General features: G+C 40.0%; 2 protein-coding genes and 1 long non-coding RNA gene across 3 annotated transcripts; 2 read left to right on the forward strand and 1 right to left on the reverse strand.

Moving 5' to 3' along the window:
* Positions 1 to 12,046: 12,046 nt before the first annotated feature.
* LIN9 (lin-9 DREAM MuvB core complex component) lies at positions 12,047 to 99,392 on the forward strand. The gene is made up of 15 exons (XM_005906293.2): positions 12,047 to 12,159; positions 22,353 to 22,385; positions 23,947 to 24,041; positions 25,502 to 25,606; positions 37,911 to 38,044; positions 39,318 to 39,443; positions 48,793 to 48,950; positions 69,172 to 69,305; positions 70,689 to 70,808; positions 71,297 to 71,398; positions 74,558 to 74,638; positions 89,266 to 89,391; positions 97,003 to 97,182; positions 97,344 to 97,441; positions 97,928 to 99,392. Exons 1-15 carry the CDS (start codon positions 12,081 to 12,083, stop codon positions 98,031 to 98,033), a joined length of 1,677 nt encoding a protein of 558 aa, XP_005906355.2. The 5' UTR covers positions 12,047 to 12,080; the 3' UTR covers positions 98,034 to 99,392.
* Positions 99,393 to 102,619: 3,227 nt separating this feature from the next.
* MIXL1 (Mix paired-like homeobox) lies at positions 102,620 to 105,750 on the reverse strand. Its single transcript, XM_005906300.2, has 2 exons — positions 105,203 to 105,750; positions 102,620 to 104,075 (listed from the first exon to the last, which is right to left on the reverse strand). Exons 1-2 carry the CDS (start codon positions 105,608 to 105,610, stop codon positions 103,770 to 103,772), a joined length of 714 nt encoding a protein of 237 aa, XP_005906362.1. The 5' UTR covers positions 105,611 to 105,750; the 3' UTR covers positions 102,620 to 103,769.
* A 1,255-nt stretch (positions 105,751 to 107,005) lies between these two features.
* LOC138991200 (uncharacterized) lies at positions 107,006 to 112,967 on the forward strand. Its single transcript, XR_011467158.1, has 3 exons — positions 107,006 to 107,590; positions 111,265 to 111,359; positions 112,690 to 112,967. It is a non-coding gene; the product is annotated as an uncharacterized lncRNA (long non-coding RNA).
* The last annotated feature ends 28,066 nt before the right edge of the window (positions 112,968 to 141,033 follow it).

Consider the following 141,033-nt stretch of genomic DNA (forward strand, 5'->3'; position numbering starts at 1 on the left):
TCTCCACACTAGCACATTCTGAATGACATGTCCCCTGGGCTTTCCCAAATAGCAGCACACTTCTCTGTTCTGGCTTGTATGAAGTATCCATTGCAGCACACCCACCTCTCTGAGCCCATTTTTTCCTTCCTCTACAGTCTGCCAGGGAAACTCAGGAATTTCAACTTCATTCATTTTAGACTGTTGCTTTCTCCAGGCATCTTTGTGATATTGTAGTAACCCTTGAGATTTTTGTCAGGACATTAAATCCTACGTCCCAAGAGAAGGTCCCCAAGTCAATGAATCCTTCCTCATCCATTTTATATTTATTTAAATAAAATAAATATTTTATTTTATTGAAAATTTTATTTTATATATATATAGTCTTCCTGATCAATAACCTTCAAAATCCAATCTAGGGACTTCCCTGGTGGTCCCCCTGGACTAAGACTCCATGCTCCCAATGCAGAGGACCCAGGTTCAATCCCTGGTCAGGGAACTAGATCCCACGTGCCACAGCTAATGATCACACATGCCGCCACTGGAAGATCTTGCATGCCACAATTAAGACCCAGTGCAGCCAAATAAGTCAATAATTTTTTAAAAGTCTAATTCAAAATCTCCTGGTTTCTACCAGTATGTGCTGGGTAATTCTGGAAGCTCCATCTGCTGTAATCTCTCTCCTTCTTTTTCGGCCTTAAGCTGGGATTTAGCCTTGGTTATCAGCCTAGCAATCAAGAGAGTGTGATTGGGGTGGGGGAACCTTATTGTTTTGTCAGAGAGAAGATGCTTCAGTGTCTTCCTGAGTGGGAAGACAGCTAGCTCTAAAAGGAGGCCTGGATTCCTCTACACCTCCTGAACACCTTACAGAGTTCAGGAGAGTCTGCAGAGCCAAATCCTCAGGAACATTCCCCTACAAGTCTCCTTCCCAAGAAAGTGTGTTAGTCACTCAGTTGTGTCCAACTCTTTTGCAATCCCATGGACTATAGCCCGCCAGGCTCCTCTGTCCATGGAATTATCCAGGCAAGAATAGAGGAGTAGTTAGCCATTTCCTTCTCCAGGGGATCTTCCAGACCCATGGATCGAACCCTGGTCTCCCACATTGCAGGCACATTCTTTACCATCTGAGCTGCCAGAGGAAGCCCTGTCAAAGGACTCCAGGTTTTCTCACCTAGGACTCTGACCTAGGCATGACATAACCTGCCCTGGCTGAGCATTTACATGTCTCTGGAGCTCAATGACTCTATTAAATCCTACTCTTACTCTTTTGCTATGTTCTCTCTTCATGGAGGCAATAAAGACCTCTTAATAAGCTAGCCAAGAACCCTCTGGCTCTCCACTTAGCTTTTAGGTGTTGGATAACTTTTTTTTCATTATTCCTATGCAAGACATCAGTACAACTTAGTAATAACTAGCCAATCCACTGTCCTTGTAAGCACCATTTTCCCCTTTTCTTTCAGTGCCTGAATCATTGCATAAGCGAAGGTGTGTTCCCCTCCCCTGGGATATTTTTCTAGGACACCAGAAGTGAAATCTTCAGTTACCAACGTGCCAAGAATTATGTCCCACATTCCACCTGGGCTGGGATATTCCCTGCCAGCCAGGTGATGAGTTATCCAGTTCAAAGTTCATTGTAACACCTACTTTTCCAGACTATTTCCTAATACACACGGTTCTAGTTCAGGTGCTCTGAGAAGCAGGTATCAGGAGGGAATCAGAAATGCAGAAGATTTATTTGGGGAAACACTTTTGAAAGATAAAGCAGAGAGGGAGCAAGAGGATGTGGGGAGAACCTCAGAGCAGACTCCAGGTCTGACACCTGTAAAAGGAGATGGAAGGAAGGAAAGAGCTTCTCATAGGAAGAGGCTCCAATTGTAATGCAGCTCCAGGATCATCTTGGGCAGGCCAGTTGGGAGACTGTGTTAACTATGCTTTAATCACTTTCAATGTTTGATTGCTGGAAGGACTCACAGGACTCCAACAGCTTACACTCATATTTTTTTTGTTTATGTGTTTTTAGACTTTATTTTTAAAGAGCAATTTTAGTAGCAAAATTGAGCAGACAGTACAGAGGTTTCCTATACACCCCCTGTCCCCCCCACATGCACAGCCTCCCCATTTACACATCTCCCACCAGAGTGGTACATTTGTTACAACTCATGAAGCTACGTGGACACACCATTATCTCTCAAAGTCCACAGTTTACATTAGTGTTCACTCTTGGTACAGGACAATTTTTCTATTTGTTTGTTTTTATTTTTTATTTTTTTACTATTTGGCCGTGCCCTGTAGCATGTGGGGTCCTTGTTCCCTGACTAGGGATTGAACCCATGCCCCTTGCATTAGAAGTACAGAGTCTTAACCACTGGGCCACCAGTGGTTAAGGAATTCCCGGTCCCTGTTTGCTTTTTAACAAGCAAAGGATACAGTGTGGCAACAGCAAAGTTATGCAATGAAGGGGCTGGAGATCTCAGGTACAGGCTTCTTTGTTCACCCACTACTGGATCCCACAGGATGCACTTTGTCTCCAGGTCTCAAACCACCATTAGCTTGTGTACCAAGGAATCCAAAATTGACTCATGGTGGAGATTACTTAGAGGGAGCTAATAGTGTAGGCATATTCTAGCTCCACGACCAGTTCTAATCATTGAAATCCCCAAGACTCCACCAAAGAAACAACTACTAATCAATGCTGACAAGCTGGTATATCTTGCACCCCAAATACAGACCAGCAGTCACAGAACATCATTTATTATGTTCCACAGTGTTGCCAAGGGTCACCCATGTTGCAGGCAGCTAGATGAGTATGCAGCCAATCCAGACCATGCCATGCAGGAGCCGCAGAGCCAAGACTGCCCAATACAGGAGGCCCAGGTTGAGTACAAATGGTTTGGCTCTGGCAGCTCTGCCATGCTCAGTTACTGGCTAGGAGCAGCCGCCCCGAGGAGAGCCTGGCATCAGCAGAAATGCTGAGCAGACCTTACGGTGCAGCAGGGGGGCCCGTCAACCAACTACATTCCTCACAGCTGGAGCTCTACGAGGCATCTATCACCATAGCTAGCAAAATTCACCTCAGGAAAAGTTTTTCAAGCTCCCTCTGACTCTTGTGACCCATGTTTATTACTCTAGTCTTTCCTCTTGACATATCTTTAAAAAAAAATTTAATTAATGAATTTGACTGTGCCAGGTCTTGCGGCATGTGGGATCTAGTTCCCCTAAGTAACAAGGGTCAAACCCAGGCCCTCTGCATTGGGAATGTGGAGTCTTAGCCACTGGACTACCAGGGAAGTGCTCTCTTGCCGTGTCTTAAACTCTCCAGCCATCCTGAACTACTTAAATATCCTGCAATAAAAGTCATTTACTTTCTCACCTCTGGGCCTCTGCTCATGACCCTCTGCCATTAATACTGTTACTTTCTTCTTCCACTTCCTTCCCCTAACTTCTACTCATTCTTCAGGTCTCAGTTCAGACACCATTTCCCTGTGAAAACGTTCCTGCTCCCTGCCCCTGTATGCTTCTATAGCATCCTGTCCTCAACCTCATAGCGCTCATCACTGACTGTTAATAGCGGAAAGAATCTGTGTCTTCCACTAGCCCACACAATCTGTAAGGGTGGGCACTATGTCACATTGAATGTTACCTAACGCATGTCACACTAGGTGCTTAATAAATATTTGCTGATTGACTACTGGATAATTTCACCCTTTTGAATTGCTTAGAATCTGAGAGTTTAGAAATGAAAGCAAAATCAATGATTATACAACTCTTAATGTTTTCTTACATCCCACAGACATATACATGTCCTGAAGGGACAATCTTTTTGGGCTAGAATCCATAAATCCACTTCATGAAGCCATCTTTCTGGTTTGGGCAGCATTGATGACGTGGCACTCCTTATTGGGTGGTCTAGTCTCCTGTGCCCCCTAGTTGACGTTCCCCAATTCATTCAGAAAATTCTAGACAATGATTGAGTATGTTCATTTCTGTGGGGAGTATGTTTTTCTACTTTACCTCCCATGGGATAATCTAGTACAACTTTTTCCATAGTTTGTTATGAAAGATACTTGGTGAAAGAGGTTGCTCTTATTCCTTCAAGGAAGTGATGTTTTTCCTTAGGCTTGACTCCATTTTGTAGAATGAAAAACAAAGAGATCTTCACTAAAAAAACAACAACAACAAAAAAAAACTGGGATATGCTACTAAAGTTTGCTGAGCATAATGTCTTTAGAAGTAGTTTCTCAGAAATACAACTCACAACATTTAGTTTCTTCTCGGTACAGTTAGGGAAACAGGACATAGGAAAGCGAGGCAGGAGATGGTGTTTCTGTGCTGGGATATGGGCCAGGTGTTTTATGTAAGTGCTCTCATTTAATTCATAGTACAGCTTTAGGAAATAGGTTTAATGATCCCCTCCTCTGTTGTTGTTTTTAAACTAAATGATACTTTTACCTGGGTCTCAGGAAAAATTGGTATTGGATGACCCTCCTAAGGGTCATTCTAAAGAAATAGGATCTATCAAGAATTCAATTTGCATCTTCCTGTAGTCACTTGGGTTGAACAGGAAAAGCAGCTTCTCTTTCCAGCAGAGTTTGCAGAATAGGAAGTAGAATGTTTGGCAGAAAAGACAGAGTGGACAGGAAAGCAGTTTGATATTGGTCTTTTGTTTGCATCTATCATTTAAAATTGCTCAGCAGAGGGCAGTTGACTTTGCATCTTCACTGAGTGACTTAGAAAAGGATTCTACAAAAAGTGCCCACGGGGGGATTTGCCTGGTGTCTCAGACGGTAAAGCGTCTGCCCGAAATGCGGGGGACCCGGGTTCGATCCCTGGGGGAAAATCACCTAGAGAAGGAAATGGCAACCCACTCCAGTACTCTTGCCTAGAAAAGTCCATGGATGGAGGAGCCTTGTGGGCTACAGTCCATGGGGTCACAAAGAGTCGGACACAACTGAGGGACTTCACTTTCTTTCTTTTCAGTGGTAAAGAATCTGCCTGCCAATGCAGGGGATACAGGTTTGATCCCTGGACGGGAAAGGTCCCACATACCTCGGAGCAACTAAGCCCAAACGTCACAACTACTGAGCCAGGGCTCTTGTGAACGGAAACTACTGAAGCCTGTGCTCTGCAACAAGAGGAGCCACCACAACGAGAAGCCTGGCACCACAGTGAAGAGTAGCCCCGGCTTGTCACCACTAGAGAAAGCCTGCGTGCAGCAACGAAGACCCAGCACAGCCAAAAAGTAATATAAATAAACCTTTTTTTTTTTTTAAGTGACTACCAAAGATTTTAGATTGAGGTAAAATCCAAAGAGTCTGAAAATAAGATTTATGTAACAACTTTATTGAGAGATAATTCACAACCATGAAATTTATCTGTTTAAAACTTATAATTCAGTGGGTTGTAGTACATGCACAGAGGTGTGCAACCATCACTGCAATAAGTCAATTTTAGAACATTTACTTCACTCCAAAAGGAAGCGCTGCATCCTTGAGTAGTTATTCCCAACTCTCCGATACCTCCAATCCCTTCTCTGTCTCCTCAACTCCATCCTTGTGCTGTGCTGTGATTAGTCGATCAGTTGTGTCCGACTCTGCGACCCCATGGACTGCAGCCCGTCAGGCTCCGCTGTTCATGGGGATTCTCCAGGCAAGAATACTGGAGTGGGTTGCCATGCCCTCCTCCGGGGATCTTCCCAACCCAGGTACTGAACCCAGGTCTCCCACATTTGGCAACTCCAGCCTTATGTAACCATTAATCTACTTTCTCTCACTATGGATTTGCCTATTCTGGACATTTCATATGAATGGAATCATACAATATGTGGTCTTTTGTGACTGGCTTTTTTCACTTAGCATGTTTTCATGGTTCACTTATGTTGTAGCATGCATTAGTACATTTCTTTTTATGGCTAGGTAATATCCCATTATTACTATTACTATTACATACCACTGTTTTCAACAACTGTTTTTATCATGAAAGTAACAAAATCTTACTGTAGAAAAATGATACATATATAAAGAAAATAAAAATCACCCATAATCCTACCACTGAGAGACAGCTACCATTGTATATCTTTTGTTTTAGATTTTAGTCTCTGCATGTGTATTTATAAATGAGATCACATTGTGTGTACTATTTGTACAATGTGTATTTTTAATAGTGGTAAAATATACATAATATAAAACTTACCATATTAACTATTTTTAAGTGTACAGTTCAGTAGCATTAAGTATATTCATACACTGCACAAACATTACCACCATCCATCTCGGAACTTTATCTTTCCAAATTGAAACTCCATAACCATTAAACAGTAACTCCCCATTTGCGCCTCTCCCAGTCCCTGGCAACCACCATTCTGCTCTCTGTTTCTATGAATCTGAGTGAGTGAGTGAGTGAGTGAAGTCGCTCAGTCGTGTCCGACTCTTTGCGACCCCATGGACTGTAGCCTACCAGGCTCCTCTGTCCATGGGATTTTCCAGGCAAGGGTACTGGAGTGGGTTGCCATTTCCTTCTCCAGAGGATCTTCCTGACCCAGGGATCGAACCCATGTCTCCCACGTTGCAGGCAGATGCTCTACTGTCTGAGCCACCAGGGAAGCCTTATGAATCTGATTAGCTCATGTAAAAGGAATCATACAATACTTGTTTGTGTGTGTGTGTGTGACTGGCTTATTTTACTTAGCATGATGTCTTCAAAGTTCATCCATACTGTGCATATGTTAGAATTTGCTTCCTTTTTGAGGCTGAGGAATAATGTAATAGCCCATTGTATGTATTTACCATATTTTGTTTATCCATTCAATATTGATGGACCCCTTGGTTACTTCCACCTCTTTACTATTGTGAATAATGCTTCTATGAATATAGGTCTACAAGTATATCAAGACCTTGCTTTCAACACTCAGAAGTAGAATTACTACAGCATATGATTTTGCTGTTCAATTTTTTTTGAGGAACCACCATACTATTTTCCATACTGGCTATACCAGTTTACATTCCCAGCATCTGTACACAAAGATTTCAATTCTTCCATGACTTTGTCAACACTTGCTATTATCTGTCTTGTTGAGCATAGCCACCCCAGTGAGTGTGAAGTGGTATCTCATTGTGGGTTTTTAAAAAATATTTGTTATTTATTTATTTGGCAGCACCAGGGTCTTAGTTGTGGTGTGTGGGATACTGGGCTCCCTGCATTGGGAACCTAGAGTCTTAGCCACTGGACCAACAGGGAAGTCCCTCATTGTAGTTTTGATTTAAAATTCCCTGACTAATACTATTGAGCATCTTCTCATGTGCTTATTGGCTTATATCTTCTTTGGATCCTTTGCCCATCTTTGAGTTGGGTTATCTTTTTATTATCAAGTTGTAAGATTTCTTTATATATTTTGAACACAAGTTCCTTATTAGGCATGTAATTTACAAATATTTCTCCTATTCTGAGGTATGGTTTTTTGTTTTTTGTTTTTTTCTTTCTTGATAGTGTCCTTTGAAGTACCTGTGCCTGAGTGCTAAGTCACTTCAGTCGTGTCTTACTCTTTGCTACTCTATGGACTGTTGCCCGCCAGGCTCCTCTGTCCAGGGATTCTCCAGGCAAGAATACTAAAGTGGGTTGCCATGCCCTCTTCCAGGGGATCTTCTCAACCCAGGGATCAAACCCATGTCTCCTGAATTGGCAGGTGGGTTCTTTACCACTAGCTCCACCTGGGAAGCCCTTGAAGTACACAAGTTAATAAAAAAATAACTCAATATTTGATAAATGAGCCATGGGACTGGAAATGATCAAACAATATCCCTAAAATGTGGCTATATTTATTTTCCTTATGACTTATTTTCATGACTATTGTCCTTGTGAAATTTTAGGGTTTTTTTCTTCAAGCAAACAATGACTCCCAGCGGAATATTGCTCAGCCATTAAAAAAAAAAAAAAGGATTTGAGTCAGTTCTAGTGTGATAGATGAAATCTTGAGACAGAGTGAAGTAAGTCAGAAAGAGAAAAACAAATATTATATTAACACATATATATGGAATCTAGAAAATGGTACTGATAAACCTATTTGCAAGGCAGAAATAGAGACGCAGACACAAAGAACAGACTTGTGGACACAGTAGGGGAAGATTACTTGCTATGCTAAGTCACTTCAGTCATATCCGACTCTTTGTGACCCTATGGATTATAACCCGCCAGGCTCCTCTTTCCATGGGATTCTCCAGGTAAGAATAGTGGAGTGGGTTGCTATGTCCTCCTCCAGGGGATCTTCCCAACCCAGGGATCAAACTCACATCTCTTACATCTCCTGTGTTGGCAGATTGGTTCTTTACCACAGTGGGGGAAGGAAAGTGTGGGATGAATTCAGCGATTGGCTTTGAAACATATACATTACCATATTGTAAAACAGATAGCTAGTGGGAAGTTGCTGTGTAACACAAGCAGCTCAACCCAGTATTCTGTGACAACCTAGAGGGGTGGGATGGAGTAGGGGGTGGAAGGGAGGTCCAAGAGGGAGGGGACATATGTATACCTATGGCTGATTCATATTGTTGTATGGCAGAAACCAACATAACATCTTAAAGCAATTATCCTCCAATTAAAAGTAAATTTTTAAATGTTGTAAATAAACAAGAAACAAACAATGACTTATATAATCATGTCATTTTAAATTGGAATACACAATTCGAGGAAATTTAACAACATCATGATGTGTGTATTATCCTCACATCATAGAGGGAGAAACTGAGGCTCTGAGAGTGGGTTAGATTCCTAATTCTATCATCCAGTCAATGCTGTCCTTGAACAAGTCACCAGATTGTTGGAAGGATCAAGTAAGCAATGATTATAAACATCCTCATATAAATATCCAGTAAAGAATCTCAATGAAAATAATAAATAGTTCAGTTTCTTGTTTGTAGTCACAAAGCTAGTAAGTGGTAGATCTGAAGCTGTGATACAGCTTTAGACTTCAGAGTGTGAGAAAACTCACACTCATTTAGGGTTCTTGTTTAAAATGCAGATTACCAGTGGAAAAAGAGTACATCAAGGCTGTATATTGTCACCCTGCTTATTTAACTTACATGCAGAGTACATCATGAGAAACGCTGGGCTGGATGAAGCACAAGCTGGAATCAAGATTGCTGGGAGAAATATCAATAACCTCAGATATGCAGATGATACCACCCTTATGGCAGAAAGTGAAGAGGAACTAGATAGCCTCTTGATGAAAGTGAAAGAGGAGAGTGAAAAAGTTGGCTTAAAGCTCAACATTCAGAAAACTAAGATCATGGCGTCCGGTCCCATCATTTCATGGCAAATAGATGGGGAAACAGTGACTTTATTTTTCTGGGCTCCAAAATCACTGCAGATGGTGACTGCAGCCATGAAATTAAAAGATACTTCTTGGAAGAAAAGTGAAGACCAACCTAGACAACATATTAAAAAGCAGAGACATTACTTTGCCAGCAAAGGTCCGTCTAGTCAAGGCTATGGTTTTTCCAGTGGTCATGTATGGATGTGAGAGTTGGACTGTAAAGAAAGCTGAGCACCGAAGAATTGATGCTTTTAACTGTGGCATTGGAGAAGACTCTTGAGAGTCCCTTGGACTGCAAGGAGATCCAACCAGTCCATCCTAAAGGAGATCAGTCCTGGGTGTTCATTGGAAGGACTGATGTTGAAGCTGAAACTTCCAGTACTTTGGCCACCTGATGCGAAGAGCTGACTCATTTGAAAAGACCCTGATGCTGGGAAAGAGTGAAGGCAGGAGGAAAAGGGGACAGCAGAGGGTGAGATGGTTGCATGGCATCACTGACTTAATGGACATGAGTTTGGGTAAACTCTGGGAGTTGGTGATGGACAGGGAGGCCTGGTGTGCTGCGGTTCACGGAGTCGCAAAGAGTTGGACACGACTGAGTGACTGAACTGAACTGAACTGTTGTGTATATGTGTATGTGTGAAAACTGCCTTAAAACCTTGTTTGCCTGCCGTAAGTTGTTTTTCATCTTTGTAGAAGGTAGGTCAGAATGTGATTAAAAGGCGCAGAAGGGGTTAAGTTACCGATGAAAGGATTACTTGTAAAATTTAGTCACCCCCTTTCCTTTTTCACCCTGCTTCACCTCCTCCTACCTCAGCAAGTGGCAGCACCCAGTTACCCAAGGCACAAAGTTGGCATCCAGTGATACTCTCTAAAGTGGTGGTGGCAATAGCTAACGTTTGAGCCAAAACGTGTTCCAGGAAGTATTATGAGGTCTTTATGTTCATCAAGTCATTTATCGTCAAAACCACCCTGTTATTATGAGAAACTGAGGCACAGAGAATTAAGAAACAAACTTGCCTGAGATTATACAACTAGCAGCCAGAATCTCAGGCCCTGGGGCTCCTGAGTCCACCCTCTGAAGCTCTAGGGTGGTTGGTACTGATTATCTGTTCTCCTTTGCCTGCCTGCCCTAGCAGGCTTCCTCCTGACTGGTTTCCAGAACTCTCAAGTTGTCACACTCAGTTTTCCACATTTTTATTCTACAACACAAATGGAAACATGCCAGCCCTACACTTTAAAACCCCACCTATCCATTGCTCCAGTGCTCTTAGCAAGTTCAGCTCCTTAGCCCAGGCTGGCCTGTGTTCTGCTGTCTTCATCTCTACCACCTACCTCCGTCTGCTGCTGCTGCTGCTGCTAAGTGGCTTCAGTCGTGTCCGACTCTTTGCGACCCCACAGACGGCAGCCCACCAGGCTTCACCGTCCCTGGGATTCTCCAGGCAAGAACACTGGAGTGGGTTGCCATTTCCTTCTCCAGTGCATGAAAGTGAAAAGTGAAAGTGAAGTCGCTCAGCCGTGTCTGACTCTAGCGACCCCATGGACTGCAGCCTACCGGGCTCCTCCGTCCATGGGATTTTCCAGGCAAAAGCACTGGAGTGGGTTGCCATTGCCTTCTCCACCTCCGTCTACTACCTTTTAACTTTTTAGTTCCTGGAATTCACCCATGTTGTATTCTCATTGCTTAACTATCTCCCTCACCCCAACCCCTCCCCCATATATCCCTGGAAAGAAAGGACTGGCGCTCAATAACATTCTTAGATGAATTGTTGAAAAGCAAGAGTGGTTTATTATTGCACAGTTAAAAGTCTGAAATTGTGAAATCTTTCCCTGGGCTTCTTTCAAAACTGGATGACTTCTCATTCAGTGTTCTCATAACATTTCGATCAGGATGCTTCATCTTGAAGTGTCACTGTCGGGTTTTGTCTGTATCCTCTCAAAGCCTCCACTTCCTGGTTCTGGAATTCTCTTCCAGCTCACTACGTGGTCTAGTGTGAATGGATCAAAGAGCTGAGCAAAACAGTTCTTCGGCTGCCGACCCAAGTGACTAACTTCATGACCTCCCAAGGTCTCACCTCCAAGCTCCACGCAATTGGATGGAGTGGCCCCAGCTAGCGAGGGGCTCCGGGCACCGCGAGTCCGGGGCAAACAAGCTGTGCGGCTGAGGCGGTCCGAGCCCTCCTTCTCGGGCCTCCCTCCAGCTCTCCGGAGGAGGGGATGGAAACGCGGGAGAAACGTGGGCATGGGGAGCCGTGAAAATTTTACTTCGAGTAAAACCCCCTAGGGGAAGACGGCCAAGAACCTGGGGCCTCTCCCCGCGCCAGGCCCACAGGTGATGCCTCCCTTCCCCGCTCCTTAACCGGCCCGGGCCTCCTCCCCACCTTCCCTCCTTTTCCCCACTCGGAATAAACAGCCTGCAGTTCCCGCAGCTGCAGCGAGAGACGCGAAACGCGCGCCGGGAGCGAGCCCCGGAGGAGGAGGGCCGCGCGGGCCGGGAGCGGGCCCGGGCGGGACACAGCAGCTCGCGCCGCTCCCCCCGCGCTCCGGCGCCGGGCCCGGGCAGGGGCGGCGCGAGACGGGCCTGTCCGCGCGGCCTCCCTCCCCCTCCCTCCGGCCCGGCTGGGGGCGGGGGTGGAGGGGCGAGACGCGGCCCCACTAGGCTGTATACCCTCCCCAGGCAGGAGCGGGCGGAGCCGGGCCCGCCTCAGCCGGCCGCGGCGGGAGCAACGCCGCGCTGCGCCGCGGGCAGCGAGCTCCGCATTCGAACCTCCCTCGCAAAGACAGTCTCCGCCCCACAATGCACCGCGGCGGGCAGCCTTTGAAAAAGCGGCGCGGCTCGTTCAAGATGGCGGAGCTCGACCAGTTGCCTGATGAGAGTGAGTAGCACCTCAAAGCACCCCCACTCTTCCCGCCTGCCGCTTGCCCCCGGGTTGCATCGGCCGGGACGGGCGGCCGTGCCCTCTGCCGAGCAAGTGGGCTGACCGCCAGCCCTGCCGCGGTCCCCTAGTCCTTCCACCTCGGTGTTGCCGCCGCGTCGCCGCCTTTGTTATGGTGTCTGTGTGTTGGTTTCTGGGGTGTGTGAGCGCCAGGGCCGGAAACCGAAAGCCCAGGGGTCCAGCCCGTGAGAGGCGGAGGCAGTGGCAGCTCCCCTGGCCCTGCTTGGGCCCCGGGCCGCGGTGGGGGAAGAGCGGCCCCCGGCCGCGGGGGCTGTCCTCGCCGCCTGCACCGTTCGCCTGGCGCGGAGAGACGCCTGACGGGGTTATGTAACTCGTTGTCCGGGGGCTGAGAAGGTCTCAGGCTGGGGAGGGGGTGGTCACAGCCCTTCTTCTTGCCCGGGTCTCTGATCCTGTCCTGTCACAGTTTTTGCCGCTGCGGGCACTTGTGATCATCACTGCCCTTCCTATCCTCCTCCGGTGTGTCCACCCCTAGAAGCGTTTCCGTGTCAAAGGGCTGGCCCCTTCCCCTGGGACCACAGGTGGCTGTGGACCTTTCCAGAGGTTAATACAGACAGGGTCCACAAGTGTTCAGGGAGCCCCCATCCGACTGACTTTCTTCTGTGTCTTAGGAATCCTTCTATGTCTTAAGAATCCTGGGGGTACCTTTATGCAGGGATGTGACCATCACAACAGGCACATACAGTACTCTCCCCTGACTCCCACCCTCTGCATTGCCTCCCTTAACCGTGTTTACTCATCTGATATTCACTTGTGTTCAGTAAGTAAAAGCATTATTTCGTAGTTTAAGCACAATAGAACTTAATTTTGTAGTTTACAATATTGTATAAAGTATACAGGATAAAGGCAGATATTTTAGTTAATCACAAAAGAGACCTGATTCACACTCCTATTCAGTTTATGTATCCTTGTTATTTATGAGAGTTTTAGTATAAAGAAAACAAAAGTGATTTAACAATCACTGTTAAATCTGCCTGTGCAAGACCCTTAAAATGAGGGCTGAAAACAGCCAATTCTGTTTTCCTTGTGTGGTCATATAATCTTAACGTGTTATAAAGTTGTAAGTTCAAGTTGCCAAACTGGGAAAAAGTTGTATTAAGAGAGTTTGTGTTTCATATTTGCTCTAGACCAGTGCTGAATTCCAATGGAACTTTGTCAGCGATGGAGATTGTTCTGTTTTGCAACGTCCAGTAGGGTAGCCACTAGCCGTATTGGCTCTTGGAACTCTTCAGAAATGGCTACAGTGACTTTTAAATTTCATTTGATTTTTGTTAGTTTAAGTCTGAATAATTACATATGGCTATTGACCACTGTATTGGACAAGGCACAACCATAGACCACCAATGAATATTATTATTTCTTGTCTGGAGAATATCTTTGTGATTTAGGATGCTCCTAAATAAAGGTGGGCCTACACAATGCACTCATCATCTGGAAATCTTTGCTGTCTTTTTCATAATCTTTTATCACCTCTTGGAAGTCCCAGCCACTTGATAACTGTCATTTAGAATGACACACTAGGGTTCAAATTCCAGCTACACTCTCAGACTGTATAATGTAGTCATTTATATTACTTTGTAACATCTCTGGTACACTAGGGTGTGTGTGGCGTGCACCTTAGCTTGTCCGGTATGTGTCTTGTTTAGCTTGACCAGAGCTTGTTGAAAGCAGGGATTGCTTTACCTGGTTTGTCACACAGTGCCACAAGTCAGGTATATATCTTTATATGCTTAATTTAAATGGAATTGAATGTAGGGTAAGAGGCATGGTGAATGACTGGGGCAGAAGTGATTTCAGTTTGATACTAGAAGTAGCAATATGTTTTTTTGCCAGATTTGGTCAAGGGGGCTAGTTACAAGTTATCCAGTAGTCTGTATAACATTATCAATGAAAAAGCTACCTTTTATTTAGTCCTAACTATGCACCAGATGCTGTGCAAAGCATATTGGATACATTTGCTCATTTAATCCTCATTCCAGTTCAGGTAAGTACTCTTAATGAGGTAGTTGAGGCTGTCTTCAGCCCAGAACTTTACAGTGAACCTCTGTGCTTAACAGCTCCTGCTCATTTCACACATCGTCTTAGAGGCCCCTCAGGCTTTATAGGTTCAAGATCTACCTCATCATCCTACCCCAGTACAGAGATACTTTCAGTGGTTCTGGTTGAATGAATGGCTGCACTGCAATCAGCTAAAACCTAGACTGAGTTACCTTGCTCACTCCCAATATTTAAGCTTTTACTAAATCTTTTAACTGTTACCTTTTAAATATCTCTTAGTTTTACCTACTTTTTAACCTTCATCCTCATCCAAGTTGTCACCATCTCTTCTGCATGATTCACTTCAGCCTCCCATTAATCCACCACCGTAACCCTCCCCCTCAGCCTACTCACAGCCAGAGAGATCCTTTCAAAATATATGTATGTCATCCTACTGCTGAAAAGTCTACTGACTACAAGACCCTTTGTGGTCTGGCCATTCCCCATCTCTCCAGCACTATTTTGTACCACTCACCCTCTCATTCTGTCCCTTTGAGCTAAACTGGACCTTTTTCAATCCATATAATCACTCAGCTTTCTTTTTTTGTAGGGCCTTTGCACATGCTCTTCTGTCTACCTGGAAAGCTCTTCCTTCCCCTCACTTCCAGTTAACTTCTACTTTATCCTTTAGATCCCATTTTAGGCTTCTGTCCTCCCTGACAAATAATACATCTTCTTATTAAATATTTTCATACCACTGTGTAATTTCTTAGTGGCAGCTGTCACAATTGCAGCTTTACATTTGCTACCTTTGGTTAGAAGCCCTACCAGAGAAGGTGCCATTTCTGTTTTTCTTCATGCCTGCAGTTTCATGCTTGACAGCTGGTTTCTTTCTCCGCTCTTTTTTCGTACCACCCTTCTCCTGTCAGTGAGTCCCCAAGCATAATATTGCCCCCTACCCTTCCTTTGTATTCTAAGTGATCTACCTCAGGGCTTTTTTACTTGCTGTTTCTACAACCCTGACTTGTTGCTTTGATCTCCTGTTCTTTCATGACTAGTCTTTTTCATGAGTTACCTTCTCAGAGAAGCCTTCCGTAACTACCATGTGTAAAATTACTCTCCACACTGTGATCCCCTCCTTATTTCCTTTACAGCAGCTACCACCATTGTCGTTGTCATTTTATGTTCTTGTTTAAGGTATGCCTCCTTCTGCTACACTGTAAGCTTCCCTTTTCCTTCAGTTAACCCTGGTCCCTAGGGCAGGTATGCAGTGAATATATGTTGAATGAATGAACACAGCCAGGAAAAGCAGGATTCTAACTTAAGTGAATTCACCTGCCTGTAAAATATTATTCTTAACCTAATTCTTTTTTTTTTTTGATTGATCAAAATAATACTATCAATAAACATGGTCTGTAAATTAGTCTTGTGCTATGTACGTTTTTCTCTAAGCAGTTTTACATATACCAACTCATTTAATCTCCCATTTTATGAAAGAAGAGTAAGTAGCACAGAGCCGTTAAGTAACTTGCTTTAGATAACACACAGTGGCAGAGCCAAGATTCAAACACAGGTAGTCTTCATCTGTGTTCTTAACCACTGTGCTGTACTATCTCTCAAGAAAGGAAGAAGGTGAAAGGTAGTAGGTCAGAATCTGCAAGGTGCAGTCCCTGCCTTCATGGAGCAGAAATGATATCCTTACAGCTCACATCTCTTCCTTTAGATCTGCTCAAATATTACCTTTCATGAGCACCTTTTATAGAAACAGTCTTCCCTCCACCAGCTCCTACCCATCTTGCTTTATTTATTTTTTTTCCAGTAGTGCTTATCTTCCCTTGATATGTGTGTATGTGTTTATTTCCTCTCAGTAGGATGTAAATTCCCAGGGCAGCATCAGGAGCATGGACTTTGTTTTGCATGCTGTCCTTGTCCCCAGTGCCTACAGCAGGGGCCAGGATGCAGTCATACTCTCTGAATGAGTGGTTACTGCTTTTTCTCAGATGAACCCTGTTTTTCTTGGTAGCTACGTGGATATGTGTTGCGTCCCAGTTGTGTTGTATTGTTTGATCCTTCTTAGCAAGACTTTATGGCCTCTCTCCACCCCCTTTCCCCTTACAGATTTACTGCCTTTGGTCATTAAACTTCAGTTTGCCATGCAGAAGCTGTTAAGGTGCCCTGTTAGCCATTCTCCACATCTAGGCAAGAGAATAGGGGGAAAGCAAGAGTGGCTTTGATATTGGTGGATTGTCTGTTCTACAAGCCTCTCGAGTACTGCCTCGAAGAGAAGTCAGTTGAGGTTTGGAGACCTGAGATGCATAATAATGTTTCATAGGCAGAACCATGATACTTCATCTGCTACTTCGCATTTAAAGTCTGTTGTCAATTTGTATGAGTTGTAAATAAATCATTGCTGCTTTTGTCTGATTTTTGTACTTAGTTCATATTCTTCTATCTTCTACTTTATCCCCTGAGATTATTATGTATTTATTTATTTTTGTGTTTTGTGTAATGTCATAATGGACTGGCTTCTTTTAGATGTTCAGTTCAGTTCAGTCTCTCAGTCGTGTCCAACTGTTTGCGATCCCATGAATCATAGGCCTCTCTGTCCATCACCAACTCCCGGAGTTCACCCCAACTCACGTCCATCGAGTCAGTGATGCCATCCAGCCATCTCATCCTCTGTCGTCCCCTTCTCCTCCTGCCCCCAATCCCTCCCAGCATCAGAGTCTTTTCCAATGAGTCAACTCTTCGCATGAGGTGGCCAAAGTACTGGAGTTTCAGCTTTAGCATCATTCCTTCCAAAGAAATCCCAGGGCTGATCTCCTTCAGAATGGACTGGTTGGATCTCCTTGCAGTCCAAAGGACTCTCAAGTCTTCTCCAACACCTCAGTTCAAAAGCATCAATTCTTCGGCCCTCAGCTTTCTTCACAGTCCACCTCTCACATCCATACATGACCACTGGAAAAACCATAGCCTTGACTAGACGGACCTTTATTGGCAAAGTAATGTCTCTGCTCTTTAATATGGTATCTAGGTTGGTCATAACTTTCCTTCCAAGGAGTTCAGTTCAGTTCAGTCGCTCAGTCGTGTCTGACTCTTTGCAACCCCATGAATCACAGCACGCCAGGCCTCCCTGTCCATCACCAACTCCTGGAGTTCACCCAGACTCACGTCCATCGAGTCAGTGATGCCATCCAGCCATCTCATCCTCTGTCGTCCCCTTCTCCTCCTGCCCCCAATCCCTCCCAGCATCAGAGTCTTTTCCAATGAGTCAACTCTTCGCATGAGGTGGCCAAAGTACTGGAGTTTCAGCTTTAGCATCATTCCTTCCAAAGAAATCCCAGGGCTGATCTCCTTCAGAATGGACTGGTTAGATCTCCTTGCAGTCCAAGGGTCTCTCAAGAGTCTTCTCCAACACCACAGTTCAAAAGCATCAATTTTTCGGCACTCAGCCTTCTTCACGGTCCAACTCTCACATCCATACATGACCACAGGAAAAACCATAGCCTTGACTAGACGAATCTTTGTTGGCAAAATAACATGTCTGCTTTTGAATATGCTATCTAGGTTGGTCATAACTTTCCTTCCAAGGAGTAAGCGTCTTTTTATTTTTTATTTTTTTTTAAATTTTTTTGAGTAAGCGTCTTTTAATTTCATGGCTGCAGTCACCATCTGCAGTGATTTTGGAGCCCAAAAAAATAAAGTCTGCCTCTGTTTCCACTATTTTCCCATCTATTTCCCATGAAGTGATGGGACTGGATGCCATGATCTTAGTTTTCTAAATGTTGAGCTTTAAGCCAACTTTTTCACTCTCCACTTTCACTTCCATCAAGAGGCTTTTGAGTTCCTCTTCACTTTCTGCCATAAGGGTGGTGTCATCTGCATATCTGAGGTTATTGATATTTCTCCCAGCAACCTTGATTCCAGCTTGTGTTTCTTCCAGTTCAGCATTTCTCATGATGTACTCTGCATAGAAGTTAAATAAGCAGTGTGACAATATACAACCTTGACGTACTCCTTTTCCTATTTGAAACCAGTCTGTTGTTCCATGTCCAGTTCTATCTGTTGCTTCCTGACCTGCATACAGATTTCTCAAGAGGCAGGTCAGGTGGTCTGGTATTCCCATCTCTTTCAGAATTTTCCACAGTTTATTGTGATCCACACAGTCAAAGGCCTTGGCATGGTCAACAAAGCAGAAATAGATGTTTTTCTGGAACTCTCTTGCTTTTTCCATGATCCAGCGGATGTTGGCAATTTGATCTCTGGTTCCTCTGCCTTTTCTAAAACCAGCTTGAACATCTGGAAGTTCACGGTTCACGTATTGCTGAAGCCTGGCTTGGAGAATTTTGAGCATTACTTTACTAGCGTGGGAGATGAGTGCAATTGTGTGGTAGTTTGAGCACTCTTTGGCATTGCCTTTCTTTGGGATTGGAATGAAAACTGACCTTTTCCAGTCCTGTGGCCACTGCTGAGTTTTGCAAATTTGCTGGCATATTGAGTGCAGCACTTTCACAGCATCATCTTTCAGGATTTGAAATAGCTCAACTGGAATTCTATCACCTCCACTAGCTTTGTTTGTAGTGATGCTTTCTAAGGCCCACTTGACTTCACATTCCAGAATGTCTGGCTCTAGGTCAGTGATCACACCATCATGATTATCTGGGTTGTGAAGATCTTTTTTGTACAGTTCTTCTGTGTATTCTTGCCACCTCTTCTCATTATCTTCTGCTTCTGTTAGGTCCATACCATTTCTGTCCTTTATCGAGCCCATCTTTGCATGAAATGTACCCTTGGTATCTCATTTTTTTTTTAAGAGATCTCTAGTCTTTCCCATTCTATTGTTTTCCTCTATTTCTTTGCATTGATCGCTGAGGAAGGCTTTCTTATCTCTTCTTGCTATTCTTTGAAACTCTGCATTCAGATGCTTATATCTTTCCTTTGCTCCTTTGCTTTTCGCTTCTCTTCTTTTCACAGCTATTTGTAAGGCCTCCCCAGTCAGCCATTCTGCTTTTTTGCATTTCTTTTCCATGGGGATGGTCTTGATCCCTGTCTCCTGTACAACGTCACGGACTTCATTCCATAGTTCATCAGGCACTCTTATCTATCAGATGTAGGCCCTTAAATCTATTTCTCACTTCCACTGTATAATCATAAGGGATTTGATTTAGGTCATACCTGAATGGTCTAGTGGTTTTCCCTACTTTCTTCAATTTAAGTCTGAATTTGGCAATAAGGAGTTCATGATCTGAGCCACAGTCAGCTCCTGGTCTTGTTTTTGCTGACTGTATAGAGCTTCTCCATCTTTGGCTGCAAAGAATATAATCAATCTGATTTCGGTGTTGACCATCTGGTGATGTCCATGTGTAGAGTCTTCTCTTGTGTTGTTGGAAGAGGGTTTTTGTTACTGAACTGAACAGTATACTGAAAGATGAACTCCCCAGGTCAGTAGGTGCCCAGTATGCTACTGGAGATCAGTGGAGAAATAACTCCAGAAAGAATGAAGGGATGGAGCCAAAGCAAAAACAACACCCAGTTGTGGATGTGACTGGTGATAGAAGCAAGGTCCGGTGCTGCAAAGAGCAATATTGCATAGGAACCTGAAATGTCAGGTCCATGAATCAAGGCAAATCAAAAGTGGTGAAATAGGAGATGGCAAGAGTGAATGTCGACATTCTAGGAATCAGTGAACTAAAATGGACTGGAATGGGTGAATTTAACTCAGATGACCATTATATCTACTACTGTGGGCAGGAATCCCTCAGAAGAAATGGAGTAGCCATCATGGTCAACAAAAGAGTCTAAAAGAGTACTTGGATGCAATCTCAAAAACGACAGAATGATCTCTGTTCGTTTCCAAGGCAAACCATTCAATATCACAGTAATCCAAGTCTGTGCCCCAACCAGTAATGCTGAAGAAGCTGAAGTTGAACGGTTCCATGAAGACCTACAAGACCTTTTAGAACTAACACCCAAAAAAAGATATCCTTTTCATTATGGGGGACTGGAATGCAAAAGTAGGAAGTCAAGAAACACCTGGGGTAACAGGCAAATTTGGCCTTGGAATACGGAATGAAGCCGGGCAAAGGCTAATAGAGTTTTGCCAAGAAAATGCACTGGTCACAACAAACACCCTCTTCCAAGGAGTAAGCGTCTTTTAATTTCATGGCTGCAGTCACCAACAGACATTTATAACAAACCACGTAGAAACCTGCCTTTTCTCAATATAAGTAAATGTCTAACCTTTCAAATGACATCACTACTGCCTGGTCTTACATTATATATTTTTTAAGCATAAATGGATGTCACAGTAACTGAGATGAAAAATAGCTGATTCTAAAATAAAATAAATTTTAAAATGAGGAATGATAAGAAATAATAATTTGACTATAGTAAAAGGTGTTCTAAACAGTTTTTTAAATTTAAAAAGGGAGATTTTGCTCACTAATAATTCTATGAATAATGTCTATTTTGGACCACAGGAAGGGTTTTTCCTCCCTGTTACTTTCTTTTATTGAGATATAATTAACATATAACCTTGTATTAGTTTTAGATATGAGTATAATGATTTGATATTTGTATATATTGCAAAAGAATTTCCACAGTAAGTTTAGTTAACACCCATCACCACACAGATATAATTTTTTTCTTGTGATAAAGACTTTTAAGATCTACTCTTTTAGCAATTTTCAGAAATATAATACAGTATTGTTAACTTTAGTTACCATACTATATATTATATCCCCAGAACTTATTTATCTTGTAACTGGAAGTTTGTACCTTCTGACCCCCTTCACCTATTTTTGCCTATCCTCCACCCCTGCCTCTGACAACCGCCAATTTGTTCTCTGTATCTGTCAGTTTGGTAGGGTTTTTTTTTAATTTTTTATTAAAAACATTTTATTACTATTTTTGGCCATGCTGGGTGGATTGTGGGATCTTAGTTCCCTGACCAGGGATTGAACCCTGGCCCTCAAGCAGTCAAAGTGCAGAGTTCTAACCATTGGACCACCAGAGAAGCCCCTTTTTTATTTTTTCTAGATGTCCCATATAAGTGAGAGAGGTCATACTTTATTATTTTGCAGATGACTTGATCTTCTTTGCAGTATACATATCCAACTCCAAGATTTTCAATTTAGTGCTCTCCCTCTCTCATAAAGGAGAAGGCAATAGCACCCTACTCCAGTACTCTTGCCTGGAAAATCCCATGGATGGAGGAGCCTGGTGGGCTGCAGTCCATGGGGTTGCTAAGAGTCGGATACAACTGAGCGACTTCCCTTTGACTTTTCACTTTCACGCATTGGAGAAGGAAATGGCAACCCACTCCAGTGTTCTTGCCTGGAGAATCCCAGGGATGGGGGAGCCTAGTGGGCTGCCGTCTATGGGATCACACAGAGTTGGACATGACTGAAGTGACTTAGCTCTCTCATAAAAGCTTCTTTGCCTATCAGTTCTCCTACAGTTCCTCACCCACATATCCTATATTCTTTATTTACACCAGAACCTTTAGTCCAGTGTTTCTCAATATGGGCTTGAGAGTACTTACAACAGAATCCCCTGAAGGCCTTTATTAATCCTTCAGTTTCTACATGGAGGAGGAGCTTCTGAGTTGTTCTGCTATACACTGTTTTAGTTAGTGAATCCCTCCAGCTTTACGCTAGTCCTTCTTGGCTTCTCAGAATACCCTAGTCAGACTTGTATCTTTTAAGTATACATACTTGCAGTCTAGACTTCCATTCTAGACTGCTGTGACAGTCCCTGGATCATTTCCATTTTCTCTTTTCTAAAACTCTATTACCACTTTTGATCTTTGCCTCAATAAATGTCAGTTCCCTTTCTCTTTTCCTTCTCCAAAACCAGCACACTTTTGGTTGAGGATCCAAAATTGCTTCTGTCCCTACTCCTCCTCTTTCCTCTCTTTCTGTTTTTCTGGCTTTCAAAGTTCACCAGTTCTCATAGTTTCAAACAGAACTCCCAGATGTCTCCAGTTCTTCCATATGTTGTCTGAGTTCTGGTCAATAGCTTGAACTGTCTATTAGTTATTTCTAATTGCATGTTCAACTATGACTAAAACTAAGTGGATCACCAAGTTTTTTCTCTTACTCTGATTATGAAGTAATACTGATTTGTTTTCATTGCAGGCTCTTCAGCAAAAGCACTTGTCAGTTTAAAAGGTAAGAATCAGAGCTTGATTCTTTAGATATGGCATAAACTAGGAATTTAATTCATTAAGTTAATTTGGTTATAGTATTATCTTTTCTTTCTAAGTTACGATTCATTATAGCTTTTAAATATTGGTTTTCACTGATGATAACTTTAAATTCATATGGGAATTTGGCCCTTGGTTTTCTCCTTCTAGAATTATTGATTAAAGTACTTTGTAACTAAACATTCTGAACAGTTCTTACTGGATTTAAATAATGTATTAACAACTGGGCTAAGCTGTATTTTGAGGGCTTCCCAGGTGGCTCAGTGGTTGTTTATTTTTAAAGAATTTTGTGAGCTAAGTAATAATGCAGGTCTCTTGAAATAAAACAGTGATAGCGTTATTTTGAGAAAAAGTTAGACTTGTTCCTTGGTCTTGCTATTTCTTTGTATGAGTAGATTAGACCAGTCCTTTTAGTATAATTTTGAAATTTTATCTCTTGAGCAAAGATTCTACATTTGGAACCAATCTAAATCTTCTCATAGGCTCATTAGTACTTGTAGTTTTTAAAGCTACCATGTTGTACCTTGGATGGGTGATGTACCAGATCAAGTCCTTCTGGCTTAAGAACATGTATCTTCCAGGATTACCCTCATTTATTTGCCTAGAAGGATCAACCCCATCTGATCTCTTTTGTACTTATTAAAATATATGTCTGAAAAACGAGAACACAGGTACACCCGTGGCAGATTCACGTTGATGTATGGCAAAACCAATACAATATTGTAAAGTAATTAGCCTGTAGTTAAAATAAATAAATTAAAAAAAAAAAAAGAAAGAAAACCAACTCCACTATTTTTTTCTCCAAATATTAAAGCCGTGTCTCTTCTTAAATATATACAAGGAGCATAAAATGTTTATAGGAAAATTAGAAAATGCTATCAGGTAATTAAAAGGAAATAGAAACATCTATCCTATGTATATTCATCTCAATTTTCTCTGTCTCTCTGTAAATAAACAAATTTTTATAAAAATTAAACTCACCTTCTTTAATTTCACAGTTTTCATGTTTAATGTATTTAATCAGTTGATCAGATTTTTTTCTGGTTGAATTCAACTCTGAAGATGTTTCACAGAATTAAGGGAAAAAAATACCACATATGTCATTTTTGGATATCAAGGGTTTTACACATTGAAGCAGAAAACGTTTAGAAATATGCTCTAAGTTCAAAGTTAAAACTTTTCTCATTTTTCCTTGCCTGCTTTCAGTCAGACTGTACTGAGACAGTTTTTGGAAAATTAGAATAGAGGAATTATTGAAAACCAAAATGAAATAAGCCACACATGTTTTAATATGAAAATGTAATAGTTTCAAGTAGAATCAGCTTGTCAAATTATTTACAAAGTTTGATGAGAAAATACAGAAGAGATTTTTTTCATTTGTAATAAACTAAAATTATTATGGGCAGTATATTTTTTCCATATTGGTAAATATTTCAGATATATTGCTGTTATTAAAAGGCCATATTTATAGTATAAAGTCCTTTGAACTAAAGTTAAATATCATAAATAATAATTATTTATTACAGAGGGAAGCTTATCTAATACATGGAATGAAAAGTACAGTTCTTTACAAAAAACACCTGTTTGGAAAGGCAGGAATACAGGCTCTGCTGTGGAAATGGTGAGGAATTAGTTTTTCTTACTCTTTAGAATATGATAGCTAAATTGTCTGTATTATTGTCATGTACACATTCTTATAGCACTATACAACTTTTTCTAAGGTTTTTCCCCAGTTCCAACCATTTGTTTCTTTAAATATCATTGAACAGTATTTGGTCATATCTAAATAAATAATCTGTGATAATCTGTTCATCATTAAGCATTTGTAAGTAATTCTTGCTTTAAATAGGCAAACTAAAAAAACTCAACAACCCAAAATCTTACTTTTAATAGATTTTTAATGATTTAGTAGATTAAAAAAAAAAAAAAAGAAATGTATGTGACTCCGGACCCTACAAAAAGATTTCTAGATAAGTGGTAAGATATTAAAATCTTGTGGAGGTCAAGGGTAAATGCATTTAAGTTAGGAAGTAGAGATAAGCACATAATTGGCATAACTAACAATTTTGGGGGCCTTTCTTCCTCCCCTAGCCCCAGGAAATTTTAGGGGTCAATCATGAAACACAGAGCTGGGTTAGACAGTAGCTGTCTCAGTAGCCTGGACAGTTGGCCGTACTCTTATCAACCCTGTTGTCATCATTTTCTTCTTCCTCTCGGCCCGTGGTCAGGGGAGGGAAGCAGGGTAGGGGGGACTTCCTGTTAGGCCTATGCGTTCTTAAGGCTCTCCGTGGGTTTAATTTCAAGGGTCCATACCTCTGGTGTCATTTCAGTTGGATGCTTCCCATATGTTGCTATTCCACTGCCCCTGCTTCAGTTCAAAGTAGGCATGGAACTGTCTTGAATGATGAGAGAAGGATTTGAAAAGGGTGTGGGTATTATTGGGAAATTATTTCTGGTGTTCTTTTCTATTAATAAAGGCTCTGAACCTAGGATGGACTGTAAGTTTTTTCATATTACAGATCCTTAAGTTTGTAATATATTTTGGATACTTAAAAGTTTTTAGTTCATATGCACTTATCAAGCGTCTGTTATTATCTCGTCTTTTTATTAAATGGAAATTTGTCAACAATTTTTCATAACAGATCTAGTATAATATTATATACCTTTAGATTTACTCTCTAAAGTGAGTAAATGTACTGTCAAAGTCTAGTAAATTTGTCCCCACCCAGTCCTACACAGGAGACACATCATGTGAAACACCCAATTGGTTGGTATTAATCCAAGCACCAACATAATGAGAACTGGAATTTCCGGAACTTAATTTCAAGACTACTAGCATACTATATGAAGACTTGGGTTCTAGTTTTAATTATCAGCTGGGTGTTTCATTTTTAAAAAGTTACATAAATATGTATATTTCTACTTTATAAAATCTAAGATTATTTGTATGCTTTGTATTTTCTTTCTTCTTCAGTACTGATGATAATTCAGTTAGCTGTATTTTCTAAGTGTAGAATTATGCTTTGGAACAAAAATGAGATATGTTTGGCCTTTTCTTTAAATAAAAAATTTGTATCATAGCCTTTCAGAAACTCAAAACGAAGTCGGCTCTTTTCTGATGAAGATGACAGACAAATAAATACAAGGTCACCTAAAAGAAACCAGAGGGTAGCAATGGTTCCACAGGTATGTGTGTGCTAAAATTTTGTTTCATTGAAAGGAAATGAGCAATCATTCAGCATAATAAAATTTGTATTTATCATTCTACCACATTTTGAGTGACAAGTTCTTTTCTTTAAATCATTACTTCGGCTCAGCTCTGTTTTAGTTACCTGAAAAGGTGCATTATTTTATTCATGAACTTTAAACCAGAGTAGAAAGCCAATCCTCAGTCTTACAAATGCACACTCTTCTGTTTTGGGGGGCAGGGGGCACTGCCCCACAATATGCAGGATCTTAGTTCCCTGGCCAAGGATCTAACCTGTGCCTCCTGTAGTGGAAGTGCAGAATCCTAACCACTGGACCACCATGTAACACTCTTTTTAAGCATGGAGATAGTGGACATTAAACAAATGAATTTGGCAAATTGGAATCAGCTTGGCATTTGCATGGAATTCAGAGGGGAAAGATCATTTTAGTTTATCACCAAGGGAAGTATGTTGAAGATTTACTTTACCCAGAAGAGGAAAATGTATAGTGAAAAATCATATTTCCTTTTTCAGTTTTGATGTCTTTTTTTTTTTAGAAGTGATAGTAGACATATAAGAATCAAAGGAATGAGTGAAAATTAGAAAAGGAAGTATTAACTTTAAAAATAAAGTAATTTTCTTCTATGAAACTTAAAATTTTTGATAAAGTTATTCCCTACTTTCATTGTTTTTCAAAAGCGTTTTAAAATTTTCTAGTAGGATATATTATAGTAGAGGTAATTTTCTTAACCAAAGATTTGGCATCAAATAAATTAGAAGTATTACCAGCAATACGCCCTACCAAAAAAAATCCAAAGAGCTTTTACATACCTTTATGGTCATTTCAAATAGTAAAATATATTGTTATCTATAAAATGAACAAAAATTATTAATTTTTTAACATCAAGGATAAGTGTGCATAAACATCTAAATTTCAACTTAAAAATTTGAACCAATTGAAACTGATACACAACATGCATAGCTTGGCTCAGTAGATGTTGGTACAGGTTGAATGAATAATAGTCAACAACTTTTCAGGAACTATTATTTTGGGGGGAAAAGATACTGTTTCTTTATCATCTAGAGAATTCCATATAAACAGCAGGGATAATAATCAGTGGCCTTGAGAATAAAATAATACAGTTTAACTTCTTTTCCACCCTGCCATCTAGTTCTTATTAGTATTATTATGGACATTGCTGTGGTTTTTAACCTTTATAATACATCAGAATTCTTCCTGCTTTTTACCTTGTTAAGAGTTATTTTTATTTTTTATCAAAACTATGCACTATGTATAGTTTTGAAATAAAAGGCTTATAACAACAACAAAAAAGAATAGTCAACAACTATTTTTGTAGTGACTTTGGTTTTTATTCATTTAAAAAATTTTTTGGCCACTGTGTGGCATGTGGGATCTTAGTTCTCTGACCAGGGATTAAATCCACGCCCCTGCATTGGAAGCTCAGAGTCTTAACCACTGTGATCTTGGGTGGCCTCAGCCTGCAGCAGCTTGAAGTGAGGCTTTGGTTTCTTAGCCAGAAATTGAGGCTGGGTAGCACTGGTGAGAGCACTGAATACTGAGCACTAGACCAGTGGTCAGTGACAAGGGCCCTGGCCATTCAGCTTTGCAGAAAAAGGATTCCAACAAAGATGGAAAATAGTGAAACAAGTGTTAAATAGGAGGATAAAAAAGTACAGTGGAAGACACATGGCCAGACTCAGAGAGAGAGCGTCATCCCCTCACAGCAGTTTGAATCACTTATTGGCTTTTCTTCCTGTCTTCCTTTGGCCAATCATTTTGATTTGCCTGGTTCAGAGTCCGTATTTAGTATATTTCAGGATTCTCCTGAGTGTGCGCACATATCTCTTAGCCAAGACGGATTCTACCAAAGAGACATATGGGTAGAGTATCAGTTAGCACCACTCTGCTTTGACCTCCAAGGAGCCTTTCTGCACATATGTGGTCAGGGAGATCTCCTGACTTCAAGAATGAGAAATATGTGGTCTGGGCAGGGTGCAGTGTCCTCTCTTAATTGTTCTGCTATTCTTGTCTTGGAGTTTCAGTCCACAGGGAATGAATCTCCTATTGCTTTACCCTGGGCAGGAGCCCCATCTACCTCCTGCCTCAACTGGACTGCCAGGGAAGTCCCTTGTGTTGACCTTGGAAGAGCTGTATTATTACGATAATTTGGATGCTTTAATTCTATTTAGATTTTTTAAAAATTTCCAAACATATGGAGTTAAAAAAAAATTTTTTTTAATGTCTCTTCAGCTATTTATTAGGAAAAATTTCAAACATACAGAGAACTCTGGTCTTTGTGACTGTGAAACCAGCCTCCCACAAGTCTGCCCAAAGCCCTCCTCCCCAGGCACATTTCATTCCTTCTGGGACTGTTTTACAAAGACCTTTCAAATATAACATAGGACAGATATGATATGAGACTTATTCAAATATGTGAAAAAATGTTACATCCTCTGAGTTTTCTTTTTTCTAGTCTTACATGCCTAGTTCATTCAGTCTTCATTTATATGATATGTCTTATTTTCTTACCCTCCTAGTCATAGCCTCTAATCTGTTGTATTCTTTTTGTTTAAAGAGCACCACTCAGAGCTGAAAAATTACAAAAATCCAAATTTACTGAGTCCTTAGTATGTTCCAGATCCTGTTCTAAGCACTTCGTATGTAATATTTTGATTTAATCTTCAAATTCCCCATGAGTTAGGTTACTTATTTCACATTTTTCAGATGAGAAAGCAGACACAGAGAAGTTATCTTGTTCAAGATCATAAAGCCGGGAAGTGAAAGCTGATACTGAATGGCAGACAGCCTGTCTTAAGAGCCTTTCTTTTTTTGTTGTAGCTTTACTGAGATGTAATTAAGAAAGCAGACAATTCAGTATGCTTTAAATATATGCATAGATGTGTGCAACAGTTACCACAGCCAATTTTAAGACATTTTCATCATCTCAAAAAAAGAAAAAGCAGTAGTAGTCACTCTCCATTTTCCATTTATTGAATAAACCCTTAGAAGTATAATTGCTGCAAGGGTATTTACACTTAAACTTTGGAAGATACTACCTAATAATCTATTTTTAAAAGTTGGAATAACATATTTCCACTAACAAATTGACTGTATTTCTTCATACTCAACAGAGGGATCTTCAATACAGTTTTATGTCCAATGAGCCACCAATACCCTATTTTAAAATCTGCATCAATAACTCAATAGAAATAAGAATAGCACTCTTTCTGATAGTAATATTTTATAATAATTTGGTTATTATTTATGCTAAATGACTCATGACATATAATTTTTTTTTACATTAACAAGTCAACTTTCTAAGTACCATGTGGTATCCTGAATTGGATTCTGGGCCAGAAAAAGGACATTAATGGAAAAACAGAAAAAATCCAAATAAAGTCTGTTGTTTAATAGTATTATACCAGTGTTAATTTCTTAGTTTTGACAAACCGTGGTTATAGAAGATGTTAACATTAGGGAATGCTGGATGAAGGGCATATGGGAACTCTGTACTGTCTTTGCAACTTTTCTATAAATCTACAGTCATTCCAAAATAAAGTTTTATATTTAAAAATAAGTTAATTTTAACCTTCATCTACCCTTCAGATCTGCTTCCCTCTTCCATTGATAACCAACCAATTTTAGACCTCTTTAATACTTCTAAACCTTTCTATATGTTTTCACAGAAAATATATAGTATTGTTTTGTGTATGTAGTTTAAAAATTACATTTATAGTAGTATTTTCATGATATTGTATCAGTCAACATTCTGTAATTTATTTTTTCACTCAAAAGTCTGTTTTTTTGTTTTTATTTTGTCTTGTGGCTTGTAGAGATCTTAGTTCCCTGACCAGGGATTGAACTATGCCCCCTGCAGTGGAATCAAAGGCATCCCATATGCCCTTCATCCAGCTTTCCCTAATGTTAACATCTTATACAACCACGGTTTGTCAAAACTAAGAAATTAACACTGGTATAATACTATTAAACAACAGACTTTATTTGGATTTTTTCTGTTTTTCCATTAATGTCCTTTTTCTGGCCCAGAATCCAATTCAGGATACCACATGGTACTTAGAAAGTTGACTTGTTAATGTAAAAAAAAATTATATGTCATGAGTCATTTAGCATAAATAATAACCAAATTATTATTTGTTTTTGTTTTTGAGATCTGGCTATGCTGACTGATTTAGACAGGCTTCGGGGTTTCATTTCTTTTTGCTGTTTTGTAGTATTCAACCTTATACCATAATTTATTTATAAATTCTCTATTTATGGGCGTTCAAGTGGTTTCTGAGTTTTCACTATTACACACAATGCTGTGGTGAACATCCCAAGCATGTTTTTATAAATTTGCAAGTGTTTTCTAGGACAGATGCCTAAAATGTGGAATTGCTGGATCACAGGATATGCACATTTAAAGTTTTTAAAGTAGTGCCAGATTATTCTCCAAAGAAATTGTACTGGCTTATACTTTCAGCCAATAATATATCACAGTGCCTATTTTATCTAATGCTTGTCAACCCAGTATAACCAAACAGCTAGATTTTTGCTAATCTCATAACAGCATCTCATTTGTTTTAGTTGGTATGTCATCTATGAGTGATGGTGAGATACTTTTCATATACATTTATAAACTTTCTTTCCTATGTTCTAAACTTTCTCCTATTTTTTTTTTAATTTTTAAGTTTTATTTATTTATTTACTTATGTTTGTCTGTGTTAGGTCTTTGTTGCTGCACATTGGCTTTCTCTAGTTGCAGCAAGCAGGGCCTACTCTTTGTTGTAGTGTGTGGGCTTCTCATTGCAGTGGCTTCTGTTGTTGCAGAACACAGGCTCTAGAGTGTGGACTCAGTAGCTATAGCTCATGGGCTTAGTTGCTCCACGACATCTGGAATCTTCCTGGACCAGGGATCAAACCTGTGTCCCCTACATTAGCAGGTGGATTCTTATCCACTGTAACAGCAGGGAAGTCCTTCTCCCATTTTTAAAAATTGAATTATTGGTCATTTCTGATTAATTTGTAACAACTTTGTATATATTAAGAATATTAGTCCTTTGGCTATTTATATTATAATTTTTTTCAGAGTTTGTATAATAGTTTGTCTTTTGCTTTGTTTCTGTATTTTTCACCATAGAGGACTGAAAAAGATTCTATAGGTCAAATATACCTGTTTCCTTTTAATGAGTTTTTGATTGTATAATCAGAAAAACCTTCCCTAGTCTAAAATTTATAGCTTTAGAATTCTCCATTTCTTATTTCATTAAAAAAAAAAAAAGTTTAAATCTTTAACTGTCTGAAATTTATTTTGGAGTAAGGAATGAGGTAAGACTGCAACCAGATTTTTTTTCCAGAGGACTGTTTAGTTGTCCTGGTAACATTTACTGAATAATCCATCTTTTTTACATTGGTTTATAATGCTACTGCATGACAAGCTAAATTCCGTATATATTTGGGTTTATTTCTAGACTTCCTATCTCTTTATATCTAGTATATCTCTCTATGTGCTAGTATCAGATTATTTTAATGTGACTTTATATTGTGTTTTAGCCTCTGATATAGCATTAAGATTTTCCTGAATATTCTTTCACATTTATTTTTCCTTATGAACTTTAGAATCAACTTGACTAGGAAAAAGAGTCTGTTGGGATTTTCATTGATATTGCAGTAATATTATAAATTATTTGGGGAATATGACATGTAACATTGGGACTACCCATCCAAGAACTGGTTGTAGTTCCACTTATTCAAGCTTTTTTGCCCCTTTTTTGTTGTCGTTTAGTTGCTAGGTCATGTTCGACTCCGTGCACTGCAGCATACTGGCTTCGTGTCCTTCACTGTCTCCCAGAGTCTGCTCAAACTCATGTCCATTGAATCAGTGATGCCATCCAACCATCTCATCCTCTGTTGCCCCTTTCGCCTCTCCTGCCTTCAGTCTTTCCCAGCATCAGGGTCTTTTCCAAGGAGTCAGTTTTTCACATCAGGCAGCCGAAGTATTGGAGTTTCAGCTTTAGCATCAGTCCTTCCAATGAATATTCAGTACTGATTTCCTTTCAGATTGACTGGTTTGATCTTACAGTCCAAGGGATTCTCAAGAGTCTTCTCCAACATCACAGTTCAAAAACAACAGTTCTTCAGCACTCAGCTCTTTATAGTCCAACTCTTACATCCATACATGACTACTGGAAAAACCATAGCTTTGACTAGACAGACCTTTGTTGGCAAAGTAACATCTCTGCTTTTTAATACACTGTTTAGGTTGGTCATAGCTTTTCTTCCAAGGAGCAAGCGTCTTTTAACTTGATGGCTACAGTCACCATCCACAGTGATTTTGGAGCTTTAGAAAATAAAATCTGCTACTGTTTCCATTTTTTCCCCATCTGTTTGCCATGAAATAATGGAACTGGATGCCATGATCTTGGTTTTTTGAATATTTGGTTTTTAAACCAACTTTTTCCACTCTCCTCTTTCATCTTCATCAAGAGGCTCTTTAGTTCTTCTTCGCCTTCTGCCATTAGGTTGGTGTCATCTGCCAGTATAAGGTTGTTGATATTTCTCCTGGCAATCTTGATTCCAGACTTTAAATTTCTTTTGCATGTCAATCTTGCACATTTCTTAAGTGTATTCCTAGGTGTTTAATACTTTGTTCTCACCATTTTTGCTGTAATAAATAATGTATTTCTTGTTTTATTGTCTAATCTGTTTTCATTTATATAGAGAGAAGATAATATCTTTTAAAAATAGAGAATTTTGGATAACAGCTTGTTTTCTTCTGCTTTATTAAATTCTTATAGTTGATTTTTTGAGTTTTCTGGGGAAGTCATGTCACCTGCAGATTTACAGTTTTATTCTTTTTCTTCAATTGGCTAATTCCACCATCAAACCAATGTCAAAAATAGTATAATCAACATCTTTATCATAGTCCTCACTTTAATGAGAAATGTTCACAATTTTAACGTTGAATATGATCCTGACTTTTGGATTGGATTGGGGAGAAATGTGTTATTTATTTATTTTTGGCTGTGCTAGATCTTCCTTGATGCATGGGCTTTTCTTTAGTTGTGGAGAGCAGGGGCTACTCTCTAGTTGCCATGCACAAGCTTCTCTTTGCGGTCGCTTTTGTTGTGGAGCACGGTCTCGAGTGCGCATGAGCATCAGTAATTGTGGCACGTGAGCTCAGTAGTTGTGATTCCTGGGCTCTGGAGCACAGGCTCAATAGTTGTGGCACGTGGGTTTATTTGCTCTGGTGGCACGTGGGGTCTTCCCAGATCAGGGATCGAACTCACATGTCCTGAATTGGAAGGTGGATTCTTTACCACTGAGCCACCAGGGAAGCCCAAGAAATGTGTTTTGAAGGTTAAGAAAGTATTCATCTATTTTTATTTTCTTGGTCAGTATAACTAAAGGCTTATTAATTTTGTTGATTATTTTCTTCAAATAATTTTTGATTGTATTAATTTTTCTTCTTTTGGTTTTCTGTTTTTTATTTCTATTATTTTTGCTCTGATTTTTTATTATTTTCTTCCTCTACTTGCTTTGAGTTTTCTTTGTTCTTTTTTTTTTTCCTTCTAATTTCTTATGGTGGAAGGATAAGTTATATTTGAAATTTTTCTTTTATTCTAGTACAAGCATTTATCCAATGAATTAAATTTTTCTTTCAGGTACTGCTTTAGCTGTATCACTTGGCATATTGTGTTTTTTTAGTCATTTTGTCTATTTTTATTCCATTAAGAGTTTTTTTTAGTAGATACTGGATTTTATCAAGTGTTTTAGCATCAGTGGAAGTGATCATATGATTTTCATTATTTCATTTATTAATAATGGCACATTACAGTAATAGTTTTCTAATACTGGCCCTTTCTTGTATTCTTGACATGAATTTCACTTGGTTGTGTTGTATTTTTTTGATGTTCTGATGATGTTTTTTAAGCTTTTTTAAAAATGAAATATAATTGATATATTACCTTTAGGTATACAATATGATCATTTTACTATTTGTGTATATTGTGAAATGATCATCATAGTAAGTCTAGTCTAGTTAACATCCATCCCCATAGTTACAATTTTTTTTTCTTGTGATGAGAACTTTAAAAATTTATTCTTTTAGCAACTTTCAGATAAATAGTATGATATAGTCACCATGCTATACATTACATACCCATAACTTACTTACTTTATAACTGGAAGTTTGTATCCTTTGACCATTTTTTATCCATTTCATCTGTCCCCCTACCCTGTCTCTGGCAACCACTAGTCTGTTCTTTGTATCTGTTCTCTGTTGAGTTTGGGTTTTTTGAGGGGAGAGGAGTGTTTTTTTTAAGTTACACATATAAGTAAAAGTAAATGCTGTTTATCTTTCTCTGACTTATTTCACTTAGCATGATGTCCTCAAGGCCTATCCACATTGTCACAAATGGAAAAATTTCCTTCTTTTTAATGACTGAATAATATTCCATCTGCATATATACCACATTTTCTTTGTTCATTTATCAGTGTATGCAGCAGTTGTTTCCATGTCTTGGCTATTGTAAATAATTCTCCAGTGAACTTGGGGGTGCATGTATCTTTTGGAGATAGTGAGTTCATTTCCTTTGGATAAACACCCAGAATTAGAATTGCTGGATTATGTGGTACATCTATTTTTAATTTCCTGAGCAACCTCCATACTGTTTTGCCTTCTGGCCACACCAATTTACATTTCCACCAGCAGTTTACAAGGGTTCTCTTTTTTCACACTCTCTCCAACATTGTTATTTCTTGCGTTTTTGGTAACAGTCATTCTTACAGATGTGAGGTAATACCTTACTGTGGCATTCCCTTAATAGTAATGTTGAGCACCTTTTCATGTACCTTTTTGCCATTTGTGTATCATCTTTGGAAAAAGGTCCATTCAACTCCTCTGCCCATTTTTAAATCAGATTGTCTTTTTGTCATGGCGTTGTATGAGTTCCTTATATATTTTGGGTATTAACCTCTTGTCAGATATATGATTTGGAAATATTTTCTCCGATTCTGTAGCCTGCCTTTTCATTTTGTTGATTGTTTCTTTGAGGTGCAGGAGCTTTTCAGTTTGATGTAGTCCCACTTATTGACTGTTGCTTCTGTTGTCTGTGCTTTTGGTGTCATCTCCAAAAAAAATTATCACCAAGACCAATGTCAAGATTTTCCCCTATATTTTCTTCTAGGAATTTTATAGTTTCAGGTCTTATATTTACATATAAGGCTTTAATCTGTTTATTTTTGTGATGTAAGACAGGTAGCCAGTTTTATTCTTTTGCTTGTGAAAACCATTTCCAACGCCATTTATCAAAGAGACTATCTTTTCCCCAATTGAGTATTCTTGGTTACCTTGTGAAATATCAATTGACCATATTTGCATGCATTTATTTCTGGGCTCAGTTCTGTTCCATTGGCCTAACCTATCTGTTTTTATGCTAGTCCTATCACATTTTGATTACTATAGCTTTGTAATATAGTTTATAATCTATATTATTAGATTAGGGAGTGTGATGCCTCTGGCTTTGTCCTTTTTTCTCAAGATTACTTTGGCTATTCAGGGTTTTTTTGTGGTTTCATAACAGTTTTTTGGTTTTTTTTTTTTAAGTTTATTTATTATTATTTTTTTATTTTTTTTTTTTTATAGCTAATGTAAGTGGAAGCCAGGATTTGAAACCATGTCTTCCTTTTCTAACCCTTTCTCCAAATTAGACTAATCTTTCATTTGATTATGCCTCAAGTTCAATATTTATTAGTTACATTATAATGATTTTCTATCTCCTATACTATAGTTACAAGGACATGTTTTCAATGGAAGAAAGAGCATTTTAAATGAAAAACATTTATCATGTTTCAGTAATTATCCTCAAACTCAGAGGAAACAATGAAATGTTAAGAACAGTAATAGGCTTGAGTGATAATTTCTGCCAATTCATAATTAGCCCCTAAATCTATGACCTTAGCCAAGCCACTTATAGTCTCTGGGCAGTAGTGTATATATGTGAATGCTCTCCTATATTCCAGGATTGTTATGGAAGTCAAACAAGTGTGAAAGCAGTGGCCATCTTCCCCAAATCCCTTATTTCCCTCTTTTTTTTTCACATCATTTAACATCTTATTCCAAAACCATGTCATATGATGTAAATATGTAAGTTCCGTAATTAAACCAGTTTGTAAACTCTGCATGGGCAGAGAGGCAGATAACTAGTTTTTAATGACATATCACAAACTTCTAAATTAGGTGTGGTAGGGAGTAGAAAATCACTTTTCTGGAAATATTATATACCATGGGCTTCACAGGTGGTGCAGTGGTAAAGAATGTATCTGCCAATGCAGGAGATGCAAGAGACGAGGGTTTGATTCCTGGGTCGGGAAGACCTCCTGCAGTAGTAAATGGCAACCCACTCCAGTATTCTTGCCTGGAAAATTCCATGGACACAGGAGCCTAGCAGGCTACAGTCCACTGGGTTGCAAAGAGTCAGACACGACTGAGCAACTGAGCACACATGCAAGCATGCGTGCATGCCCATAAGTAGTGGTGAGTAGACTGAACTTTAACTTATCTATTTTTTTTTTAATTTTTCAGCACTTTATTTATTTTTTTTATTTGATAAATTTAACGCCTTTTATTGCCATACCTCATTTTACTGTGCTTTGCTTTAGTGAACTTTATAGATACATGTTTTGTTTTGTTTTTTTTTTCCTTGTTAATTTTCTGTTTAGTTGATCTATCCATAAGTGTGAGTGGGGTATTAAAGTCTCCCACTATTATTGTGTTATTGTTAATTTCTCCTTTCATACTTGTTAGGATTTGTCTTCTGTGTGCTCCCATGTTGGGTGGATATATATTTATAATTGTTATATCTTCTTCTTGGATTGATCCTTTGATCATTATGTAGTGACCTTCTTTGTCTCTTTTCACAGCCTTTGTTTTAAAGTCTAATTTATCTGATCAGTATTGTGACTCCTGCTTTCTTTTGGTCCCAATTTGCATGGAAAATCTTTTCCAGCCCTTCACTTTCAGTCTGTATGTGTCCCCTGTTTTGAGGTGGGTCTCTTGTAGACAACATATGTAGGGGTCTTGTTTTTGTATCCATTCAGCCAGTCTTTGTCTTTTGGTTGGGGCATTCAACCCATTTACGTTTAAGGTAATTACTAATAAGTATGATCCCGTTGCCATTTACTTTGTTGTTTTGGGTTGAGTTTATACACCATTTTTGTGTTTCCTGTCTAGAGAATATCCTTTAGTATTTGTTGGAGAGCTGGTTTCGTGGTGCTGAATTCTCTCAGCTTTTGCTTGTCTGAAAAGCTTTTGATTTCTCCTTCATACTTGAATGAGATCCTTGCTGGGTACAATAATCTGGGGTTCCAGAATCATAGGGTTCCAGAAGAAGAAGACAAAAAGAAAGACCATGAGAAAATACTTGAGGAGATAATAGTTGAAAACTTCCCTAAAATGGGGAAGGAAATAATCACCCAAGTCCAAGAAACCCAGAGAGTCCCAAACAGGATAAACCCAAGGAGAAACACCCCAAGACACATATTAATCAAATTAACAAAGATCAAACACAAAGAACAAATATTAAAAGCAGCAAGGAAAAAAACAACAAATAACACACAAGGAATTCCCATAAGGATAACAGCTGATCTTTCAATAGAAACTCTTCAAGCCAGGAGGGAATGGCAAGACATACTTAAAATGATGAAAGAAAATAACCTACATAACAGTTTTTGGATTGCTTATTCTATTTCTGTGAAAAATGCCATTGAAATTTTAATAAAGATTGCATTGAATCTGTAGATTGCTTTGGGTATTATAGACATTTTAACAATATTCTTCCAATCCATGAATATAAAACATCTTTCCCAGCATTTTTAAAATTCATATAAATTAGTGATATTTTCTACATGTTCTTTCTCTTGATCTCGCTCACAATTGTATCAGAGTCCTTACTGGTCTTTTCTAGGCCAAGAACTGCAGAAATAGTGTCCTAAATATCTTCTTCCTACATACCTAAATTGAAATTGTACTGTAGAGCAAACATGGTGGCGGCAAATATTTTCACCCTCCTTGTCAAAATTTGTTATGAAACTGGAGGCTTTAACTTTGTAAGAAATAATTAGAATGTGTATTTGTTAAATAATAACAAATTTATTTTGTATATTGTTGAATCTTTTTGAGTACTTAACCATAATCTTTACCTTTTTACAAATGTAGTCAGTATTATGGATGTTCACTTTTACTTAATGGGACTGTAATTAATCTCTCTTTTTTATTGTATAGAAATTTACAGCAACAATGTCAACACCAGATAAGAAGGCCTCACAGAAGATTGGTTTTCGATTACGTAACTTACTCAAGCTTCCCAAAGCACATAAATGGTGCATATATGAGTGGTTCTACTCAAATATAGATAAGTATGTATCACGGCTCATATCATGAATATCATTTGAATCAGAAGTTTAAGGTTTTCACATGTTAAAAGCCTCAACTTTTTCTAGAGGTCTATTTTGATTCTGTTTTTTTCCTGAATTTCTTTTCCTATTCCTCATTCTAGTTTGATCTGTTTCTGTTTTTCATGCTTTTCTTGCTTCCTCTCTTTTGGGGAAGAAGTTGTTATAAGTTTTTGTGAAAAATCAAATGACAGTATAATTTCTATATTATAATTTACAAAGACTATGCAGTGGAGATACCCTGAAAACAAAGCACCATTATTTGCAGTGAATGGGACTTGTTTTATAAATTTTAAGATTTTAAATGCTAGTATAGTAGTAGAGAAACAGTTATGAATGGTAAAAGTGATTCAGGAAGATTTTTAAGAGTCTTTCTATTTAGGGGATGATATTCATGCACTTTTTTGTTATATGTAAGTGTTTAAGTAGAGCATAGTAAGAGATTTGGGTGAAATGCAATTATTCAGCAACAGAATTCATTGAAGAAAGATTCTGATTTCTCATCCACTGCAATCTATTCTTATCTAACCCATGCTTATCAGTGGTACTTGCTTTGCTGGCTACTTATCTTTATTTCCTTTCTCTGCTGTTACCAGTTGCCTACTCTAAACCTTGTTAACTTCATGAACATTGATATTTAAGCCCAAGACATTCATGTGTCATTACTAAGACTGGTTCCTCGTTTCCCAAACTCATCAATAAAATTGTTTTATTTTTGTCCACAGATTTTTTCGTTATCTTAATTAAGAGAGCTCTCAGGGTGTCCTAGTATAATCTGTGTTCTGCATTTCCTAAAGAACCAATCTAATTCTTTAGAGTCCCCTAGTTTCCTAAAACTAATTTAATATCAAAGAGAACTACTTGGTGATGATATTTATTATCTTTGAGACAAAGATACTTTGTAGTTTACATTCTTTATCCTCACCAGATACAATGAGTGCTAAAATAGCTTTCCAAAGGATAGACTCCTATAGGAGATTTAATGAAAATCAGTATCTCCTGGAATCTCAAGCACAGACAGTACCTCTTGAGTAACTTTTACACATTATTTGTTTTATAAATGTAAACGATTTAATTTAATTTTAGCACTTGGAATTTGTGCCCATTTTGTATATATTTGGGGTAGAAGTGAAAGTTTGGTGTCTTGGGATTGATTGATGTTCAAAATTGGAATGCATATTTTGAATTTTATGTCTCAAGCTGTATATTAACTTAAAATACAATTTCTCTTTTACAGACCACTTTTTGAAGGTGATAATGACTTCTGTGTGTGTCTAAAGGAATCTTTTCCTAATTTGAAAACAAGAAAATTAACAAGAGTGGAATGGGGAAAAATCAGGAGGCTTATGGGGAAACCACGGAGGTAAAAATAATGTTTTTGTTTAAAAGACTAGTACCAAAACATAACTTTCCAGAGTAGTTATATGTTAAATATATTCTATTGACCAGCGTTAATGTAGATGCTTTTTATACTTAGGCAACTTGTAATTAAATACACAATTTCATTTTTCTTCAGATCACAGGCCTTGAACATAATTTTTTTATATTAGCTGTGCCCCACTAAGAGAAACCCAAGTAACATGGTAGCTGCTGAGAGAGGGCATCAGAGGGCAGACAGACTGAAATCACAATCACAGAAAACTAGCCAGTCTGATCACATGGACCACAGCCTTGTCTCACTCAGTGAAACTAAGCCATGCCGTGTGGGGCCACCCAAGACAGACAGGTCATGGTGGAGAGGTCTGACAGAATGTGGTCCACTGGAGAAGGGAATAGCAAACCACGTCAGTATTCTTGCCTTGAGAACCCCATGTTCTGATTAGTATGAAAAGGCAAAAAGGACACTAAAAGATGAACTCCCCAGGTCAGTAGGTACCCAATACACTACTGGAGATCAGTGGAGAAATAACTCCAGAAAGAATGAAGGGATGCTGCTGCTAAGTCACTTCAGTCGTATCCGACTCTGTGCGACCCCAGAGACGGCAGCCCACCAGGCTCCCCCATCCTTGGGATTCTCCAGGGAAGAACACTGGAGTGGGTTGCCATTTCCTTCTTCAATGCAGGAAAGTGAAAAGTGAAAGTGAAGTCACTTAGTCGTGTCCGACTCTTAGCGACCCCATGGCCTGCAGCCTACCAGGCTCTTCCATCCATAGGATTTTCCAGGCAAGAGTACTGGATTGGGGTGCCATTGCCTTCTCTGAATGAAGGGATGGAGCCAAAGCAAAAACAACACCCAGTTGTGGATGCGACTGGTGATAGAAGCAAGGTCTGATGCTGTAAAGAGCAATATTGCATAGGAACCTGGAATGTTAGGTCCATGAATCAAGGCAAATTGGAAGTGGTGAAATAGGAGATGGCAAGAGTGAACGTTGACATTCTAGGAATAAGTGAACTAAAATGGACTGGAATGGGTGAATTTAATTCAGATGACCATTATATCTACTACTCGGGGCAGGAATCCCTTAGAAGAAATGGAGTAGCCATCATAGTCAACGAAAGAGTCAGAAATGCAGTACTTGGATGCAATCTCAAAAATGACAGAATGATCTCTGTTCGTTTCCAAGGCAAACCATTCAGTATCACAGTAATCCAAGTCTATGCCCCAACCAGTAACACTGAAGAAGCTGAAGTTGAACGGGTCTGTGAAGACCTACAAGACCTTTTAGAACTAACACCCGAAAAAGATGTCCTTTTCATTATAGGGGACTGGAATGCAAAAGTAGGAAGTCAAGAAGCACCTGGAGTAACAGGCAAATTTGGCCTTGGAATACGGAATGAAGCAGGTCAAAGGCTAATAGAGTTTTGCCAAGAGAATGCACTGGTCATAGCAAACACCCTCTTCCAACAGCACAAGAGAAGACTCTACACACGGACATCACCAGAAGGCCAACACTGAAATCAGATTGATTATATTCTTTGCAGCCAAAGATGGAGACGCTCTATACAGTCAGCAAAAACAAGACCAGGAGCTGACTGTGGCTCAGATCATGAACTCCTTATTGCCAAATTCAGACTTAAATTGAACAAAGTGGGGAAAACCACTAGACTATTCGGTTATGACCTAAATCAAATCCCTTATGATTATACGGTGGAAGTGAGAAATAGATTTAAGGGACTAGATCTGATAGATAGAGTGCCTGATGAACTATGGACGGAGGTTCATGACATTGTACAGAAGACAGGGATCAAGACCATCCCCATGGAAAAGAAATGCAAAAAAGCAAAATGGCTGTCTGAGGAGGCCTTACAAATAGCTGTGAAAAGAAGAGAAGCAAAAAAGCAAAGGAGAAAAGGAAAGATATAAGCATCTGAATGCAGAGTTCCAAAGAATAGCAAGGAGAGATAAAAAAGCCTTCCTCAGCGATCAATGCAAAGAAATAGAGGAAAACAACAGAATGGGAAGGACTAGAGATCTCTTCAAGAAAATTAGAGATACCAAGGGAGCATTTCATGCAAAAATGGGCACAATAAAGGACAGAAATGGTATGGATCTAACAGAAGCAGAAGATATTAAGAAGATGTGGCAAGAATACACAGAAGAAATGTACAAAAAAGATCTTCATGACCCAGATAATCATGATGGTGTGATCACTGACCTAGAGCCAGACATCCTGGAATGTGAAGTTAAGTGGGCCTTAGAAAGCATCACTACGGACAAAGCTAGTGGAGGCGATGGAATTCCAGTTGAGCTATTTCAAATCCTGAAAGATGATGCTGTGAAAGTGTTGCACTCAGTATGCCAGCAAATTTGGAAAACTCAGCAGTGGCCACAGGACTGGAAAAGGTCAGTTTTCATTCCAATCCCAAAGAAAGGCAATGCCAAAGAGTGCTCAAACTACCGCACAATTGCACTCATCTCACACACTAGTAAAGTAATGCTCAAAATTCTCCAAGCCAGGCTTCAGCCATACGTGAACCGTGAACTTCCAGATATTCAAGCTGGTTTTAGAAAAGGCAGAGGAACCAGAGATCAAATTGCCAACATCCGCTGGATCATGGAAAAAGCAAGAGAGTTCCAGAAAAACATCTATTTCTGCTTTATTGACTATGCCAAAGCCTCTGATTTTGTGGCTCACAATAAAGTATGGAAAATATTGAAAGAGATGGGAATACCAGACCACCTGAAACCTGTATGCAGGTCAAGAAGCAACAGTTAGAACTAGACATGGAACAACAGACTGGTTCCAAATAGGAAAAGGAGTATGACAAGGCTGTATTTTGTCACCTGCTTATTTAACTTCTATGCAGAGTACATCATGAGAATCGCTGGGCTGGAAGAAACACAAGCTGGAATCAGGATTGCCGGGAGAAATATCAATAACCTCAGATATGCATTTGACACCGCCCTTATGGCAGAAAGTGAAGAACTAAAGAGCCTCTTGATGAAAGTGAAAGACGAGAGTGAAAAGTTTGGCTTAAAGCTCAACATTCAGAAAATTAAGATCATGGCATCTGGTCCCATCACTTCATGGTAAATAGATGGGGAAACAGTGGAAACAGTGGCTGACTTTATTTTTTTAGGCTCCAAAATCACTGCAGATGGTGATTCCAGCCATAAAATTAAAAGACGCTTACTCCTTGGAAGGAAAATTATGACCAACCTAGACAGCATATTAAAAAGCAGAGACATTACTTTGCCAACAAAGGTTCATCTAGTCAAAGCTATGGTTTTTCCAGTAGTCATGTTTGGATGTGAGAGTTGAACTATAAAGAAAGCTGAGCGCCGAAAAATTGATGCTTTTGAACTGTGGTGTTTTAGAAGACTTTTGAGAGTCCCTTGGACTGCAAGAAGATCCAACCAGTCCATCCTAAAGGAGATCAGTCCTGGGTGTTCATTGGAAGGACTGATGTTGAAGCTGAAACTCCAGTACTTTGGCTACCTGATGCAAAGGGCTGACTCATTTGAGAAGACCCTGATGCTGGGAAAGATTGAGAGCGGGAGGAGAAGGGGACGACAGAGGATGGGATGGTTGGATGGCATCTCCAACTCAGTGGACTAGAGTTTGGGTAAACTCCGGGAGTTGGTGAGGGACAGGGAGGCCTGGCATGCTGTGGTTAATGGGGTTGCAAAAAGTCAGACACGACTGAGCGACTGAACTGAAATTGATGCCCCATTGTGTCCCAGAAAATATTTAAGGATGCCCTCACAAGCATTTAATGAAGCTGTGAGATTATATATACATTATTATTACCTTTTTTAAAACTCTTATTATGACTTCAAGATAATAAGTGATCCACTTATTATCCTTTCCACAAATGCATGTTTTACTTTATATAAAAATGAATCAAGTGAATATATCCAATATGTTACTTCCTGAGAATTACTTTTCAAATTATCTTTCATGTGAAACTACCTTTCCTTTTCTAGTGTTATCTTGCTTTCTTGATATATCAGAAAATCTTATATTACTTTTTTTTTTAGTTTTATTTTATTTTTAAACTTTACATAATTGTATTAGTTTTGCCAAATATCAAAATGAATCTGCCACAGGTATACATGTGTTCCCCATCCTGAACCCTCCTCCCTCCTCTCTCCCCATACCATCCCTCTGGGTCATCCCAGTACTCTAGCCCCAAGCATCCAGAATAGTGCATCGAACCTGGACTGGCATCTCATTTCATACATGATATTTTACATGTTTCAATGCCATTCTCCCAAATCTTTCCACCCTCTCCCTCTCCCACAGAGTCCATAAGACTGTTCTATACATCAGTGTCTCTTTTGCTGTCTCGTACACAGGGTTATTGTTAGCATCTTTCTAAATTCCATATATATGTGTTAGTATACTGTATTGGTGTTTTTCCTTCTGGCTTACTTCACTCTGTATAATAGGCTCCAGTTTCATCCACCTCATTAGAACTGATTCAAATGTATTCTTTTTAATGGCTGAGTGAAATGTTGTAATATACTATATATCATTAGTTCTCATGTTTGATCTGTCAGCCTAGTAAAAGCTTGTTTAAGAGTTTTTCATTTTAAATGGTAGGAAAATTTAGGGAAGACTTGAAATATAAAGTGACTTGAACAAATAGACCTGGAATTTAGTTTACATGATTTCTATAGATAATAATGAAATTCAAGGAGAACTTTTCATTGAACTGGTTTACATTTATTTTATCTATTGTATTAAAAAGTGTCAGTGCTGCTGTTGTTTTAAGTATTTCCCTCGTTTATAAGAACAAATTAAAATGTGATGTGTATTGTGTTTAACACAGGTAATTTATGGTCTTTGGTAATTACTTTAGGCCATTTGGGGGCTTTTTGCTGTAACTTTACATGTTTGAGTAAATTGAGCCACACTGTTTCTGATTATTGTCAGAATGAGGTATTAGTCACTATTTTATTGTTTAGTTATAATTCTGCAGTTTGATTGTCATTATTTCTCTTGCTAATTTATCCTCTGTTAATAGGGTTACCATAACATTGTTGAATCTTAGAGTTCTTTACTTCATCAAGATAAATTAACAGTTTAAATCAAGTCTTTATTATCAGCAGAAGTTTGTAGTTTTTCTTTTTTTTAAGGAAGCTGACGTACACTACAAATTATTGATATGATATACTTTTTCAAATATCCTAAAAAAGAGAAGCCAGGAAAGAGCTTAGCAGGAAATGTGCAGAATACTCAGCATTCTAAAATCAGTCCCAGTGAAAATATCAGTAGGCCTTTAAAAAAAAAAAACTAGACCAACTCATTCTAAATTTCACATAAAGAAAAGAAATCAAGCAGGAAGAGCCAGGAAAATTCTGAAGAAACAAAGTAATGAGGGGAGATTGTGTTATCATACATATGTTTGTAGTATGTATTATCAGATATTAATGTTGATATAACATCATAATCAAAATGATGTCATAGTGGTACTTGAATAAAAAGATGAATTATAAAGGAGAGACAGTCCATGAAATTAACACAACACTGTAAATCAGCTATACTCCAGTAAGGTTAAAATATCTTTATTGAATCAAAGATGTCCACAGAATTTTAATACGTAATAACACTGATTGCATCTCAGGCATACAGGGGAGAAGGAGGTTAAATTATTTATTCAGTGGATATTGAGACCACTCTGAAGCAATCTAAGAAAACACAAGTTGATTTCATACCTCAGACCTTCCAGGAAAGATTTGAAAGGATCAAAGATTCAGATTTTTTAAATGAAGCAGTAAAACTACTAGAGGAACCTGTAGGAGAGTTTTGCTTAATCTTGAATTGGGGAAGATCTTTTTAATAGTCCCCAGAGCTAGGAATCATAAAAGAAAATATTGATAAATTTGATTTTGTAAAAAAAAAAAAAAAAAAAAGCATTTTGCATTGCTCACCCCCAAAAAACCCCATAAAGTCAAAAGACAATGACAGAAATATTTATAATTCTTACCACTGCTGCTGCTGCTAAGTCACTTCAGTCGTGTCTGACTCTCTGCGACCCCAGAGATGGAAGCCCACCAGGCTCCCCCATCCTTGGGATTCTCCAGGAAAGATCACTGGAGTGGGTTGCCATTTCCTTCTCCAATGAATGAAAGTGAAAAGTGAAAGGGAAGTTGCTCAGTCGTGTCCAACTCCCAGCAACCCCATGGACTACAGCCCACCAGGCTCCTCCATCCATGGGATTCTCCAGGCAAGAATACTGGAGTCGGGTGCCATTGCCTTCTCCATTCTTACCACAAAGGACCAATTTCTAAGTATGTGAAGAACTACTAATCAGTTCAGTTGCTCAGTCGTGTCTGACTCTTTGCAACCCCACAGACTGTGGCATGCCAGGCCTCCCTGTCCATCACCAACTGCCGGAGTTTACTCAAACTCATGTCCAATGAGTTGGTGATGCCATCCAACCATCTCATCCTCTGTCATCCCCTTCTTCTGCCTTCAATCTTTACGAATCAGTAAAAAATATCAAATAACCTGTAATAAAAATGTCTGTTTATACAAACAGTACCTAAGAAAGGAGAAAGAAGTGGCTCTTCTAAAGAGATGAAAGAGTTCAGTCTTACTTATAATGAGAAATAAAAAATCAAAGTATGCCAAGATCCTGTTTTTTAGCTATCAGAACAATAGAGTTCCTAAAGTTTGAATATATTGGGTTGGCAATGGTGTGGTGAAAAAGCCACCATTGGTGGTAAGAGAGTAAATTTATGTAACCTCTGGAGGGCAGTTTGGTAATAACTGCAAATTTACAAATTCCCATACTCTTTGACCTAGTACTTCTATGAGTAAAGAAGTACTCCATTTTATGGAGTATGTAAAGTATATAAAGAAGTATATCCATTTTATACATGGATAAAATGACATGTACAGTGCTATTTGTAGAAGCAAAAGATTTTTAAAAACCTAAGTGTCCATAAATAGAGGAATGATTAATTAAAATAGGATACCTCCATATAGGAAAAACTGAAATCATTTAATTTAAAATCAGAGGAAGTTTCTTATTTACTGCTAAGATACTTTAAGAAAGCAGAATACACAACAGAGCATATTGTAGCTATTTGAGAAAAATAGGAAGGGAACATAAGTATTTCTTGCATGTATATTTCTAAAGTATAATATCAATAAAGGGTGTGTAGAAACTTTATTGTCATCATCTGGAAGACAGAATAGGAAACCGAGGGACAAAAATGTTAGAGTTTTCTTTTTTTAATCTCATTTAGTTAGTTATTTTTGGCTGTGCTGGGTCTTCATTGCTACACGGGCTTTCTCTAGTTGCAGTGAGCGAGGGCTATTCTTTCTTGCAGTTTGCAGGCTTCTCAATTGCAGTGGCTTCTCTTACTGAGGGCATGGGCTCTAGAGTGTGGGCTCAGCAGTTGCAGTGCATGGGCCTAGTTTCTCTGTGGCATGTGGAATCTTCCTGGACCAGGGATCAAACTAGTATCCCCTGCATTGCAAAGCAGACACTTAACCACTTGACCACGAGGGAAGTCCTAGAGTTTTCAATGCCTTTTGAACCTTTTAAATTAGAAGCCTGTCAATGTATTTATTATGCAAAAATGCTATTTAAATAAAATTCGATTGCCAGAAGTGTGTATTATATCCAGAATGTATGAAGAACTCTGAACATTCAGTAATGAAGCTCAAACGGGAATTCCCTGGTGGTCTGCTGGTTAGGGATCCACATTTTTCACTGCAGAGGGCACATGTTTGATCCCTGGTTGGGGAACTTAAATTCTGTATGCTGTGTGGTACAACCCCAAAATAAAAAGAATCAAACATCCCATTTGACAACTTGGTAAAAAAAGTTTTAAATAGATAATTCATCAGTGATGTAGAGATATCATATAAACCAATAAGAGGATATTAAACATATTAATCAGTAGGAAAATGCAAATTAAAACCACAGTGTTAAAAATTTACACGACTAAGCATGCCAAGTGTTGGTGAATCTGTGGGAAAACTTGAACTCTTATACACTGCTGATGGGACTATAAAATGGTATAACCACTTTGAAAAAACTGTTCGGCAGTTCCTGTCCCTTTATTTTTTTTTTTTATGAGACTTATTTTTTTAAGAGCAATTTTAGATTTGCAACAAAATTGAGAGGCAGGTACAGAGATTTTCCATTTACTGCCCTCCCCCGACAATGAGGGTGGCCTCCCTCATTGTTAGTATCTTCTGTCAGAGCGGTCCATTTGGGACAGTCGATGAACCTGCATCAACACGTGATAATCATCCAAAGTCCAGAGTTTACATTAGAGTTCACTCTTGGTGGTGTGCATTCTATGGGTTTTGACAAATGGTGACACAGCCACCATTATAATATCAGTATTTTACAGAGTATTTTCACTGCCTTAAAAATCCTCCAATTTCTACCAGTTCACCAACTGCTGGTAACCATGGATCTTTTCATTGTCTTCATAGCCTTGCATTTTCTGGAATGTCATATATTAGGATCACACAAAATGTAGCCTTTTCAAATTGGCCTCGTTTACTTGGTAGGATGCATTTCAGGCTCCTCCATGTCTTTTCATGGTTTTAGAGCTCATTCTTCTTTTCTTTTTTTTTAACTTTTAATTTTGTCTTGGGATATAACCAACTAACAATGTTGTGATAGTTTCAGGTGACCAGCGAGGGGACCCAGCCATGCATATACATGTATCCATTCTCCCCCAGATTCTTCTCCTGTCCAGGCTGATTGATATCTTCATATGTTCATTATCTTGACTGTAGTGATAGTTTTGTGGATATATATTTTATGGTATGAAAGCTATGTTTAAATACCTTTGGTTCATCCTAGAATTTGAAAATAGAAATAAGATGGGCCCTGAGAATAAGAGTACATTCAGTATTCATACTTAAAGACAGAAAATATGATTAAAAGTTTACACGGCAGCAGGTCTCATCTTTAATTCCTATATTGATATGCTCACTAGGTCACAGGAAAAATATCATGTTCTTTTGAATAGAATATTGAAATTGAACTTTGTTCTTAAGAGAGGACCTGGGATCCAGATGCAGTTTTGTCAAGGTTGGTGAACAATAGATCCTCCTGCTTTGTAGGAAGAAGCAATCTAGACTCGCTTATGTGTCTTTCAATCTTGCAAGATCCTGTTTTTAAAACAACATAAAGGTAATTTACTTTCAAGAGAAAATTATTATTTTTAAGAACCCATTTTTAAATACAGTACTCAATGAAAGAAATAAAGGGATTAGTGATATGGATGGTGTGACTTGAAGTTTTTATATAGGACAGTTATCACTTTATATGATTTTTATAATTTATTCTAGATGTTCTTCTGCATTTTTTGAGGAAGAGAGATCAGCATTAAAACAGAAACGGCAGAAAATAAGGCTCTTACAACAAAGGAAAGTTGCAGATGTTTCACAATTCAAAGATCTCCCAGACGAGATTCCTTTGCCCCTGGTTATTGGAACCAAAGTTACTGGTAGGTAAAGATAAGCTTATTACTATTTTGACTTGTGGTTTTTCACCAAGATAACCTTTCTTAGACAAATGGCCTTTACATTTAGAAAGCTTAAACTATATTTCTGTAGCAATATTCTGTAGAGGTTACTGTTCTTCATCTGTGAAGTCTGTGTTTTAAAGTAGTTGGATAAAAGTGTACATCTTCAAAGCAGTGTCTTCCACAACGTAAACGGCCACAAAGATGAAATTTAAAATGAAATGTAATGTTTAAATTTTTTAAATTTTGTTTTATCTGTGCTTCTATATTATATTGATTTTCTTTTCTGACCAGTCTTACCTGGTTAGTTCACAAACACTGTTGTTCTTGTGATCTTTAGGTTTATAAATACTCCATTTCTAATGACTAAATGACTAAACTACCTACTGAATAATTTAGTTTGCTCAAAATTTTGTAAAGATGTAAATTCTGTCAATTTGTAGGTAGTGATTCTATATGGTCACTTCAGTTACAACATTGAGGGAAAGTGCCACTAAAATCTCAAGTTTAGGTTAATCCTTAATAATTTGGTAATCTAAAATTACAGTTTATGTAATACAAGCAATAGCAAGGTGTTCAGTGAGTAGATAGAGTTAAAGTTTGAAAAAAATCATTGGATTAATCAGAGAGTATTTTCTGGAGGAAACGGAGCCTTGAATTACATATTTATATCATTTTTTCCTGGTTATAAAAGTGGCACATTTTTTCATTATATTGTAAAAATGGGTAGTGAAGAGGAAAAATAGACAACAGGGAAAAGGCTATATCATGCATATGAAATGCAATTGGAAAAGAGAAGAATGCATTTAGTCATAACCCACCATGTACAGAAGTTATAGGTGATATATATGATCTCTCCCTTAACAAAATTAGTCTGGGAGTGAGGATGGAGATAGAGTGAGGAAGAGATAGCTTTCCTGAAAAAATGTGTTAGTTCTAAAAACCCCATATACATAAGTAGATATACAAAGTCTACAATGTAGACTAATCAGAGAAATGCTGACGTGAATAGAGTGACTTATAGACCCAACTAGGAAATCCTCAAAAGTTAATTGCTCCAGAATTTTAAGGACTAGTGATATTATTTGATAAGAACTGAAAGTTTTACAAAGGATCAGTAAGTAGGTACTTTTTTACAATGCAGAATAGGGGGACTAGATGTATCAAAATATGAAAGAAGTTTGTAGGAATCAACTACTAGAGCTTTTGAAAGTTTCTATTTGGTCTAGGGGAGGTGTCAGCATATGATAAAAAATTACTAAACCTATGAAGAAACAGAAAACAGGTTCTATAGTTAAGACCAAAAGCAATCAACAGAATTAGATGCTAGGGTGACTCAGATATTGGAATTGGTTTCAAAATATATGTTATAAAACATGTTCAAGAACTTAAATGTACATATGGTCGTAATTAATGGGGATATCACAGTAGAAAAATGGAAATTACTTATATAAAATAAATAGAAAATTAAAAGTATAGTGTCTGAAAAGAAAATTTCTAAATGGGCTTAAAAGCATATTGAAAACAACAAAAAGTAAGAGTCAGTGAACTTCAGAATAAATCAGTATAAATGATCCATTGTGAAAACATGGAGGGAAAAAGTGGAAAAAACATTCATAGAGCCTCAGAGACCTGTGGGACAATATTGACTCATTGGAAAAGATTCTGATGCTGGGAGGGGCAGGAGGAAAAGGGGACGACAGAGGATGAGATGGCTGGATGGCATCACTGACTCGATGAACGTGAGTTTGAGTGAACTCTGGGAGTTGGTGATGGACAGGGAGGCCTGGCGTGCTGATTCATGGGGTTGCAAAGAGTCGGACACGACTGAGAGACTGAACTGAACTGAAACATATAATTAGTGTAAAAGAGAGGCACAGTGGCATGTAAAAAGACAAAAGATTTGATTTTTTTTTCTTCCAGTTTTATCGAGATGTAATTGACATACAGTACTATAGCTTCCCAGGTGGCACAGTTGGTAAAGAATCCACCTGCCAGTCCAGGAGACACAAGAGATGTGGGTTCGATCCCTGGGTCAGGACGATCCCCTGGAGGAGGAAATGGAAACCTATTCTAGTATTCTTGCCTGGAAAATTCCATAAACAGAGAAGCCTGGTGGGCTACAGTCCATGGGGTCTCAAAGAGTTGGACACAACTGAACGCATGCACATGCACACACATGTACACACACACAGACAAATACACAAGAAAAGTCAATAAGTCATAAAGATTTAACTTAAATCTACAACATTTCCTGACCTCAGAGAAGTGGCCTTTTGTAAGAGATCTCCTGTGCTTCCCAGCAGCTCACTTCCCTCTGGTCACCAGAGCTGTATTCTCTAGGGGTGCTCCCTGTGTGGGCTGCCTGGATCCTTCTGTCGTGGTGGACTATTTATGGACAGTCTGGTAGGTGTGGCTGACCCTCCTTCTGGTTGGTTGCTAGGCTCTGCCTTGTGGAAGGCTTCTGTCTGTGGGCTAGGTCATCAGGTGGCTGGTTGTGGAACGGGGTGGGGAGTCCTGGGACTGATGCTGGCTCACTGGTGGGTGGAGCTGGTTTTGGGGTGGGTGGTTGCAGATCTAGATCTGGGGTCCCAGATCTAGTGCTGGTGGGTGGGCCAGTTCCTGGCATGGTTGCCTGGGGGTGAGGGTGTGGTCTGGGATATCCCAAAGTTTGTGTCAATGGATCTGGATCTTGGGGCTACTGGTTGAGGGGTCCAGAGCGTCTAGGAGCAGCTATCAGCCTGCTGTTGGCAGACCAGAGCCCCTGGTTTTCCCCGGCCTAGTGTCCCACCACTGGTGAATGGGGGCATTTCCACCATGTGCAGCTAGCTGAGGGGCCAGAGGTATCCCAGAGCTGGTATTAGCCTGCCAGGACTCAGTGGGTCTTGGAGCTGGTGCCAGCCTGCTGGTGTGTGGGCTGCATCCTGAAATAGCAGGCCCTAAGGCTGTGGTGGTCCTGGGGCTAGCGTCCACCCAGTGGAAGATGAGACAGGGTATCAGATCCCCTAGCTGGTGCCCACCCCTTGATAGATGGAGCTGGATCCTGGATTTTCCATCTGTAGGACTGGGATATTGGAGCTGGTGTCCACCTACTGGTGGGTGAGGCTCGGTCCTGGGGCTAGTGCCAGCTCACTGGTGGGCAGAACCAGTCCCAAAGTCCCTGGCTACAGGGCCCTAGGGGTGCGTTGGTGTCAGTGGTGGGTCCTGGGCCCTCTGGTGGATAAGGCCAGGTCCTGAAGCGGCTGTGGGCTCAGGGACTCCCTGCTGGCCAGCTGGTGGGCGGAGCTGTGTTCCCGCCAAGATAGCTGCTTGGCCTGAGGTGTCCCAGCACTGGTGCGGACAGGCTGGTGGGCGGGGCTGGGTCTGAGCCTGCTACCTTAGAGTGAGGATTGAAAAATGGCGCTTGCCAGCGGCAGTGTCATGGTTGAACAAGCTTCCAGAAATGCCTGCCACAAGTGTCTTTTTCCCCTGGATGAGCTCCACTTGGCTCCTGCCTCACAGGGAGGCTCTCCGAGATCAGCAGGTGGGTCTAACCAAGGCTCCTTTTGAATTACTGCTCTTGCACTGCGTCCCAGAACGTATGAGGTTTTGTGTCACCCTTTAAGAATGGAGTTTATTTCCCACAGCACTCTGGCTCTCCTGAATGTATGCTCTGCTGGCCTTCAAGGGCAAACATTGTGGGGCTTGTTTTCCCAGTGCAGGACTTCCAGTTTGGAGAGCCACAACTGGAAGTCTGTGGAGTTCAGATCCCCTTGCTCCTTCGGAAGAACTTCTACAGTTGTGATTATCCTCCCCTTTGTGGGTCACCCTTGTGGAGGTATAGTTCCTGACTACTGCGTCCCTGTCCCTCCTTCGTGTCTGGTTATGGTTCCTTTATGTCTTTAGTTGTAGATCTTCTTTGCTTGCCTTCTGGTCTTTCTCATCAATACTTGCTCTGTAATAGTTATAATTTTGTTGTGCCACTGAGAAGAGGTGAGCTCTAGATCTTTCTACTCCGCCATTTTGGCCACTTTAGTCAAATTTAATTAAAAAAAAAAAAAAGTATGCGTCTTTAATACTCTGGGCTTTCCGGGTTACTCAGTGGTAAAGAATCCACCTGCCATTGCAGGAGATGCAAGAGGTCAATCCCTGGGTTGCGTAGATCGCCTGGAAAAGGGAATGGCAACCCGATGCAGTATTTTTGCCTGAAAAAATACTGTAGCCCATCAGTCTCTTCTGTTCATGGGATCACAGAGCCGGGCACGACTGAGTGACACACACACGCCACATACCACACGTTAGTACTCTAAAACCCAAGTCATACACCCACATGTGTACAGAACCCCACAGTTAGAGCAGATCTTGAAAGCAATCTTAGGAAAACAATATATATAAGGAACAGTGATACAGATAGCTGCTGACTTCTCATGGGAAGAGAACACTAGATGTTACCTCAAGTGAAAGTTTCAGGTTGAGGGGAAATGATACTAAATGGAACCTTGACTATAGAGTCAGAACTCCAGAAATGGTAAATATATGCATTAAATGTAACTGTTGTGTTTCAAGTTTCTTAAATTTGTTGTGAAGGCATACAGTATTAATTATTATTAGAGTGTAATACGTGAAGAGTGGATATTATAAGCCTTAGAATATTAAGGTTCAAAAACCTTAGATTTTTGAACATTTTTGAACATGTACATCAGATTAGCTGGAGAGCTTTATAAAGGACAGGTTGCTGGCCCCTGCCGTAGAGTTTCTGATTCAGAGTCAGGGGTAGAGCCTGAGAATTTGCATTTTAAGAAGTTTCCAAGTATCAGGTGTTGACACTGCTGGAGTGCACTGTACTTTGAGAACTAGTAAAGGAATTACTTTCTTTTTTTTAATTTAATTTTTATTGAGGTAACTTTGGTTTATAACACAAGTTTCATGTGTATGTTTTTTCTTCCTCTTACACTGTAGCATGCTATCCACAAAAAATGTAGTTCTTATCTCTCACCATACAGGTGATCCTCTTTATCTGTTTTACCCCCCACCTCCATCCCACTCCTTCCCCTCTGGTAGTGACTGCTCTGTTTTATGGCTGAGTGGTATTCCATTTATGGTAATCACTATTGTTTTTTTACAGTGGAGCTGTATTTAGTGTGTCTGTGTGTGGAGCATGTCTTTTTCTATTCTTTCATTGATAGACACTTAGGTTATTTCCATATCTTGGCTGTTCTAAATAAAGCTGTGATGAACATAGAGGTGCATATATCTTTTTGAATTAGTATTTTTGTATTCTTTGGATAGGTACACAAGTGGGATAGATATGGATAGATCATGTGATAGTTCTAATCTTAATTTGGAGGGGACTGTTTCTCCATAGTGACTGCGCCTGTTTACACAGTGTATGAGGGTTTCCTTTTCTCCACATCCTTGCCAACCCTGTTATTTCTTGCCTTTTTGATAATAGCTATTCTAACAGATGTGATGTGATATCTCATTGTGTTTTTTTTAATTGAAGTACAGTTAATAAACAATTTTGTGAATAAAATTCCCTGTGCTATACAGTAAATCCTTGTTGCTTGTCTGTTTTATATATAGTAGTTTGTTAATTCTATACCCCTAATTTACACCTCCTTTTCCAATTTGGTAACTGTAAGTTTGTTTTCTATGTTTGTGAATCTGTTTCTGTTTGGTATATAAATTCATTTGTATTATTTTTCTGATTCCATACACAAGTGATATCATATAATTTGTCTTTGACTTACTTCACTTACTGATACTCTCATCCATCCATGTTGTTACAAATGTTTCATGCTTTTTTATGGTTGAGTAATATCCCATTTTGTGTGTGTGTGTGTGTGTGAGATATATGTGTTTGTATATTTATATATATAGAGAGAGAGAGATTCATATCTTCTTAAACCAGATCTATTACTGGGCATTTGAGTTGTTTCTGTCTTGGCTATTGCAAATAATACTGCTGTTTGCAATGCTGATGAACACTGGGGTGCATGTATCTTTTCAGATTAGAGTTTTTCTCATTCCTGGATAAATACCCATGAGTGGGATTGATGGATCATATGATAACTGTATTTTTTTTCTGCCCATTTTTTAATTGGGTTGTTTGTCTTTTTGTTGTTGAGTTCTTTATATATTTGAGATATTAGCCAATTAATGTATATATGAGTTGCAAATATTTTCTCCCATTTGGTATGTTGTCTTTTCGTTTTGTTGATGGTTTCCTTTGCTGTGCAGAAAGTTTTTAGTTTGATATGAGCCCATGTATTCAATTTTGCTTTTGTTTCCCTTGCCTGAGGAGACATATCCAGAAAGATATTGCTAAGATCAGTGTCAAGGAGCATGCTACATGTGTTTTCTTCTAGGAGTTTTATTGTTTGAGGTCTCTCATTCGAGTCTTTAATCCATTTTGAGTTGATTTTTCTGTGTGATATGACATAGTGCTTTAGTTTCATCTTTTGCATCTGGCTGTCCAAGTTGAAGGAATTACTTTTTAAAGTGTTGAGAGATATACCTAAAAAGCCAATAAAGAAATTAAATTGACATACTAACGAATTCTCAGTTAAGTGAAAAGATGACAGGAAAGAAAGTACAGAGAAGTAGAAAATAAATAACAAGATGGTAGACTTATATCTCGCCCTTTTAAAATTATATTAAATCTCAATGAACTGAACACTGTACTTAAAAAGTAGAGATTATCAAACTGAATTTTTTTTAAAGCCACACTCAACTACAGTTGACCATTGAACAGCATGGATTTGACATGTTTGAATTGTGTGAATCCATTTATTTGTGGATTTTTTTTTCAATAAACATTGACAATTTGGGAGGAGATTTGACAGTGTGAAAGAACTTGCAGATGAATTGCTTAGCCTTGAAATATTGGAAAAAATTTTAAAAGTTAATATGTCATGAATGCAGAAGATATATGTAGACATAGTCTATTTTATCATTTGCTTCCCATAAAATGCAACAGTGAAATTCATCAAAACTTACTCCCACAAACATAGACTATACATTTACCATTGAGAGAAATGGAAGCAAACATAAAGATGCTGTATTCAACTGTAACTTCTCAAAATTAACTGTAGTACACACTGCACTGCTGTAAAAATTTCGTAGCAACCTTCTATTGCTATTGCAGTGAGCTCAGGTGTTTCAAGTATCTGCTTAAAATGCTATGTAATAGTAATCATCTCCATGTGATCAGTTTGCAGCAAAATGCATGTGATTGCCTTAAAAAGTGATTTCTTATAGTTTTCAGATATTTTTCATTATCTTTAGTGCAACAGCATAGACTATGAATAATTTCATAGGCCCATATGAAGTGCCACAGTGATGCTGGAATTGCTCCCAAGAAGCAGAGAAAGGTTATGACATTACAAGAAAAAGTTGAATTGCTTGATATGTATTGTAGATTGAGCTCTTCAGCTATGATTGCCCACTATTTCAAGATAAATGAATCCACATAAGGATCGGTGTTAAAAAAAAAGAAAGAAAGAAAGGAAATTTGTGAAGCTATAGCTTCAGCTATGCCAGCAGGTATGAATACCGTGCATTTTTTGAAATATCTTTTTATCTCATAATGAAAATGTAGCTCTTATGTGAGTGTAGGATCTACATAAGGAAGACAGACCTATGGACAACAAAGCAAAAGGGATTGAAGGATCTAAAGCTAAAGAATTTAGCGCCAGCAAAAGATGATTTGATAATTTTAAAAAGAGGTTTGGTTTAATAAATATCAAGATGATAAGAGAAGCAGCTTCTGCCAACCAAGAGGCAACAGACAGGGTTCCAAATGCCTTTGAGGAAATCATGGAAGAGAAAGGATATCTGCCTGAACAGGTTTTTACTGCCAACAAGTGTCCTATTCTGGGTTTAAAAAAAAAAAAAAAAGAAGAAGCCTTATTAGTAAGGAAGAAAAGCAAGCACTGGGATTTAAAGCAGAAAGAGATAGGCTAACACCTGCAAATGCAGTTGGGTTTATGATCAAGACTGCCCTTATGTATAAAACTGCTAACCTCTGAGCCTTGAAGGGGAAAAATAAACATGAGCTGCCAGTCTTTTGGTTGTACCACAAGGGGTCCTGGATGATAAAACCCCTTTTTCTGGATCGGTTCCACTGATGCTTTGTCCCTGAAATCAGAAGGTACTTTGCCAGTAAGAAACTGCCTTTTAAAGTTCTTTGATATTGAACAATGCCCCTGGCTACCCAGAATCCCATGAGTTCAGCCCTGAAGGCATTGAACACAGATACAACATCTATAATTCAGCCTTTAGCCTTAAGGACCTTTAAGGCTCGTTACACATGGTACTCTATGGAAAGGATTGTCAATGCTGTGGAAGAGAATGCAAATAGAGAAAACACGAAAATCTGGAAGGATTATATCATTGAAGATATCATTGCTGTTATAGAAAAAGTCTGATAGAACCAGTCAAGGAAATCATGAAAGAGATTGTAGCTTTATGAGATGAGGCGGGGGAAGGTTGGGGGCGAAGGGGTTTGAGATGCAGATATTTTCAAAAACTAATAGACATCACACCAGAGGAATTAACAATGCAACTTGATGGAGATGATTGCTTCCGAATTAGTGCCAGAAAAATAAGGAAGAAGACATAGAAGATGCAGTGCCAAAAAATAGATCAACATTAGACAATCATGTGTCATCAGGGAAATGCACATTAAATAGTGAAATCAAGAACTTGACAACACCAAACATTAGTGAGAATGTGGAGCAACAGGCGAGAATGCAAAATGGTACAGCCACTTTGGAAACCTGTTTGGCGATTTTTTACAAAGTTAAACATATTTCACCACATAATCCAGCAGTCACGCTCCCTGTTGTTTAACCAAATGAGTTCAAAACTTATTTTTGCACAAAAAAGTGCACATGGATGTTTACAGCAGCTTTATTTGTAATTGTCAAAAGAACCACTGTGTCCTTCATTAGATGAATAAACTGGTATATCCTCACATGGAATACTATTTGAAGCTGAAGTGAAATGAGCAGGAATTCCCTAGCAGTCCAGTGGTTAGGACTGCGCTTCCACTGCAGGGGGTGCAGGTTTGATCCCTGATTGGGTAACTAAGATCCCACATGCTGCACAGCCAAAAAGGATAGATAAAATAGCAATAAGAATAGAAAAATAATTATACAAATAAATAATAACTGATCAACTAGATATCTATATGGAAATGAGCCTTGACCTTTCCTCATGCTATACAAAAAGCTTAATTTAAAATGGACCAAAGGGCTAAATGTAAAAGCTAAAACTATAAAACTTCAGTAAGTAGACACAGAAAAATATCTCGTGATCTGTAAGTAGTCAGAGATTTCTTGGATCTGACAAAAATAAAGGTGATTTTTTACATTGAGCTTGAATTTAAAACTTCTGCCCACTAAAAGCCAACACTAAGAAAACAAATAGGCAAGCCATATACTAGGAAAAAATATTTCCAAATCTTATATCTGAAAAGGGACTACATCTAGAAAACATAAATAACTCAATTATTTAGTGCTAGAAATATAAATAATTCAGTTAAAAAAATTAAACAAAATACTTGTGTAGAGGCTTCTCAGAGAAAGATATAGGAATGGCCAATAAGCACATGAAAAAACACTCAGCATCAATTAATCATCACGGAAGTGCAAATTACAAGCATAATGAAATACCACTACACACACCAGAATGGCTAAAATTGAAACTCCTGATAACATCAAATGACAAAGATGTGGATCTACCGTAATTAATTGTTGATAGGATGGTGTACCACTTTGGAGAAAAGCAGGACAATTTATTTATTTATTTAATTGGAAGCTAATAACAATATTGTAGTGGTTTTTTCCATACATTGACATGAATCAGGGGTGTACATGTGACCCCCATCCTGAACCCACCTCCCTCCCCATCCTGTCCCTCTGGGTCATGTCAGTGCACCAGCCCTGAGCACCCTATCTCATGCATCAAACCTGGACTGGTGATCTATTTTACATATGGTAATATACATGTTTCAATTCTGTTCTCTCAAATCATCCCACCCTCACCTTCTCCTACAGATTCCAAAAGTTCTTTACATCTGCGTCTCTTTTGCTGTCTCACATATAGGGTCATCGTTACTCTTTCTAAATTCCATATATATGCATTAATATACTGTATTGGTGTTTTCTTTCTGACTTACTTCACTCTATATAATAGGTTCCAGATTCATCCACCTCATTAGAACTGATTCAAATGCATTCTTTTAAATAGCTAAGTAATACTCCATTATGTATATGTACCATAGCTTTCTTATCCGTTTGTCTGCCAATGGACATCTAAGTAAAAGCATGACATTTTTTTTTTTTTTTTAATAATCTTGTCTGGCTTGCAATGCAGCTCTTGAACAAGTAGAAACGTCAAACTCCTTTCAAGATGAGACCGACAATTTTTAATAAAATTAAATTTATGCCTGCCCTATGACCCACCAGTTCTGCTACATGGTATTTAAGAGAAATGAAAAGTGCTATTCACAGAAGGATATGTACAAGAATATTCATAGCATCTTTGTTCCAATCTTATAGCCAAAACCCAGATTCGCACCAACAATGGGCGAATGGATAAACATAACATGGTATTTTCTTGCAGTGAAATATAAACTGACAATATAAAGAAACTACTGATGTATAGATTAACTTCAGACAGTATGCTAAGCAAAGAAACTGAAAACTAAAAAATGTGTGTATATGGTTCAATTTATATGAAGTTGTAGAACAGACAAAATTAGTTTATGGTAGAAAAATATTATCAGAAAAGTGGTCACTTTTGAAGAAAGGATTGCCTGGGAAGGGGGTACTTTCTGGGATAAGAATATTTCATGACGTGATAAGGATGGATGATATCGTTTGTCAAAACTTATAGAATTATATGCTTACATTTTCATTTTACTGTATGTAAATGTTACCCAGAAAGAAAAAGTATATAATCAAGCAAAATTTCACACTCCTTATTGGGAAGAAAGTTTTTAGTAAAGAAGGAGTAGTAGACAGAATTTTCCTCAAAAACAACAACAAAAGGAATTTTTAAAGTAACTGATTTGAGATTGTGCAGTAAGTGGAAAGGCAACAGGTAAAAAGTGACTGTACGTGATTCTTAGATACACAATTAAGAACACAAGGGTTTTGACAAACACCAAAATGATGGAAAATTTGAATAGTGGAGAAGTTTGGGGGCAATGTCTAGACATCATACTTTAGCCACATTGTATTAATTTAAGAAGTTATTCATCAATTGTCCTTTTTGCTCTGAGTAGTTCTAGAACTCTGTGTAGGCAGAGAAGTCAGGGTTTAAGAAGAGATTTTTTAAATGATTGGCTTGTTAAGAAATTTAAAGAATTGGAACTGTCCTAAAAGTAATGTAGGTTATCTAAGTCTCTTTTTCTTGCATTGTGTATTTGACCTTATAAACAGTCAGAGGAGTAGAGTGGCCATGTAATTTATCACCCAAATAAGCATCTTCTGAGAGTAGAGGAGGAGGTGCTGTTAATAACTGAGGTAGGGTAACAAGTGTAAATGAACATTGTCTAATATGATTTATGGATTAATAGGATTTACTCTACCTGATGTTTTTGAAATCTCTGTAAAGTATTCTCAAAACCTTAGGATAAAGGAAGTGCTGATAACAACAATATTTTTTTCTTGCTTTGCTGACCAAGAGTCTGTTTTTTACCCCTGAGTTATCATGTGTAATATACTAACTTACATTGCTGCTTTTGCTTCTGTTATCTTAGGTTTGCTTTGTCGACACTAGTAATCTAGTACAGAAATGGCTGTTAATGAGAGGGCTGCCTTAGAGATGAAGAAGTTTAAATATTTTTTAAAAATCTTTGAACCAGTTAAGTAAAACTGGTTAGAATTTAGTCATCACTCGAACTGATAGATACTCCTATAATAATAGGGGAACCTGATTTCAAATATAGATCTGTGGTAAAGGGACATAAATGATGTCCACATAAAAATTATGGAAATGTCTTCTTTTTGTTGATTTATAAAAGCAATACATTCTCAAAGCAAACAAAACAAAAATACCACAGAAGTGTAGAAAGAGAGTTTTCTCTAAAGTTTTATAAATCTCCCTCTAAAGTTTGGTGTATCTAAGTATACAATATATGTCAGAACATAAGATGGTCCTCCATCCAGAATATATGAGTTCTTACAGTATTCATGTTATAAGTATTCTTTTAGTTTATTTTATATAACAAAGTCTGCTTGATGAAGACTCAGTAATTTCTAATTTCTTTTTGTTTTGGCTGGAGAAAGTATTCTGTATGGTTTTACTTCTTTTAAAGTTGTTGAGACTTGTTTTATGGCCCGTCATCTGGTCTGCCTTGCAGAATGTCCCATATGTATTTCAAAGGACTGTGTATTTTGCTGTTGGGTTGAGCATTCCATTTTCCTGATACACTGACTCTCTTGTCATTATGAAATGTTCCTCTTTGTTTCTGGTATTATCACTTACCTTTGTTTAGTGGCTAAGTCATGTCTGACTCTGTGTGTGTGTGTGTGTGTGTGTGTGTGTGTCCGACTCTTTTGCAACTCTGTGGACTGTAGAGTGCCCAGCTCTTCTGTCCATGGGATTTTTCAGGCAAAAATAATGGAGTGGGTTGCCATTTTCTTCTCCAGGGGATCTTCCTGACCCAGGGTATCTTCCCAACCCAGGGATCAAACCCACATCTCCAGCATTGCAAACGGATTCTTTACCGCTGAGCCACCAGGGAAGCTCACGCCTTATCTTCACTTTTTATTATATAGCCATCCCAGTATTCTGTTGTTATTGTGGTAAATGTTTTTCCATCCTTTCACTTGTAACCTTTTTGTATCTGTGAATCTGAAGTGTGTCTCATGCACACCCCAGTGTTCATTGCAGCACTGTTTACAATAGCTAGGACATGGAAGCAACCTAGATGTCCATCAGCAGACGAATGGATAAGAAGTTGTGGTACATATACACAATGGAGTATTACTCAGCTATTAAAAAGAATGCATTTGAGTCAGTTCTAATGAGGTGAATGAAACTGGAGCCTATTATATACAGTGAAGTAAGTCAGAAAGAAAAATACCAATACAGTCAGATCAGATCAGATCAGTCGCTCAGTCGTGTCCGACTCTTTGCGACCCCATGAATCGCAGCACGCCAGGCCTCCCTGTCCATCACCAACTTCCGGAGTTCACCCAGACTCACGTCCATCGAGTCAGTGATGCCATCCAACCATCTCATCCTCTGTCGTCCCCTTCGCCTCCTGCCCCCAATCCCTCCCAGCATCAGAGTCTTTTCCAATGAGTCAACTCTTCGCGTGAGGTGGCCAGAGTACTGGAGTTTCAGCTTTAGCATCATTCCTTCCAAAGAAATCCCAGGGCTGATCTCCTTCAGAATGGACTGGTTGGATCTCCTTGCAGTCCAAGGGACTCTCAAGCGTCTTCTCCAACACCACAGTTCAAAAGCATCAATTCTTCGGCGCTCAGCCTTCTTCCCAGGCCAACTCTCACATCCATACATGACCACAGGAAAAACCATAGCCTTGACTAGATGAACCTTTGTTGGCAAAGTAATGTCTCTGCTTTTGAATATGCTATCTAGGTTGGACATAACTTTCCTTCCAAGGAGTAAGCGTCTTTTAATTTCATGGCTGCAGTCACCATCTGCAGTGATTTTGGAGCCCAAAAAAATAAAGTCGGACACTGTTTCCACTGTTTCCCTGTCTATTTCCCATGAAGTGATGGGACCAGATGCCATAATCTTCGTTTTCTGAATGTTGAGCTTTAAGCCAACTTTTTCGCTCTCCACTTTCACTTTCATCAAGAGGCTTTTTAGTTCCTCTTCACTTTCTGCCAAAGGGTGGTGTCATCTGCATATCTGAGGTTATTGATATTTCTCCCGGCAATCTTGATTTCAGCTTGTGTTTCTTCCAGTCCAGCGTTTCTCATGATGTACTCTGCATAGAAGTTAAATAAGCAGGGTGACAATATACAGTCTTGACGTACTCCTTTTCCTATTTGGAACCAGTCTGTTGTTCCATGTCCAGTTCCAACTGTTGCTTCCTGACCTGCATACAGATTTCTCAAGAGGCAGGTCAGGTGGTCTGGTATTCCTATCTCTTGAAGAATTTTCCACAGTTTATTGTGATCCACACAGTCAAAGGCTTTGGCATGGTCAATAAAGCAGAAATAGGTGTTTTTCTGAAACTCTCTTGCTTTTTCGATGATCCAGCAGATGTTGGCAATTTGATCTCTGGTTCCTCTGCCTTTTCTAAAACCAGCTTGAACATCAGGAAGTTCACGGTTCACATATTGCTGAAGCCTGGCTTGGAGAATTTTGAGCACCACTTTACTAGCATATGAGATGAGTGCAATTGTGTGGTAGTTTGAGCATTCTTTGGCATTGCCTTTCTTAGGGATTGGAATGAAAACTGACCTTTTCCAGTCCTGTGGCCACTGCTGAGTTTTGCAAATTTGCTGGCATATTGACTGCAGCACTTTCACAGCATCATCGTTCAGGATTTGAAATAGCTCAACTGGAATTCCATCACCTCCACTAGCTTTGTTTGTAGTGATGCTTTCTCAGGTTTATAATTCAGTATTATAGTCACCATGTTGTACATTTTGTACATGACTTTTTGTATGTTTACAATTTTAAAAAAATTTATGGAAATATAGTTGATTTACAGTGGTTGGTTTCAGGTGTATAGCAGGGTGATTCAGAGTGATGTGTGTGTTTGTATGGATGTGTCCATGTGTGTGTATATATATATTCTTTTTTAGATTCTTTTCCATTATAAGTTATTACCAAATATTGAGTATGGTTCTCTCTGCTATACAGTAGGTCCTTGTTGGTTATCTATTTTATATAGACTTAACTTATCTTATACTCCTTCCTTGGTGGCTCAGACAGTAAAGAATCTGCTTGCAACGCAGGAGACCTGAGTTCAACCCCTGGGTGGGGGAAGATCTCCTGGAGAAGGGGATGGCAACTCACTCCAGTATTCTTGCCTGGGAAATCCAGTTATTTTATAATTGAAAGTTTGTAACTTTTGACCCCGTGACTTTTGACCCAGCTCACCCTCTGCTTTTTAATCAGTGATTAGTCTGCTCACAGTTAATGTAGTAGTTGATATGGTTGAATTTTGCCTGTCATGCTCTTTGTTTACAGGGTGTCTCATATCCTTCATGTTCCTTTGTACCTCCTTTGCTGCCTTCCTGTGTGTTAAGTACTATATAAAATTCGTATACAAGTTTTACTTAGTATAGTTACATAGTTAGGATTTGTATATTAGTGTACAAATTTAGTATACAATTTTAATTTCTCTGTTGTTATTTTTAGATGTTTTTTGAAGGTTTTGTGTGTGTGTGTTGCTCTGGGAAATACAATATGAAGGGTTTTTTTTCCAGTATGAACTTTGAACATATCAGAATCTAATTAATACTGAATTCATTCTGATAAAATATTGCAAATTTATTCCAATATAGCTCCATTTTCTCCCACTTTCTTATTACTGTCATCATCAAATGCATTAGATTATATCTGTGATCATCTGAGAATATAGTATTACAATTATTGCTTTAAATAATCTTACTTTTTAAAAATGAAATGAAGAATATAGAAAAAGTGTTGTATTTTGTATACACTGTTTTTTATATGCACCCACATATTTACCATTTCTGGTGTTTTTCTTTTCTTGCTGTGAATTTTGGTTACTGTCTGGTATTGTTTCCTTTTATTACATAGGATGTGTTTTCGTATTTCTTCCTATCTTGTCTAGTAGCCGCAGATTCTGTTTATCTGAAAATGTTTCCATTTCTCCTACATTTGTGAAAAATAGTTTCACAGGATATAGAATTCTTGACTGACAGTTTTTTCATGTTAGCACCCTGAATATGTCACCCTATTGCCTTCTGACTTTCATCCTTTCTGATGAGAAGTGAGAAATGTACCTGTTCGTTGTGCTGCTATTCTCCTACATGTGATGAGTCATTTTTCTCTTGAAGCTTTCAAAATTCTTTCTTTGTCCTTGGATTTTGGAAGTCTCACTACGTTGTGTCTAGATTTGATGCTCTTTAAATTTATCCTATTTGAGGTTTATTGAGTTTCATTGATAAGTAGGATCTAATTTTAAAATTAAATATGGGAGATTTTTGGCCATAGTGTTTTTCTGCTGCTTTCTCTCCTTCCCTTTCCATCTCTCATTACAAATATGCCGGTGCATCTGATATCTTTCTCCAGCTCTCTGAGGCTGTCTTCATTTTTCTTCAGTCTTTCATTCTCTGTGTTCTTCTGATTGGATAGTCTCTATCTTGATCTCTCTTCAATAGAGCAGAATCCAAACTTATCACAATATATTATCTAAAATGTTCCCTGATGCTTTTTTTCATATCTTCTTTTTAATTCTACAGTTTCTGTTTGGTTCTTTTGTACAGTTTCTGTGAGATTCCTATTGAGTCATTGTCTTTAATTTTCTGAACATATTTATAAAACCTACTTTTGAAGACTCTGCTAATATATCATCTCTTTCAGTTTCTACCTACTATACTTTTATTCTGGGTAAGAATCACGCTTTTTTACTTTATTACATGTCTAGTAATTTTTGGTTAAAAACTAGATGTTTGAGATAATGTATTATAGCAAGTCTGTTTTCTTTCTTTCTTTTTTTTGAGAATTGTTGTATTTCCTTTAGTAACTTGCCCTGGGAGCTCAGATGGTAAAGAATCTGCCTGCAATGCAGGAGATCCTGGGTTCAATCTCTGGGTCGGGAAGATCCCCTGGAGAAGGGATGGCAACCCACTCCAGTATTGTTCCCTGGAGAATTCCATGGACACACATGGAGTCACAAAGAGTCGGACATGACTGAGCAACTGACACTTTCACTGTGCAACCACCGATTTCTCTGCTTAGTTTTTGTTTGCTCTTTTATTAATTTTTAATAAATAAAGTCATGCAGACTTAGTGGTCAGCCAGTGACTTAGGCAGAGGTTGTACTCAAACATCTTAATCCAGAAAGGCCTTAGACTAATCTGTGGGTGGAGTTGGGTAACACATACAAAGTTGATGTCATTTTCCAGGTCATCCTTTAGTTTTTGCTCTTTACCAGACTCTCTTGGGTCTTTCCCACCAAATCACATAGTTTCCCACTTAAGCAAAAATTTATGGAGAGTTTATTTCAGTCTTTTTATGGCTCTCTATTTTACAGGATCTCCCTGTTAAACTCCTGCCTATATACTGCCACTCACCTCAGACAGGACTGCATCTTAGGCTTCCAGAATTGTAGGGTTTTCTTATTCTTTCTTCATTGAGTTCACCACTCTTAGCTAACACAGTCACAGGTTTTTACTCACTGGTCCACAACCAGTCTGCCCCTCTGGCAACAAACAGCACTGTTTCCATGACCAACCATACACTAGAAAAACTCATTTCACCAATCCTTACCTGAAGTTCTAGCAATTTTCCAACAGTGCTCATTTCTTAATTGTTTTCTGCATTTGGTCCATTTCCAGTACCTTGAAATGGTAGTCTTTGACAATCTTGTACAGGTTGTCTTTATACAAGTCTTTTTTCAGAGAAGAATCACCAACCTCTTCATACTGCCATAACTAGAAATCCTAATTCTCTGTTTATTTAACTTTATTGCTCCTATCTTCTATATACCTGTTTAATTTTCCCTTAATTGGTCAAAGACTGAAAATGATATTTTAGTCTTCTGCACTTGAGTTTTTAATCAGTTGATCGTTTCAAGCAGTTTTGCAATGAACATTTGTGTTCTATTAAAATAATATCATTTTTTTGTGTATAAAAATAGAGAATCCCCATGGACAGAGGATCCTGGCAGGCTACAGTCCAAGAGTTGGATTCAGCTAAGCGACTAAGCACAGCACACACCAAAATGTGTCATTTTGCCTAGTTTAACACCTTAAATGTTCTAATTTTTTCACCCATGCTGGTTGTTTCCTTGGATTTTCCTGATGTTACTTCAAACTGAATTTAAATAATAGTGGCACAAGAATTCATCTATGTGAGGGATCCCCAAGACCACACCCAGATTTGGTTTGGCGATTCACTAGAAAGACTCAAGTGTGTGTACAAGTATGACCAGTCGCTCAGTTGTACCCGACTCTTTGCAACCCCATGGACTGTAGCCCACCAGGCTCCTCTGTCCATGGGATATTCCAGGCAGGAATACTGCCCTTTCTTCCTCCAGGGCATCTTCCTAACCCAGATATCAAACCTGTATCTCCTGCATTGGCAGGTGGATTTATTACCACTGAGCCACCTGGGAAGCCCCAGAAAAACTCAAGAGTACTTGGCAAATAGTTGTATTCATGGCCATGGCTTATCATAGAAAAGGATACAAAGCAAAATAAGCAAAGGGGAAAATCAGTTCAGTTCAGTCACTCAGTTGTGTCCGACTCTTTGCAACCCCATGGACTGTAGCACGCCAGGCCTCCCTGTCCATCACCAACTCCTGGAGTTTACTCAAACTCATGTCCATGGAGTTGGTGATGCCATCCAACCATCTCATTCTCTGTCATCCCCTTCTCCTCCTGCCTTCAATCTTTCCCAGCATCAGGGTCTTTTCAAATGAGTCAGTTCTTCACATCAGGTGGCCAAAGTATTGGAGTTTCAGCTTCATCGTCAGTCCTTCCAGTGAATATTCAGGACTGATTTCCTTTAGGATGGACTGGTTGGATCTCCTTGCAGTCCAAGGGACTCTCAAGAGTCTTCTCCAGCACCACAGTTCAAAAGCATCAATTCTTCGGTGCTCAGCTTTTTTATAATCCAACTCTCACATCCATACATGACTGCTGGAAAAACTATAGCTTTGACTAGACAGACCTTTGTTGGCAAAGTAATGTCTCTGCTTTTTAATATGCTGTCTAGGTTGGTTATAACTTTTCTTCCAAAGACCAAGTGTCTTTTAATGGTGGCTGCAGTCACCATCTGCAATGATTTTGGAGCCCAAGAAAATAAAGTCTGACACTGTTTTCACTGTTTCCCCATCTATTTGTCATGAAGTGATGGGACCAGATGCCATGATCTTCATTTTCTGAATGTTGAGCTTTAAGCAAACCTTTTCACTCTCCTCTTGCACTTTCATCAAGAGGCTCTTTAGTTCTTATTACTTTCTGCCATAAGGGTGGTGTCATCTGCATATCTAAGGTTATTGATATTTCTCCCAGCAGTCTTGATTCCAGCTTGTGCTTCATCCAGCCAGGCGTTTCTCATGATATACTCTGCATACTCTTTTCCCTACTTGGGACCAGTCTGTTGTTCCGTGTCCAGTTCTAACTATTGCTTCCTGACCTGCATACAGGTTTCTCAAGAGGCGGGTCAGGTGGTCTGGAATTCTAAGAACTTTCCAGAGTTTGTGGTGGTCCATACAGTCAAAGGCTTTGGTATAGTCAATAAAGAAGATGTTTTTCTGGAACTCTCTTGCTTTTTCGATGATCCAAGGGAAAAGTACATGGGGCCAAAGTCTAGAGGAAAACAAGTGTAAGCTTCCAAGAGTCCCCTCTGTATGGTGTCACACAGGACTTGCAGAATTCCTTTAGCAGCAAGTTGTAATCGCACTTATGAAATGTTGTCTACCAGGGAAACTCATTACTCAATGCCCAAGGTTTTTATAGGGGACTGCTTATGTAGGCACCTTTGCCTGGCTTATACAAGAATTGGAAAGCTGGTAACCACATTGTTTGCACAAACAATCTGGGTACAGTTAACCACCTTTCTTAGTATGGCAGCAGTGGGAACACTCTCTCACTGTTCAGGCTCCCAGAAGTCAACCTTGTAGGCGACCCTTTCTAAGGATAGCAGTCTGAAGCCTAGTAAATCTTTTCTGCTTAGCAACCTTGTCTTTTTTTCATTTGAAATATTCCTAGTGCTTCATTCATGAGTATAATGACCAAGTTTCTTTTGTTGACCTTTTTAATAAGTATTTTCCTCCTAGTTTGGTAGATATATGGTTTCATTCATTTATCAAATTAAGGATCACCATTTATAATTTTGTTGTTTGTTTCAAAAGTGTTTTAATTGATCTTCTAAACCTAAAATAAAGTATTAATACATAACTTTTTTGGAAACTTTAATAGACAGCAGTACTGTACTTTCTCCACTTTGAGGTACATGCTTGGAGCAGTTCTGTACGTGGGAGTTTTTTGTGTCCTAAGTACCATAATGTCTTTTTGTTTCTTTTTTTTAGCTCGATTACGTGGTGTTCATGATGGTCTCTTCACTGGACAAATAGATGCTGTGGATACTCTTAATGCTACTTATAGAGTAACGTTTGATAGGGCAGGGCTTGGAACTCATACTATCCCTGACTATGAAGTTCTTGTGAGTATTTATTTCACAATACATATTTGGTTTATGCCTATAAAATATGTTTTGTAGAGTTTTCTTAGGGGTTGTATTTATGATAGAAATCAAGATTTCAAGTCTTAAAGGAAGAGATCTTTAGGGGTTCCCAGCCCTGCCTCCTGAACTCCTGGAGCAGAACTCTAATTTTCTTCTACATTTTCCAGAATCTAGCATCTCTCTGCCTTCCTTACACCAAATTATAGTGTGACGCAACTGATCAGTTGTTTTTATAAAACAACTGAAACAAGTTTTCCAGTTTACAAAAAGGAGTTGTTTTGTAAAACAACTTTGAAAGTTGAAGTAACATCTTGTACTTTGAAATATATATATTTTTATATGTTCCTATTTTATCCTTAGAATATACAAGGTGGATGTTAATAACCTCCACTTTTCGTAAGGTGAAACTGAGACATAAGTACATTAGGTAATTTATTCAAGGCTTTCAAGATGGATTCTTGCCAGGTTAAGTCTTGAATCCAGGTCTTTTGAACTTCTGATATAGTCCATTAAACTATTGAACCATTATTTCATGATCATGCTTAATTTAGCAAGGTAATGGAAATTATATACTTTCCTAATAAGTTAAAATATAAAGAGTAAATGTAACTCTGATAGTTTTTTTAATGAGTAAAAACTTTTTGAAAAAAAAATTGTTTGCCTCTAAGTATAATGGAAATTTAACTGTTTACATTAATCCCCCTGCTTCTTCATTCCTTTGTTATAAACTTGATTTTTAAGGATTCTGAACTTACAATTAAAAATCAGAATTTCTTTATCTCCTTAGTATAAAAATAGAAGACTGTTTTTCTGCTCCATACTTTTAAAAAAACTGTGACTCTGCTTATTCTAAGAGTTTCCTTATCAAACATACTTTAGAGAGGAGTAGGAAAGACAATTTGGACTAAATATAGAGCAAGGTATATCAATCTTATTTTTTTCATTAAAGAATGAAATCTTTAAACCTCCCATTTCAAAAGAGAAAAATTACTCTTCTGTTGCATTAATGTAATTTCCTTTATGAGATAACCAAAACATCTCTCCCTGGCCAGATAAGAATTGCCTTTAATTACAGTGGGTAATATTCAAATAGTCTTTAACACAGAGACAGCCAAGGGTGGCCATAGATCACTTTTCTTTCTTTCATAGATCACTTTCTTCTTTTTGTGGGTTCAACATCTTAGTAGCCAAGTAATATTCATACTCTGATTTAAGTTCTAGCCCTTTGATCTTTGTAGTTAATATATTTTATGATAAATCATAATAAACTAGTGTACATTTAATGCTAAAATAGAATTTTTATAAAGCTAAAATGATTGGTAAAGTTCTTCAAGTTTTGGGGTCTGTTCTCTTTTCCCAAAGAGTAATGAGCCTCATGAGACGATGCCAATTGCTGCCTTTGGACAAAAACAGCGGCCTTCTCGATTTTTTATGACTCCACCACGGTTACATTATACTCCTCCTCTCCAGTCACCGATTACAGTAAGTTATATTTTTTAAATGTCACCAGTAATTTAAATGATTATTTTGAATGTAAACTATGTCCTTATGAAATATACATTGATTGATTGTAGTAACTTTAGGTGGTGCCCGCATTATTTGGAGTTGTCAGATGTTAAATAAAAAGCTAATAAAGTAAATAAAATAGTTGCTTCAGCTTGGAAATATTTTCCTTTTCATAGGATTTCTAATAGAATATTAATTATAATAGAATTTGCTCTTTATTCAAAATTTTATGATAGTTCCTACTTTGTAGCTCAAAGAACTGTATTCAATATCCTGTGATAAACCATAATGAAATAGAACATTTAAAAATGTAACATATATGTAGAAAGGAATCACTTTGCTGCCCAATAGAAGTTAGCACAGCATTGTAAATCAACTATACTTCAATAAAATAAAGTTTTAAAAAATTAAAATGCTTCCTTTTGAAAGGTCCGTGGTTAAATGGTTCCCTTTTATTCCTATAGGATAATGATCCCTTATTAGGACAGTCACCTTGGAGAAGTAAAATTTCTGGCTCTGACACTGAAACATTAGGTGGTTTTCCAGTAGAATTCCTTATCCAAGTGGTAAGAATTGCTCTGAATATTTTGCTCATTTGTTAAAAAAAAAATTCAATATCTTTTGTGTTATTAAAGTTGAAAATTTTTCTAGGACCAAATATTTTTACACTTTTTAAAATCATTGTGTTTTAAAAACTGTTATTTCCAACAAAGCTTGAAATTAAGTTATAACAGCCAAAAAAGACTTAGAGGTCTATTTTTGTTGGGCTTTTCTTGGGTTTGGTTCTTATTATTTTGCAATGTTAAGGACTCTAGCATAAGTGTTCTAGCATACACTCTATGAAATTGAATGGTTAGCTGTTAATAAATTGTATAAATATAAATGTTTTTATTTAGTAACCTCAGTAATCCTGCCATTATCAGTCACCTCAAAACTTATGGTGTGTTGGCCAGCTCTCCGGTTAGGAGGAACTTTAGTTTTTTTCTGTGACTACAAATAGCTATTCATTTGCTAAGTACTTAATGATTAGACACAAACAAATCTAAAGCTAAAGCAGAAACAAATAGCAATTATTATATAGAACAGTTTTCTTGAATTAGCCTAACTCTTAAGGTTGAATAAATTATTTAGTTTGAATCATAGTCTAATGATGTTTGATTTGTTTCTTTTCTTTTCCTCTTCTTTTTCCTTTTTGAAAATAAAGCTGTTTGGCTTGGGATAGATAAAGTCTTTATAAATAAAAATGTTTATAACATAAGCCATTAAAATATTCAGTGTTACCTTTTACAATTAATGTTATTTTGAAGAAAAGTCTTGTCACTTGTATGTATATGTATGGCATTTCTTATTCCTTAGTTATATGTTGTTAATTATCCTTGAACTACAGAATTATACCTTTTAACTTTCAAAGGTAGATATTTTTATATGAAAAATTTTAAATATGAAAAAAGCCAAGGCTTATCATTTCACAACTAGGGTACTTGTTTTTTAAAGACGTTCTTTCTTTTATTAAATACTGGAAGTAAAAACAAAGCTGATATGTCATATTTGGGCAAGGGGTAGAGGGAAATGGGGAAGGAGGGTGAAGAGGAAGAGGAGTGGGGAGCAAAAGATCCACCAGCAGAGGGAGTCAGAAGCTAAATACCAATACACCACTTCTAAAGGATTGATGTTTTTATTGCTGCTTAGATGTTTTGGTTGCAGTGCTTAATTTTAACTTCAAAATCTATGTGTAATGCCTAGTTGAAACACTGCTTTCATTATTTTAAGCTTTCTAGCAGGTAAAAATAAAAGCCCTTTTATGTACTTGTCTTTTGTAATATCTAAAGTTTTATGAAACTCAGGTTTGCTCTTGTCGAGCTGTAAGATACATTTTTGTCTTTGTCTGGTATTGTTTTTTCTTATGACAAAATAAACATCATTTTTTGCTAGTTTCATAATTCATAGTTCGCAATGAATTTTTTTTCTTGGGGTTAGGGATTTTGAGGAATCTAAAAAGACTGACCGACCCTCTCTAAGAGAGGACTCAGTTTTGAAAAGAATGAGAAAGAAACAGCATGATTTTCTATCAAAAACTAACAAGAAACACAAAACTGAAAGATAAACTAAAAATGGGAGAAAGATGTTGCCTTCATCCATTTTTTACTGTTTCTTACTCAGTAGAATCACACAAATTTCCATAAAACCCAACAACTAAAGACAGGAGACCAGTCCAGAGCTCTGGGCCTACTAAAAAGGGTCAGTGTGAACAAGTATATAACATATCTTACCAGGCCCTCCCTCTACCTGTATCAACTTAGGTCAGTTTTTTTATTTTTATTTTTTTAATTATCAAAAATTTAGTACATATGAAAGCAGACAGTTGTATAATGTATCTCTCTGAACCCATTATCTAGCTATAGCAGTTATCAAAAACTCCTGGCCATTTCTATTTCATATATACTTCTACCCTCTTTCTCTCTTTTGAGAAATTAAACATCATATCATTTATCTGTAAATATTTTGTTATGTATCTTTAAGTGGTAAGGGCCCTTTTTTAAAAAAAGAGACATAACTGTAATATTATTATTACATCTAAAAACATGTCTATTAAAAACATATCTTAATATCATCACATATCCAGTCAGCATTCCAGTTGTCTAGTTGGCTCTTAAATATTGGCTCTTCTTTTCTCCCATTAACCTCTTTGTTGAATAAACTGTATTATTTGTCCATAGAGTCTCCCACTGTCTGGATTTTGCTGACTGAATCTTTGTAATAACATCCAGTATACTCTTCTGTCTTTGTACTTCATGTAAATTGCTCATTGAATATAAAGGTTTGATTTGATTTGGGTTTTTTATTTGATTGGTATAGTTTGTATATGACTACTTTTATGCATACTTTTGTATTCTGATAGGATGTGTAGTAGTAGTGCTCAGCCATGTGCAACTCTTTGCGACCATGGACTATAGTCCACCAGGCTCCTCTGTCCATGGAATTTTCCAGGCAGGAATACTGGAGTGGGTTGTCATTTCCTACTCCAGGGATCTTCCCAAAGCGGCAATCAAGCATACATCTCTTGTGTCTCCTGCATTGGCAGGCGGTTTCTTTACCACTAGCTCCACCTGGAAAGCTCTGATAGGATACCCCTATTTTTTATCTCTTTTTAAATATAATGTTAGCTGCTACAAATTATCAATGCCTAGATCCATTCATTCATTAGGATTGCAAAAATGGTGCCATTCTTGTTCTTTATTTATTAGCTGAAATCATTCTGCAAGGAAAAACTTCCCCAAATCTATTATTTGGTTACCTAATGGCATAGTTTGTATAGGAAAGGCAGGATAAATGCTTGATTTTTTTGGCTTTGTTTTCCAGTTCATGAGTTTGGTTACTAGTGTTCTCCAACAGTGGTTAATTTTGTTTAAGTATCGGTCTGAATGCATGGATTTTAACATATTTGTGCTTCAATTAATTATAGTTATTATTCTGATTGGTCTACATGTTGTTCCAGTGAAAGCTTATTCAGGTTGACTTCTTATTCGTTTTGATGTACCTGCTTACAGTGGATTTTAAAATATCTTCCTCTCAGCCAGTCAGATTTCTAAAATAGTGTCTGTGCTATATTTATATTGAAACACATCTGCTAAAATATCTTAGTGGAAACTTACAAGTTTGATGTCTACCTGGTATATTTAAGTGCCTCTCTTTATTCCAAAACATCTCTTTTTCATTGTCTGTAGACCAGACTATCAAAAATTCTCATGATTAAAAAGGAACATATCAAGAAATTAAGGGAAATGAACACAGAAGCAGAAAAACTGGTAAGGATATTTTTTTGTTTACTTGTCTCGTTTTCAAATGGTGGGGGCTTCTATATTTAAGGGTTGAAAATACTTTATGAAAGAAAACCTAGAGATAACTGTTATTTTAAAATCCTGATTTACTCTCCCTATGTTTTATTATACTGAACACATGCTTAATTAGCAGTACAGAACAGTTCATTACCCTGGACCTCCTTATGTCATTGAATAGGATTAATGGATATATATTAGATTCTTAGACAGTTTACATGAGTGTAGAATTCCTAGCATTGGTGCTTCTGACTAAGGAAATCATATTAGCAGAGGTTATTCAAATGGTTCAGAATAAATAAATCAGGAAATATGTAGGCTGGTATCTTTAGTTATCTTGACAAAGCTTATATCCTATTTTATCAATCCAGTGAGTACAAAATATGAAAGTCAATTTAATTCATAGGAGAGAATTATCAGAATTTTTTAAGATGTAGAAAATATTCACTAAGAAAGTTTTTTAATCATACTGAAAGTCATAGTTATGATTTTATAGGATGGTGAATGGTTTTTATCTCAAATACCATCTCCAACTGATTAGAAATGGTTGCTAGAAAGTATGAAAGAAAAGGAGAGCTCAGTGACTAGACTTGGCGGCAAAGGGCTTTAGCTAATTACCAGTGTCTGTCATGAGTACAAGAATAGGGAGTTGTCATAACATTAATCACCTCTTGCATGGAATGGTGTGAGGGGTAGGTGTGAATAAACAGCTGGACAAGTAGATACAGAATTGAATGAAGAACAGTCTTCTTGTAGGTGTTTTTTTAAAAAATCTGAACATGACTTTGAATTATCCAATTCAAACCCATCATTTTTATGGAATTGAAAACTGAAGACCAAAGATGTCGAGGGATTTTGACCTAAGATTTTGCTGCTATTTAGTAGTACAGATACCAAAACAGACTTCTTGGTTCCAGTTTAACTCAAGTAGGCATGTTATAAAATTAATATTGTCAGATACACAGACTATCAAAGATCGAAAAAAATTAGGCATAACGTATTGCTGTTGTATATCCTGAACATAATAATATTAATGTGCTTGCTTCTTTGCTACTGGACTCTCGTTCTTATCTTGGTTTCCATTAGTTCTACTTCTGCCCTTTATTCTATGGTTTTTCAATGTTCACCCGCTGCATTTCCTCTGATCATATCATCTTTTCCATCTTGAGAAAAGTGTTTTAAGTTCTTCAGTTGTGTCCGACTGTTTGTGACCCCATGAACTGTAGCCCACCAGGCTCCTCTGTCCATAGAATTCTCCAGGCAAGAATACTGGAGTGGGTTGCCATTCCCTTCTCCAGGAGATCTTCCCAACCCAGGAATCGAACCTGGATCTCCTGCATTACAGGAAGATTCTTTACCATCTGAGCCACTAGGGAAGCCATTTCATCTTCATGCGTAATCAAATTATTTTACTTTCATACCACTAACTAGGACTTTTCCCTGTAGCTGGGTTTCACACCTTAAAGTATTAGATTTGACTCAGCCGAATTAATGTTACCTACTTTTAAATAAAGGCCTATTTTGATGTTGGCTTGGCTTCTTGGCATGTGGAAACTCTGCACAAATCTAATTTTCTTGATAGACTTTATAATTTTATTTATGATTAGAAATAATTTCCATTATAAAAATACAAATATTGTGAAACTAGTATATGGTATAAATATTTTTTATGCTTAGCATATGGATTTCTTCTTCCATGCATTTACTTTCATATTTTGTTTTGTTTTTTGAAGTATAGTTGATTTATGGTATTGTCTTAGTTTCAGGTATACAGCATACTAATTTAGTGGTTTTGTCAGATTATATTCCATGATAGGTTATTATAAGATACTGGGTATAATTCCCAGTGCTATTCAGTATATTCTTGTTGTTTATCTATTTTGTATGTAATAGTTTCTATCTGTTAATCCCATACCCCTAATTTATCCCTCTCTATTTTCCTCTCTCCTTTGGTAACCACTAGTTTGTTTTCTCTGTGAGTCTGTTTCTTTCTGCTTACACATTCATTTGCATTGCTTTTTAGATTCCACATATAAGTGATATGCAGTATTTTCCTTCCTCTGTCTGACTTATTTCACTAAGCATAACATTCTCTGGGTCTGTCCACATTGCTGCTGATGGTTTTATTTCATTCTTTTTTATGACTAAGTAATACTTCATTTGTGTGTGTGCAGGTGTGCGTGTGTGCCGTGTCTTCATAAACGAATCTGTTGCTGGGCACTTGGGTTGTTTCCATTGTCTTGGCTATTTTAAATTGTGCTGCTATGAATATTGGGGTACATGTATCTTTTTGAATGAGTGTTGTCATTTTTCCCGGATATATACCCAGAAGTGAAATTGCTGGATCCTATATATTTTTAGCTTTTTGAGGAACCTCCATAGTGTTCTCAGTAGTGACTATACCAATTTACATTACCAGCCATGTACAAGGGTTCCCTTTTCTCCACACCCTGACATTTGTTTTCTGTAGACTTTTTGATTATAGCCATTTTGACTGGTGTGATGTGATACCTAATTGTGGTTTTCATTTGCATTTCACTAATAATGGTGATGTTGAGCATCTTTTCATGTGCCTATTAGCCACCTGCATGTCCTTTTTGGAGAAGTGTCTATTCAAGTTTTTTGCCCATTTTTGGATTGAATTGTTTGTCTGTTTGGTTTCTTAGAGTTATATGAGCTGTTTACGTATTTTGGATATGAACCCTTGTCAGCCTCAAGTTTTTTTCTTTTGTTGATAGTTTCCTTAGCTATCTAAAAGTTTTAAGTTTAATTAGGCCCCATTTGTTTATTTTTGCTTTTATTTATTTTGCCTTAGGAGACTGATCCAAGAAAATATTGCTGCCAATTTCTGTCAGAGTATTCTGCCTCTGTCCTAAGAGTGTTATGGTTTCAGGGCTTACATTTAGGTCTTTAAACCATTTTGAAGGGGTTTTTTATTTGGTTGGGTTTGGTTTGGTTTTTTGTATAGAAAGTGGCAGGGTCAAAATGTATGAGCATTTTAAAGATTTAATTGTACTCCTAACTTAAGATGGTAGGCTGGACATGTGTTTTCTTGTCGCTTACAATTTCCACATAAAATAAGTACGAAAAAAAAGTAAATAGAATATATGGAAACAGATTGTTTAACAATGTATGAAAGGGTTTGTTTGTTTGTTTTTTTACATTTTCCGACGTGTTGGATGAAATTAAAACCTTGGCTAAAAGAGGCTGCATGTTGGAACCCTGAAGAGACTCCAGGCCAAGAGTTGCAAATATGATAGAGGAATGCAGAAGTGAGATGCTATACTTTAAAAGGAATTGATTTAATTTCTGTTTTCACATTTCCGATCTTCATCCGAGTGACAGAATGTAAATGTGGCTTTTACCCAAGTTAAAAGGAGAGAAAGAAACTGACACTCCCCTAAAGAATTTGAACATACTGTTTGGAAAAAGTTAATGTGCTTCTGCTTTTGGTAATGGTAGGCTAGATAATTTGGATTAGTCTTCCTAATCCAAATAGTTAAGAACAGCTATTTCCTCTGGAATAAAATGTAAAAACAAGCCAAAGACACTGGAGCATTAATAAGGTATTTAAGAATTTTAGGGATAGGATCTAGGAAAAGAATTAAACACAGAAGGAGGATTCTGGCAGTTAGGATTCCTTTTTCCTTAGGGGCTTATGCAAATTTCAGAAAAGATGGCTGAGAAACCGAGTGGTGTTCTCAAAGGGCTTAGAAGAGTGGGGAGGACAAAAATTAGAGTCCAGAGAACCAGCAAGGGTTGAGAGAAATTGGCAAATTCCTTCCATGTTCTGGATTGGACCCCAAAAAGGCTGCATTGGCCCAGCTTCAGATTATTTTATCTCTGAAATTGAACTAAGTTGATCATGGAGTTTCCCAGGTGGTACTAGTGGTAAAGAACTCTCCTGCCAGTGCAGGAGCCATAAGAGATGTGGGTTTGATACCTGGGTTGGGAAGATCCCCTGGAGGAGGGCATGGCAACCCACTCTAGTATTCTTGCCTGGAGAATCCCATGGACAGAGGAGCCTGGCAGGCTACTGTCCACTGGGTCTCAAAGAGTCAGACACAAGTAAAGCAACTTAACACACACAGGCCCCAAAGCAGCCATCCAGAAGTAAGTAGTCCTCTTAGGGGAATATAATATCATACTAGACCTGAAATTATTTCTACAGTTATTAACATACAGTATCTAATACTCAATTTTAAATCCCAGAAACAGTAGGAGACATGATAACACTAACGAAAAACACAAGAAAATATGAACAGAGGGCAGATTAAGGAGAATGTTATTTTTAGACATAAATTTTGAATGCTTATTTTGTTTAACGAGGTGAGACAAAACAGAATTTTAGAAGAGAACTAGAAACAACAACAAAAATGACCTAATGAAAACTCAGGAAATAAACTACAGTAATCAAAATTAAGAATTCAATTGGTAGATATAACACAGCAGATTAGGAACAGCTGAAGAGAGAGCTAGTATTTGAGAACAGATCAGAATGTCCAGAATTAAGCATGGAAAGATGGATAGAAAGTACAGAAGAGAAGAATAAGAAATAAGGGATATAGTGAGGAGTCTAACATGTCTAATAGGGTAGCAGAAGGAGAAGAGAAAGAAAAATGAGACAAAAGGAGAGAGAATTTTTGAGAGATAATAACTGAGAATTTTTCAGAACTCTCAAAATTCAACAGGCTACAAATCCAAGGCCCCCATAAATCATAAGGTAAATAAAAAGATAATGACTCCAAAACACAGCGTAGTAAAACTGCTGAAAGCCAGACACAAAGTGGGAGGTATTTAAAGTACCCAGAGTAGGATGGAGAGGGGGAAGTACTTTCAAAAACAGTAACAGTTCGTTTGACAGCTGACTTCTCCACAGAAAACACAGAGGACATAAGTGAATGGAATGACATCTTTATAGGGCTGAAACAAAATTACTGCCAACCTAGATTTCTATATCCAGTGAAAATTTCGTAAGGGTAAAGTTAATACAAGGACATTTGCAGGCAAGTTATAGAATTTGTTACCAGAGTATCTGTACTAAAGGAAATAATACAGGTTTTCTTCAAGCGGGGGCGGGGGGGGGGGGGTGGAGGGAACAACTTGTTTAAGACACTTAAAAGTTTCAAAAAGGAATGAAAAACAACAAAAAGAATGAATATGTGCATTAGTCTAAGTGTCACCGTATAAAATAATAAAATTGTATCTTGCGGCATTTAAAATATAAAGGTTTAAAAATACAGTGCAACATTTGTTGATTAGGGTAAGGAGTGTGTATTCCACATAGATTTTGAAAAATGAAGAATGTACATTTTACTTTCTAAGGCACCTATTCAAATAATGGTAAAAGATTAATAACTACCAAGCTTATCAGGGGGAGTTGCATGAGGGAATGGAACAATTAAGTGTTCACTCAGTCCAAGAGAAGGCAACAAAGGAAAGGAAAAAATGACACCAAACAAGTGGGACACGTAGAAGGAAAATAGTGAGATGGTAGATTTAAATCTAAACATTTTGATAAATAGCACTGAGTATAAGTGGACTAAATTTCTTAAATAAAAAACAAAGATTGCCAGACTGGATGAAAAATAAAACCCAGTTCCTACCATATGATTCAGCAGTTCCACTCCTGGGTATATATTTGAAGAAAACAGAAACACTAATTCAAAAAGATACATGCATTTCAGTGTTCATAGCAGCATTATTTACAGTAGCCAAGATATGGAAGCAACCTAAGTGTCCATCAACAGATGAATGGATAAAGAAGATATAGTCTGTATATATGTGTGTACATGTATATACACACATGCATGCATACATGCTTACACACACACACTCAGTGGGCTATTACTCATCCATAAAAACAGAAATGCTGCTGTTTTCAGTAACATGGATCGACCTAGAGGGTATTATGCTTAGTGAAAGAAGTTAGAGAAAGATGAATACTACTCTGTGTTATTACTTAAATGTGGAATCTAGAAAATAAACATGGATATAACAAAACAGAAACAGACTCACAGATATAAAGAACTCGTGGTTACCAGTGGGAAAAGGGTAAGGGGATGGGCAAGATAGGGGATTTAGAGTTACAAGCTACTTCTATGTATAAATGGACTTCCCTGGTGGCTCAGACGGTAAAGCGTCTGTCTACAATGCGGGAGACCTGGGTTCAATCCCTGAGTTGGGAAGATTCCCTGGAGAAGGAAATGGCAACCCACTCCAGTACTCTTGCCTGGAAAATCCCTTGGACGGAGGAGCTTGGTGCAGGCTACTGTCCATGGGGTCACAAAGAGTCAGGTGCGACTGAGCGACTTCACTTTCACTTTTCACTATGTATAAAACAAATAAGCGACAAGGATACTACACAAAGAAATTCTTAATATTGGAGAGTAATTAGCCTCTAATTAAAAGAAATAAATTAAAAAAATAAAATTAAATAAATTTAAATTTTTAAAAAATTTAAAAAAAGAAATTCTTTGTACTACACAAGGACATTTAGCCATTATTTTGTAATAACTTTAAGTGAAGTATAATCTATAAAAAAAAATTGAATCACTGTGTTGTATACCTGAAACTGATATATTAGTTTAAATAGTTGTAAATCAACTACAACTTTAAAAAAAATCCAACCTATGATTCTTGAAAGAGACACATTTAATATAAAAAAATCCAGGGTAAAATCATTAATGTATGAAAAGATAAACAATACAATTATTTATTTATGGCTATGCTGGGTCTTTGTTGCTTTGCGGGCTTTTCTCTAGTTGTGGTGCACGGGCTTCTCATTGCAGTGGCTTCTCTTGTTGCAGAGCAGGGCTCTAGGGTGGGTGGGCTCAGTAGCTGTGGCACATGGGCCTAGTTGCTCAGTGGCAGGGATCATCCCAGATTAGGGATCAAATCCATGCATCCTGCATTGGCAGGTGGATTCTTTATCATTGAGCCACCAGGGAAACCCCAGCAATACAAATTTTAAAATAACAACAGAAAAGCATGTAACTATATTCAGTTCAGTTCAGTCACTCAGTCGTGTCCAACTCTTTGCAACCCCGTGAATCGCAGCACACCAGGCCTCCCTGTCCATCGCCAACTCCCGGAGTTCACTCAAACTTATATCCATCGAGTTGGTGATGCCATCCATCCATCTCATCCTCTGTCGTCCCCTTTTCCTCCTGCCACCAATCCCTCCCAGCATCAGAGTCTTTTCCAATGAGTCAACTCTTCACATGAGGTGGCCAAAGTACTGGAGTTTCAGCTTTAGCATCATTCCTTCCAAAGAACACCCAGGGTAACTATATTAGTATCTGATAATTAAATGTAGGGCAACAGATATACTGGTATTACTGGATATAGAGAGAGATGCTTTCTAATGAAGAAAACTTTAATTCACCATATCTTACCGGATGTAAAGAGGTGTGATTCTTAATGATGAAAGGTATAGTTTCAAAATAATAACTTGAAAGTTATATGTACTTAATAACATGGCATCCAAATATATAAAGCAAAAACTGGCAAAACTCAAAGGAAAAGTACAAATCCACTGTTGTAACAACACAGTTTCCATAGCCCTCTTAGTAACTAATAAAACAAATAGTCAAAAATCAGTTAGAGGAAAAAAAAAAAATCAGAGGGCTTCCCTGATGGCTCAGTGGTAAAGGATCCACCTGCCAATGCAGGAGACACGGGTTCCATCCCCAGTCCAGGAAGATCCCACATGCCACAGAGCAACTAAGCCCGTGTGCCGCACTACCGAGCCTGTGCTCTGGAGCCCAGGGGCTGCAACTGCTGAAGCCTGCGGGCCCTAGAGCCTGTGTTCTGTAACAAGAGAAGCCACCACAGTGAGAAGCCCATGCACTGCACTTCTCTCTTACCACTAGAGAAAAAGCCTGTGTAGCATTGAAGACCCAGAGCAGTCAAAACTAAGTTAGTTAATTAATAAAAATTTTTTAAAAATCAGAATATATACTTGAAAGACACAGTTAACAAATGATTTCATTAGCATACGGAGACAGTTACACCTCTCAACTGTAGGATACTTATTATTTTCAAGCCTGCATGGAATATTTACAAAAATTAATTGTACACTGGTCTTAGATCAGATTTCAACAAATTGCAAAATGATTAAAATTGTCCAAAGTAAGTTCTCTGACCACAGTACAGATAAATTTAGAAGTTAATAACTAAAGGATCAGTTCAGTTCAGTCACTCAGTTGTGTCTGACTCTTTGCGACCCCATGGACTGCAGCACACCAGGCATCCCTGTCCATCACCAACTCCCAGAGCTTGCTCAGACTCATGTCCATTGAGTTAGTGATGCCATCCAATCATCTCATCCTCTGTCGTCCCCTTCTCCTCCTGCCTTCGGTCTTTCCCAACATCAGGGTCTTTTCCAATGAGTCAGTTCTTAACTAAAAGATACCAAGAATAAAACTCATGCTTGAAGATTAAAGAATACAATGCTAAATAAACCATAAAGCAAAGAATGAGTTATCAGAGACCAGAAAATGTTTTTAATTTAGTAGTATTGAAAATTATATACATCAAAATGTTATTATGCAGCCACACCTATTTTAGAATAAAAGGCATGTTTAAATTGAAGATGGACTGAAAAAAATTAGTGAGTTACATCTATCTCAGTAAGTTAGAATAAGAACAACAAATTAAATCCAGAGAGAAAAGTAATGAAATAGAAAACAAATCTAAAATAGACATGATCAACAGAGTAAAAGTTCAGCCCTTTGAAAGACCTAATAAAATTGATAATCCTGAAAATGCTAATCAGGAAAGATACAGCTTACTGCTATTAAGAAAGAGGGTGGTCCAGTGGTGGGGAATCAGCCTGCCAAGGCAGGAGACACGAGTTCTGTCCCTTGCCTGTGTGCCACAACTGCAAAGCCTGCACTCTAGAGCCTGAGAGCAGCAACAAGAGAAGCCTGCACAGTGAGAAGTCCAGGCACTACAACACAGAGTAGCCCCAACTAGGAAAAGCCCATAAGCAGCAATGAAGGTCCAGCGCAGCCATAAAAAGAAAGAAAGAGGGAACATCGCTATAAAACCTACAGACATGAAAAAGATCTTGAGAGGATACTGAAGGATTGAATTTGTGTGCTTCAAATTCATAAGTTGATGCCCTAAGCCACAGTGTAACTATATTTAGAAATAGGGCCTTTAAGGAGATAATTTAGGTTAAATGAGGCAATAAAGTTGGGACCCAAATCAGTAAGACTGGTGTCCTTACAAGAAGAGGAAGAGACCCCAAGAGGTCTCTCCATGTATGCACAGAAGGAAGGCCATCTGAGGACACAACGAGAAGGCAGCTATCTGCAAGCCAGATAAAGTTCTAAAGTTCTATTTAGAAACCATCCCTGACAGCACCTTGATCTTGAACTTACAACCTTCATAACTACAAAAAAAATTTATTGCTATTTTTTAAGCCACCAGTCGTGGTATCCTGTTATAGCATGCCAAGCGGACTAATACAGTTCATAAACAGCTTCCTGTAAATATTTTTGAAAATTGAAATGAAGGAGGCAAATTCTTAGAAAAATACTTGTCAACACTGATATGGGAAAAAAGTCTGAATAGTCCCATCACTGCCTTATAAATGAATCTATAATGTAAACTTGACCACAAAGAACCTACACCACTAGATGAATTCTTCCATACCAATGAATTCAACTAAATATTTACCATTACCATCACCTTGCAAAAACTTTTTTTAGAGAACAGGAGAAAAACTAGGAACATTTTCCAATTCCTTTTTGTAATTCTTGAATAAGTTGATATTAAAACCTAACAAAGATATTACAAAAGAAGTAACTACTAGCCAATATCATTTATGAATATAGGTGAAAGAATCCTAAACAAAGTATTAACAAATGGGAATGTTTCCAAGGTACATCATGCCAACCAGTAGATTTATTTCAGGAATGCAAAGGTAGTTTAACATTCAGAAATAAATAAGTGGAGTCTTAGCCACAGAAGAAGATGATGGTCCACAGACAGATTACAAAAATAGAATATAAAACATGTAAGCTAAAATGACCTAAATATCCAGAAGCTCCTCCATTAGGTAGATTTACAAGAAAACTTAATATGAAAAGAGTTATTTCCAATGGGGTGGCAGATTCACAGAACATACTAATGTTAAGCAAAATGTCAGAATTCATATTAGCTTTAAAACATTACTTCAGATTCTTTTCCTGTTTAGGTTGTTGTATAATATTGAGCAGAGTTCACTGTGCTATACAGTGGGTCCTTATTGGTTATCCATTTTAATTATAGCAGTGTATACGTGTCAATCCAAAAGAGATACATGTATATGTATAACTGAACCACTTTCCTCCACACATGAAATTATCACAACCAACTATATATATTGTTAACCAACTATATTACAATATAAGATAAAAGGTTAAAAAAAGCTAGGAAATCTAATGATGTCCAAAGAAAATATGAAACTTCTGCAGGCATTTATATAAGAAATAGCAGTTGATTTTAGGGGCTATCCAGCTTCCTGTCTTGGTTATTATGGTGCAAAAATCTCAAACATTTAATAAAGTTATTCCAGCTGGTGAACATAACATGTTCTTTCGTTGGTAATAAAATATTTAAAACATGTATACTCATTATGTTTTCAGACAGCAGGAGGACAATGTGCCCCTATTTTTTTTCTCATGTCAAGGACTGTCATTTAAGCATAAACCTGGAATTCAGTTCTATAGGATAAGATCAAGGTATGAAGTATCAGACTGCTTCAGAATAAAACTGTTCCCCAAAGAAGAAGAAGCATAAATCACATACTAGCCTGGCGAAAGAGTTGAAATTTAAATTGTTCAGTGTAGCGGGTATAAGGAATGCTATTGCAAATCCTGTTGCTTTTTGAAGAGTTGCTAACTGCTAGTAGTATAAAACAGAGAAGGCGATGGCAACCCACTCCAGTACTCTTGCCTGGAAAATCCCATGGACGGAGGAGCCTGGTGGACTGCAGTCCATGGGGTCGCTGAGTTGGGCACGACTGAGCGACTTCACTTTCACTTTTCACTCTCATGCATTGGAGAAGGAAATGGTAGCCCACTCCAGTGTTCTTGCCTGGAGAGTCCCAGGTACCGGGGAGCCTGGTGGGCTGCCGTCTATGGGGTCGCACAGAGTCGGACACGACTGAAGTGACGCAGCAGCAGCAGCAGCAGCAGTAGTATAAAAAGTATATTCAAGGTTATTTGATCCTTGTACTCATTAAAAACAAATGGTGGAGAGAGATGGATTTCTATTCACAGTAGGTCCTGTGTATAACATGTGTCATGCATGGTAATTGTTTGGTCTTTGTTTAATAAACCATACCCTTCAATTTAAGTGGAATCATCAAAAAGGAAATAGTATGGTATGTGATGGCTCAGATGGTAAGGAATCTGCCTGCAGTGCAGGAGACCCAGGTTTGATCCCTGGGTTGGGAAGATCCCCTGGAGAAGGGAATGGCAGCCCACTCCAGTTTTCTTGCCTGGAGAATGCCATGGACAGAGGAGCCTGGTGGGCTACAGTCCCTGGGGTCGCAAAGAGTCCGACATGACTGAGCTACTAACACTTACTTACATGATTTGAGATTAGTTTTAAAAAGTAAATAAAACATGAAAATTATCTTCAGAGACTGCCATTTCTATTATATTGATATAAGTACAGTGCTTTGCTGCTGCTGCTGCCGAGTTGCTTCAGTCGTGTCCGACTCTGTGCGACCCCATAGACGGCGGCCCATCAGGCTCCTCCATCCCTGGGATTTTCCAGGCAAGAGTACTGGAGTGGGGTGCCATTGCCTTCTCCGACAGTGCCTTATAGAGGTAGTAAAAATCAAATTATATCCATTAATCATAACATACCTATTATTTATTCTGTTTCGTATATCACTTGTGAGTTGAAATTTTGTCGAATATTTCAGGGACAAATACAAATTATTCAATTAGTTTAATTCCTTCTTTACAGAAGGAAGAATCCTAAGTATTATAAGGAGATTTTATTTTTAATATATCCAGAACTGTTATTTTTTAATATCTTCAGAGGTATAACAGTTCTTTCATTTTTATGGATTACAGATTTTCTTGGTATGCATTTTTTCCTAATTTTCTGTGATACATCAGGTTAGTGTCATTGAACTAATTTAATGTTTATGTTAAACCCAAATGATTTTCACACTGGGTGATTTTATGGAGAAAAGGAAAGATATACCCATTTGAATGCAGAGTTCCAAAGAATACCAAGGAGAGATAAGAAAGCCTTCCTCTGTGATCAGTGCAAAGAAACAGAGGAAGACAATAGCATGGAAAAGACTAGAGATCTCTTCCAAGAAAATTAGAGATACCAAGGGAACATTTCATGCAAAGATGGGCTCAATAAAGGACAGAAATGGTATGGACCTAACAGAAGCACAAGATACTAAGAACAGGTGGCAAGAATACACAGAAGAACTATACAAAAAAGATCTTCATGACCCAGATAAGCACAATGTTGTGATCACTCACCTAGAGCCAGACATCCTGGAATGTGAAGTCAAGTGGGCCTTAGGAAGCATTACTACAGATAAAACTAGTGGAGGTGATGGAATTCCAATTGAGCTATTTCAAATCCTAAAAGATGATGCTGTAAAAGTGCTGCACTCGATATGCCAGCAAATTTGCAAAATTCAGCAGTGGCCACAGGACTGGAAAAGGTCAGTTTTCATTCCAATCTCAAAGAAGGGCAATGCCAAATAATTTCAAACTACTCCACAATTGCACTCATCTCACATGCTAGGAAAGTAATACTCAAAATTCTCCAAGCCAGGCTTTAATAGTAGGTGAACCATCAACTTCCAGATGTTCAAGTTAAATATAGAAAAGGCAGAGGAACCAGAGATCAAATTGCCAACATCCACTAAATCATAGAAAAAGCAAGAGAATTCCAGAAAAACATCTTGCTTCATTGACTACGCCAAAGCCTTTGACTGTGTAGATCCAACAAACTGTGGAAAATTCTTAAAGAGATGGAAATACCAGACCACCTTACCTACCTTCTGAGAAATCTGTATGCAGGTCAAGAAGCAACAGTTAGAACCAGACGTGGAATCTTTAAATGACATCCCTTCCCTTGTCTCCCTGTTACATTGTTTCCCTTCCTCCTCTTTCACTGCATCAGATCTCATGGTGGAGGAATTCTGATGCAGTCTACCTTCAGATCCTGCATGCTTACCACTTATTGGCTGTGGTACATGGACCTCAGATTCCTCCATATGTAATGTGGGGATAATTATAGTATCCTTCTTGGGATGGTTGTAAGGATTCTGTGAGATTCTCTTAAACACTTAGAACAGTACCTGGTACATTATTAATAGTGTGTGCTGTTGAGCAAAACATTTAACTTTCCTGGGCCTCAGTTTTCTCATCTGTAAAATGACATGGCTGAACAAGATGATTGCCAGGTTTCTGTTAGCTCCAACAATTAAAACACTGTGATTGGTTATTAGTGCAAGTAGTTTACCCTACCAGTCTAGGCACACTTTTCTTTCTTAATTGTACTTGTTTCTCCAGTGCACAATGGTCTGCTTTCTTAGAAATCCTGTGAAAAACAGAAGTGTGGTTCAATTTGGCTTGACTAAAGAAGTCTCATTGCAGCATTTGTAGCTGAAGTGGAACGGATAGTGTAATTTATTGGAGGTGTTATGAAGAGAGGAAAAGAAATGGAATCAAAGTCTGTTTACACTTACTGGTAGGAAGCAGATACGAAATGATGGCAATGGTGATAACAGTTAATACTTAATGAATATTTTCTATGTGGAAGGCAATATGCTACCATATATTATTTCATTTAACCTTTGCCATAATCTCATTAGATAGAAGTTCTTTTATCCCCAGTTTGCAGATGAGAAAACAGGCACAGAGAAATTAAGGAACTTGCTTAAAGTCACACAGCTAGTATGTAATAGTGTTGGGTTTTGAACATGTAATCTGATTCTAGCACGCATGACTGTTACCCATTATGCTATACTGAATTGAGTCCAAATGGAGAATCAATTAAATTACTAGAACACTTCAAATGAATATATATAACTTTTTACCAACTTTTTATTTTTGAAAATGATAAAGTTACTAAAAAGTTAAAAGATTTTTTTTTTTTTAAGTTAAAAGATTTTTAAGAAACATAAGAAACATACATAGATTCAACAGTTTTGAACATTTAATCTGTCTTGCACACACACACACACTCTCTCTATATATATACAATCTCCATTTTTTAAAAAGTAAATGACAGACATCATGACACTCATAAGAACAAAGACGATCACCTAAATAACAATAATACCATTACCACATATAAGTAGTATAACATTGAGCATAGTCTGTTTTAATAACCTGTTTGTCTATTTTGAATAAGTCCTGGGGAGGGAGGAGGGAGGAGGGTTCAGGATGGGGAACACATGTATACCTGTGGCGGATTCATTTTGATATTTGGCAAAACTAATACAATTATGTAAAGTTTAAAAAAAAAAAAAAAAAGTCCTGTATCCTAGTAGATCGTTGAAATTGCATTGTTAAAAAAAAAAACCTTATCAAAATCTGACTTTTTTTCCTTCTCAGAAATCATATTCCATGCCCATTGGCATTGAATTTCAACGGAGATATGCAACGATCGTTTTAGAGCTTGAACAACTGAACAAGGACCTAAACAAAGTCTTGCACAAAGTTCAGCAGTACTGCTATGAGGTGGGTGGTGTGTGCAGAGTTCCCTTGAGGGGGCTGTGACCCCCTCTTACTTGAAACTGATACTGTTACCATCCCATCTTAGAAAACCCAAACTAAGCCAAGATCTTTGAGCAGAACCATATTTTATATACTTTTTTTTCCCTTACAGCATCAACATTGAAGAGTGCTTTATACACACCTGTCAATTCTGTTGGTTTTTTGTTTGAATTACAAATGATTATAGCTCTCTAAAAATTTAGAAACATCCAGAAAAATAATTACTCTTAATTCTACTACCACAAAAACTTTATTTTTGTTTATTTCCTAATTTTTTTAAACCATACATGCTTTTTCTTACAAAGTTATGACCATGCTGTGTATACAGTTTTGATTGCTCCTTTTTAAACTTTACATTTGGGGATCCCTGGTGGTCCAATGGTTAGGACTCGGTGTTTTCACTGCTGAGAGCCTGTGTTCAATGTCTGCTTGGGGAACTAAAATCCCACAGGCTGTGAGGCACAGTCAAAAAAATAAATAAATAGAAATTTAAAAAATAAACTTTACATTAGAACTATGCATTTTTGAACTGCAGTCACATACATTATAGGATTATTTGTGAATTATCATTACTGTTATGTACATATAATTATATGTATGAAGGTGGTTCACGAGTTTCATCAAAAATTTGAGTTTCTTACAAGGAAGAATGAAATGATTGTGATGAGTTTAGTATGCTCCAGCATTTGCATTCTTAGAAGTTGTATATTTCCAGTAAAGCCACTTTTTTTTTTTTTGAAGTAGGGTTTTTTGAATTAGCATTCAAAAGGTATCCTTTTGAATTAGGGTTTTCATCTTTTCCATGAGTGGGATTACTTGATCATAATGGTAACTCTTTTTTTAGTTTTTAAGGAACATCCATACTGTTCTCCATACTGACTGTACCAATTTACATTCCTACTCAGTGTAGGAGGGTTCCTTTTCTCCATACCTTCTCCAGCATTTATTATTTGTAGACCAGTTGATTTACAGTGCTTCAAGTGTACACAAAGTAATTCAGAGACATATGTTCTTTTTCACATTCTTTTCCATTATAGATTATTACTGAATATAGTTGCCTATGCTATACAGTAGGACCTTGTTTATCTGTTTTATATACGGTAGTGTATGTCTGTTAATCCAAAATTCCTAATTTATCCTCCCCCCATCCCTTTTCCACTGATAATCCTTTCTATGTCCTCTTTTCTATGTCTGAGAGTCCATTTTGGTTTTGTAAAAAATTTTATTTGTATCACTTTTTGATCCTTTTTTTGGTACCATGTTTTTACATTCTACAAGTAAGTGTTATCATAATGATATTTGCCTTCTTTGTCTGACTTACTTCACTTAGTATGATAATCTCTAGGTCCATCCATGTTGCTGTAAATGGCATTTTTCACTCTTTGTTTAAAGCTGAGTAATATTCTATTGTATATATGTACCGCATATTCCTGTGGTTTGTGTTTTTTTTCCGTATACCACATCTTCTTTATCCATTCTTCTACTGATAGACATTTAGGTTGCTTCTATGTCTTGGCTATTGTAAATAGTGTTGCTATGAACTTTGGGGTGCATGTATCTTTTTGAATTAGAGTTTTCATCTTTTCCATGAGTACGATTACTAGATCATAATAGTAACTGTTTTTAGTTTTTAAGGAACCTCCATACTGTTCTCTGTACTCGCTATACCAGTTTACACTCCTACCATCAGTGTAGGAGGGTTCCTTTTCTCCGTACCCTCTCCAGCATTTATTATTTGTAGACTTTTTGATGATGGCCATTCTCACTGATGTGAGGTGATAACTTTTTGTAGTTTTGATTGCACTTCTCTCATAACTAGAGGTGTGGAGCATCTTTTCATGTACTTGTTGGCCATGTGAACGTCTTCTTTGGAGAAATGTCTCTTTCGGTCTTTTGCCCATTTTTTGATTGGGTTGTTTGGGTTTTTTTGATATTGAGTTGTATAAACTCTTTGTTTATTTCAGAAATTAATCCTTTGCGGTCACATCATTTGCAAACATGTTATCTCATTCTGTAGTTTGTCTTTTTATGGTTTCCTTTGCTGTGCAAAGGCTTTTAAGTTTAATTAAGTCCCTTTTTTTTTTTTTTTTTTTTTTCTTGTTTTCATTACTCTAGAAGATGGATCCAAAAAAATATTGCTGTGATTTATGTCAAAGAGTGCTCTAATATCTGGTCTTACATTTAAGTCTTTAATCCATTTTGAGTTTACTTTTTATATGGTATTAGAGAATGTTCTTTGCATGAAATGTTCCCTTGGTATCTCTAATTTTCTTGAAGAGATCTCTAGTCTTTCCCATTCTGTTGTTTTCCTCTATTTCTTTGCATTGATCGCTGAGGAAGGCTTTCTTATCTCTCCTTGCTATTCTTTGGAACTCTGCATTCAGATGCTTATATCTTTCCTTTTCTCCTTTGCTTTTCACTTCTCTTCTTTTCACAGCTATTTGTAAGGCCTCCCCAGTCAGCCATTTTGCTTTTTTGCATTTCTTTTCCATGGGGATGGTCCTGATCCCTGTCTCCTGTACAATGTCACGAACCTCTGTCCGTAGTTCATCAGGCACTCTATTTATCAGATCTAGTCCCTTAAATCTATTTTTCACTTCCACTGTATAATCATAAGGAATTTGATTTAGGACATACCTGAATGGTCTAGTGGTTTTCCCTACTTTCTTCAATTTAAGTCTGAATTTGGCAATAAGGAGTTCGTGATCTGAGCCACAGTCAGCTCCCGGTCTTGTTTTTGCTGACTGTATAGAGCTTCTCCATCTTTGACTGCAAAGAATATAATCAGTCTGATTTCGGTGTTGACCATCTGATGATGTCCATATGTAGAGTCTTCTCTTGTGTTGTTGGAAGAGGGTGTTTGCTATGACCAGTGCATTCTCTTGGCAAAACTCTATTAGCCTTTGACCTGCTTCATTCCGTATTCCAAGGCCAAATTTGCCTGTTACCTCAGGTGTTTCATGACTTCCTACTTTTGCATTCCAGTCCCCTATAATGAAAAGGACATCTTTTTTGGGTGTTAGTTCTAAAAGGTCTTGTAGGTCTTCATAGAACTGTTCAACTTCAGCTCTTCAGAGTTACTGGTTGGGGCATAGGCTTGGATCACTGTGATACTGAATGATTTGCCTTGGAAACGAACAGAGATCATTCTGTTGTTTTTGAGATTGCATCCAAGTACTGCATTTCTGACTCTTTTGTTGACCGTGATGACTACTCCATTTCTTTTAAGGGATTCCTGCCCACAGCAGTAGATATAATGGTCATCTGAATTAAATTCACCCATTCCAGTCCATTTCAGTTCGCTGATTCCAAGAATGTCAATGTTCACTCTTGCCATGTCCTGTTTGACCACTTCCAATTTGCCTTGATTCATGGACCTAACATTCTAGGTTCCTGTGCAATATTGCTCTTTACAGCATAGGACTTCGCTTCTATTACTCACATCCACAACTGGGTATTGTTTTTGCTTTGGCTCCGTCCCTTGATTCTTTGTGGAGTTATTTCTCCACTGATCTCCAGTAGCATATTGGGCACCTACTGACCTGGGAGTTCCTCTTTCAGTATCCTATCATTTTGCCTTTTCATACTGTTCATGGGGTTCTCAAGGCAAGAATACTGACATGGTTTGCCATTCCCTTCTCCAGTGGACCACATTCTGTCAGACCTCTCCACCATGACCCACCCGTGTTAGGTGGCCCCATACGGCATGGCTTAGTTTCACTGAGTTAGACAAGGCTGTGTCCGTGTGATTAGACTGACTAGAAATGGTATACCTAACAGAAGCACAAGATACTAAGAAGAGGTGGCAAGAATACACAGAAGAACTGTACAAAAAAGATCTTCATGACCAAGATAATCATGATGGTGTGATCAGTCACCTAGAGCCAGACATCCTGGAATGTGAAGTCAAGTGGGCCTTAGAAAGCATCACTACGAACAAAGCTAGTGGAGGTGATGGAATTCCAGTTGAGCTATTTCAAATCCTGAAAGATGATGCTGTGAAAGTGCTGCACTCTATATGCCAGCAAATTTGCAAAATTCAGCAGTGGCCACAGGACTGGAAAAGGTCAGTTTTCATTCCAATCCCAAAGAAAGGCAATGCCAAAAAATACTCAAACTACTTCACAATTGCACTCATCTCACACGCTAGTAAAGTAATGCTTAAAATTCTCCAAGCCAGGCTTCAGCAATATGTGTACCGTGAACTTTCTGATGTTCAAGCTGGTTTTAGAAAAGGCAGAGGAACCGGAGATCAAATTGCCAACATCTGATGGATCGTGGAAAAAGCAAGAGAGTTCCAGAAAAACATCTATTTCTGCTTTATTGACTGTGCCAAAGCCTTTGACTGTGTGGATCACAATAAAGTGTGGAAAATTATGAAAGATGTGGGAATACCAGACCACCTGACCTGCCTCTTGAGAAACCTATATGCAGGTCAGGAAGCAAGTGTTAGAACTGGACATGGAACAACAGACTGGTTCAAATAGGAAAAGGAGTACGTCAAGGCTGTATATTGTCACCCTGCTTATTTAACTTACATGCAGAGTACATCATGAGAAACTCTGGGCTGGAAGAAGCACAAGCTGAAATCAAGATTGCCGGGAGAAATATCAATAACCTCAGATATGCAGATGACACCACCCTTATGGCAGAAAGTGAAGAGGAACTCAAAAGCCTCTTGATGAAAGTGAAAGTGGAGAGTGAAAAAGTTGGCTTAAAGCTCAACATTCAGAAAACGAAGATCATGGCATCTGGTCCCATCACTTCATGGGAAATAGATGGGGAAACAGTGGAAACAGTGGCAGACTTTATTTTTTGGGGCTCCAAAAGCACTGCAGATGGTGATTGCAGCCATGAAATTAAAAGACGCTTACTCCTTGGAAGGAAAGTTATGACCAACCTAGACAGCAAATTAGAAAGCAGAGAGATTACTTTGCCAACAAAGGTCCATCTAGACAAGGCTATGGTTTTCCAGTGGTCATGTATGGATGTGAGAGTTGGACTGTGAAGAAAGCTAAGTGCTGAAGAATTGATGCTTTTGAACTGTGGTGTTAGAGAAGACTCTTGAGAGTCCCTTGGACTGCAAGGAGATCCAACTGGTCTATTCTGAAGCAGATCAGCGCTGGGATTTCTTTGGAAGGAATGATGCTAAAGCTGAAACTCTTTTACTTTGGCCACCTCATGCGAAGAGTTGACTCATTGGAAAAGACGCTGATGCTGGGAGGGATTAGGGGCAGGAGGAGAAGGGGACGACAGAGGATGAGATGGCTGGATGGCATCACTGACTTTATGGCTGTGAGTTTGAGTGAACTCCGGGAGTTGGTGATGGACAGGGAGGCCTGGCGTGCTGAGATTCATGGGGTCGCAAAGAGTCGGACACGACTGAGCGACTGAACTGAGAGAATGTTCTATTTCATTATTTTACATATAGCTGTCCAGTTTTCCCAGCACCATTTACTGAAGAGATACTACCTTTTTTCCATTGTATATTTGTGCCTCTTTGTTGTAGATTGACCATAAGTGCATGGGTCTAGGACTTCCCTGGTGGCTCAGATGGTAAAGAATCCACCTGCAATGCGAGAGGTTCTATTCCTAGATTGGGAAGACCCCCTGGAGGAGGGCATGGCAACCCACTCCAGTATTCTTGCCTAGAGAATCCCCATGGACAAAGGAGCCTGGTGGTCTACAGTCCATGGGCTCACAGTGTCAGACACAACCCAGCAACTAAGCACAGCATGGGTTATTTACAGCCACATCTGTTTGTGATGTGAGATAAACAGCTTTTTATGATACTAACCTCATCATTGAGTCCCAAAGATCTGCCATTTTTGTTGCTATCAGTCCACTTGAACTGAGAGAAATGAACTGCGATTACCTTTAACTAAATTCTGAGTATGTTTTGCTCATTCCTTCAGCCATCCATTATTATTTTTATTTTCCTGATAATTGTCATTTACCTACATAGCAATATGTGTTGTCCCTGCAAATAGAGTTCTCCCCCTGGACTAGCAACCATCCACAAGAGGTGCAAACCATGCTGTCCAAGATGACGTGAAACATGCAGAAGTGGATGTCCTTTTGTATCTCACTGTGTACACAAGGCCATATGTGACACTCATTTCCTAATGGAGTAAACTTAATTTAATTTTCACAAAGCTCTTATGGAAGCACAATATTGATTTTAAAATGAGAACAAGCAATTCCACTTCTGTGTATATATCAAAGATATATGAACATGTATTTACCAAAGGATAGACACTAGAACATATATAGCATCACTGTTCATTATAGCCAAAAATTAGAAATGACCCAAATACCCATCAATACTAAAATGAATCGGTAAGTTTTCATATAATATGGAATTCTTAGCAATAAGAATGAATATGTGAACATATTTGTTCATATGAGAACATGCAAATATTGAACAAATAAAGTCAGACACAAAAGAATATATAATGCATAATTTCATATTATGTAAAGCTCAAAAGCCAGCAAAAACTAATATATATAATAATATATAGGTCTGTATTGTTTATATATATATAAAAGTCAGGATGGTGGCTACCCTTGAAGTATTATATATTTATGTATACTTCAGTTTAAAAAAATGTTAAATGTTAGAAGACAAGATTATTCATTGCAGTGTTTCTGACAGTCACAAAATATTAGAAGTAACCTAAATGCCCATACATAGGGAATTGGCTGAATAACTTATGGCACATCCCATAGTGGAGCAGTGTGCTGCTCTAAGAACAAGGAAGCTGTCTGTGCTGATGGAGGCACATAGCTTCCTTAACCAGGTGATCAAAGATAACATAAGCAGTAGTGGGGCAGATAAACATCATACACCTCCTAGTCACAGTGAACTGAGAACAACATCACTTTCGTGGTGTTCCCGCCAAAGACCTATTACTTTAGTCTAATCAAGAGGAAACAGACAAACCCACATTGAGGGATATTATGCAAAATAATTGGCTGATATTCTTCAAAGCTATCAAGGTTATGAAAGACTGAGGAACTGTTCCAGAGTAAAGGAGTCTAGAGAAACAGGACAACCAGATATATTCAGGGGGAAAAATAGCTAGGTATTGGGACAGTTGATGAAATCTGTATATAGACTGTTAGAAAATGGTATTATGTCTTTGCTAAACTTCCTGATTGTGATCAGATCATTGCTCTGTGGTTATTAAGTATTTAGGAGTAAAGAGGCACAGTGTTTGCAATTTATTCTCAAATAATTAAGAGAAAAAAAATTATATACAGAGAAAGGTCGAATGTTAACTCAAACACAGTAAACCATAAGCAGGTAGTGAATCTGGGTAAAAGGTTATCAAGAAATTTTTGTTCTATTCTTTTTTTAGAAGTACCTCAAAATTAAAAGGTACCCAAAATATAAAACAAATCAAAAAATAAATACTGTTAGAGGAGAAAAAATTTCTAAGGTAAAAGTGAGGTTGTTTTTGTTACACAAATGCTACTTTTTAAAAAATCCTAATCTGCAAACAGGGCACAAACACACAGAAATTATCATGGCCTTATGAATGTGTATCTTGTGTTTTAATCATCTGTATTCAGCTTGCTCCAGACCAAGGGCTCCAGCCTGCAGATCAGCCGACAGACATGAGACGAAGGTGTGAGGAAGAAGCACAGGAAATAGTTCGGCATGCAAATTCCTCAACAGGACAGCCCTGTGTTGAAAATGAAAATCTGACAGACTTAATCTCCAGGCTTACAGCTATTTTATTACAAATTAAGGTAAATTTCAGAGGACCTTTTGGGGAAAATATTAAGAATACTTTCTTCATTTTGACACCTAAACAAACTGTGCTAATTTGGTGCTAAAAAATTAAACTGTATATTAGAGCAGAGTTTTTGTCTGTATTCGAAGTACAATTTTGAAATTTTTTTTTCTTTAGTGTCTAGCAGAAGGAGGCGACCTGAATTCCTTTGAATTTAAATCACTTACAGATTCACTAAATGATATCAAGAGTACAATAGATGCTTCTAATATCAGGTAATTCGTTAGATGTACTCTATTTTTATATGAAATTCATAGTGATTTCCAGTATAAGCTTTAAGAATTGTACATATTTATGAAGTAGTCATGATTTTTATCCTTTGAGTAAATTGTAAATGAGCTTTCATGTTATATGCAGTCTATTGACAGAATTTTCAGATGGATTTTTTTATATAAAGGCATCAAAGACATATAATATTTAGGTTTGGGTTTGGCATAGAGGTTTAACTTTGAAGTAAGTCTTCCCCAAAGAGAGATTTGTCCATCCTCTTTCCAGTACTTCCATGGTTTCTTGGCTTCTTTCAAGCATACCTTTCAGTTACTACTGAAATAGAATTATGGCTAATGTAAAGGGAAGATATGTTACTTATGTGGGGTTGTTATCTTAGCTATTTCCTAACTGAAATTCAGCTTTTTCTTTTTAGAAAAACTGTTTTTAATTTTGTGAGAAAAAGTAGTTAACCATATTTCTTCTTTCTTTAGTTGCTTTCAGAATAATGTAGAAATTCATGTTGCACATATTCAGAGCGGCCTGAGCCAGATGGGAAACTTACATGCCTTTGCAGCAAATAACACCAACAGAGACTGAATAGAAGATTTAATTATCCCAACTGCATAGGACATTGTTTTTGTGAAGTTCTCTTCCTTTATATAGGCTTCCAACACCAAATAACCTATCTGCTGGAAAACAAGGAAAATTTAAATCTCCAAATAAGGCATTTTAATATACTCTACTGCTTCTTGAACCAGCATTGCTGACCAGCATTATATTTATTTTTCTTTTATTACTCAGCTGCAGTAGCACTGCTTATGTTATATATGTTTATTAGCAAGTATTTTTAAACTGAAAATGTCTGAACATAACATAATTTCATGGAAGAATATGTTGACCATTTTTTTAATGTGCATGAATTCAACTCAACCCAGGCAGACAACTACTGCAGTGGAGAACATGAAGAAACATGGTCTTTTGTGCATTATGCATGGCAATGTGGAAATTCTATCTAGAAAATTACAACTCCAGTTCATTTAGTTGATCACCACTTCAGTCTTCAAAAGATAACATCATGAGATATGGGAAGTCCTCATTTTTAGGAAGCCACTGGAATATAGGTGGGAAATACGGACTTTACAAGTATATATGATATATACTTGCAATGTGACATGGTTCTATAGATCATTTTATAATAATAAATATTTTAATTTATCATAATTTATAAAAGAAACCTTTGTTGTTTGTCTGTTGAAAGAAAATGAAGGAGCAGGAAAGAAACATTACTGCAAGATGCTAAATTTCAGCAAATGGATTTGGCATGTCTTTTCCCATCAATTCAGGGCAAAAAGTGCCATTGTTATGGGATTTATTTTCAAAAGACTGATAACACACTATTTTCATATTTTTTTGTTTATTTGCACAATTTTTGAACCAGATTACTGGTTAAAATCCAACAGTTACACAATTTTTAAAGTAAAAAAAATTTTATAAGGAAAACAAATACAATAGCCAGCGCTAGAAAATGGAGAAAAAAGGTTTGTATTTGGTTGTGGGCTTTTTTGGTTTTCGGTTTTTTAAGGAAAACCCTGCCTAAGATGTTAATCTTGTAAAAAGTGTGTATTTGGAATTTTCTCTGTTTTAATATAGAATATTATAAAGTCAAAATATAATAAATTGTTTTCAGATTTGGAGTTTAAGATATAGCTGTAGAAGTGGCTTTGATTCTTTTAGATGTCTCATAAAATGAGACTTTTTATATTAATGTATAATAAAACTGAAACAAGATTATTTTCCATTTGAAATTTTTGTATAGTTTAAAAATGCTTCCATATTCTTTGTTGGTATTGTGCCACTGCAGAACTTTAGTGCAGAGTTTATATTTAGCTAAACTGTTATGTTTAATTAAGAAAGGCATAAATCTTTTATTCTTAATATTTGTAATTCTAAATAAATTGATTTATGAAAATTAATGATCTTCATTTTCATTTAATTAATACAAGTTGATAAATATTTCTTCTATTTAAAATGTTTTTTAAAATTATCTTTTCCACTAAACTATATTTTTTGGAGGAACAGTACAAATTTATTACTAAGTCATTTTGAATTAAAATACCATTAGGACGTTTTTTCCCCACGGCTAAGTAGTCACTACGGAAAACACTGAGCACGTAAGTTACTTGGCTTACTCTAGACTAGAGAAAGGTTGCTTTTCAATATATTCTGCCTAGACTTAGGTAAGCATTTTTTATATTTTTTCTTCTACATTTCTTAAGGCTGACTTGTCACACTTAAATTATACCTAGTTTTGCACTTACGTAATTAAGCATCGTCTATATCTTTCAGTGCCATCATGTGTTGATGACAAGAACTGTGCCTAAGAATAAATATGAATTTTATTTTTGTTTAAGGAAGAAGAAATCTATATAATTCAAAGTAGTCATTTGGGATCGGCTGTGCATTAATTTAAATGATGCTGCCACTGCTTAACACCTTTATGGAGCCCTAAAGAAAACTATCAAAGCCAGATTGAGCGAGCAAGCAAGTACATCATGCTTTATGTAGATTTGGTTCTGAATTTCTATTAGTTCCAAAAATCAGATTCACTTGCTACCATTGAGAATCTACAAACAAACTTGCCTGTTAAATTTTTTTCCTTGAATTCAAGCCCTTTCTCCATCTTCATTATCACCAGTACTGTCCGCCCAGTGCCCTCATCCCTATCCTGGAACACAGCAGAGAGTTCTTGTCTCCCAGCATCCACTCAGCTCTCCGCAGAAGCGGCCAAAGCGATGCTCTTAAAATGAAGAACTGGTCAGGTTATTCCCAACTAAAGTCTTCTGTCTCTCAGGACAAATTCAGAACTCTTCTACAAGACCTACACAGCCATGCCTGATCTGGCCTCCCGTACAGTTTCTCCACCCTGCTCCTTAAGTCTCCAGGGTCTTTGCACACTCAGTGCCCTCTGTGTTCCCTCTCCCTTTACTTTGGTAACTCCTGATGATCCTGCAGATTTTACCTTCAGCATCCCTGTCTGAAGGTATCTTCAGAAAGGAAGATAATCTTTGACCACTACATGTCCTCTCCAGGCCCTCACAGGCCTCCTCTATCCAGCACTGGGTCACATTTGCAATTTTGTATTTCTTCTGTCTCCATCCTGGCTTCTTGGGTCCATTAGGTGGGGGACCATTGCTGGTTTTGCTCACCATTTTATTTCCAGGCCCTGCTAAAGTGCCTTTCATAGGCACCAAATATTTGTGGAATAAATGAACAAGAGTTTCTAAGGAGTTCTAAGCAACATTTGAGTCCCTGGAATAAAAGTAGGGTCCTTCGTGAGGATTGCTTTGAAAGATGAGACATACTCACTTGGATGTACAAATACTGATTAAGGAGTTGCCTTTAAACCTATCACATTATCATTAGTCCTAACTAAAAGGTCAGGCCAATATAACAGCCATTATATGGTGGTGAATAAATGGTGGACTGAGTTCTAGATTTGAGTCCTGGCCATTATTTATTAGCTATGTGACTGTCAACCACTACTTAAATTTCGTAATTTTTAAAATAATAACAGTCCCTACCTTACATGGCAGTTGTAAGGATTAAATCTATAATGCCTGTAATGCATTCAACAGTTAGGGTCTCTTAAGTGTTTCAGAACAGTACAGACCACTCTTAGAGGATCCTATATTAAAAATTGTGACAGTACTTAAACATTTGTAGATTTTTTTTTAACTGTTCACTGGGGAAAAGAGAACATAATGTAAATACAATAATAAAATTAATATGTTCATTATAAGATTTCCTTTAAATGTGATCCTTAATGGACTGTTAAGTTTAAATGATATGCCTCTCAGTTGTGAATGTATTTATATTATCTCATTTGGCCTTGTCACAAGTCTAAATGTGAAGGAAGCTGTGATTGTGAGACCTCCTGGCCAACCCCATAGTAGGCCCCAAGTATAATGTATAATACAAAGCAAGCACTGAAAATAAGACCTAATGTTTATCATCCCATTTTTTATTTCAGACAGTTTTCAGAAGTCATCTGCTACTAAAGCCTGAACTATATCCTGGTTGCTTATAATAGAGGATGTGCTACTCGGAAAAGTACAGGCCACTCAACCCTTCTATGAAGATCAGGGTAGTGGGCACGTATAATCTCTGAGGTTTTCAGTGTAGTTCACAGTCTTCTGGTAATCAAGACCTGAGTCCTGTGGAATTCCCTGGTAGTCCAGTCCTGGGGAATTTCCTGGTGGGCCCTCGCTTTCACTGCCAAGGGCCCAGGTTTGATCCCTGGTTTGGGAAATAATATCCATGCTAAGGCATGTGTACTGAGTCACTTCAGTTGTGTCTGACTCTTTGCAACCCTATGGACTCTAAGCCCCCCAGGCTTCTCTGTCCATGGGGATTCTCCAGGCAAGAATACTGGAGTGGGTTGCCATGCCCTCCTCCAAGGAATCTTCCCGACCCAGGAATCTAACCCACGTCTCTTGTCTCCTGCACTGCCACCTGGGAAAGCCCCATGCCAAGGCATATTCAAATAAAAAAAAAAATTCCATTAAAAAAACAGAAACACCTGAGTCCCGGCCCCAGCCCTGGTTTCTCATGCTGCTAAGTCGCTTCAGTCGTGTCCGACTCTGTACAACCCTATAGATGGCGGCAGCCTGCTAGGCTGCCTCATCCCTGGGATTCTCCAGGCAAGAACACTGGAGTGGGTTGCCATTTCCTTCTCCAATGAGCTGCCTCCAAAGTACAATTCACAAAAAAACCTTACCTGTGATTACCTCATATACAAAGAGTTTCCTTTTGCCTTTAGAAGTTTAAAAACCCTCAAAATAACAAGACAATAATTTATCTCAGAATAACTTGAAAATAATAATTTTCATACATCCTTATCATATAAATTGGGAACAAGAAATCTCCTGGAACCAAAAGATTCGTGTTACTAAACTTTGAACAAGCTAGACCGACTTTTAACCAAGTTAAACTTAATACAGTGGCCTCCGGATATACCAGTGACTGGCTTTAGAAACTACATTTGCAGAAACTTCTTGCAGAAATGTTCTTCATGGCCACAAAATATGTGCTGAATAGTTATGGAGTGAAGTGCTGTACTAAGAGCTGTCTAAAGAACAGAACTCATTTAAATAGAATTAACAATGAAACATTTGTGGGAAACATTTAATAATAATAAACTAAAGTTGCACAGAAGTACAGTTAACAAGTGCTAAGGGTAATGATGCTGCAGTGACTCAAGTAACAGGTACAAAATCAGGATTAGAGAAAGTTACAGCCTTCAGCAAGAGGGAGGTCTAGAGTGTTTTGAAAGAGAGAGGTTATGCATTTGCTTCCAAAACTGAAAGAAATGGCTTTGAGACAGACATATATTGTGGATGGGTGAAATTAAAGATGTGCATAACTGTCCTATAGGCTACCAATGTCCGTTACCTAGAAGAGTAACCAAAGGCTAGGCTAAGGTTAAGTCACTTCAGTCGTGTTCGACTCTGTGCAACCCCATAGATGGCAGCCCATCAGGCTCCCCTGTCCCTGGGATTCTCCAGGCAAGAACACTGGAGTGGGTTGCCATTTCCTTCTCCAATGCGTGCAAGTGAAAAGTGAAAGTGAAGTCGCTCAGTCATGTCCGACTCTTCGTGACCCCATGGACTGCAGCCTACCAGGCTCCTCCATCCATGGGATTTTCCAGGCAAGAGTAACCAAAAGGTCTTTATAATTTGGCAGCAACTGAAAGTTACTACAGGTTTTAGAGAGTAATTTTTTAAAAGTTGAGAAAATAGAGGCAGGGGTCTCTTGAATAATCTGGATGCAGAATCACTGGAACTATGAAGGTGTGTAAAGATGTGAGGCCCGATTTTAAAAGCAGTAAATCTTGACGATAGGAGGAGGGTTGAAGGAGCTGGGTTAACATAAGTTTAAGGGAATTAGCCTTTGGAGGAGCCATATGAAGACAGCAGCTGTCAAGCAAAGGGGAAATTGAGTCAAACTGAGGAGTTCTTGTGAAAATAATGAGTTCTGAGAAACTAATTTGAAAAAATTACAACAGGGCTGGTAAGAAGGAACAGATAAGGGGACCAAAATGAATGTGCATATTTGGAGATGTGTTGATAAAAATAAATGCCAGAACTCCTAGGTGGTGTGTACTGTGAAGAAGGAACAGGCCATGAGCAACAGGTGAGAGATGACTCAAGGACCATTATCAAGGTTAACACGGATGAGTCCTTAACATGGAAGCCAGAAAGGACGGTATTCCGATGTGCGTCCCCCTGACTGTCAGTCATGGTTCCTCTGAGCTCACCCTGAGTCCTCCCAGACTCAAGAGTTACCAAAGGCAGAAAAGATGTGTTCCTCCCATGAGTCCAGCTTTGAACCAATATCTTCAGAGAGAGGGGAACAGGTTTCAAAATTCTGACTCTGGGAGCTAGAGTCAGAGATGCCTCCTCCAACCTTGTTGGGATCGGGCAGGCAGTTCACATCTACCTCCAGAGGCGGCTGGGCCTTCGGATATTTTGCTTCAGTTTCACAAGCAGAGTGGTGGAGGAACAGCTCCGGCCTGGCTGAGGGTTGAAAGGGTTTCCCGCTCTGACGACGTGACTTGGCACGCCTGTTCTGGAACCACACCTGCAAGAGGGAAGAAAGAAACTGCTGGTTGGAGTCCTCGTGCTACTTTTACCTTCATAGTTCACTGTAAGTTCCAGTTAACATGCCCTGGCTCCCTGCTCTGGAACCTTATGGTTTTCACAAAACACTTCACAAAATCAGAGCACCCGGCTTTCTCGACCTCATCATTCCCAGGTGCAAAACTGCAGTAATACCTAGTTCTTTATATAGGGACATCTGCAATGAAAAAATGCCACAGCAACAACAGCACTTAGAATTTTAGGGGGAAAAAATGCTACTATGCCTTAAAAGAATCTGGAGAGTCAATTTTCAAAAGTGTACTCCCTTGTCAAATTATTTAAGGAGGCATTTTTCTCAGTGGACTTCATTCACTTAGGTGAATAAAATTTTTGCTCACTATTTCCCCACAAATACCAAAGGACCTGTCCTGCTTAGGAAGCTTCTGTGCCTGCTGTTGAAACTGACAGATGCATTCCACCAAAGAGGCAGAAAAACAAGTCCACTGTCTCCCAGTGTGAAAATCAGGGCTCCTACTTAGAATTGCTCTTAGGTACAGACCATGGTGCTACAGACCAGGCAAAAAAGGCAGGCTTCTTATGACCACCAAGCTCCAGGATTCTGATCTAAATTACTTTAGGCAATAAACACACCTTGCACTAAACTTTTCAAACCGTGACAAGAGACTCCATATGCTTCAGGCTTTACCCGCAAGACATATCCTTTACAACCCACATTACAAATCCAACACCTGCCAAGGAAGTGGCCTAGGGACCCAGGGGGGCAACTTGGTGAGCCAGCAGGGGGAAACACCAACTGCACCTCATCTGCCCCTCCTTCCTGGATAAGGAAAAAAGTGTGAAAATACTCCCTATTACCTTCCTGCTGAGGATTTATTTTTTGACCATTTTAAGGGACCAGCTAGCCTCCCGGAAGGAGCCCTTATACTCAGCAATGAGAGGCAGAAGTCATTGAGCCTGAGACTGAATTACTTCATTCAAGCCTCACGATCACCGTAGCCAATAGACACTTATTTTACAGCCTAGAACACTAAGGCTCAAAGGAAATAACTTGCCCAACGTCAAGTAGGTGGCACCGGCGAACTCGCCAGCCCGCCGCGAGCCGCTCACCTGGATCCTGGACTCGGGGAGCAAGGTGAGCGCGGCCAGGCGCTCACGCAAGTGGATGTCGGGGTACATGGTCCGGCGGAAGACGAGCTCCAGCAGCTGCAGTTGCTCGGGTCTGAACGACGTGCGCTTGCGGCGCTGGGATGCCGACGAGACGGCCGCGCCTTTAGGGGGCGCAGGCGGGCCCAGGCCGGCGTGGGGCGGCGCGGCTGGCCCGGGACCCCTCCCGAGAAAGCCGGCGAAGGCTACTGGGGCGCCGAGCTCCGGAGCGGAGCCCGAGGGGCGCGCGAGGAGCAGGCCAGCGTTGGGGTTCGGGGGCGGCAGGAACGCCCCGCCGGGGTGAGCGGGCAGGTAGGCTGGGGGCGCGGCGATCTCCTCGAACTGGAGCTGGCTGGACTCCGCTGCGGCCATCGCTGCCCGACCCCAGTGCACCGCCGGGAGGGACACGGCCTTTAGTTATACTGGCCCCGGGGCCGAGGGCGGGGGCCTGGGGTGGCGGTGCGATCAAAGCGGTGGACGCGGGGAGGCCCGTGTCTCTTCGGGGTGCGAGCCCGCCCCCCACCCCGCCAGACGCCGGTGGGGGGGAATAATCGCTTCCGCTGCCCGTGGGATGGAGGGAGGGAGGCGTGAACTTGGGCCTGGGCCCCCTCCGCCCCCTCCCCCGTGCATCTGCCGGGCCAGCCCCACCACCGCCGCCACCACAATCAACATCCCCCAGAGCAGGTCTGCCCGGGAGGGCAGTGCCTAGGGGCCCGAGTGCGTGGGCGGAGTGGGACAGAACCGCCCTCCTCTAGGGCCAGGTCCCGCACGCAGGGTAGCGAGGGGCCAGCCGCCTATCTCTCCCATGGCCAGGCAGAGAGCCTTGCCCGCTGCCCTGTCTGTAGTCATCAAAGGTATTTATTTACACCCCCTGCTATGTGCTAGACCCGGTACCAGGTTGGTCAAACAGCCCAGCCCCTGTCCTCCTCAGACCTCCGTAACAAATCCTGAATCAGAAGGAGGGGGTGCAGATAAAGGAACCTCAAAGAGAGGCAGTAAACTCACCTTGGAGGGGAGGAGACCTTTTGTCTGGAATGTCCCAGTGGGCCTAGGAATAAGGGTACCCTAGACACAGCAGAGTTAGGAATGTGCCTTTCTAGATTCAGTTATTGACTCCTGATCTGGCCTCTCTGGAGATATCCTGCAACGCTCAAGGCTCATCTAAGCTGGAAGGGAGAAGATGAAAGGGGCACCCTGAAGTTTCCACTCCCTCTTGCCTTTGCCCTCAGGGCCTCATTTAAGATTCCTATTTTATTCTTATTTGTACTGTGGTTATGGTTCCTGTACCTGCCTCCCCTCCTAGATTGTAAAGGCTTAGGGAGCAGGAGCCACTTCTCTTGATCATGTCTGTCGAGTGTCTGCTTTGTATGTCTGCTGCTATGTATGTACAAGGCACCATGCCAGACTCTCAGTGAAGGTCTGTAGAAGTGGATGGCACTGAACCGATTTATCGGAACTCACGGTCCAGAACGGAAGCAGCTCCACCACAGTGCAGTCTTCAGGAGAGGAGCACAGAGACTTGGCTCTTCTTGCTCCCAGAACCTGAGCCCTGATTTCACCAGGACCATGTTCTGTCATTGGCTCCAAGGGGACTCTGAGCTAGAAGGATCTTTTAGGCCACAGCCCCTGCCTGTCTCTATCCATTCTAGAATGCTCAGAGACAACCTCAGGAAGAGCTTGGATATTTTTGTCCTGAGTGGACCTTCCAGGTGTCAAAGCAGAAAGGATTTTTTTTTTTTTTTAACTTTTTGGTTGCACCTGAGCAACTTCTTACTTTCTCTACCAGGGATCGAACCCTCACCCCCCTGCAATGGAAGCATGCAGTCTTAACCACTGGTCTGCCAGGGAAGTCCCCAGAAAGAAGTATTGGGGCTGCTGCAAATAGGATCCCTGTGCTTGATTCTCTCCCTGTGGGTGTGGGGGTGGAAGATGGGGTCTGGGACACAGTCCCAGAGGCTCTTGCAGGCAGTCTGACCATTCTCACAGCCTGCTTGCTCCTCCATCGACCCCACAGCACCCCTCTTTCTCTTCCCCCTCCTCCTTCCTTCTTATTCCTTAGCCTGGTCATTGGGGTTTTCAGACATAGACTGTATGGGATGGGAGGTCAGACCCTTTTATTTTACTCTGTGCCTTCATTCTTTCATTAATCCAAAAACCACTTATGAAGTGTCACTGTACTAGACTGTGCTTTGCATATGTACCTGTGAAGTCGAAATTCCTATCCCAGTTTTCCAGATCAAGAAGTACTCCACAGTCTAGACGAGGCCCAGATGACTCCAAAGCCACCGTGCTAAGCCGGTCTCCAGACATGACCCCTGGGCCCCCTGCTGATCTTCCCAGCCGCCCTCAGAGGTGGGTGAAGCCCCTGGCCCTCTCCCATCTCAGGGTTGTTCTCTGAGGCACATTGGGCCCTCTGGGTTCCCAGGCACAGGCGATGGAGGTGATGGAGCCAGATCCACTGCTTCCATTGCTTTGCTCTGGCACCGTTAGGCCAACCAAGCAAGGAAAGCAGAGCTTGGCTTGGCTGCTGGCTGCCAGCTGAGGTCTAACAGCCTGATGGCCCAGCAACCCAGAAACTCTCCGCAGAGGTCGAGTCATCGGAATTCTCTAGCCTATGTGAAAATCCCCGCTAGTCCAGTGCCCAGCCTCATTCCTCTGCTGCTGTCTGCTCGCCTGTGAGGGGCCCTCCCCTACCCTCAAGCCTGCCTGTTTTACAGTGAGTGGGCCAGGAAAATGGACCTGCAGAGACAAATGGAGTGCCTGGTGACAATCTGATGAAGGAATCTAAACCTATAAGACAGTCTTCTCTCTGTCTTTTAAACTAGTGGTAGGAAATTGCAGTGTTCAATTTGTGGCTTGATAATCCTCCAAACTGACTAAACAAGCATTATCTTCTTATGACTTTTCCTGAGAATCTATGAGAGTCTGTGGAATTAGAATCCTCCATATTGAAATAACATTTCAGCCTTTCCCCTTCTCTCCTCCTTTTCCTCTAAAATGAAGTTTTATTCATTTCGATATTTGGCAAAACTAATACAATATTGTAAAGTTTAAAAATAAAATAAAATAAAAAATAAATAAAATGAAGTTTTAATGGCATGTGCTTGTATATACCTACAAAATAACTTCAGTGAGGAGACTGTGCTGCAAACCCAGGGTTGGGAATTGGAGTCAAGTATTAGAGATGGAGATTTTAATGTATACCTTTTGGTGCTGTTTTTTTTGTTTGTTTGTTTGTTTTTTACTTTTTAAATCATGGCCTGTATTGTTGTTATAAGTATATTTTTAAAACTTAGTTTTTTGATGACTAAATGTCCTGTGGTATTCTGAGTTGGGTCGTTAGAAAAGAAAAAAGAACATTAGTGGAAAAACTGGTAAAAGCTGCATTTTTTTTTAACAAACTAACTTTTAAAAACTGAAGCACTGTGGCGGATTCATTTCAATGTTGGGCAAAACTAATACAATATTGTAAAGTTTAAAAATAAAATAATTAAAAAAAAAACTGAAGCAAAGAATACAGGGAAATGTATCTGAAAAGAGATACTACTTCCTGGTAGGAATGAATTTCCCAGTTCTCTTGGATTTTCATTGACTAAAATCGGTAAGCTAAAAGTGTCTAGAGGGTCTCTGCAAAGCTCTGAGGTGTTCATTCACTTCAAAGTTATTTTCTGCTTCTCCTTTGTTTGACAAACACCTATAAAATCATGAGTGAGTGAAAGTCGCTCAGTTGTGTCCAACTCCTTGCAACCCTGTGGACTGCACACCACTAGGCTCTTCTGACCATGGAATTCTGCAGGCAAGAATACTGGAATGGGTAGCCATTCCCCTCTCCTTCTCCAGGGGATCTTCTCGACTCAGGGATCGAACCCAGGTCTCCCACCTTGCAGGCGGATTCTTTATCATCTGATCCACCAGAGAAGTCTCAAAATCATGAGTGGTTTTCACTAAATCCAAGTTTTAGATTCCATACTCAGTTACCATGCCGCAAGCACACAATGAATATTCGTTCTTTCTCCTATACCTGTTTCTCCAAATGGAAAGTGGAAAGAGCTCGATCCTTGGCAATATCTTAAAAAACAATTATTCCAAGTGATTTTCCCAAAGTAGATGATCTGTGAAATTTAAGTATATTTTAAATAAGCTCTGTAAAGTACTTGTTTCTATCAAAGGAAGTCAGTTTACCAGTTTCAGAATAGCAGACAAGTTCAGGGTTAGCTGAAGATGAGGATCACTGAGATCAGGGGTCTGATTCCCCCTCGCCAGTACCTGGGCTCTGCTCCTCACCACTTGATGTGCTGAGAATTTGGGGCCATTATTTTATTCAGCCTGTCAGGAATGCCTGTTGAAATAGACACAGGGAAGGGCAAGGTGAAATAGCAGACAATTTTCAAGGCTGCTTTCTGTATTAAGAGGGAAGTTTGGTAAAAATACAAGTAAAAATGCAATAGAAAAGTGATGCAGAAAGAAAACATTATTCTCCAGAGCCACACTGGCTCTGAGACCACCGGGCTGGGGAGGATGGAGCCATTCGGGGTCACCATCGTGTTCTGGTTGCTCCACATTTCCCACCACGGTTCCTGTCACCGACTCCCCCAGACTTCACAGAGGCCTGCCTTTCCTCTCCAAGTGCTAAGTACTCTCTTCCCCTCTGCGCTGCCCTCAAACCTGGCCCTGGAGCCCCGGGTGTTTATTAAAGAGAGAGCCAGGAAAAGGCAGCCCAGGGGAGTCGATGGCTCTGCTTTCACCTTGAGATCCCAGAGCTGTTGGCCCCTTTGATCCTGGCCTCGCTTTGATTTCATCTCCTCGGCTGCCCAGGCCTCTTCGGTTTCTGAAGTTTATTTCAGAACCAGTGGTTGCAAGAGATCGAAAGGCAACACCCACCTCCCCCCTTCCCCTGCAAAGGTATCAATGTGCCAGGAAAGTGATAAAATGTTAAGAAGCTTTTTTGTTGTTGTTGAGTCAGCGTCATATAAATTCAAATAACAAACACAAAACAGATTTGGAACCTAGCCTGTTGAGCTTTTTGAAAGGATGATTCCTTTTCTTCTTTCAAGGATTTTTACCCAAAAGCCTCTAAGCAAGAAAGACTCTTCTGGACGTCTTTCACAATGCTGATTCCCATAGCTGAGAAATGTTAAAAGAACATTTCAGCCTCAGAGAAAGGAAACCGTAAATTTTTAAGTTTATGTCTACACACTTGAAAAGAAAAACGGAAACAACTAGCAGAGTATTTTGTCCTCACATCCACACTTGTCTGACATTTCTTTCTACAACGTACCTACTGGGCGCTTTAAATAGGGCTGGTGCCACCAGGAACTGCATTTTTAATTTTATTTCCATTCAATGATTTAAAATCAAGTAGACACATGTGGCTAGCGGCTGTTGTATTTAAGCTCTATGTCATCCAGCAAATCACTCTTCTTTGATCTTTTTTTTTCATATGAAGTTTTTTATCTGGTAAATGCTAGGTTTTGTAGCTTAGGTTCTGAAAATTTTCATATTTGTCCACAAGCTGTATGTCTGTGCTCCCCTTTGTTTTGATTCTATTTATTTTTAATTGAAATATAGTTGATATTTTTTATTGACGTATAGTTGATTTATATTGTGTTAGTTTCAGGTGTACAGCAAAGTGATTCAGTTTTGTATGTTTAAATTTATAGTTACATATGTAAATATATATATGCTTTTTCAGGTTCTTTTCCTTATAGGCTATTATAAAATATTAAGTATAATTCCCTGTGTTATACACCAGGACCTTGTTGGTTAACTATTTTATGTATATTAATGTGTACATGTTAATCTCAGACTTCTAATGTATCCCTCCCCCTCTCTCCCCTCCGGTAACTGTAAGTTTGTTTTCCATGTCTGTGGATCTATTTCTGTTTTATAAATAAGTTCATTTGTATAATTTGTTTAGATTCCACCTGTAAGCAATATCATATGACATTTGTTTTTCTCTGACTTACTTCACTTAGTATGATAATCTCTAGATCCATGATAATTTTTTTTTTGGTCGTGTCTTTCAGCTTGTGGGATCTCAGTTCCCCGACCAGGGATTGAACCTGGGCCATGGCAGTGAAAGCCCAGAATCCTAACCACCTAACCAAGGAACTCCCCCATGGTAATTTTTTTATATTTAGATACAAAAAGGTATTCAGTTGATACAAAAGCATATACTAGATTTGAATTCTAGAATCTCATTTTTATTGTTTAAACAAAACTCTGGATCATCAAAATGATTACCAGTTTCCAGCCAGTCAGTCTCATACAGATTTGACTGAGCAGCATATGAAGTACTCCTGTAGCATTCATGCATGGTCTTCCTCCGAAGTGACAGTGTGAGAGAGCACTGCTGATTGAAGTCTTATGATACCATGAGTTTCTTCAATATTGTCATTTGACTTAAACTCCATTTCATTTTGATGATTCTGTTCTCTTCTAACTAGGTAATGAAATTTAGCTTCAGAATTCCCTGATTCTCTGTGGAGTGTGGCATGGTATTGAATTAATGCATATCATGTGTCTTGCACAAAGTTAAACTGAACCAGGACAAGTAAAGAGAGAGGTATTAGGAGAACACAGAATCTGCCCATACCTGTCTTTTCTGCCCCCAAATAATTTATTCATGTGTTAGCAGATACTCAAAGTAATCTAAGATCATTTCTGGACTCTGTCCCAGCCAGCATGTACTGGGTCTGAATTTCCAATACATTGTCTTTTACTGGATATATTATAAGCTTATAATAGATGGGGCTTCACGGGTGGTTCTAGTGATAAAGAACCTGCCTGCCAATACAGATGTAAGAGAGGCGGGTTCAATCCCTGAGTCCAGAAAATTCCCTAGTGGAGGGCACAGCAACCAATTCCAGTGTTCTTGCCTGGAGAATCCCCATGGACAGAGGAGCCTGGTGGGCTACAATCCATAGGGTAGCACAGAGTCAGACATGACTGACGTGACTTAGCACGCACGCGTGCTGTAACAGATGAGAAATTCTGTGCAAGTAAAATACCACCTATAGTTAGTCTAATCAATCACAGATTCTTGGTGGATATAAGATATAATAAGGCACTTTCAGGGTTTCCCAAGTGGCTTAAGTGGTAAAAAATCTGCCTGCCTATGCAGGAGACACATGAGATACGGGTTTGATCCCTGGATTGGAAAGATCCCCTGGAGGAAGAAATAGCAACGCACTCCAGTATTCTTGCCTGAAAAATCCCGTGGACTGGCAGGCTGCAGTCCGTGGGGTCGAAAGGAGTCAGACACAACTGAACGTGCACACACGTGCAAGGCACTTTCAAATAGATCCTAGTCTATTTTAGCGTGCACCAGGAAGGGCAATTTTTAAGTAAAGAGATCCACTCTTTCAGACAGTTGGGCATTTAGCTTTTCACTGTCTCAGCATTCAGACTCCTTTGGAAGAGGAAGTAACCTTGACCTCCCCTTCTTTTAGAGCACTCCCGTGCTTGGTGGCCAGCTCTGCTCCAGATACCAAGCTGCAGGACCATGAGGAACATGTCCTTACTGCTGGGCCTTCTGCTTTCCAGCTTGGCTTCTTGGACCAGTGGCCATCCCATGAAGCCCACCCCATGCGGCTGAGCCACCGCTCTGAGGCCCCAGTCGTAGACCCAGGCTCAGCCCACCCCCTTTTATTGCCCAAAATACACTTGCCTTGGGCTTATCGCTTATACATAGTGCCAAAGCGGGTCCTGCTTTTGATTTGGTTGCTTATTCTAGGATTAATTAAACTCATTCGCATTGAAACTTTGGCTTCTACATATTATTTCCTATTAAAAGGGGAAAAAAAATGCTCCTTTGCGAAATGATTCATTCTAGGCCTAGAACAGCAAATGTATGAATCTGAAATATTTAGTCATACCTGAAAATGACAAAACTATTAAGCACAACCGAGGGAGCCCTCACAGGAGACAATCTGAAGAAGCTCCTGCTCGCCAAACACTAGGACAGTTTGAGCATCAATAAGAATCCTGAAAGCAAAAACAAAAAATCAAAAGCAGAATACTAAAAGCAATAAACCTATCAAACATGTTAAAATCCTTTATTTCATAATGATCACACAAAAAAAACCCCAAAATTGGTCACCTTGGAAAAATCCTTCGTTCTGAAGAAAAGCAAGTATTTATCCTGTCTTTTCTGTATGACTGTAACTCCTGGGAAACAAACTCTTGATAAAGAAAAATTTCTCCTTATAGAGGTATTTTGCTAATACCCGAAGAAGAAATGATAGAATATTCCCATTTGCAACTTCTAATGAAACAGGGGACCTAAGCAGTGATCATCATGCCTGCTAACTGTGCTTTCTTTAGAAATGCACATCACCACCTATAACTCGTTCTCGCCAAAATTTAGAACCAGAATCTCATCCAGTTATTAGAACTCCCTAACGGTTCAGAAGAAATACAGGGAACAGGCACAGTCTCACAAGGATACTCTCTCAAAACCCAGATTGTGGAAAATTCTGCAGGACAAATCGATAGCTGCTTCATCAAATAAACTGCAGAGAGAGAGAAAAAAAACCTAAAGACTAAACGAGACCAAAGAGATGTATCAACCCAGTGCAATATTTCGGTCCTGATGCCAACAAACCATCTGTAAAAATTCATTTCAAAAACAAGGTAAAACATTTAAACAGTAGATAGGAGATGATATTAGGGAATTGCTATTAACATCTTTTTCATTATGGTGATTTTGTGTTCTATTTTTTAAAGATTCATTGTCTTTTAGAGATATATGGAAACACTGGCAGATGAAATAAGATGTTTGGGGGTCTTCTATTTTGGGGGTTGGGAGAAGAGAGGCAAAATATAGCAGAAACAGAATTGGGTATGAACTGATAACAGTTGAAGTTATATCATGATCATTTATGATGTTGTTGTCTCTACTTGTGTAAACGTTTGAGATTTTTCCAGAATGAAAGTTTTAAAATGCAATAGACAGTATTTTTTAAAGAAGTGGAAGACAGATGCTGAGCCTGAGGAAAAAAGTATCACTTTGGAGCAGCAGGGTCTGCTGACCTAGAGGTGGCACTTGCTTTATGAACCCCGAGGAGAGCAGAGTCACTGCTTGCAGAGGTGGGGCTGGAGATGAGTAGGGTCTGTAGCAGAGTCTTTCCTCTAGGGAATCTGCCACAAGCCAAGCTGTGCAAATCACAGCCAGCAATCAGTACCTACTGCACAACCATGATACTGCCACGATACTGTGTCAAATGAAGGGACGCTGGCCGGGCGGGGAGGAGGAGAGTACATGGGGGAGAACCGAAGGCAGGCCTGGCGGGCTTAGTGGTGCAGAAACAGTTCCTGGGCGCAGAGTGACTGGGCTGAGCCTCGCAGACGGTTGTCAGGCTTTAGGGAGGCTGTAAGAAGGACTTTGGGAGAAGAGGGTGTGAACCAGGTACGAATGCAGGAATAAGCAAGGGCCTGTCCAGGAGCTTGGGTCCCCACCACCAAGCATCAGCCTAAGGACAGGGACCTGGAAGAAGAGCTAATACACTAGAGGGAAGAAAATCAAGCTTCTCCTTCCACCGCTCTTGAGGAATTTTTTCTTCTTCTACAAACTGTTCTTCACCCAGAAGGCCCCTTTTTCTTCCCCATCATCCTGTGCAAGTTTCTGGGGCCTCTGAGTTGAGTTCTGGGGCGTCCCCTGGAATTTGTCTCATCTGTTGTTAAGTCTTTGCCAGAGGAGAAGTTGCTGGAAGTCATGCCCACCGTGGTGGCAGAGAGCCAGAGAGAGGGCAGCTTGGGACTGATCCATTTAAGTCTGCGAAGAGACTCCTCAGCTGCAGCCACAGCCCTAAGATGTCTTTGAGTAGGGCTTAAGAAAACAGCCCACTACAGGATGGCCCCTCTCCGACCTTGGGCACTGGGGCTGGGTGTGCCTTGGGGTGCACGCTGCTGGGGGACCCTCACCTTCCTGCGCTCCTGGGCCTGGGCCCAAGGGCAGGAGCAGGGGTACAGGTGATGGGGAACCTCTCCCGGAGGTGCTGAGCTCAGGAGCCCACCCTGGGAACTTTCTAGAACAGGAAAGACTGCCTCAGCCTGTTGCCAGTTCTCCACGTTGTCCCTGTGGGCCTAGCAGAGGACTTATCAGAGGAGGCCTGGCCTGGAGCTCCCTGTGCGGAGGCCGTGCAAGCCTAATCTCTGGGGGGGTTGGATTCCAATCCCTGGGGGGTTGGAATCAGAGCCCGGCTGACCCAATCCAGAGCCTGTGTCACCTGCTCCCCCTCAGGCCATCCCCCCGCCCCACAGCCTCTCAGATCAGCTCATCTATTCCTCCTCCTTCTCTGGAGTAACTTGGTTCCTCCTCCTGATACTTGTTCCAGATCCCACCCCCACCTACTGCCAGATTGGGTGCCAGTCCTCCTCCCCCAGGCCTGCCCCAGCTGCCACTGTTCCTTGGTTGTGTATGTGGGGGTCTCCAGCCAATTCCTGTGAATCCTGGTTTCTGCAAAAGTCAAATGTAAACCACAGAAAAAAGAAAAGACCCAGAAATAAATCTATCAGAGGTCATCCGTGATCAACTCATTCATATAAAACCTTTTCTTTGTAGCCATGTGTGTGGGTGTGTGTATTTATACATATATTTATATAATTTTATGTATAGTTTTATGTAGTTGAATCTTGTTTCCTTAGCCAGACTATAATTGCTTTGTTTGATATTACTGTGCCCCCTCCATATGCCTGCTGCAGCTGCTGCTGAGTCACTTCAGTCGTGTCCAACTCCGTGCGACCCCATAGACGGCAGCCCACCAGGCTCCCCCGTCCCTGGGATTCTCCAGGCAAGAACACTGGAGTGGGTTGCCATTTCCTCCTCCAATGCATGAAAGTGAAAAGTGAAAGTGAAGTCACTCAGTCGTGTCCTTAGCAACCCTATGGACTGCAGCCCACCAGGCTTCTCCGTCCATGGGATTTTCCAGGCAAGAGTACTGGAGTGGGGTGCCATTGCCTTCTTGTGTGCCTAGCACACTGTAAAAATCTGTCATGGGCTGGAAAGAAGTCACAATCTAAAATCTGTGCGTGTGCCCATCTGTGCAGGGAGGGGACTAGGTGGGAGAGAGCGGTTTTCACACTTTACCTTATAGACTTTAGTAGTTATATCTGTACTTATTGTACAGCAATCAATCTCAAACTCTTGTAATCTCCTGTGTGTTCTAGGTTTGGAAGGACTCAGGCGATGCCCAAGGATGGATGCCCCCAGGGAAATCCCTAGATTCCCAGTTCTGGGACTAGCCCACTTTACTGGAGTCAGTCCTGCTTTGGAAGCATCTGATCCTGACTCTGCATGAGCCTCTTGATGAGTGTGAAAGAGGAGAGTGAAAAAGCTAACTTAAAACTCAACATTAAAGAAACTAAGATTGTGGCATCCGGTCCCATCACTTCATGGCAAATAGAAGGGGGAAAAGTGGAAACAGTGACAGATTTTATTTTCTTGGGCTCCTAAATCCCTGTAGATAGTGACTGTAGCCATGAAATTAAAAAGACAGAAGAAAATGGCAACCCACTCCAGTATTCTTGCCTAGAGAATCCTGTGGACAGAGGAACCTGGTGGACTGCCATCTATGGGGTCGCACAGAGTTGGACACGACTGAAGCGACTTAGCAGTAGCAGCAGCTTATAAGAAAAGCTATGACAAACCTAAACAGTGTATTAAAAAGCAGAGACATCACTTTGCCAACAAAGGTCCAAATTGACAAAGCTATGGTTTCTCCATTAGTCATGTATGAATGTGAGAGTGGGACCATAAAGAAGGCTGAGCACCGAAGAACTGATGCTTTCAAATTGTGGTGCTGGAGAAGACTCTTGAGAGTCCCTTGGACAGCAAAGATATCAAACCAATCAATCCTAAGGAAGATCTGCTGCTGCTGCTGCTGCTAAGTCAATTCAGTCATGTCCGACTCTGTGCGACCCCATAGACGGCAGCCAACCAGGCCCCCCCGTCCCTGGGATTCTCCAGGCAAGAACACTGGAGTGGGTTGCCATTTCCTCCTCCAATGCATGAAAGTGAAAAGTGAAAGTGAAGTCACTCAGTTGTGTCCGACTCTTCCGACCCCATGGACTGCAGCCTACCAGGCTCCTCCGTCCATGGGATTTTCCAGGCCAGAGTACTGGAGTGGGGTACCATTGCCTTCTCCGCCTAAAGAAGATCAACCCTGAATATTCATTGGAAGGACTAATGATGAAGCTGAAGCTCCAATACTTTGGCCACCTGATACAAAGAGCTGACTTATTAGAAAAGAGAAAAGACCTTGACGCTGGGAAAGATTGTGGGCAAGAGGAGAAGCAGGCGACAGAGGATGAGATGGTTGGATGGCATCACTGACTCAATGGACGTGAGTTTGAGCAAGCTCTGGGAGACAGTGAAGGACAGGGAAGCCTGGCATGCTGCAGTTAATGGGGTCGTAAAAGGTCCACAGGACTTAGCAACTAAACAACAACAGCAACAAAAATGTTCTGCAAGCCTTTAAATTAGGAGAGCACCAGAAACTTGAGCACACCTCTCCTTCTGTGACCAGAAAGGAATGAGGGTGAGTAGAGAGCGTGGCTGAGTGTATCTCTTACTTGGGGTCCATGAGCCACCTTAAGTCTGTGGGCTGAAGGGGTGGAGTCTGCAGGGACTTGGATGAGGAGGGGCTGACTGAGCTGTTTGGGGAGCACCTGTCTTAGACTCTCAAAGGTCACTCCCTGTGTTAGCCCCAGCTTTTCCTCAAAGCAAGAGTCAGTTCAGGAATATTACTGGCTGTGTTTGAGTGTATTTGACATCCTGGAGCCAGATAGGGGTGACACTCTGGCACACAGTCCATCTTCACGACTCCTCCCTCCTTCCCACACCGTCACTACATTTCCTAATCTGAGCTGGATGGCCTTGGGTTCTGTCCCAGGTAGAAGTGTGGTGTGAACACCTAAAAGGAGTGCTGAGCCCAAGACCAAAGCCCCTGTTCCCAGCCCTCCTGTCTGCATGTTGCCTGGGATGCCTGAGTAAACATCCACCTGCCCTGGGAGACTAGCGGAGCTGAATCTGACTTATTCTCCACTCCCTCAACCCCAGCCTGATATCCAGCACATAGCAGAGACTCGGCGCACTTTTCATTATGATAAACACTAGCAGGTCAGGGCGCTCTGGGGCCTGGCACATTGCACAAGCTCGGGGGTCCTGCCCGCTCTGGGTCAGGTTACCAGCCCCCAGGGAAGGGTGCAGATTCTTGCGTTTGTTTTCACTTTAGTCTTGATTAGTCGTTGGACGTTGGGCAAGGGCTTTAATGTCTCCAGGCTTTGGTTTTCTCCTCTGCAAAATGTGCCCGTGGAGAGTAGAGGCCCTTCCCTCCCCGCCACCCACTCCCCACCTCCCAAAAAGGCTTTTTTTTTTTTTTTTATATTTATTTATTTGGCTGCACCGAGGTCATAGTTGCAACATGTGGGATCTAGTTCCCTGACCAGGGATTGAACCTAGGTTCCTTGCACTGGGAGCCTGGAGTCTTGACTACTGGACTGCCAGGGAAGTCCCCTGAGAAGGCTTTTTAAGCTGGGTAGCCCGGGCCGTGTGCACGCCTCGGCTGACATGGCAATGAACACTCCAAAGACTGCGCATGGAGCCTCTGGCTGGTGCTTAGGACATTACTGGTGGTGCTGCAGAGTGAGTGAGGCAGAGGGACTCTGTGCACTCCCTTTGGCTCTGCCCACGCACCCTCCCACCCGCCATGACCTCCACTGCTGGGTCTCTCACATATCACATGCTGCTTTGCAGTGTTTTTTCAGGTGTCCTCATCTCGGCTCCCATCTGGCCTGTGAGCTCCCAGAGGGCAGGTCCCTGGTGTCCGCTGAGCTCCGGGGCTAGCTCCACCGTGGCTGCACGGGCAGTGGTTATACGAGGCTGGGGCCTTCGGCTCCTGAGGGTACGAAAGTAAGGGGGTTGCAGCACCCACCCCAGTTACTGAGACACAAGAAGACATGGGAGGCTGTCCAAGCCAAAGCCACTGTCTGGTCCACCAGCTCTTTCTGGAAGACTCAGTGGGGTTTCTTTCAGCGCCTGCAGGTTTCTGTCAACTGATTTATCTCAAGAGGAACTAGAGGGGGGACAAGGAGAAGGCAGCAACTGACAGCTTCTTCCAGAGCCTCAGTTTTGCCAGCAGTGAAATGGGGGGAGTGGTACCTGTCTCCTACCTTCTTCCTGGGGTTCTTTGATAGGTGAAACTTTTCACTTTTAAAAGGCTCAGATGAAAGGCTCTGATGGGATGAAAGGATCTTGGGGCCATATTAAGTTTCTCCACAGTTTTTGAAGCCTGAGAGGAGCTGCTGGAGGAAGTGGTCAGCTGACAGGTACTTGTGAAGCCGCCCAGAAGGTGATGCTGGGCAGAATTAGCATGCCAATCAGCCACACGTAGGGCGTGAGGGCAGCAGGGAGCGGAGCCCTTATCTGGGGCAAAACCTGTCATTTCCCTGAAGAGGGGGTTGGGGCAATGTTCTGAGGGAGATGGACAAAGCCCAGACAGGCAAAGGCTCGGGCAAGCCCTCCCCTCCCTGGGCCTCGGTTTCCTAAGGCACAAAAGGAGGAAACAGAGGAGTAAGTTGCCCCCGAACTGGGCCGTATTCACACTGTGATGTCATCTCCTGGGGACATCTTTAAACCCCTGACTCCAGATTGTACTTCAGATGGAATAAACCTGAGCCTCTGGGGTGGAACCCTGGCATCAGAAGTTTTTAAAGCTACCGGGTGATTCCAGTGTGCAGCCCAGTTCAAGCTCTGCAATAAAGGATTTCCAGGATTCTAAGGTTCGCTGAGCATAACTTTCCCCCGACTCAAGGAGTCTCTGAGGGATTCTGTGAGGGATTTGAAAATTTAACTCACATATCTGAGTCTTTTGGAGCCCTCTCTGTGTGCGGAACTCAGTTATTAATTTATTTCAAACCACTTCTCAAATATAAAATTTTTCTAGTGTTCTTTTTAGTCCGGTTTAGTTTTCTTCCTCTAAATTATTTTTTTAAAAACAGAGGACCTCCCTGGTGGTCCCTTCCAATGCAAGGGAGCATGGATTTAATCCCCGGTGGGGAGCTAAGATCCCCCTTGCCTTGTGGTATAACCAAAAAAATGTTTAATTTAAATTAAAAAAATAAAAAGAACAATTGCAAGTGGGGAGGAGCAATATAGGGGTTCGGGAATGAGAAATACAAACAGGTGTAAAATATGCTATAAGGTAGATAACCAATGGGCTTCCCTGGTAGCTTAGCTGGTAAAGAATCTGCCTGCAATGCAGGAGACCCCAGTTCAATTCCTGGGTTGGGAAGATCCACTGGAGAAGGTTTAGGCTAGCCACTCCAGTATTCTTGCCTGAAGAATTCCATGGACAAAGGAGCCTGGCAGGCTACAGTCCATGGGGGCGCAAAGAGTTAGACATGATTGAGCAACTAAGCACAGCACAGCACAGATCACTAATAAGAACCTACTGTATAGCGCAGGGAACTCTACCCAGTACTCTGTAATGACCTATAAAGGAATAGAATCTAAAAAAGAGTGGATATATGTAAACATATAACTGATTCACTCTGCTGTACAGCAGAAACTAACACAACACTATAAATCAACTATACTGAATAAAAATTAATCTAAAAAATAAAGGGAGTGACATACTTTGAACCTTGAAAAAAATAAACATAAGCTACAAGGTTATATTATACAACATGGGGAATATAGCCAATATTTTATAGTAATTAAATGGAGTATAACCTTTTAAAAATTGTAAATCGTTCTATTGTACTTCTGTAAAATATAATATTGTACAACTATACTTCAGTTTATTTAAAAGTTTAATCATTAATTAATTTAATTTTAAAAACCAGAGTTGCAACCCCAGTAGTATTTGAGTTTTCAATCTCCTGTCATTTTTCCTGACCCTCTTTGGTGGAAACCTCAGTGAGCAGTGAGATGGGCACCAAAAGTCAGCAGCCAGGAGAGAGGGCGCAAGAATGGCAGACTTTCCAGGCACCACCAGTAGGAGGGGTTTCCTCCTGATGCCAGCTCCTCTCCCTCTCTCTGCCACAGGGACTCCATCCCCATCCAGCAGAAACTTGCCGTGGCAGGGACTGGTTTCAGGGTCTCACTGAGTCCCTTGGCTCTGGACCTGTGCCAGGGTTGTGGGTACAGAGAGCGAAACTGTAGTGCCTGAAGGTGGCAAGGATCCTTTGTTTGGCCTAACTTTAGTCAGGTTCCTGAAACTTCTCCCGGGCTCATCTGTGCACTTGAATCCAGTTTTAGCAAGAACCCTGGGCTTCCCTTGTAGCTCAGTTGGTAAAGAATCTGCCTGCAGCGCCGGAGACCCGAGTTTGATCCCTGGGTTGGGAAGATCCCCTGGAAAAGGAAATGGCAACCCACTCCAGTATCCTCGCCTGGAAAAATCTCATGGACACAGAAGCTTGGTGGGCTGCAGTCCATGGGGTTGCAAAGAATCGGGCATGAGTGAGCAACACAGTTATTGCTATGTTAGTTTAGCAGGAAACCCCTACCCTCCATGTCTGATCAGGTTCCTCGTCCTTCACTAGCCCCAGGTGATGTCTGGTCACCCTGGCCTGTCTTCAGCAAGAACCTTGTTAGCTTGATTAGCCAGAATACCCCTTTCCCCTGATGTAATTTTAGCAATTACTTCTTAGTAATTTCTGTCCACTAATTCCCATCCTGTTCCTTGCCTAAGCTGTATTTGGAGCTGAGACCAATCTCTCTCCCTCCCTTGCAAAATTCGGTCATTGTGGTCCCTATATCTATCAAGATGTTCCTGAATAGAGTGGACTCCAGCATCTTTAACAAGTAGCATGAATACATTTTTTTTTCTTTAACATACAGGCTGTTCAGAGGGGAAAGGACCTCGGAGGTGTGCCCATGACTGCACATCGTGCAGGAGCCTCCAGACTCACAGCAGCCTGTGGGCTGTCACCCCAGACGTCATGGGAAACGAACAAACAGCTAGTGCTGTGTTTGGAGTTGCGGGGACCAGAGGGAACAGACAGAGGTGGCCAGATATCCAGTGGATTTTTCATCTGTACCAAGTTCTCTGGCCCTTGGTCCCTTGTATGCTAGGATCACTGCCTGCCCCCTCTGCTGACCCAGACACTCTCCCACCCCACTGTCTGAAGCTCTGCAGCAGTCCCTGAGTCTCATCGTGTCCACCACAAGGCCTGGCAGAGAGGCGGCAGCAGCCCTCAGCTCCACCCTTCTGATGGGAGATGCAGCCGTGGTTTTATTAGACTGCTGAGAACAACCTGTGGGACACAGTATGTTGTTGTTTAGTTGCTAAGTTGTGTCCAACTCTTTGCAACCCCCTGGACTGTAGTCTGCCAGGCTCCTCTGTCCTTGGATTCTCCAGGCAAGAATACTGGAATGTGTTGGCATTTCCTTCTCCAAGGGATCTTCGCGCCCCAGGGATCAAACCCGAGTCTCCTGCATTGTAGGCAGGTTCTTTACCACTGTGCCACCTGGGAAGCCATGGGACACAGTCCACCAGCCTTTTATTGCAAATCTTTTCATAGCTCTGACCAATAGTGTACTTCATGTGCATGCATGCTTCAGTCATGTCCGACTCTATGTGACCCCATGGACTGTAGCCCGCCAGGCTCCTCTGTGCATGGGATTCTCCAGATAAGAATCCTGGAGTGGGTTGCATGCCCTCCGCCAGAGGATCTTCGCAACACAGGGATTGAGCCTGCGTCTCTTACACGTACTCCAAGTAGACCCACACCAAACCCTCTTGTGAGACTTTGCTCTCATATACATATCTACTTAGAAACAGAGACTCAGCACAATCCACTTAGGCCCTCTTCAGCCCCACTGAAAGGAGAAAGGAGGAGTAAGTATCCATGGTAGGCCAGGACCTTTTCTAGCTGCCATGCACCTATTACCTTAATCCATTCCTCAATAATCCACTCTTCTTGTGCCTTTTCTCCCATTTTTCCTTTCTTTTTTTTTTTCCTGTTGCCTTTTCTCTCGTTTTACAAGTGAGGAAACCAAGGCCCCAAGAATGTAGATGACCAACCCGAGATCCCACAGCTTGTGTGTGGTGGAGATGGATCTACCTACACCTCCAAGCCCCATGCAGTTCCCACTACCATCCAGCAGCTGGTACTTGCCTGGAGACGATGAGAAAGCCAGCACCTTCTTCCTCAGCTGCCCTGCCCTCTTTCATCCACCCAGGAACAGCTAGGTGTCGAGTAGTTATCTCGCAGGAACTCGAAAGGGACTGAGGCTTGAGATGACAACCTTGTCTTTCGGACAACCACTCAGGACAAAGCAGACGTTCCCTGACTTTTCTGGAGCCTGTCCCCTGCTCGATGTGCTCTTGCTCCAGTTCTTTCTCAGCATACTCACCTCAGAAGTTTAGGATTTCTGAGCCCCCGACATCCCTCGTGAACCTCAGATACTTTCCTGAGCTCCCCCACCCTGACACAAATTACAGGGGAGGCACGCTGGCCTCCTGACTCATTCAGAGGTGTTCCAAGGGTGCCTACCATCAGCCCAGCACTGTCCCAGGCCCTGGGAACACAGCAATGCACCAAACAGCAAACCTCCTGGCTCCCATGGGGTTCTAATTGAGAGGAGACAGACAATGAGCACAAGAAGTGATTGATAAGATGTGAATTTGGGATGGTGTAACTACACAGTTTGGTAGAATTGGTATAAAGAGTAGGGAAGGAAAATAGGGTGGAACATCTCTGGTGATCCAGTAGCTAAGGCTCCATGCTCCCAATGCAAGGGGCCCAGGTTCGATCCATGGTCAGGGAACTAGATCCCACATGCTGCAGCTAAGACCTGGTGCAGCCAAACAAATAATTGTTTTTTTTTTAAGAAGGAAGACACTGTGAAGCAGCCTAGTCAGGGAAGTCTGAAACAAACACTGAAGGTGATGGCTGTGAGTGTCTGGAAGGCAAACGCTAATGCAAAGGCCCTAGGGAGGCAGTGTGGCTGGTGGGTTGCAGGAACCCCAAGTCCTGTGTATGCAGTCGGGGAAACAGTAGGAAAACAGGCCAGGGAGGGGATGGGCCCACATTAGGTCGTAGATGGAGTAATGACTTTGGCTTTTCCTGGGAATCCAAGCCCTGGAAGGCTTTGTTCAAAAGAGGGGCTTTGTAACCATAGCTGACACTAATTGAGTTTTCTGTGCTGAATTCTGCACTCAATGCTTTCTATTCTTTATCTCATTTCACTTTCACAGCCTCCCTATGTGGTAAGTACAGTTACTGTGACCATTTATTTTAAGGAGTGAACACATAACCTAAAATTAACCACTTCAAAGTATACAGTACAGTGGCATTTAGTATTTATACAATATTGTGCAACTATTGCTTCTATTTCCAAAGGATTTCATCACTCCCCGGGGGAGATGTCGTGTCCACTAAGCAGTTACTCCTCCTCCTCTCCTCCCCCAGCCTTTGGAAGCTGTCAGTCTTTATTCTGGATATTTTATAAAAGCCAAATCATTCAGTATTTGATCTTTTGAATTTGACTTCTTTCAGTTCAGTGTAATACTTTACACTAAAGGTTTGTCTAACGTTGTGGCATGTATCAGCACTACATTCCTTTCCCATGGCTGGAAAATATCCCATTGTATGGTTATCACTAGTTATTTCCTAAATGAAGAGACTGAGGTTTGGGCACAGGACCAAATAACTTACTCAAGACCTCCTTAACCAAGCTGCTTAAGTGGCTGGCCTGATCCAAGCCCAGGTCTGCCTGACACCACAGTCCAACCTCCTCACCATGGCAACGCTCCATCACTCCCTTCTCTCAACTCGGGCACATTTACAACCTCCAGCAAAACGATGCATGGTCTCTTGTCATTCTCCCCACCCCACACACCACCGCTGCCAGCCACACAGTGCAGCATTCAGGATCTTAGTTCCCCCACCAGGCATGGAACCCACGCTCGCAGAGTCTTAACCACTGAACTGTCGGGGAAGTGCCTCCTCTCATTCTTAATCAGTGTTTGCAGATGTTTGACTTCTGGAGGACAGGAGCTGTGACCAGCATTCTGCCCTTCCCTCAGCACATGCTGGACTCAGAGAAGGTGCAGGAAATATGGACTGGGTGATAACTTAACCCCTTTACAGTTGATCTGATTACAAACCAGCACCAGCAGAAGGTTGGCTGGATAAATTATGGTACATTCATAATATAGAACATGATCCAACCATTGAAAATTGTGTTGTGATATAACATTTATTATCATGAGAAAATGACATATAGCCCCCTCCACCACAAAGGGGGAAAAGCAACCTGTGTGACAAAACTATGGAAAATATATCATTTTCTGAAGATAAAAAGCACACATACACATATAAATTCACAGAAAAATTTCTGGTGGGGCATCTTTGAAAATACTAATGCTGCTTCTTTTCAGATAATGAGATCATAGGTTGTATTCACTTATTAAATATGGGGGGAAATACTCCAATAAATCCATTATTTTAAAACTCCATGAGTCAGATGGATTCACTCCCCAAAGAAGCTACAGCAAAGGCCCCTTGCTGCCCTGACCCCTAGTTCTTGGTAAGGCACATGAAGGCCCCTCTCAGCAGTTTTCAAAGCTCTTCCCAGACCAAGAGGAGGAAGAGGCCAGGGTGGTGGAGTGTGAGGGCAGGGGGATCGAGTCCATAGGGAGGGGTGGTGGGTCAGCTGTGCTGGGGGACTTTGGGTCAAGTACAGGCTTCCCTGGTAGCTCAGCTGGTAAAGAATCCATATGCAATGCAGGAGACACCAATTTGATTCCTGCATCAGGAGGATCCGCTGGAGAAGGGATAGGCTACCCACTTCAGTATTCTTAGGCTTCCCTGGTGGCTCAGCTGGTAAAGAATCTGCCTGCAATGCGGAAACCTTGGTTTGATCCCTGGGTTGGGAAGATCCTCTGGAGAAGGGAAAGGCTACTCGCTCTAGTATTCTGGTCTGGAGAATTCCATGGACTATCTATTTCTGCTTTATTGACTGTGCCAAAGCCTTTGACTGTGTGTATCACAATGAACTGTGGGAAATTCTGAAAGAGATGGGAATACCAGACCACCTGATCTGCCTCTTGAGAAACCTATGTGCAGGTCAGGAAACAACAGTTAGAACTGGACATGGAACAACAGACTGGTTCCGAATAGGAAAAGGAGTACGTCAAGGTTGTATATTGTCACCCTGCTTATTTAACTTCTATGCAGAGTACATCATGAGAAATTCTGGGCTGGAAGAAGCACAAGCTGGAATCAAGATTGCCGGGAGAAATATCAATAACCTCAGATATGCAGATGACACCACCCTTATGGCAGAAAGTGAAGAGGAACTAAAAAGCCTCTTGATCAAAGTGAAACAAGAGAGCAAAAAAGTTGGCTTAAAGCTCAATATTCAGAAAACGAAGATCATGGCATCTGGTCCCATCACTTCATGGGAAATAGATGGGGAAACAGTGGAAACAGTGGCAGACTTTATTTTGGGGGGCTCCAAAATCACTGCAGATGGTGACTGCAGCCATGAAATTAAAAGACACTTACTTCTTGGAAGAAAAGTTATGACCAACCTTGATAGCATATTCAAAAGCAGAGACATTACTTTGCCAACAAAGGTCTGTCTAGTCAAGGCTATGGTTTTTCCTGTGGTCATGTATGGATGTGAGAGTTGGACTGTGAAGAAGGCTGAGCACCAAAGAATTGATGCTTTTGAACTGTGGTGTTGGAGAAGACTCTTGAGAGTCCCTTGGACTGCAAGGAGATCCAACCAGTCCATTCTGAAGGAGATCAGCCCTGGGATTTCTTTGGAAGGAATGATGCTAAAGCTGAAACTCCAATACTTTGGCCACCTCATGCGAAGAGTTGACTCATTGGAAAAGACTCTGATGCTGGGAGGGATTGGGGGCAGGAGGAGAAGGGGACGACAAAGGATGAGATGGATGGATGGCATCATTGACTCAATGGCCGTGAGTTTGAGTGAACTCCGGGAGTTGGTGATGGACACGGAGGCCTGGTGTGCTGCGATTCATGGGGTCACAAAAAGTCGGACACGACTGAACAATTGAACTGAACTGATACAGTCCATGGGGTGGCAAAGAGTCGGACACGACTCAGCGACTTTGCAACTTTCACTTTCACTTCTCAGGCTCTTTGACCATCTGGTGGTGACTTGGGTCAACACAACCCCTCAAGTTTCTCATCCATATGGTCTGTGCACTGGACTCTTTGTTGTTGTTGATGTTTAGTTGCCGAGTCACATCCAAATGTTTTGTGACCCTGTGGACTGTAGCCCACCAGGTTCCTATGTCTGTGGGATTTCATATGCAAGAATACTGGAGCGGGTTGCCATTTTATTCTCCAGGGGAACTGGAATCTAAGGCCCCTTGCAATTCCAGGATTCAAACCCTTCCCAGGCCTGCAATGAGAGAAGAGATGCTGCTGCTGCTAAGTCGCTTCAGTCGTATCCGACTCTGTGCGACCCCATAGACGGCAGCCCACCAGGCTCCCCCGTCCCTGGGGTTCTCCAGGCAAGAATACTGGAGTGGGCTGCATTTCCTTCTCCAATGCATGAAAGTGAAAAGTCAAAGTGAAGTCGCTCAGTCGTGTCCGACTCTTAGCTACCTCATGGACTGCAGCCTACCAGGCTCCTCTGTCCATGGGATTTTCCAGGCAAGCATACTGAGTGGGGTACCATTGCCTTTTCCAGGAGAAGAGATAATGACACACAAAAGCCACCTTCTGGAAGGTGGCCCCTCCGCCCCACCCGTCCCCAGGTGTGCCTGAGAGCCTGCAGGGCTGAGTGCATCTTGTCAGGTTTGCTGTGCCCTCCACCCCCCAAGTTTCCAGACGGTGCCCATACTCCCTGCTTAAATAAACTGGGGTACATTGGTTCAAAGGCAATCTAGACCCAAGCAGAAAGAATTTGTATTGAGTTGGCAAAAAAGGTTGTTCAGGTTTTCCCATAACATGGTTTGGAAAAACTCAAATGAACTTTTTGGTCAACTCAGTAGCTCTAAATGTACTGTCTGGAAAGAACTGTGAAATGAAAAAAGGAAATTGCCAAACAAGACCATGTATGCTGTGTGTGCTGTGCTTAGTTACTCAGTCGTGTCCAACTCTTTGTGACCCCATGGACTGTAGCCCACCAGGCTCCTCTGTCCATGGAGATTCTCCAGGCAAGAATGTTGGAGTGGGTTGCCATGTCCTCCTCCATGGGATCTGCCCAACCCCGGGATCAAACCCAGGTCTCCCGAATTGCAGGAGGACTCTTTACCGTTTAAGCCACCAGGGAAGCCTGATGCTACTTTAAACACATGTGTATGTTTCTAAAGAGGTTCTAGACTGTATATACATGAATATATTTGCATATGCATAGAAAAAAATTTCAGGGAAGGATACTGGAGAAACTCTGACCTCTAGAAGGTGGGACTGGGGAGTTTAGGGGTAGGAGAAGGGAATTTAACTTTTCACTTCATATCCTGCAGTGCTGTGTGAATATATTTTATCACAAATCTGTGTTATTTTGTGATGAATTTAAAAGTAAATATATTAGAAAGAAGTCAAGAGAAATAAAGAATATTTCTCTAAGAATTAATTACTATTGGTATTTATATAATTATTTTAATGATTGTATTATAGCAATATGATGTATTTGGGCTTCCCTGGTGGCTCAGTGGTAAAGAATCTGCTTGCAATGCAGGAGACACAGGAGATGCAGGTTTGATCCCTGGGTCGTGAAGATCCCCTGTAGGAAGGTATGGCAACCCACTCCAGTATTCTTGCCTGGGAAATCCCATGGACAGAGGAGCCTGGTAGGCTGCAGCCCATGAGGTCACAAAGAGTTGGCCACGACTGAAGTGACTAAATATGCACAAATGCACATGATGTATTTATCTTTTAAACAATGCACCATATATTAAAGTTTATAAATTATAATTATTAATATGTAAACTTCATAAGAAATAAAAATAGTAAGAAAATATTGCCTGATCCCACTGTCTGTTTTTTGACCACTGAACTGTTCTCTAGGGCTCTCAAGAGTTGCCATCATCACTCTGCTTCTCAGGCAACTTAAAAAAGTTTGCTTTTTAAAATAAATAGATATAGGCTGGCACACAACCCTGTGCCATGGGGGAGGGCGTACGTATACGTAGCTGGCATACTCTTGGTACTTATTTTAAAGCCCTTTGTGATGGGGGTTTTATTTGATTATCACCTTTACATCTGCCTCAGCCAGAACCCTGCTGTCTGGCACCTGGAGCCTACCCCCCAGTCCTAGCGCTGGGGCTTGCACACCACATTTTTCCTGGGTGTGGGGACTTCCTGCAGCTTGAAGATATGCAGTGTGACTGGGCTGGTTCTCTGCACCCTCCCGTGGCAGCCTCTGGACCGGGGGCTTTCAGTGTCTCCCTCGAGCATTTCTGCTTTTGTCACCCAAGCAGACAATGAACCCGGCGACTCGTGGGCAGGGCGGGGACACTCCATGTCCTTCAACTCTCAGGTCAGGTCACCCAACTCCCACATCCCACTGGGTGGTCACGGAGACAAAAAGCCAGTCGGCATTTATCCAAGCACAGACCCTGACTTTCACAAAGAAACACAGTGAATTTTTGCACCAAAATTTCCAGGGTAGTATCTATGCATAATTTCTTTTCAAGAGTCGTTCATAATTTCAAAAAGCTTATTGCCAACAGCAACAACGTCACCCATCTGTATTTATAGCAGATTGTTATAGCGCCTTGTTTTCAAGGTGGTACTATGTATGCACGCAAGTATCTGACCACTTCATTATTGTTCTAGAAGTCATGCTTAAACAGCAACACTTTTATTATTAATCGCTTTCCCTGCATTTCTCCTTTATATTAAATTTAGGACATAAAAAATGACTTTATAGATACGCCATTTCATCATCTGATTTTCTTCAGATAGGAAGAGGGATACTAAAAATCATTTGTTTTAAGAAGAGGCGTGGGGTCTGATAGAGTTGAGATTCATGGCCTTTGACCTCCAGGTCCTTCAGTGCAGAAACCACGTCTGTTTTGCCCCTGCACCTGGAATACATGATAGATCCTCAGTAGATATTTATTGATCAAATAATAAATTCTCAAAGTAATTGGGGGAAGCTAACGCCAGCCCCTTCCTCTGCCTTGTGCATATAAGTGACCAATAAATAGTTCCTAAATGAAGGTGTGAAAATGTACTTTTGGGTAGAACACCAGGGCTGCAAAGGTTACATTTAAGATAACTTTCTCTGGGACTTCCCCAGTGGCCCAGTGGTTAAGACTCCACACTTCCAATGCAGAGAGCATGGGTTCGATTCCTGGTTGGGAAACTAAGATCCCATTCACTGAGAGAAATGCACAAAAAAAATGAATAAAATAAAAAAGATAACCTGCTCTTCAGAGACTATGGGAGAGCTTGAGGGGTTGAGCTCCATAAGTGCAGGAATTTAACCCAGGAAGTGTTCTCTGAAGGTAAACAAAAGTCAGAAAGATATGCCTCCAACCTATTCATCAAAAGTATTCATCCAATGAATAGTTTACTCAGCATCTACTATGTGCCAGGCACGAGGAGGGGTGGTAGTCGTGCCAGCAATGACGGCTATCACCTCAAAAATTCCTAAAATAGTCTTTGAATAAATGTTAACTTTTATGAAATTTATTTTATTGAAGTATAGTTGACTTACAATGTTGTGTTAGTTTCTTTGTACAGCAAAGTGATTCACTCAAACATATATGTGTGTAAAAATGTTAATTTTTCATATACAAGAATAGATTATCTGTAAGAGTAGAAGAGCCATGTATTTTAACACAAGAATACACAACAGATAGGTTTTAAAAATAAGCCATTATCTTCCTTCCCAGATAATCCTCAGGGGTATTTTAAAGTAAAGCCCATATAAGATTAGAACATTCAAACAGTACAGAAAGGTAGAAAATGAAAGGTTAAAAACCTCCCTCATATATTCCATATACATCAATTTCTTTAGCCACATAAATATTCTAACCTAAAAGAACCATGCTATAAACGTGGCTCTTAACACAGTAATATATTTTTGAGAGCTTTCCACATTGGAAAATTTTTTTTAATAGTTACTAGAACTCTACTAACGGAGAAGGCAATGGCACCCCACTCCAGTACTCTTGCCTGGAAAATCCCATGGACGGAGGAGCCTGGTAGGCTGCAGTCGATGGGGTCGCACAGAGTCGCACACGACTGAGCGACTTCACTTTGACTTTTCACTTTCATGCATTGGAGGAGGAAATGGCAACCCACTCCAGTGTTCTTGCCTGGAGAATCCCATGGACAGAGGAGCCTGGTGGGCTGCCATCTATGGGGTCGCACAGAGTCGGACATGACTGAAGAGACTTAGCAGCAGCAGCAGCAGACTTTATTTAAAATCACTATATTCCCTATGCTGTACAGTATATCCTTGTAGCTTATCTATTTCATACACAGTAGTTTGTATCTCTTAACACCCTACCCCTATCTTGCCCTTCCTTGCTTTTCCTCTCCCCTCTCTACCGGTAATAAACCACTAGCTTATTCTCCGTATCTGTGAGTCTGTTTTGTTATTTTCACTCATCTGTTTTATTTTTTAGATTCCACATGTAAGTGACAACATACAGTATTTGTCTTTCTCTGTATGGCATTTCACTAAGCCTAATATCCTCTAGATCCATCCGTTTTGTTGCAAATTGTTTTATTCTTTATGTTTGAATAGTATTCGTGTGTGTGTGTGTGCACGCGCGTGTGTGTATCTTCTTTATCCATTCATCTGGTGAGGGACACTTAAATTGCTTCCATATCTTGGCTATTGTAACTAATGCTGCTAGGAGCATTGGGGTGCATACATCTTTCTGAATTAGTGTTTTCATTTTCTTTAAACACATACCTAGCAGTAGAATTGCTGGATCATATGGCAGTTCTATTTTTAAGTTTTTGAGGACCCTCCATGCTGTTTTCTTTGGTGTTTGCACCAATGTACATGTCCACCAACAGTGCACAAGGTTTTTCTTTTCTCCACATCCTCACCAACATGTGTTCCTTTTTATTTATTTTTATTTTGGCTATGAGGCACGGATGGCAGGATCTCAGTTCCCTGACCAGAGACTGAACCCAGGCCAGGATAGTGAAGTGCTGAATCCTAACCACTAGACCACCAGGGAATCCCCAACATTTGTTATTTCTTGACTTTTTGATGATAGTCATTCTTACAGGTGTGAGGTGGTATCTTGTCATGGTTTTGATTTGCAAAACCCTGATAATTAGTGATGTTGAGCACCTTTTCCTGTACCTGTTGGTAGATCTCACCAGACAGAGCCTCTTCAGGGAAAAGGCTGTGCATATTCTGCATATGAAATGCAAGAGCCCATGGGCCAGCAAGATGCAGGAGATACTGGCAGACAGGGCCGGAGGAACTGGCAAACCTCCAGGGTGGGGTCAGCTGTGGCTTTGGTGTCAGACAGCTTTGGTGCAAATCAAGGCTCCTCCACTTGCTGTGAACAAGGGTTTGTGACCCTATGCATGTGACTTAACCTCTGCAACTTCGTCTCTTCATTTTAAAATGAGGACAGTGATGCCTATTTCAAATAGCTACTGTAAGGCTTCAATGGGAAATGTACATCAAAAGTTTAGCCTAGTTCACAGCACATACAACATGTTCAGTAGCTATTATTGGTGTTCTTCAGCTGTCAGTTCTAATTTTTAGAAAGTCCTTCCTCCTATTGAGCTGAAATTGGTCTCCTGTAACTTCCTTGCATTGCCATGAAATCTGTAAGTATGCCCTTTCTTTTTTAAAAAAAATTTATTTATAATGTTTTTTATTGTGGTATGTTCTTTCAGTCATTCAGCAAACATGGATTGGATGTTTCTTGCTGCCAGGGACTGGGCCAGGCCTGTGAGCACAAATGAGAAAAAGGACCGGTCCCTCTATGTGGGAGAAGTACCCCTCCTCCACATCCGAGTCACTGGAATACGTAAGGAGAACCGTCACTTCTTCCTTGACATATCTTTTTCCCAGACCTCTCCCATATCTATTTAGCTGTACTTCTTGCTCTTGTTGCTTGTTGATTTCAATCAAGGCTCAAAATCATCCCTTCTCCAGGAAGTCTTCCCAAACCGCACTCAGCAACCATATCCTCCTGCCCCAGTTATCCTATCAGCACGTGAGGACCGAGTTTCCATTCTCCCTGTTTGTTTGCACTCGCCAATTTTCTGATGGATTCCCACTTCTCTGGAGAGCAAGCTAAGGCTCCCAGGCACTGTGAAAGGAAAGGGAAGACAGCAGTCCCGAGTCACAGCCGGTGTCCCTCAGGAAATCTCAGGTCAGTCTTAGGCTTGGCCACCAGGGAGCTGAAGCCCACGTGCAGGTAAAGTAAGTTTTCGCTGCACCGAGTGTGTTGTGAAGCTGGAAGGAAGCGCAGGTTGGATCCAAGATACAGGACAAGTGACCAAACCATCCGGGAAGTTGTGTCTCCAGCTTCAGTTCTATGCTCTTTGGAGAGCAGCGCTCCAGCGCAACCAAGCAAGGGCAGGCACATCCTGGCCTGAAACTTATTCAACTTTGAGGGGACAGGGAACTCTTAGAGAAAAAAGATAAATGGTTAGGTACAAAAATGAATGCTTAATCAAACTGAGAAATGAAATCACAGTGAATCACGAATAAAAAAGCTGACTAGCAATGACAAAATTCAAAGGACACAGCTACAACAATGGTCAACAACAGCTATTACTATTATTACCAACAGCTATTACTATTATTACTACTAATACTGTTATTTGATTCCCTGACACATCCTTCATTTTTTTGCCTGCATACTCCTTTTCCTCCATTTGATAACAGTTTCATAATTTAATTTTTTACTGAGAGCATAGAAAGATAATTTAGTCTTTTCCTCTAGCATGGCTGATCAAATTTTAGGTTTTACATTCATCATTTTGAAGTGTCATCATCTAGGCAAACCTGCCCAGGGCCCCAGGCTTCATCCTGGCTCTGCAGCTCCCAGGCGGAGCCCCAGCAGCTGCTCCCCTGTGTGTGAGTTGCTCAGTCGGGTCTGACTCTGGTCTGTCCATGGAATTCTCTAGGCAAGAATACTGGAGTGGGTGGCCATTCCCTTCTCCAGGGGATCTTCCTGACACAGGAATTGACCCGCATCTCCTGCATTGCAGGCAGATTCTTTGCCGTCTGAGCTACAAGGGAAGCCCAGCTGCTCCGCATGGCTGCCCGCATCTCTCTCCCCCAACCCAGGAGATGGTTACAGGGCCGCGGCTGAGGAGGCAAGTCTGGCAATCCCAGAACACCAGTGAGCCCCGCTCAAGCAGCGCTACCTCCTCCCGCCAGCAGGTGGGGCTGAGGGGCCCTAAAGCTTACACATTAGTCTCGCATTTTTTGAATAGATCCCTTGCAATCAGGGCATCTCTCTTCCTGAACGTTTCACCTCTTCTTACTGTAAGTGGAGAATATTACTTTATAATCATCACCATTATTATATGAATATTATTATTTGCAAGACAATGAAATAATGTACCCCACATTGCTAATACTGGTTAGATCTCAATAATGGGATTATGGAAGAGTTATATTTTTAGATACAAATATCTATGTTTTTGATTTTTTTTTTAACACAATGGAGCAAAAAATACTCTTGTATTAATCTGATGTCCACTGAATATCTTTGCAGCTGTTCATGAATATTAGGTGTCTGGCACATAAATATATACACACTTCCACAATTCAAAGATTTGTACACCAGTCATCCCTGTCTTTGACTTCTTTTATTAGACTCACTTTTACTTTTGAACCTGAAGAAATATACATCATTTCATAATGGAAAGTGGCCCTAAAGTGTTTTGGATGTGGAGGCCTGGGAAGAATGGTAACAGCAGCCATGCTAATCATATCTTATCTGTTCAGGAATTTTACAGTTTCTAAAGCACTTTCACAGTATAATTTAGGCCTTTTCACATCTTGATGGATTTTGAAAGGCCAGGGCAGAAACAATTTCTACTTTTTATAGATAATGAGACAGAGGTCCAGAAAATGGCCCTAAGTTCACACCACCTAAATAAAAAAGGATTCAGTCCCTTGCCCTTACTGACTCTGGCTGGCTCTGTTGTACATCTCTGGAATCTGTCTCTTCCTTGTCATCTCCTTAAGCTGCTCCTCTTCAGGATCGCCTGGTTTTCACCTGGGCTAACAGCAGCTTCTTTCTGAGCTCCCTACCGCCTGCCTCCTCTCCAGGTTCTCCTTCCACCACTGCCTAAGTTATTTGTGAAACTCCCTTGCATAAAATCCTTCAGTGACTCCCCACCAGCTTCAAGACTGCCTCTGGCCTACCCTTCTAGGCTCTGCACATCTGACCCCTCCTATCTCTTCAGGCTTTTCTCCACTTCTCTAAGGCTAACCAAACCTGCCAGCTCTCTTAACCCTCAGGAAGTTAGCAAATGGTATCCCCTCTGCCTGGAATGTCGTTCCTACTTTCCTCTAATGTAAGCATGCACAGTGATCATACTTATCTCCTCTCTGAGGCCATCTCTAAACCCTCCTGGCAATATACCATTCTCTTCCTTCTGCATTAGGAAGTTCCAAACACAAATGCCTACAACAGCCAGGCAAGTAGCAATATAAACTGCGTCAATATAAAATGAGCAGTAGCCCAAGCTACAGGCCCACACTAAACACCAAGAACGGTGTCTGTCCCAGTGGGCTGGTTGGGGGGGCGGTTGTTGCAAACTTGAGAGCTTGTGTCCCTTCTTAAGAAGGCAGCCTCTACAAAGTTCTAGCTCATGGTTGTCTAGCACCAGTGCCAGGCCAGTGCCACCAACTTTCTTAATGTTTTAAGGTAACTCAGATATCTGAATTTTTAACTTAAAATTCCAGATTTTTAGGGGGAACTCTCTGACAGGCCAATGGTTAGGACTCAGCTCCTTCACTGTCGTGGGCCCAGGTTTGATCCCTGGTTGGGGAACTAAGATCCCATAAGCCGTGTACCGAGGCCAAAAAATAAATAAAGTAAAAATTCTGTCTAAAAAAATTCCAAGTTTTAAAATGCTAGCAACTGATTCAGATTTAAAGCACTGCAGGGACCAACTCTTTCGAGCCAGGTAGAAGACACTAGTGGGCAGGCTTCATTTGATGGGCCTCCGGTGTGCAATATTTCTTGGACATTTTTTGTCTGCATGGCCTGTAGGATCTTAGTTCCCCCATCAGGGACTGAACCTGTGACCATGGTAGTGAAAACACAGAGTCCTAACCAGTGGAACACCAGGGAACTCCTCTCTTCTACGTTTTAATAAAACATTGTACATAATAGTGGCCAAATTTACTTCATGCTCACTATATGCCTGACAGGTCCTTTTCTAAGTGCTTTACACATATTCATGCATACAGTCTTCCCAACAGCCTAAGAGGTGGATACTATTATCATCCCCATTTTATAAAAAGTCACCGGATTGCTGAGTTCATTCCAGTACTGGTACTGATCATAATATAAGTGCTTCTTTCATGTTCTTAACTACTGGACCGCGATCCTTTTGTTACAGACACCAGAACCTCTCATCTGTGTATTTCCTACAATAGCATATGGGGCACTCCTTAAATGTAGGCTGAGCTTTACTGCATGTAATAGATGTAATTATACCTTCATTCATTCACTCAGTAAAACATCTGGAGTGACTACCATGTTTCCTGTCCTGTGTTAGGGGCTATGTCCCATAGCCGTTGGTCTCCAGGTGCTTCCAATCAAGGAGTACAAAATAATTATCACTGGTGGCTCAGGTGGTAAAGAATCTGCCTGCAATTTGGGAGACGCAGGTTCGATCCTTGGAAGATCCCTTGGAAAAGAAAATAGCAACCCACTCCAGTATTCTTGCCTGGAGAATCCCATGGACAGTGGAGTCTGGTGGGCTATAGTCCATGAGGTTGCAAAGAGCTGGACACAACTGAGCGACTAAGCAGCAGCACAAAGGAATAGTATTGATCATTAACAATTTGTTATTATTTTTATTTTTTTGCACTGGGTCTTTGTTGCTGCTTGTGGGCTTTCTCTAGTTGTGGCGAGCAGGGGCTATTCTTCACTATAGTGTGCAAGCCTGTCTCTGACCTATGGGAGACCGGATTCTCATTGCAGTGGCTTCTCTTGTTACAGAGCCCAGGCTCTAGGCAGATGGGCTTCAGTAGGTGCAGCACTTGGGCTCAGTAGTTGCAAGTGTGCAGCTCTGAGGCATGCGGCCTTCAGTAGTGGCAGCTCTTAGTTGCTAGAGCACAGGCTCAGAAGTTGTGGTACACAGGCTTATTTGCTGTGGAATCTTCCCAGACCAGGGATCGAACCCATGTCCCCTGGATTGGCAGGTGGATTCTTATCCATAGGGCCACCAGGGAAGTCTATAATTATCATTACTAAATAAGACTAACTGGAAAATTTTACCAAGGACCAATAATGAATTCACCAGATGAAGCAGGAAACATACAATTCAACCTAGTCTCTGTCTGGTGATCTAATTAGTCTACAGAGAAGATGAAAATATGTGGAGAGAACAAAGGGAAAAGTTGATTTTAGGGAAGACATTTCAAAAGCATTTGAAATTCTTGGTAGATTTCAAATGGTAACACTTCAGCTGAATGTGATGGTGCTTAACTGAAATCCACACAACAAAGTTGTTTGGTTAAAAAGCACTCTTTTGTATAGAAACAGACTTAGGGAAGATATTCGAAAGGTTTCAGAAAATATACCTTTTTGCTGACTCTGTGTCTCCTCACATATAAAAGACAGGAGTGTGGAAATAGAGGTAGTTTCCCTGAACTGTTTATAGAAATCAGATTCTACTGTGAGAAGCACATTCGAACAACTATTGACTGAGATGTTTTGGGGGAGGGAGGCACTAAAGAAAGGGTGATGCACATGTTTGTCATCTTCATTGTGGTAATGGGTCTGACAGGTATTTGTATGTTGAAACTCATCAAATTGTGAACTTGGAATATTTGCAGTTTATTTGATGTTAATTATACCTCAATAAAGCGATGAGAAAAAGTTTCCTAAACACTTGAAATGCAGTCTGTAGACAGCAGCATCAGCCCAGAAAGCTTATGAGAAATGCAGACTCTTGGGCCTCCCTCCTAAGTCAGAATCTGCAGTTTAACACGACCCGTGAGTGATTCTCATACACGTTAAATTTGACCTCTTATAGTGAATGTCTGGAACTCATTTCCCACCATGAGTTGTTAACGGAAAATTATATTCCCTACTCTGTTTTAGCCACTAAGAGCAACTCCCTACTGGGCATTCTTTGATGGTTACATTAGAAAGAGGTTTACCTGTTTGCTCTAGAGGATGAGCAGATTTTCAAGAATTTTCAATGTTAAAGTCCAAACCAATTTTTAAAAGTCAATAATTACTAGTGTATCATATTTTATCTGTCCACCTTTCTAGGTGTGTTCTATAGGCTTTAATATTTACAGTGCTTTGGAAAAAATTATTTTCTGATCACAAAAGAAATGCTTATTATAGTAAACTTGGGAAACAGAATCTGTAATTCTAGGAAGTAGAGTTATATTTAACCATCTCATTATCACCCTCAAAAGTTACTGAATACTAAAGATAGACTACAAAAAGGTAATGTATATATGACTTCTTGGAGGCAGCGCCTTGTATTCTAACATGCATATTTTTTAAATAATTAAAGCTAAATCTGAAGATCCCAGCTAAGTGGAAAAACTCACTGGGCTTGGAATAGCAGAATTCATTTTGAAACGTGGGTTTACCATAGATTAATGAAGCTTAAGCTTCAGGATGCCTCACTTGCTCGGGTCACTTCCAAAGCCCTCGGAGAGACCCTGGCAATATATTCACTAGGTCCAATGTTTCTGTAAAAGTTTCTAAATTATTTAAGACCATCGTCACATTGTATTCAAACTTCCATCATTTCTCTTCTGCAGTAAATGGCACAGGAATAGCTACTGGCTTTTTTGAGACCTGGCTAAGGAAACAATAATTGACTTAGGGATATATTTCATTTGGGTTTAGTGGCATGCATTGACGGTTTGCAGTCATTTCCGTCTACTGTTTAATTATTATTCATTGTGGGTGTAGGACTGGCTTTCTGGAATTCACCTACTGCCCATTATGCCAACTCAGCCAGCACCATGTCACAGAGGTACAGGGCTAGAGGCGAGAGCTCTGTGACGCCGGGCACAGGAAATACACGGGCGACAGAGAAACAAGGTTTGAAAGAAAAGGAGAAACGAGCCCATTAAAAAATCCTCCCCACTCTCAAAAGTAAACAACTCTTAAGAGGAGGGATCAATTTTCTCAATGCCTAACCTAAAATGAAGGTTCTCATTCATCAGGAATCTAAGTAATGTCTTATATTCAATTGTAAGTGCACCGTACTTATTTTTGTTTTTGTGTGAAGCATAAAAATGGAATATATTGGAATTCTTGTATCTGTAGAAAACAAACTTGCAGTTGTTTTACCGAAAGGTATGCGTGGGGAGTCCAGCTGCTTGCCACTCAAAAGCCAGTAAACAGGCCAGGTTGGTAGAAAGGAAAGTTTGCTTTATTTCAGATGCTGGCGACTGGGCGGGTGGCAGGAGGGTGGCAGACATCTGTCCAAAGACTGACTCCACCCCTGACAAGCAGGGGGTGAGAGCATTATAGACAGAGTAGGGTGGGGCGGGGGGCTACATGCAGAAAGAGCACAGTCATCTTCAAATTGGTCATCAGTGGTCTGACTAGCATCATCTTGGTTGTTTTAGGTACAGTTAATCTTCAGGGCTGGGGTGCACTTGTTTCCATTTCTTTGGGGTCAGTTCTCGGAATTGTGGCAGCTCAAGCCCTAGGTACAGTCTGGTCATCACATGGTTAGCTTCTCCTCCTGGTTTTTTAGTATCTATAAGACAGCTCACAGGATATGGCTCAGAATATTATCTATAGCCCTTGAGAAAGAACTAAAGGTCCTCCAGTGTGCTTGATGACTACATTATTATTTAGTCTCCTTATACTGTTTTCGTTTCAGCATTTCTCACTTCTCAGGTTAAACTTAGTCTTTGACTAAAGTTTTCCACAGACAATAGGCAGACATATGGCCCTGATCCACTGCAGTTGTGCTACAGTAAGTCTGTACGTGAAGTCACATGTTTTATTCATCTTGATTAATGAGACCCTGCCTTAACATAGATAAATCTTTCCCTGAAGAGTACTAGAGATCCAAGAAAAACTAAGCGATAAATTGCCATTGAAACAGCCAAACATCCTGAAATATTATAACTCATATATGAGAGAAGCTTCATACATGTTTTCCCAAATTTGACAATAATCCTCAAAAAGTAGTAAGTTGCGAAGCTAAAACTTATAAACAGTAATAAAAAACCAATTGTGATCACCATGTTAAAAAGACAATACTGATTTTTCTATTTTCTTTAAACATTAAAAAATAACTGTTATAGCAAAGTGATCAAAAGTATACAAAAACAGGGGGGGAAATGATTGTAAATGGTGCCCCAAAAGTCTAGAGACACAGATAAATAAATATACATAGTTGTCAAGAGCATTATTAATCTTAAAAAAAAATTACGTTTCTGGATTTTTTGACACCCTGTACAAGTGCGTCAGGCAGTTACCAAATATTTTATGGTTTATCTGTGTGACGTTTGTGAGTTTTGCTAGCCTTTCAAATGTCATTTGTGAATTCTTTCTCATTCTATATATTCACTTCCCTAACTCTCTGCTTCTAACTTTTTGCTTTTTAACTAAATAGGGACCCCACAAATTGTATGAGCTTCAGTTCCCGCAAAACCAGGATGTGCTCTTCTACGAGTCTCA

The sequence above is a fragment of the Bos mutus genome, chromosome 16 (assembly GCF_027580195.1).
Source record: "Bos mutus isolate GX-2022 chromosome 16, NWIPB_WYAK_1.1, whole genome shotgun sequence".
Classification (NCBI taxonomy): domain Eukaryota; kingdom Metazoa; phylum Chordata; class Mammalia; order Artiodactyla; family Bovidae; genus Bos; species Bos mutus.

Excerpts from the sequence above, each read along its gene's own strand:
- MIXL1 (XM_005906300.2), bottom strand. The coding sequence starts at position 105,610 with ATGGCCGCAGCGGAGTCCAGCCAGCTCCAGTTCGAGGAGATCGCCGCG. Across the intron at positions 104,076-105,202 it reads TCCCCGAGTCCAGGATCCAG|GTGTGGTTCCAGAACAGGCG; the intron begins GTGAGCGGCTCG and ends TCCCTCTTGCAG.
- LIN9 (XM_005906293.2), top strand. The coding sequence starts at position 12,081 with ATGCACCGCGGCGGGCAGCCTTTGAAAAAGCGGCGCGGCTCGTTCAAG. Across the intron at positions 48,951-69,171 it reads TATTGGAACCAAAGTTACTG|CTCGATTACGTGGTGTTCAT; the intron begins GTAGGTAAAGAT and ends TCTTTTTTTTAG. Across the intron at positions 97,183-97,343 it reads CTATTTTATTACAAATTAAG|TGTCTAGCAGAAGGAGGCGA; the intron begins GTAAATTTCAGA and ends TTTTTTCTTTAG.